Below are 144,179 nucleotides of genomic sequence, written 5' to 3'. Positions count from 1 at the left end.
TATCCCAGCCCTATCACACACAGCCATACTGCCATCTCCATCCTCTAACCCAGCCCTACCACACACAGCCATACTACCATCTCCATCCTATATCCCAGCCCTACCACACACACAGCCATACTACCATCTCCATCCTCTATCCCAGCCCTACCACACACAGCCATACGACCATCTCCACCCTCTATCCAAGCCATACCACACACAGCCATACTACCATCTCCATCCTATATCCCAGCCCTACCACACACAGCCATACTACCATCTCCATCCTCTATCCCAGCCCTACCACACACAGCCATACTACCATCTCCATCCTATATCCCAGCCCAACCACACACAGCCATACTACCATCTCCATCCTCTATCCCAGCCCTACCACACACAGCCATACTACCATCTCCATCCTATATCCCAGCCCAACCACACACAGCCATACTACCATCTCCATCCTCTATAGCAGCCATACTACCATCTCCATCCTCTATCCCAGCACTACCACACACAGCCATACTACCATCTCCATCCTCTATCCCAGCCATACTACCATCTCCATCCTCTATCCCAGCCATACCACACACAGCCATACTACCATCTCCATCCTCTATCCCAGCCCTACCACACACAGCCATACTACCATCTCCATCCTCTATCCCAGCCCTACCACACACAGCCATACTACCATCTCCATCCTCTATCCCAGCCCTACCACACACAGCCATACTACCATCTCCATCCTCTAACCCAGCCCTACAACACACAGCCATACTACCATCTCCATCCTCTATCCCAGCCCTACCACACACAGCCATACTACCATTTCCATCCTCTAACCCAGCCATACTACCATCTCCATCCTCTATCCCAGCCCTACCACACACAGCCATACTACCATCTCCATCCTCTAACCCAGCCCTACAACACACAGCCATACTACCATCTCCATCCTCTATCCCAGCCCTACCACACACAGCCATACTACCATTTCCATCCTCTAACCCAGCCATACTACCATCTCCATCCTTTATCCCAGCCCTACCACACACAGCCATACTACCATCTCCATCCTCTATCCCAGCCCTACCACACACAGCCATACTACCATCTCCATCCTCTATCCCAGCCCTACCACACACAGCCATACTACCATCTCCATCCTCTATCCCAGCCATACTACCATCTCCATCCTCTATCCCAGCCCTACCACACACAGCCATGCCACACACAGCCATACTACCATCTCCATCCTATATCCCAGCCCTACCACACACAGCCACTACCACACACAGCCATACTACCATCTCCATCCTCTATCCCAGCCATACTACCATCTCCACCCTCTATCCAAGCCATACCACACACAGCCATACTACCATCTCCATCCTCTATCCCAGCCCTACCACACACAGCCATACTACCATCTCCATCCTCTATCCCAGCCCTACCACCCACAGCCATACTACCATCTCCATCCTCTATCCCAGCCCTACCACACACAGCCATACTACCATCTCCATCCTCTAACCCAGCCCTACAACACACAGCCATACTACCATCTCCATCCTCTATCCCAGCCCTACCACACACAGCCATACTACCATTTCCATCCTCTAACCCAGCCATACTACCATCTCCATCCTTTATCCCAGCCCTACCACACACAGCCATACTACCATCTCCATCCTCTATCCCAGCCCTACCACACACAGCCATACTACCATCTCCATCCTCTATCCCAGCCCTACCACACACAGCCATACTACCATCTCCATCCTCTATCCCAGCCATACTACCATCTCCATCCTCTATCCCAGCCCTACCACACACAGCCATTCTACCATCTCCATCCTATATCCCAGCCCTACCACACACAGCCATTCTACCATCTCCATCCTCTATCCCAGCCATACCACCATCTCCATCTTCTATCCCAGCCCTACCACACACAGCCATACTACCATCTCCATCCTCTATCCCAGTCCTACCACACACAGCCATACTACCATCTCCATCCTCTATCCCAGCCATGCTACCATCTCCATCCTCTATCCCAGCCATGCTACCATCTCCATCCTCTATCCCAGCCCTACCACACACAGCCATACTACCATCTCCATCCTTTATCCCAGGAAGTTAACAAATCAAGTCTGAGCTGGCAAAAAAATACAATACAGTCCAACACACACGGCTCTCTAGTGGACAAACAATACACCTGCATGTAACAATAGTTCTACCTGCCTCGTCACAAGACATCTAAATAAACTAATGGATTGCTATTGTAAGTCTGTCAAATCTCCATTTAATAAGACAAATGGATGCTCAGATGCTATAATTATGGCCATTTTATATAATTATCTGACAGCACATTAGAGAAGCTGGCCGGATGTCTCAGCTCAGTCTCTTGGTTCTCCACTACCACACCCAGGGGAGACATCACCCATCTGTGGCTGACTGAGGGTGAGGGGAGCTCAGCCATGGATGGAGAGAGAGGCCCCTAGACTGGCACAGACCCCAGGAAGCCAGATACAGTGGTGGCGTTGTTCTCATTACCCTTGGCATTGCAGGCAGAATAATAACTCTCATCTCCCCTCTGTTTGGCCAGGACCACAGCCAGGAGATTGAGTGGCCTATTGGCTGGAGGAAGTGTCAATCAATCACTCAGCAAAGTGGACCAAAAAAGAGGACAACTTCGCTAAATGACTGCTCCTGTAATGTTACAGTAATATTTCAACAGTAATAATGCTTCTACTGTGCTGTTTTCCATTAGAGCTCAGCAGTTATCACATTGGTCTTGTTTAATCTAAGAGTGCTTCTTTGCTGCATCCAGCGTCCCGAACATTGTGTTCCTGAGTAGTGCTTTACAGCAGCCCTGTGCCCTGCCAAAGAATGTCATTTTTGGCACCAGCCGGAGAAGAAACTGTCGGCCCATACCCAGATCCCCCCTACCGGCTGCTGACCAATTCTCTCACGACCTGAAAACAGTTTCTGAACATCAGAACAGCGATCACTAACCTCGATTTGGACTAAAATGTCTACTTCAACGAGTTGGCAGCTCTGGCAAGCGAGCCGGCTCCCTGACGAGATTACGTGGGCAAAAACAAACTGGATGAGGTCTGTTTGAGACTATCTTATCAACGGGACATGAAAAACTGTAATATCCAATGTTTCTCAGAGTCATGGCTGAACGAGGACAGTACCAGTCAAAAGTTAGGACACACCTACTCATTAAAGGGTTTTTCTATATTTTTATTATTTTCTACATTGTAAAATTGACGACATCAAACTATGAAATAACACATGGAATCATGTAGTAACCAAAAAAAAGTGTTTGACGGGGCCTGGCGGATGCCAGGTTGCCAGGAGAACGTTACCTGCCCCAATGCATAGTGCCAACTGTAAAGTTTGGTGGAGGAGGAATAATGGTCTGTGGCTGTTTTTAATGGTTCGGACTAGGCCCTTTAGTTCCAGTGAAGGAAAATCTTAACGCTACCAAGTTCCAAACTGCCCCTGGAAGCAACGTCAGCACAAAAACTGTTCGTTGGGAGCTTCATGAAATTGGTTTCCATGGCTGAGCAGCCACACAGAAGCCTAAGATCACCATGCGCAATGCCAAGCATCGGCTGGAGTGTAAAGCTCGCCGCCATTGGACTCTGGAGTAGTGGAAATGCTTTCTCTGGAATGATGAATCACGCTTCACCATCTGGCGGTCTGATGGATGAATCTGTGTTTGACGGATGCCAGGAGAAGGATACCTGCCCCAATGCATAGTGCCAACTGTAAAGTTTGGTCTGGGACTGGTTTTCATAGTGCATCTCAATTACCTCATACCCCTGCACATTGACTCAGTACTGGTACTCCCTGTATATAGCCATGTTATTATTTACTAATATTATTTACTATTATTTGTTATTCACTGCATATTTATTCCTCATGTCACTATTTCTATTTTCATTTGATCTTTAACTCTGCATCTTTAACTCTGCATTGTTGGAAAAGAACTCACAAATTCGATTTTTATTTTCTCCGACCTTCGTTGACAGGGCGAAAGCATCTCGAACGAAGAGTGAAGTACTCCCAACCTGCATACATCTAGAATTCTAATCATGTCTGACAGCGTATTCCATTTCCAAACAAATTCTCTTTTATACCCCCACTCATACTCAAGTTAAAATGTCATTTCCCTCTCCTGGGGGGAAATATAGTTCTTACAGGGTTTTAAAGAGGGTTTTTCAAGTGAGTGAAGTGTAAATGGTGATAATGTCTGTTTGACAACCGTGTCACTTTTTGCTCTGTGAAAATGAGATGTCACAGTCATTCCTGCCCACAGCTCTGAAAAGCCCAGTTACAGTGACAATGTCAGTGTGATTTCCACAAAGTGAGAGAGAGTGAGAGAACACACATATTATTCAAAGTGACTCTCTTGTATTTGTATTACCACAGCCTTGGGAACTGTGGTGTGTGTGTTCTTGAGAAAAGAGCACTGGCCAAAAGCCTTAAACAAGCACGTTGCTACTTTCAGGTGAAGTCCCCACATGTGGTTTGAATCACTGGTTGGAATGAAGCCCTACCCTTTTCTCTGACTGACACATCATCCAATCAATCGGTGGCAAGTCATTTCAGAAACCAGCCATTCGCGACTGAGTCATTTCACAACTGCCCTATCGTAGTAGAGTAATCTGGGTAGTTCCTTCTTCACCACATATTAGCGTACCTTGCTGTCCCGTAGTGACTGTGAGGTCTATAATATAGAGCAACTAGACACCTTGAAGAAAGATCCAACAAGATCTTACGGTTTGATCAATTTAACTTCAGGTTCAGATGTTTTTTCATGTTTCTTCAAATGTTTTGGACACCAAGAGTTGCTCCTACTGCAGCATCTGCATCTGGGGTTGCACCACTGCTGTCTCTCATTCTGAATGTTTAAGTTAAGAGTTAAGGGCTGGGATAGAGTTCAAACAAAAACAATAGTTAAAGGTTAAAATTTGAATAGATGGCCTAATTTAAGTTTGTGACAAAATAAGAAATGTAGCATAAACTGAAATTAAACTAACTAGAAACCAGGAAATGGTGGAGCGATTTCTGCATATTTCACCTTTAACCGTATAGTGTAGAGAATCATTGTACCATTTAAAACGCTGTGACATATATTTTCAATAACCGAAAATATTGTATTTTCATCTGTTTGAAGTTGGTGTACAAAACCGAAGGTAAAAGACACAAAACCAAAACGTAAGAATAGGAAGCATAGAAATAGAGCATATGACAGAACTACTACTTCTTAGATTTGCTTTCAATGAAAATGACAGATCTAGAACTAACAAGGTTAAGGATAGGGTTAAAACAAATACATGTAAAACGACTGTTTAGCACTGGGTGGCTAACGCTCATTCACCATCTCCGTCCACAATGCCCTAGCAGGATTCTGAAGGCATCTCCAGACGTCCTCGGGACATGGATGGACGTCCAATTTCAAAATGAATCTGGCTGCTAAATCTCAATACACAGCATGGCTGTACTGAAGCATGGATGTATCCTGTGTTACAATAACTCTGATTGTGAAGTGGTCATTCTGACAGTTTGACAACTCCTTGTTAACCAATCACCAGTAACACAGTGGAAAAATTACGTCTGTATCCACACTTCCATTCCACTATAGCCCATACCATCATAATACCTTGGAGGTGACTGAAATCAGTTCAAATATGAAAGTGTTGGAAGCTCAGGCAAGGATCATGGAATGAATGAAGCAACAACAGGGGCTTCTATTGCAATTTACTGATATAAATGGTTGCAAAAACAACACCCCGGATCATCCTTGACCTCTGAACCATCTCCTCTCCCTGTCACACAAACACAACTACACTGGCAAGAGGTCAGAACAACATCCACCAAGCACCAGCCAAGTCACTCTGGTCAAAAACACTGCCTCAAACAGTCTAAAAAAACACAAGATAATGGCATTCACAAGCTGAGTGTGTACTTACCCCTCTGTATGTCTCTCCAGCATGCTGTTGAGACAGGGACTACTTTATCAGAGTCTCTCTCTCTCTCTCTCTCTCTCTCTCTCTCTCTCTCTCTCTCTCAACAGTGTGGTGAGTATATCTGTAGTGTCTCTGTAGTGGTCCTTTGAACTGCAGCATTTTATGACCTGGGTGACTGCATGATTCATCTAACACAACACAGCCAAGGCAGAGCTTACCGCAGGCACACGCACCCTCATGTTCACACGGACAGCAGGACAAAGACACATCCTCTGCTCACTCCCACACAGTGGAGGAAGGAGGAAGAGAGATATATGAATAATGCAATGTGACAACTACCTGTCTTGATATCTAAGTCCAGCCAAAGAGTGAGAAACCATCTCAACAGACTCATAAGCAGTAAGATTCCTATGAATATAAACTAAATTGCAACTCATGTTAGGGCAGTGTCTCTGTGACATGTCAATCATGTTACCCAACATGTTGTGCTTTGTAGAGGGATCGAGGATGGTGCAATCTAACATTGAATCTGAACAACAACAACAACAAAGCAAGAAAACGAGTGTGTGATAGAGGTCAAGCTATGAGTGTGTGAAATCAGAAACTAATTTTAGAACCTTCTAGAACTCCTCTGTCCCCTTCACACCATCGGATCACTGACCAGTGCAATGTTCATTCTCTAAGGGGAGTGTGAGACCGACCTGAAGCTCATGGGGATACATAGCCCAATCAAATTCATTTGATAAGAAGGTGGGTTGTGGGCTGCAGCATGGGTTGGGAAACAGTGCTGTCCCCTGTAAGTCTAATAGTGTGAGAGTATGTGTGTGTGGCTGAGTGTGCCTGCGCTGCAATAAACCTCTCAACGCTGGGAGTTAACAACAACCCAATCCCCCCCGTCCCCCTCACAACTGCAGAGTCATCATGGCTGTACAGCTATCATTGTTTTTTAAATACATACTTAATTTGCCTTGCTGGCATCGTCTTGTCTCCGTTTCTCTCCTCTCCTCTCCTCCCTATCTCACCTTTTCCTTACCTTACTAATTTCTCCTTCCCTTTCTCTCCTCTCCTCCCTATCTCACCTTTTCCTTACCTTACTCATTTCTCCTTCCCTTTCTCTCCTCTCCTCCCTATCTCACCTTTTCCTTACCTTACTCATTTCTCCTTCCCTTTCTCTCCTCTCCTCCCTATCTCACCTTTTCCTTACCTTACTCATTTCTCCTTCCCTTTCTCTCCTCTCCTCCCTATCTCACCTTTTCCTTTCCTTACTCATTTCTCCTTCCCTTTCTCTCCTCTCCTCCCTATCTCACCTTTTCCTTACCTTACTAATTTCTCCTTCCCTTTCTCTCCTCTCCTCCCTATCTCACCTTTTCCTTACCTTACTCATTTCTCCTTCCCTTTCTCTCCTCTCCTCCCTATCTCACCTTTTCCTTACCTTACTCATTTCTCCTTCCCTTTCTCTCCTCTCCTCCCTATCTCACCTTTTCCTTTCCTTACTCATTTCTCCTTCCCTTTCTTGATCACTCCATCTGTGCTCTGCTATGATTCATTGATCCAGATCTCTGCAGGCACAACATACAGACCATGCTATGCTACCGACCCCTACAACACGTCATACATACAAAGTATGAGGATACAACATAGAGCACTTCATCATCCCTACAGACATGCTTCATGCTAGAGCAAGACCTTGGTGAAGGGCTTTCATTACTACAGTGTACAGTAGGAGTCTGTCCTATAGCCTTATTAGTATGTGAAATGGTAAGAGCTGCTATACTGCAGTGCAGAAGTGAAGGTAAGCATACAGTAGCCCTACGATTCAACACCAGCACTGGCCCACACTTGTGACCTCCTCAAAGTGCAAAACCTCATTGTTGAACTGAACCTGCTAGGGTGGGGTCACACAACCGTCAAGAGGGTTTGGCGAGTTTCGTCTGGGAGGAAATGAAACGTTCACTTAAAAGGGAGGCAACAGAAAACAGTGACATCAGGAGATAATACTGGTAATAAATGGTTTATATTCCAATAATTCCCTGAGAAATGCCTTCATCTAATAACTAATCACCAACGTTTCGGCATCACTGTGCCTTATGGAGTGTGTGACTCTATTTTTATAGTTTATTCGCCATTAGTCAGCACCTCCACACAAAATCATTTTTCTGGGTGTGCTCCAGCTCATGTTTTTATATTCCGATTTTTTAAAATAATAACACACCAAACTAAGACATCACCAATGAACAATGAGGGAGGTTTGTTTGAAACGAACGGTGCTGATCTCTGATTCAAATCTCAACAGTTGATGATGTGTTTTGATCTGAAAGAACAGCCAAATAAGGCTGTCTCAGTTCCACTCTATTGAATACTTTTGGTTGGCACACTAATTTCACCCTGTCAAAGACAGCAGGTACTTTTCTAATTGAATGAATAAACTGCCATTGACTGTGCTGGTGTGGTTTGATGGTTAGCTACCAACTGTGAGATGAGAGTATCGTATGAGAAATGTTGGGTTTCTGATTGAGTGGCCCCATAAGAGACACACTGAGACTAGGCCACAGCCTAAGGAGGCTTAGTGATCTGATATCTTGTGATTAACTGCAAAATGTGCATATTATATGTTGAAATGACCTGACTTCTGGCAATACAGTGCACTTACTTGCCTCTGAAGTAACCAATATTTTTATTTTTTTATCTGATCAGGATTTGAAGAGGAGGATGATACCTAATCACTCGCATAACAATGCATTCAACCCAACCCCTCTGAATCAGAGAGGTGCGGGGAGCTGCCTTGATTGGCGTCCAAGGTGCCCAGAGAGCAGAGGTTGTTGGGAGTTAACTGCCTTGCTCAAGGGCAGAACGGCAGATTTTTTCCACCTTGCCAGCTCGGGGATTCAAACCAGCAACCTTTTGGTTACTGGCCTAATACTCTTAACCACTAGGCTACTTGCCGCTCTCTGCCTCTCCCACTCTGGGGATATCAGACCGCCACATTTCTTTCCAGGAATGAACCCAACGTATCACCAAGGTGACAGCCTTTTCCTGCTAAGAGGCACAGGAGCCATTAACCTACACCTCATGACCAAAAGTATGTGGACACCTGCTCTTTGAACATCTCATTCCAAAATCATTGGCATTAATATGGAGTTGGTCCCCCCTTTGCTGCTAGAACAGCCTCCACTGTTCTGGGAAAGCTTTCCACTAGATGTTGGACAATTGCTGCCGGGACTTGCTTCTATTCAGCCACAAGAGCATTAGTGGGGTGTGGCATTGATGTTTGGTGATTAGGCCTGGCTCGCAGACGGCGTTTCAATTCATCCCAAAGGTATTCGATGGGGTTGAGGTCAGGGCTCTGTGCAGGCTAGACAAGTTCTTCCATACAGATCTCGACAAATCATGGAGCTCAGTTTGTGCACGGGGGCATTGTCATGCTGAAACACGAAAGGGCCTTCACCAAACTGTTGTCACAAAGTTGGAAGCACAGAATCGTCTAGAATGTATGCTGTAGCGTTAAAATGTCCCTTCACTGGAACTAAGGGGCCTAGTTCGAACCATGAAAAACAGTCCCAGACCATTATTCCTCCTCCACCAAACATTACAGTTGGCACTATGCATTGGGGCAGGTATCGTTCTCCTGGCATCCGCCAAACACAGATTCATCCATCAGACCGCCAGATGGTGAAGCGTGATTCATCATTCCAAAGAAAGCGTTTCCACTACTCCAGAGTCCAATGGCGGCGAGCTTTACACTCCAGCCGACGCTTGGCATTGCGCATGGTGATCTTAGGCTTGTGTGCGGCTGCTCAGCCATGGAAACCCATTTCATGAAGCTCCCGACGAACAGTTTTTGTGCTGACGTTGCTTCCAAGGGGCAGTTTGGAACTTGGTAGTGAGTATTGCAACCGAGGACAGATGATTTATACACGTTACACGCTTCGGCACTCGGCGGTCCCATTCTGTGAGCTTTTGTGGCCTACCACTTCGCGGCTGAGCTGTTGTTGCTCCTAGACGTTTCCACTTCCCCAAAATAGCCTTTACTGTAGACCGGGGCAGCTCTTGCAGGGCAGAAATGTAACGAACTAACTTGTTGGAAAGGTGGATGCCACGTTGAAAGTCACTGAGCTCTTCAGTGTGGCCATTCTACTGCCAATGTTTGTCTATTGAGATTGCATGGCTGTGTGGTCGATTTTATACACCTGTCAATAATGTGTGTGGATGAAGTAGAGGAATCCACTAATTTGAAGGAGTGTAGACATACTTTTGTATATACTGTATAGTGTATATATATATATGGTTTATGGCACAAACCAACACATGGAAAAGAGGAGCACCACACGCACACACCACAATCATCCAAAAGGCCTTGTATAACCACAGTGAACATAGTCACCTCTGTCCATTCATACCAGTCACTACAGTACTCCAGCTATGATTCAGTATGTCACAGTGCCTCTATCAGTAATTAGAATTGGATTATGTACTGGCTGATTGTTGTGTGGAGAAAATCCCCCGTTCCTATGAGACAACATAAGCCTCTCTTCCAGGAAACAGAATGGACGACTGGCTCTCAGCGCAAATTGGTCATTCTGAAACAGAGACTAACTGACAAAACATACAAACAGGAAACTGACCACAGAGAGCGAGAGAAACAGAGAGAGAGAGGCAGAGAAAGGAGGAACGTCTCTTTAGGAGGCAGAGCGAAAGGGGGGAGAGAGGAGGGATAGAGAATAGAAAAGGTCCATTGATGACACATGCAGTAAAATAACAAACTTGAGCAATGATCTTGCATAGTGGTGAGTGGAGGCAGAAGAGGCGGGGGGGGAGTATATTGGTGAATAAGATGGTTACCTTTGCTCCCTTTGACAATAACAGAACACGTCTAAAGACCTTCTACACACAAACGCCACCGAACACTAGAGACAGGAAACACAGCTACCGAAATAGTCAACATGTCAGCCTCTCTGTGTCTGTCACGCTGGTTCTTTTCTAGACAAAACTCTCATGTCGTCATTGAAAACGTCCCCACCTGGTCTTTGCAAAGTAGAAGGAATCTGTTGCGGTGTAAGACTGTGTAAAAACATCGTGTTTAGGAGAAACAGATCCCTAATGGTTATATCAAACACAGCAGCAGACGAGTACAGTGGCGCGGTCTGTTCCGACCCAAGCTGTTCTTCGTCAGGCAGGCGGCACACATCTCCTTTTAGTTATCACCTTTGTTGTGACGTCTGCTCTACTGCTTACTCGCTGGAGATGTAGCATCATCCCCACCCATTTGAGGGTTCATTTCAAGAAACCACCTCAAACATTGACAACAATGAATCATTTAAAGGTTTAAAATGATCACAAGCCGTAAACAAATGCAAATACCAGCCTGACACTTTTTCCATTCCCTCTCGCCTTATCTCCCGCTCTCTCATGAGTTTCCCTGTTTGAAAACTTTCCATTCTTTTTTCATAGCCAAGGACTAAACTGTGAACACATTGGGAACACAGTGGAAACAAATGCTTTTTTTTGCTATAGTAAGTTCCAGAAAATGGTCAACACTAACAAACGGGTATGAATGGTTCTTCTGGCTTAGGAGGTCACAGTGCAGTACAAAGTGTCAGCACACAACACTGCACTGCTACTACTTTGTGACCTGGTTTTACTTCCAGTGCTTAAACATTCCCACTGTACAATGGGTCAAGGACACAATAATAGGCCATGAAGACGAGGTCAAGGTATACAAACCTGGGATCAAGCCAGTAAAATGGAGAAGACGGCCATCATTTTGGAATTTCCTCTCTTGTAAAGCCTCCCCTCTTCACTCTGTTTGCCAAGCCTGGCTCCTTTTCTCTCGCTTTTTCTGTGCATCTCTCTTTCCCGCCCTGTTTTCGGTTCTCCCACTCTACTTTTCACTCAATCACTTTCTCAGTCTCCCTCTCAGGGAGATTGTCAATTGGTTTAGCTAACTCCTCCGTCCTCCATTCTCTCCCGCCTCTATTTGAACAAGTTCAAAGGTAATCGAGGAGAAGATGGGAGGGGAGGAGAGGAAATGTGGAAACAAATGTGCTTGCATGAAATGAGACACTCTTCCACTCGCGTGTCTTCACGCAAATTACATTTACAGGGGTGCAATCCCCCCAAAATGTGCAAATTGATAAAAATAAAAAAATTGAATAACGGCTAGTTGTAAATTTTTTAGATAAAAGGATAAGTAGCAAATAGTTTTTAAATGTGTGATTGCTTTTCTCTTTCTAGAAAACAACAGCTGATTCAAAGGGGGTGTGGCAAATTATAAAACACCTCCACATGACCTGCTGCAAGGATACTCTTGAGCATTTTCTGTTGAAGTAGTTAATCAGCAGCCTCCTTCATTCACCTACTAAAGGTTTGACACCCCCCACTTAACGGTTTCCGGGTCACAGAGGTAAGAGAAAGGAGGAGTCAAGGAGAGGACAGTCTTTTGCCCAAATGATGATATTCTCTCACCACTCACAATGTCATCTATCTATCTATCTATCTATCTATCTATCTATCTGTCTATCTGTCTGTGTGTGTGTGTGTGTGTGCATCGTCCAATAGATGAGTATTACACATGCATAAACACAAACTGACTCTCTCTCTCTCTCTCTCTCTCTCTCTCCTCCTCTTCCACTTCGTTTTGTTCGACTGTATTAGTTTAGGCATGTTTGCTGTTGCTCTGAGGACAGAGAGGGAGAGGAAAATAAATAGCGAGTGAAGAGATAGATAGAAAAACACTGTAAAGAGAGTTTTATTACAAAAGGACTCATGCATGCTTTTCCAGCAACTGACCTCTACGCAGTTGCTATGGAAACACGTTGTGCAAAGTCCAGTCCCTTCCTGTTAGAATGGATGACCTGTGGCTCTCAGCCAATCACAGGCTTCCGTCAGAAGACCGTCAGCGTTTGTGCAGCTGAAGACGGAGTCTTAGAACCAATCAGAGAGTGAGACCTGAAGAAAATCAGCCAATGACGCATGCGATACCCAACACAAATATATGTTCCTCAGCAAATCATACGTGTATCATTGTCAGCTTATGACCAATAACCCCTTATTCATAGGCAAATATAAACCCTGCCCCGCCACAACGAAGTTGATTGATTTAATAAATTACTGGAGGAAGGAAGTATGACCGGAAAATACATGGCTTTTCAAATCTATACTGTTCCACATAAACGGGAGTCTGCGGGAGTCTGCAACCCCCTCCACACACACTACATTAATACACACTTGTACATGTGTGAAATAAGACAAACATTAGCACCCACACACAGACGCAGCGTCATAATGACTAAGGCTCTTCAGCTAATAAGTTACTCTACTCTGATGGTATGAGGAAGTGACTGCATTTTGAACCTACTGCAACTGTACTATGAGCAGAAAAAAAATACAACATTGTCCCTGGATCAGTTCTGAAACCCAACATCAGGTAACAGAGTGGGAAGGGGAAAAGCTTATTTACATATCACCCACCGAAATGCCTCCCCAGTGTTGAGTCTGGGCTGTATTTGTAGAGCAGGGTTGGTGGTGTACTATATCAACAGGCCTAGTCACAGTGAGAGCAGCAGCACAGCACAGGTCGTAAAGACAAGAGAGGTAGAAGCTTTATTACAGTACATTGTCTCATTGTTGCATTACATATGCTGCTGTTCTGTCACGCCTGCAATGATGTCAGAGGGGAAAAAAACAGCGTTGGATGTTTGCAGTAGCTTATTTGTTATTGTAATATTGCAAATGGATGTGGCAGTTTCACCATGAAGGATTCCAGCTTTAAACACTAGTCCTGAAGCTATTTGGATGATCTCAAACTCAACTAGTTAAAATACAGAAAAAACCTTGAGATGAAATCAAATGATACGGGATTGTGACCAGTCAGAGAGGAAAAACCGAAGCAAGAGGCTCCACTCCCATCAATAGCGATAATCAGACCAAGTGGGGATTTTTATAAAGAGGTCTATGAGAGAGTGTTGGATTTGGTCAATAGAATGTTGTACTGCTAATTTGCTAAGTGAGGCTTATTTAATCAAATATAAGTTTCCTAATGTTAAGGTTGTTCTGAATGTATTGATATACAGAGTGTACAAAACATTAGGAACACCTTCCTAATATTGAGTTACACACCTTTTTGCCCTCAGAACAGACCCAATTCGTCGGGGCATGGCCTCTACGAAGTGTTGAAAGCGTTCCACAGGGATGCTGGCCCATGTTGACTCCAGTGCTTCCCACAGGGATGCTGGCCCATGTTGACTCCAGTGCTTCCCACAGGCTGGATGTCCTTTGGGTGGTGGACCATTCTTGATACACACAGGAAACTGTTGAGCGTGAAAAACCCAGCAGCGTTGCAGTTTTTGACACACTCAAACCGGTGCACCTGGCACCTACAACCATACCCCGTTCAAAGGCACTTCAATATTTTGTCTTCCCCATTCACCCTCTGAATGGCACACATACACAATTCATGTCTCAATTGTCTCAAGGCTTAAAAATCTTTCTTTGACCTGTCTCCTCCCCTTTGTCTACATTGATTTGAAGTGACATCAGTAAGGGATCGTAGCTTTCACCTGGTCAGTCTATGTCATTGAAAAAGCGGGTTTTACTGATGTTTTGTACACTCAAATATTTGATATCGGAGTTGTCTTTTGTTCACACGAGTATCTGGCCAAAAAATGTGCTAGAATGTTCCCACCTGATCTCACCTCCTCCCACCTACCTTTCTGACAACGACTTCCGTTGTTAGGGCAGAGACAAGACCATTTTGACATTATATAGTCTCCTCCCCTTTGTCTACATTGATTTGAAGTGACATCAGTAAGGGATCGTAGCTTTCACCTGGTCAGTCTATGTCATTGAAAGAGCAGGTGTTACTGATGTTCTGTACAATCAGTGTAAGTGAACACACGTGGCATCTCGGCAACTTTGAGAAAAAAATATTTGATATCGGAGTTGTGTCTGTTGTTCACACGAGTATCTGCCCTAACAATGTGCTAGTCTAGTGCTAGAATGTTCCCACCTGATCTCACCTCCTCCCACCTGCCTTTCCGTCTTTACGACAACGACTTCCATTGTTAGGGCAGAGACAAGACCATTTCGACATTATATAGATTATCTCTTGTCCAGTTCTTCTCTGAAGTCACAGGAAATGAGGTCATCACTTCACTCTAGCCTGGTGGTGAAACAGTGTCTGCTGCTCCCTGCTCTAATTTTCAGCTATCCCTCACCATCCTGACACTCTCTCACCCATCAACAAGTCACACCACTACTGTAAGGAAGATAGCACTATCCCTCTCTTGTGTGAGGATTTAACATTCAGAGAGAGCGCGAAAGAGAGAGAGAGAGCGAGCAAGAGAACAGAATGTTTATGTATTACTTGCATTCTCTCTCATAAATAATAAATGAGCTAAATTAGGCAGAGCTCACTCCAGTGCCGTGTGGGACTTGGTCTTGACATGCTCTTAATTGAAATGAACAGCAGCTATGCTCCTTTGGTGAGGTCTGACTAATGCCATTAGTGGATCTGAGGGCAGCACCCTCCACGTGTGTGTGTTTTTAGTTTTATTGTCCTTGTGGGGACCAGAAGTCCTCACAAGGACAGTATTCCCCACAAGGATAGTAAAACAAGGAACATTCGGACAAGTGGGGACATTTCGCCAGTCCCCACAAGGAAAAATGACATTTTAGGCGTAGAGGTTAGGTTTAGGGTTACAATTTGGGTTAGGCGTTAGGAGTTAGGGTTAGAGGTTAAGGTTAGGTTTGGGGGTTAGGGAAAATCTGATTTTGAATGGGAATCAACTGTTTGGTCCCCACAAGGATAGTAAAACAAACATGTGGTTTGTCTGTGTGTGTGTGTGTGTGTGTGTGTGTGTGTGTGTGTGTGTGTGTGTGTGTAAGAGAGGACACTTCGATGCAATGTACCACTCCCACAGACGTACTTTGCACTGATTTCAATGCAGGACCCCTCACGGGGGGCAAGGAAAAACACTCATCCCCATTTATCCTCACAGCAAGACAGTGGACACATACACACAAAACAGTAGAGTTCCAGGTAACTCTGCAAGTCTATAGAGTACCACAGTATGATTCATAATACCCATAAAACCTAATACCCATAAAACACAGCCCTTATTTCAAGTGTTTCTAAAATCCTCTATGAGAAAGATGAATGGTGGAATAACATTTGGAACCATTTCCCTGTTTGACCGCTAGGTTTTCTGGCTATTATGACACCTCCACTGTGGGGCTCTATGGTGAGTGTCTGTGTTGTGCTCCTTTGAACACACACAGGGCAGTAAGGAGGGTGAAACCTGAAGAAAGTGAGGATCAGTAGCACTAACCTCTTTAACTCACTATGTAAAACCATGTTTTGTACATATTATGAACCACAGCGCCGGTATTTCGGAGCAAACTAGATTAACAGAAAGTGCATCAGTGCTGAGGTGGTAGGGACACCTAGTGGAGGCAAAGTGTACAGCTGCCAAATGACCTATTCAATTATGCATGAACACATTCAGTAAACACCATGCATGACGCAGTAACACATCAAATATAAAATGAAGCGTCAACATTACTGATAAGTAATAAGAAATATGGCCTTGGCTCTTAAGTATGATCAGGGCAACAATGTGTGTTGTGTTTTATTCTTCTGCTCAGCAGTAACCATGACACCACTATTACTGCCAGTGTCAAGCATGATGAATTTTGATGACATAAATGTATACCAGACATCCCTTTGGGAAAGTGTTAAAGAAAAGAGGGGGAAGTGAGAGAGAGAGAGAGAGAGAGAGAGAGTGTGTGTGTGTGTGTGTGTCAGTTTGTGTTTATGCATGTGTAATACTCATCTATTGGACGATGCACACACACACAAACACAGACAGACAGATAGACAGATAGACAGATAGATAGATAGATAGATGACATTGTGAGTGGTGAGAGTGATAAGTCTGTCCCAGAGTGCTCGAGGTCTGCCCCCGGCTCTATCATGATCCAGCTCAGTGGAGGCCAGTGGGGCATGACAACAAGGGCATGACAACACCAGGAACAAAGTCACAAATAACTTCCTCCTCCACCCACACAGGTACAGGCACAGTGTAAACATAGCATGTGACATTACTTTGTGCGTGACATGACATGTGACATGTTTTTGTCCACACATACTGTTATACATTGGTAATATAATGTTTATTGCATATACACGTGTCTATGTACATTTGTGTGCGTGTGTGTGTGGGTGTGTGTGACGTTGAGCTGCTCGGACTCTGTTTTCCAGCCAGCTGCCCACGTGTCTGGCGCTGGTTGCTGTGGAGTCAAAGCAAAGGCCTTGAGCTAAAGAAAAGTCTGGAAGCAGCACAGTCAGCGCCATAGAGATACAACCTATAGAATATAATCAGCTCTTCATTCCACATAAAACATATAGAAAATGTACAGTACCAGTCAAACATTTGGACACACGTACTCATTCAAGGGTTTTTGTTGATTTTCACTATTTTCTGCAATGTAGAATAATAGTGAAGACATCAAAACTATGAAATAACACATGGAATCATGTAGTAACCAAAAAACTGTTAAACAAATCAAAATATATTTTAGATTTTAGATTCTTCAAAGACACCCTTTGCCTTCATGACACCTTTGCACACCCTTAACCAGCTTCACCTGTAATGATTTCCAACAGTCTTGAAAGAGTTCCCACATATGCTGAGCACTTGTTGACGGCTTTCCAGGTCACTCAATCACTCTCCTTCTTGGTCAAATACCACTTACATGTGTCTGTTACTTAAACTCTGTGAAGCATTTATTTGGGCTGCAATTTCTGAGGCTGGTAATTCTAATGAACTTCTCCTCTGCAGAAGAGGTAACTCTGGGTCTTTCTTTCCTGTGGCGGTCCTCACGAGAGCCAGTTTCATTACAGTGTTTGATGGTTTTTGCGACTACACTTGAAGAAACTTTCAAAGTTCTTGACATTTTGCAGATTGACTGACCTTCATGTCTTATAGTAATGATGGACTGTTGTTTCTCTTAGCTTGTTTGAGCAGGTTATTGCCATAATATTGACTTGGTTTTTTACCAAATAGGGCTATCTTCTGTATACCCCCCTACCTTGTCACAACACAACTGATTGACTACAACGCATTAAAAAGGAAAGAAATTCGACAAATTAACTTTTAACAAGGCACACCTGTTAATTTAAATGCATTCCAGGTGACTTGAGAGAATTCCAAGAGTGTGCAAAGCTGTCATCAAGGCAAAGGGTGGCAACTTTGAAGAATCTCAAATATATTTTGATTTGTTTAGCACTTTGTTTAGTTACTACATGATTCCATGTGTCATTTCATAGTTTTGAAAAAAGTGATCACAAAAGTGATCCTTTATCCCACTGTCACGTTCTGACCTTAGTTCTTTTATTATGTCTTTGTTTTAGTATGGTCAAGGCGTGAGTTGGGTGGGTTGTCTATGTTCGTTTTTCTATGTTGTGTTTTGCGTTTGGCCTGGTATGGTTCTCAATCAGAGGCAGGTGTCGTTAGTTGTCTCTGATTGAGAATCATACTTAGGTAGCCTTTTTTCACCTGTGTTTTGTGGGTGATTATTTTATGTTTTGTGTCTGCACCAGCCAGTACTGTTTTCGGGCGTTCTCTTTGTTAGTTTTGTTATTTCTGTGTTCATTTAATAAATATGGACACATATCACGCTGCACCTTGGTCCTCCTCTTCTTCCACCAACGACGGCCGTTACACCCACATTATATATTTGGCACAAAACATCAAACAACCTTGTAAAGCTAAGCCAAATATAATTTCATAGACTTGCACATAGCACTTACGGTTAGACTCAGTGGAACTTTTTGGAAAACCTTGCTTGGGTAGAAGCAGAGGAAAGTCTTAAAATGGTAAGTGTTCCAGGTCCATTTTCATCAATCTAGGCCAGTCACTCACCAATCTAGGCCAGTCACTCACCAATCTAGGCCAGTCACTCACCAATCTAGGCCAGTCACTCACCAATCTAGGCCAGTCACTCACCAATCTAGGCCAGTTACGCCTGGAAATGGGTGGGACGAATGTAATGATCCTGGGTTTGAGGAAATGTGTGAGTGTGTTTGTGTGTGTGTGAGAGACCAACTATCACCATCAATTAGTCCAGAACAAGAGTTTAATACATATTCCTGGGAATCCTAATCCTCAGTGTACCAGTTTCTATCCCCATGTAACCCTGTTTCCATCTCATACTGGGAACCAAAGTCCTCCACAGTCATCACGTTTCATGTAGTCACTGGGAGACGACACAGCTCCTGGAGAGTGAGAACGAGTGAATCAGAGAGAGAGAGAATCAGAGAGAGAGAGATAATCAGAAAGAGAGAGAGAGAGAGAGGCCTCCTCCAGTCAGACAAAGACAGATGACAGCCTGGGGGTCAATCTACCAGCAGCAGCAGTAGCACTCAAGAAACGGGTGCTCACAGAGACAGAACAGGGAATAAATCCAAATGCAAATACAAGCCCTGTCTGTTGACAGCAGGGGCCCCAAAATGGGCTTCCATCAATTTGTTGCTTTATTTGTTTGTGCTCTGTCTCTTTCCTGTTCCCTCTCTCTCCCTCTGTGTGTGTGTGTGTCTCTCTCTCTCTCTTTCTCTCTACCTCTGGATGTTAAATCCTCACAGAAGAGAGGGATATCTTCTTCTTCCTTACAGTAGTGGTGTGACTTGTTGATGGGTGAGAGAGTGTCAGGGTGGTGAGGGATAGCTGAAAATTAGAGCAGGGAGCACTATTTCACCACCAGGCTAGAGTGAAGTGATGACCTCATTTCCTGTGACTTCAGATAACAACTGGACCAGAGATAATCTATATAATGTCAAAATGGTCTTGTCTCTGCCCTAACAATGGAAGTCGTTGTCAGAAAGGTAGGTGGGAGGAGGTGAGATCAGGTGGGAACATTCTAGCACATTGTTTGGCCAGATACTCGTGTGAACAAAAGACAACTCCGATATCAAATATTTGAGTGTACAAAACATCAGTAAAACCCGCTTTTTCAATGACATAGACTGACCAGGTGAAAGCTACGATCCCTTACTGATGTCACTTCAAATCAATGTAGACAAAGGGGATGAGACAGGTCAAAGAAAGATTTTTAAGCCTTGAGACAATTGAGACATGGAATGTATATATATGTGCCATTCAGAGGGTTAATTGACAAGACAAAATATTTAAGTGCCTTTGAACAGGGTATGGTTGTAGGTTCCAGGTGCACCAGTTTGAGTGTGTCAAGAACTGCAACGCTGCTGGGTTTTTCACGCTCATCAGTTTCCTGTGTGTATCAAGAATGGTCCACCACCCAAAGGACATCCAGCCAACTTGACACAACTTTGGGAAGCATGGGAGTCAACATGGGCCAGCATCCCTGTGGAACGCTTTCGATACCTTGTAGAGTCCATGCCCCGACAAATTGTGAGGGCAAAAGGGGGTGGGTCAATATTAGTGTTTTGTACACTCAGTGTATATCAATACATTCGGAACAACCTTAACATTACAAAAACTTTTATTGGATTAAATAAGTCTCACTTAGCAAATTAACAATACTACATTTTATTGACCAAATCCAACCCTCTCTCATAGACCTCTATACAAGAAATCCCCACTTGGTCTGCTTATTGCTGTATTCTCACGTAGACAGATTTTGATGGGAACGGAGCCTCTTCCTCTCTGACTGGACACAATCCCTTAACATTTGATTTCTTCTCAGGGATTTTTCTGTATTTTAACTAGGTGAGTTAGAGAGATCATCAACCTGTGTTTAAAGCTGCAATCCTTTTACCATGATGCTTCCCAGCTCTGCTTTGACAACAAAACAAAAACAAAAACAAAAAGCAAATTGGCCGTGGGTGGCGGCACCGTTTCCCCTACTGTGGATTTCCTCTTTAAGGAAACAATAGTATGTCCACTTCTGTGTAGTGGTTATTGAGATCCAATGGTCATGTGGTCATGGAGGGGTCGTCAAGGAAACATCTGAATTTTCCTTTGCTTTTTAAAAATCAAATAACCAAAGTTTGACTGTCGATATTTGTCTTTCACAGGATATTGGAAGCTCTGACGTAGCTAATCACTGCCCTGCTTTTCCATATATAGCCAACCCCATTAGGTCTAATGTACAGTAAATGATGACACACTCTCTTCCACTCTGTGGTAACACATACACTAGAGAATGGCTAACGCTGCAGCAGCGTTCATGTGACAGTCGCTGTGCCTGTGGCCTACTTAGCTAGCCGTAGCATTCTGCACTTCCCCTCTAACTCTCATTCTGGGTTGAATGAGGCTCCATGCTTTCTCTCGCTCTCTCTTTTGACGACTGCTCCACTTCCTCATGGCAGGCCAGGGTCCGGGATGGGTTCCGGAATGAGAACGTCTTGTTCTCCCGGACAGAATCAAAGCAAATAGTGGCTGCCAAGTACAGCTCATGTGATTGCTGTGTGAAAATGCATCTCAGTCCCTACCCAAACCACCCCTCTGCCGGTCAGCTTGACAACCAACCCTCTCACTCATTTGCTCGCTCTTTCTTTCACCTCTCTTTATTCATCTCTCGGTCTCTTTCTCCCTCTCCCTCCCTCTCTCATCCAAATTCCAGTATGCTTAATTGGCGAGCCCACACATTCAGACAGCCTTGCCAGAGTTGTTTTATAATTTTCACATAACATTTACCCGCTGACAAAGACCCTAATGCAACTGCAGTTATTGTCAGAATGATAAATAACTGATATGGAATGTAAAGGAAGGGAGATCTATAAAGGCAATTTGTAGACGTCTAATTTTCATCAAATAAAGGTGTGGGCAGGAGTTTTCCCCTTGTTTGCCAGTACCCTACTGAGGTTTCATTTCACACCCTCCCCAGGCCACCCCTGTGCCAACTCTGCCAGCCCAGACACACTGACACTGCATACCTATCCACCAGACTGCTCGGCTCTGGAATCAACCTGCTCAAGACTAGAGCCTGCTGCTCACCTCAGGGCTAAAACCCTTCCATTCTAGAACAGTCTAGATCAGTGTTCAAGAGAGACTTAGAACTGTGTTAGAGCTGTTGTAGCTCTGGCAACAGTAGAGTTTGCTGAGAGCAGGAACCGGGAGGGCTCTGGTGAAACAAATGCCATGCCACGTTACGGTTAACATCTTGTTATCAAACGCATACACACATGCACAGTCACACACTCAAACAGACACGCACTCAAACAGACACTAAACTTGTCTTCGTCTGTTTCTTGTGAGCAAATGATGGAGCATTTCAGCAGTGCTGCACGTACAGCTAGTTTCTCTCTCCACCTGTCTCCCTCTTTCTCCCTCCGTTTCTCTGCAGCAGTGTATCCTAATGTCTGCAGCTCTTGTTCTTCTGCTGCTTCCTGCGTCACTTCCTCTCCTAGTCCATCCATGCTCATTTGCATGAGTGCACACACACACACACACACACACACACGTCACAAGGGAGTTGTTAATCACAACCACAAGCACCAAGCGGAAATAAAACCTTAACAGCTGGTTTAAAAACCAGCTGTCTCCCACTCAGAGGCACACAGATACATACAGAGACAAATGTATAACTAGAAACACACACAAACACTCTGACTACAACACACCTGCCTGAGGAAATGCAATAATTCAATACATCCCACACACAGCGAAACCACCAACCTCAGTGATCTCTGTACTCAAATCAGTCTGCAATCCAAGTGTTTTCAAGTAACATGCTACTGTTGACTCACCAGTAGTGATGGCGTATGGAGAGGGAGGAAGAGATGGAGGGGAAAGAGGAAAGGAATTAAATTGCAGTCTGCTGCAAATTACCAAGACACAGGAGCTGTCTGCGTGCTTCAACTTTAAATACAGCCGTGGCTTTAAAAGACAAACACAACAACATATCATTCAATGAAATCGTCTGTTGTAATGGACAAGAACAGACCCATTTGGCCAGTAACAGGGAGACTGTCAACACTGGACTTCATACATGGCCTGTGACGCAGACTGCGATGTCGGTTTCAGCATACACAACGTACACCAGACACACACACACACACACACACACACTTGGGTGACAGTACTTGAGTGACACTCTAGCCATTTTAAACATGTCACTAATCTCGCTGCTTCCTCTGTAGTGTAGTGCAGCACGTAGTTTAGCTAAGTCATGCACCCTCCAGAGGAAACAACTGCTTATATCCCTGAACCTCTCCTGTGAAATCGGTGTTAGAATATCCCCACACTCAATCTCACTCAATGCTTTGGAATGTCAATCCTGCTCATACTCAAACATACTTCATTCACATTTCTTCTGATTGTTGTTGACCACTGTTTATTTGGGGTTTTATATTAGGATCCCCATTAGCTGTTTTGATAGTAGCAAGTACTCTTCCTGGGGTCCACATAAAACATGAAACCTGACATAATACAGAATATTAATAGACAAGAACAGAACTACATACATTTTACACATCCCACATAGCCTACATTTCAGTACATCCGTGGAGGCAGCTGAGGGGAGGACGGCTCATAATAATGGCTGGAACGGTACAGTACAGTACAGTACAGTACAGTACAGACTCATAAAATATCTAGGTCAAATAGGGAAGAGGCATGTTGCTTTATTCGTTTTTTTTAGACCAGGTTTGCTGTTCACTGGAGCAATCTGAGATGGGAGTTCCATGGAATCAAGGCTCTTTATAATACTGGATGTTTTTTTGAATTTGGGGACTGTGAAAAGACCCCTGGTTGCATGTCTGGTACGGTAAGTGTGTGTGTCAGTTCTATGTGTATGTTGACTATGCAAACAATTTGGAATTTTGAACACGTTTCTTATAAAAACAGGAAGTGATGCAGTCAGTATACTTTTAGCCAAGAAAGACTGGCATGCATAGTATTGATATTAGCCCTCTGATTACAGTGAAGAGCAAGACGTGCTGTTCTGTTCTGGGTCAGCTGCAGTTTTTCTAGGTCCTTCTTTGCCGCAACTGACCATATGACTGTGCAATAATCAAGATAAGATAAAAACTAGCCTGCAGGACTTGCTTTGTGGAGTGTGGTGTCAAAAAGCAGAGCATCTCTTTATCAATTACAGACCGCTCCCCATCTTCACAACAATTGAGCCAATACGTTTTGACCATGACAGTTTACTATCCAAGGTGACACCAAGTAATTTAGTCTCTTCAACTTGCTCAATAGCTAGATTATTCATTATCAGATTGAGCTGTGGTCCAGAATTTAGGCCAATGTGGCACTTTGTTGACAATGACATGAGGAGCAAAAATGCCAACACAAGATTAATGGAAACACATTAAAAGGAGAAAATGAGCCGGCTGAGACCTCCCCGGTTGCCTCGGTCGAGGCACGGGAACATATCGAACCCGCTGAGGTATGGAAACCCGTCAAGCCAGCTGACACGGGGAACCTGCCGAGGCATGGGAATCCGACAAACTGGCTCCCAGGTTGCTCCGGTTTTGACACCCGGACCCGATATCACTTCAGAATGGCCTTTGGTGAGGCATTATTCTGTAACGATGTGCGCTGAAAGTCGGGAAGCAAGTTCAGGGAGTGTTTTTTTTAATAAACAAATTAACAAAACAAGTAACACGTACAATGCACAGACAAGAAACAGAGACAATGACACTTGGGGAAGGATCCAAAGGGAGTGACATATATAGGGCAGGTAATCAAGGAGGTGATGAGTCAAGGTGAGTGTCATAATGCGCGTAACGATGTGTGCCATAACGAGCAGCCTGGTGACCTAGAGGCCGGAGAGGGAGCACACCCCAAAGTACCCCAAAGCTCAATCCTAGGCTCCACACTCTTCTCAGTTTACATCAACAACATATCTCAGGCAGTAGGAAGCTCTCTCATCCATTTATATGGAGATGATAGTTTTATTCTCAGCAGGCTCCCCAGATATTATGTTAAATGCTCTACAACAAAGCTTTCTTAGTGTCCAACAAGCTTTCTCTACCCTTAACCTTGTTCTGAACACCTCCAAAACAAAGGTCATGTGGTTTGGTAAGAATAATGCCCCTCTCCCCACAGGTGTGATTACTACCTCTGAGAGTTTAGAGCTTGAGGTAGTCACCTTATCAAATCAAACTTTGTCACATGCACCGTATAGAACAAGTGTTGACCTTACCGTGAAATGCTTACTTACAAGCCCTTAACCAACAGTGCAGTTCAAGAAGAGTTAAGAAAATATTTACCAAATAGACTGAAGTAAAAAATAAGAATAAAAAGTAACACAATAAAAATAACAATAACGAGGCTATATGCAGGGGTCACCGGTACCGAGTCAGTGTGCAGGGGTACAGGTGAGTTGAGGTAATTTGTACATGTAGGTAGGGTGAAGTGACTATGCATAGATAATGAACAACGATTAGCAGCAGTGTACAAAAGGGAGGGGAGGGGGGCGGGGGTCAATGTTAATAGTCCGATGGTGATTTTATTAATTGTTCAGCAGTCTTATGGCTTGGGGGTAGAAGCTGTTGGGGAGCCTTTTGGTCCTAGTCTTGGCGCTACGGTACCGCTTGCCGTGAAGTAGCAGAGAAAACAGTCTATAACTTGGGTGACTGGAGTTTCCTCTGACACCGCCTATTATATAGGTCCTGGATGGCAGGAAGTTTGGCTCCAGTGATGTACTGGGCCGTACGTACTACCCTCTGTAGCGCCTTACCGTCAGATGCCAAGCAGTTGCCATACCAGGCAGTGATGCAACCGGTGAGGATGCTCTCGATGGTGCAGCTGTAGAACCTTTTGAGGATCTGGGGACCCATGCCAAATCTTTTCAGTCTCCTGAGGGGGAAAAGGTTTTGTCGTGCCCTCTTCACGACTGTATTGGTATGTTTGGACCATGATAGTTCGTTGGTGATGTGGACACCAAGGAACTTGAAACTCTCGACCCTCTCCACTACAGCCACGTCAATGTTAATGGGGGCCTGTTTGGACGGCCTTTTTCCTGTAGTCCACGATCAGCTCCTTTGTCTTGATCACATTGAGGGAGAGGTTGTTGTCCTGACACCACACTGCCAGTTCTCTGACCTCCTCCCTATAGGCCATCTCATTGTTGTCGGTGATCAGGCCTACCACTTGTGTCATCAGCAAACTTAATGATGGTGTTGGAGTTGTGTTTGGCCACGCAGTCGTGGGAGAACAGCAGGGGACTAAGTACACACCCCTGAGGGACCCCATTCTTGAGTATCAGCGTGGCAGACATGTTGTTGCCTATTCTTACCACCTGGGGGCGGCCCGTCAGGAAGTCCAGGATGCAGTTGCAGGGGGAGGTTTGTAGTCCCTGAGTCCTTAGCTTAGTGATGAGCTTTGTGGGCATTATGGTGTTGAACGCTGAACTGTAGTCAATGAACAGCATTCTCACATACAGTGCCTTGCGAAAGTATTCGGCCCCCTTGAACTTTGCGACCTTTTGCCACATTTCAGGCTTCAAACATAAAGATATAAAACTGTATTTTTTTGTGAAGAATCAACAACAAGTGGGACACAATCATGAAGTGGAACGACAATTATTGGATATTTCAAACTTTTTTAACAAATCAAAAACTGAAAAATTGGCCGTGCAAAATTATTCAGCCCCCTTAAGTTAATACTTTGTAGCGCCACCTTTTGCTGCGATTACAGCTGTAAGTCGCTTGGAGTATGTCTATCAGTTTTGCACATCGAGAGACTGACATTTTTTCCCATTCCTCCTTGCAAAACAGCTCGAGCTCAGTGAGGTTGGATGGAGAGCATTTGTGAACAGCAGTTTTCAGTTCTTTCCACAGATTCTCGATTGGATTCAGGTCTGGACTTTGACTTGGCCATTCTAACACCTGGATATGTTTATTTTTGAACCATTCCATTGTAGATTTTGCTTTTGTTTTGGATCATTGTCTTGTTGGAAGACAAATCTCCGTCCCAGTCTCAGGTCTTTTGCAGACTTCATCAGGTTTTCTTCCAGAATGGTCCTGTATTTGGCTCCATCCATCTTCCCATCAATTTTAACCATCTTCCCTGTCCCTGCTGAAGAAAAGCAGGCCCAAACCATGATGCTGCCACCACCATGTTTGACAGTGGGGATGGTGTGTTCAAGGTGATGAGCTGTGTTTCTTTTACGCCAAACATAACGTTTTGCATTGTTGCCAAAAAGTTCCATTTTGGTTTCATCTGACCAGAGCACCTTCTTCCACATGTTTGGTGTGTCTCCCAGGTGGCTTGTGGCAAACTTTAAACAACACTTTTTATGGATATCTTTAAGAAATGGCTTTCTTCTTGCCACTCTTCCATAAAGGCCAGATTTGTGCAATATACGACTGACTGATTGTTGTCCTATGGACAGAGTCTCCCACCTCAGCTGTAGATCTCTGCAGTTCATCCAGAGTGATCATGGGCCTCTTGGCTGCATCTCTGATCAGTCTTCTCCTTGTATGAGCTGAAAGTTTAGAGGGACGGCCAGGTCTTGGTAGATTTGCAGTGGTCTGATACTCCTTCCATTTCAATATTATCGCTTGCACAGTGCTCCTTGGGATGTTTAAAGCTTGGGAAATCTTTTTCTATCCAAATCCGGCTTTAAACTTCTTCACAACAGTATCTCGGACCTGCCTGGTGTGTTCCTTGTTCTTCATGATGCTCTCTGCGCTTTTAACGGACCTCTGAGACTATCACAGTGCAGGTGCATTTATACGGAGACTTGATTACACACAGGTGGATTGTATTTATCATTAGTCATTTAGGTCAACATTGGATCATTCAGAGATCCTCACTGAACTTCTGGAGAGAGTTTGCTGCACTGAAAGTAAAGGGGCTGAATCATTTTGCACGCCCAATTTTTCAGTTTTTGATTTGTTAAAAAAGTTTGAAATATCCAATAAATGTCGTTCCACTTCATGATTGTGTCCCACTTGTTGTTGATTCTTCACAAAAAAATACAGTTTTATATCTTTATGTTTGAAGCCTGAAATGTGGCAAAAGGTCGCAAAGTTCAAGGGGGCCGAATACTTTCGCAAGGCACTGTAGGTGTTCCTTTTGTCCAGGTGGGAAAGGGCAGTGTTGAGTGCAATAGAGATTGCGTTATCTATGGATCTGTTGGGGCGGTATGCGAATTGGAGTGGGTCTAGGGCACATATGTCAGAGTCAAGGCCCGCGGGCCACATCCGGCCCGCAAGAAGGTTTTTTACGGCCCCTGGGATGATCTTGATTTATTATTAGAACCGGCCCGCAGCAAGCCGGCAGCCCGCAGATCTTTTACACGCACCAATACTACATTTCCCACAATGCAAAGGTGACGCACCGAGCAGTAGGCTGCTTCATTTCAATATTTATTGGCACAGCAGTCGTCAGCATCACAGTAAAATTAACTTTCAGATACCCATCAAAAATGGCAAAACGGAAGGTGGATACTGAGAACCGGGGGTTTCAAACAAGGTGGGAGTCGGAGTATATGTTCACGAAGGTAGCTGGAAAACCTGTGTGTCTTCTGTGTGGAGAAAGTGTGGCGGTACTGAAAGAGTATAATCTGAGACGACATTATGAAACGAAACACGCGGACAAAAACAAGAATATGGACATGGAACAAAGGCTACAAAAGGCAGAGGAATTAAAACGAGGCCTCAAATCTCGACAGGCTCTGTTCAAAAAAGCCAAATCACAAGGCCAGGCTGCTGTCAAGGCCAGTTTTATTTTGGCAGAAGAGATCGCTAAATCAGCCCGGCCATTTACGGAGGGGGATTTCATCAAAAACTGCATGATTAAAGTTTGTGACGAAGTTTGCCCAGAAAAAAGGCAACTCTTTTTAAATGTGAGTCTGAGCAGAAACACCATTGCCGAGAGAGTAGACCAGTTGTCCATCAATCTAAAAGAGCAGCTTGTGAAAAAGGGAAAAGATTTTATTGCATATTCCTTGGCTGTGGATGAGAGCACCGACATTTCTGACATTGCCCAGTTGTCAATTTTCATCCGCGGAGTGGACTCCAACCTAAGCGTGACAGAGGAGTTTTTGGCTTTACGTCCTATGCATGGCACAACTACGGGGCATGATTTGTATGAAGAGGTGTCAAGATGTGTAAATGAGATGGAGCTGCCTTGGGAAAAACTCGTGGGTTTGACAACCGACGGAGCACCTGCGATGTGTGGACACAGGAGCGGACTGGTGGCGAAGATACGGGAAAAGATGCAAGAGGAAAACGCGACAGGTGAGCTGACAGCTTATCATTGTATCATACACCAGGAAGCGTTGTGCGGTAAAGCCTTGAAAATGGAGCATGTAATGAGCATCATCACGCGCACAGTTAACTTTATCAGAGCCAAAGGTTTGAATCACCGCCAGTTCAAGGCATTTCTGACGGAGTTAGAAACGGAGCATGGTGATTTGCCTTATCACACAGAGGTGCGATGGCTAAGCCAGGGAAAGGTGCTTCAAAGATGTTTCGAGCTTCGTGAGGAGATTTGTCTGTTCTTGGACAGCAAAGGGAAAGACACAACACAACTCCGAGACGAAATGTTTCTGTGTGAAATGGCTTTTCTGTGTGACATTACGAGTCATCTGAATGCAATAAACTTGCAGCTGCAGGGTCGGGATCGTGTCATCTCTGATATGTACAGTACAGTGAAGGCATTTAAAACCAAACTGACTCTGTGGGAGACGCAGATGCGGAAAGAAAATTTGAGCCACTTTCCCAGCTGCCAGACCATGAAAGAGAAGCTCTCTACCAGTGCGTTCCCGAGCACACAGTTGGCTGATAAAATAGGTATGCTTGCCGCTGACTTTCGACGCCGATTTGCTGACTTTGAAGCACAAAAAAGCAGGTTGGAACTGCTCGGTAACCCATTTGCTGTTGACGTGGAAAGCTCACCACCAAACCTCCAAATGGAGTTGATTGACCTCCAATGCAATGATGCACTGAGGGCAAAATATGCGGCAGTGGGTGCTGCGGAGTTCGCCCGTTTCCTCCCCGGCACAATGCCCCAGCTGCGCATCCAGGCTGCTCAAACGTTGTCTATGTTTGGCAGCACATACCTGTGTGAACAACTGTTTTCTTTGATGAACCTGAACAAAACATCACACAGAAGTCGACTTACTGCTGAACACCTCCACTCAATTCTGAGGATTTCTTCAGCTCAGAGCCTTACCCCGAACATTGATGAACTTGTGGAAAAGATGGGACACCACCAAGTATCACCCTCAACCTCAAACAAGTGAACATTACTGTGCAATCACATATTTAGAGTTTTTACTCAGTTCAAGTTTAAAAGTTAAAATTTAATATTTGTTTTCACTGCATGTTACTTCTCCTTAAACAAAGTGTTGTTTTTGATTAATAGATTTTTGCACTTTATTTTTTTGTATTTCAATCCAATTATATTTTAAAAATATTTCAGTTGAGTGGATGATAGAAAATTGCTATTATTGTTTTTTCTTTGAAGTAAATTTAGCCCACTTTTGCTAAAATAGAAAATATAGTCTACTGATGGTGCCTTGAATACCGGTTTCTTTCATTTAATGTTCATGTTATGGGGATATTTATATAAAGGAAATTTGTCTTTTGTGTCTGTTGAAAATTAAAGATTACTGACAGAGCCATAAGAAAATATTGCTTTATTTATCTGATCATATTGTAATATATTTGTTAGGTTTTCAGTAGGTTCAATTAGGTTCACTAGACTATATGCGTCATTTAAAAATTTTTCAATGAACATTCGAACAGTCCGGCCCTCGTCTTGTAGCTGATTTTTTTATTTGGCCCTCCGTCCATTTGACTTTGACACCCCTGGTCTAGGGTGTCCGGGAGGATGCTGTTGATGTGCGCCATGACCAGCCTTTCAAAGCACTTCAGGGCTACCGACCCGGGTGATTCGGGGCGGTAATCATTTATGCAGGTTACCTTCACTTCCTTTGGCACAGGGACTATGGTGGTCTGCTTGAAACATGTAGGTATTACAGACTCGGTCAGGGAGAGGTTGGAAATGTCAGTGAAGACACTTGGTCCGCGCATGCTTTGAGTACACATCCTGGTAATTCGCCTGGCCCAGCGGTTTTGTGAATGTTGACCTGTTTAAAGGTTTTGTTCACATCGGCTACCGAGAGCGTTATCAGTCATCCAAAACAGCTGGTGCTCTCGTGCATTTTTTTTTTACCTTTATTAAACTAGGCAAGTCAGTTAAGAACAAATTCTTATTTTCAATGACAGCCTAGGAACAATGGGTTAACTGCCTTGTTCGGGGGCAGAACGACAGATTTTTACCTTGTCAGCTCGGGGATTCGATATTGCAACCTTTCGGTTACTAATCCAATGCACTAACCACTGGGCTACCTGCCGCCCCATGCATGCTCAGTGTTGCTTGCCTCGAAACGAGCATAAAATACATTTTGCTTGTCTGGTAGGCTCACGTCACTGGACAGCTCGTGTCTGGGTTTCCCTTTGTAGTCCATAATAGTTTTCAAGTCCTGACACATCCGACGAGCGTCAGAGCCGGTGTAGTAGGATTCAATCTTAATCCTGTATTGACGCTTTGCTTGTTTGATGGTTCATCTGAGGGCATAGAGGGATTTCTTATAAGTGTCCGGATTAGTTTCCAGCTCCTTGAAAGCGGAAGCTCTATTCTTTAGCTCGATGCGGATGTTGCCTGTAATCCATGGCTTCTGGTTGGAATATGTACGTACGGTCACTGTGGGGACGATGTCGTCGATGCACTTATTGATGAAGCCGATGACTGAGGTGGTGTACTCCTCAATGTCATTGGATGAATCCCGGAACATATTCCAGTATGTGCTAGCAAAACAGTACTGTAGCGTAGCATCCGCGTCATCTGACCACTTCCGTATTGAGCAAGTCACTGGTACTCCCTGCTTTAGTTTTTGCTTGTAATCAGGAATCATGAGGATAGAATTACGGTCAGATTTGCCAAATTTAGGGTGAGGGAGAGCTTTGTATGCATCTCAGTGTATGGAGTAAAGGTGGTCTAGGATTTTTTCCCCCTCTGGTTGCACATGTAACATGCTGGTAGAAATTTGGTAAAACTGATTTAAATTTGCCTGTATTAAAGTCCCTGGCCACTAGGAGCGCTGCTTCTGGGTGAGCATTTTCTTCTTTGCTTATGGCCTTATAGAGTTGGTTGAGAGCAGTCTTAGTGCCACTTTCGTTCTGTGGTGGTAAATAGATAGCTATGAATAATATAGATGAGAACTCTCTTGTTAGATAGTGTGGTCTTCAGCTTGTCATAAAGGTATTCTACCTCAGGCGAGCAATACCTTGAGATTTCTTCAATATTAGACATCGCGCACCAGCTGTTATTGACAAACAAACACACAACCTGGTGTTACCAGAGGTAGAGTCTCTGTTCTGCCGGTGCATGGAAAATCCTGCCAGCTCTTTATTATCTGTCAGTGAAACATGATATATCACTGTTTTTAATGTCCCATTGGTAGGATAATCTTAATCGTAGGTCATCAATTTTATTTTCCAATGATTGAACATTAGCAAGAAGAACGGATGTCAGTGGGAGCTTACTCGCTCGCCTACAGATTCTCAGAAGGCAGCCTGATCTGCGGTCCCTTTTCCTGCGTCTGTTCTTCAAGCAAATTACGGGGATCTGGGCCCGTTCCAGTGAAAGCAGTATGTTCTTTTCCTTGGAACTCGTTAAAGGAAGTAATCACTGTTCTGATGTCCAGAAGTTATTTTCGGCCATAAAAGACGCTAGCAGCAACATTATGTACAAAATACGTATTTTTTTTAAAGTTACACAAAACACAAAAAAACTAACAAAATAGCACAATTGTTTTGGAGAATGTTAAACGTCAGCCATGTTCTTTGGCGCCATCTTTTAGCCGTACTTGGGAGTATGGCTAGATGGTACACTGTCCTTCTCTCATCACATATCAAAGCTGCAGGCTAAAGTTAAATCTAGACTTGGTTTCCTCTATCGTAATCACTCCTCTTTCACCCCAGCTTCCAAACTAACCCTGATTCAAGTGACCATCCTACCCATGCTAGATTACGGAGACTTAATAGATTGTTAGGTAAGGGCGCTCTCGCGCGGCTAGATGTTCTTTACTATTCGGCCATCAGATTTGCCCCCAATGCTCCTTATAGGACCAATCACTGTACTCTATACTCCTCTGTAAACTGGTCATCTCTGTATACGTGTCACAAGACCCACTGGTTGATGCTTATTTATAAAATCCTCTTAGGCCTCACTCCTCCCTATTTGAGATATCTAGTGCAGCCCTCATCCTCCACATACAACACCCATTCTTCCAGTCACATTCTGTTAAAGGTCCCCAGAGCACACGCATCCCTGGGTTGATCGTCTTTTCAGTTCGCTGCAGCTAGCGACTGGAACGAGCCACAACAAACAGTCAAACTGGACAGTTTTATCTCAATCTCTTTATTCAAAGACTCAATCATGGACACTCTTACTGACAGTTGTGGCTGCTTTGTGTGATGTATTGTTGTCTCTACCTTCTTTCCCTTTGTGCTGTTGTCTGTGCCCAATAATGTTTGTACCATGTTTTGTGCTGCTACCATGTTGTGTACCACGTTGTTGTCATGTTGTGTTGTTACCATGTTGTGTTGTCATGTGTTGCTGCCTTGATAAGTTGTTGTCTTATGTCTCTCTTTATGTAGTGCTGTGTTGTCTCTCATCGTGATGTGTGTTTTGTCATCTATATATATATATATTTAAAAAAAAAAAAAAATTAAATCCCAGCCCCCATCACCACAGGAGGCCTTTTGGTAGGCCGTCATTGTCATCGGCAGACTCAACAGCCTTGGTTTCTCAAATGATTGCCTCGCCTGGTTCACCAACTACTTCTCCGACAGAGTTCAGTGTGTCAAATCTGAGGGCCTGTTGTCCGGGCCTCTGGCAGTCTCTATGGGGGTGCCACAGGGTTCAATTCTTGGGTCGACTCTCTTCTCTGAATATATCAATGATGTCGCTCTTGCTGCTGGTGAGTCTGATCCACCTCTAAGCAGACGACACCATTCTGTATACATCTGGCCTTTTTTGGACACTGTTAACAACCCTCTAGACGAGCTTCAATGCATGTTCTTCAACCGATCGCTGCCTGCACCTGCCCGCCCGTCCAGCATCACTACTCTGGACGGTTCTGATTTAGAATATGTGGACAACTACAAATACCTAGGTGTCTGGTTAGACTATAAACTCTCCTTCCAGACTCACATTAAACATCTCCAATCCAAAATTAAATCTAGAAATGGCTTCCTATTTCGCAACAAAGCATCCTTCACTCATGCTGCCAAACATACCCTCGTAAAACTGACCATCTTACCGATCCTCGACTTTGGTGATGTCATTTACAAAATAGCCTCCAACACCCTACTCAACAAATTGGATGCAGTCTATCACAGTGCCATCCGTTTTGTCACCAAAGCCCCATATACTACCCACCACTGCGACCTGTACGCTCTCGTTGGCTGGCCCTCGCTTCATACTCGTCGCCAAACCCACTGGCTCCAGGTCATCTACAAGACCCTGCTAGGTAAAGTCCTGCCTTATCTCTGCTCGCCGCCTCTCCTTCCAGTTCTCTGCTGCCAATAACTGGAACAAACTACAAAAATCTCTGAAACTGGAAACACTTACCTCCCTCACTAGCTTTAAACACCAGCTGTCAGAGCAGCTCACAGATCACTGCACATATCCATCTATAAATAGCCCAAACAACTACCTCTTCCCCTACTGTATTTATTTATTTTGTTCCTTTGCTCCCCAGTATTTCTACTTTGCACACTCATCTACTGTCAAATCTACCATTCCAGTGTTTTAATTGCTACATTGTATTTACTTCGCCACCATGGCCTATTTATTGCCTTTACCTCCCTTATCTCACCTCATTTGCTCATATTGTATATAGACTTATTTTTTTACTGTATTATTGACTGTATGTTTGTTTTACTCCATGTGTAACTCTGTGTTGTTATATGTGTCGAACTGCTTTGCTTTTTCTTGGCCAGATCGCAGTTGTAAATGAGAACTTGTTCTCAACTTGCTTAAATAAATGTGAAATAAGGTGAAATAAATAAATATAAATAAAAATTGTAAATACATTTTTCTTTCTTTTCTTTCTTTCTTAACTGACTTGCCTGGTTAAATAAAAGTTAAATAAAATAAAGAATATTCAGTTCGGAAAGTCGGAGGTCTAGGAATATGGAATTCCGAGTTGGATGAACTTTCAAAACGATTTCTCTCTGCCAGAGTTCGTTTTTTTTCTTCGAATCCCAGTTATCATGAACTTTAGAGATTTGCGAGTTCCTACCTGTTTTGAAAGCGCATTTGTCCCTGACACTACTACGACATACTTACTGTACAAGGCAGTGACGTCGCATGTTATTGCCACATTTCCCTAACATCCCGTTCCGGTCCGACAGAGGGACCGTAGAACATGTTGGTAAAGGATTTGGCCCCACCTGTAGGCTAACAGGGGGGTATAGGATGTAATCAAAGGCGGACGGTCCTACAGCTACGCAGTTTCCGATTTGACAGTAGAAATGTATCCATGCATCGGACATATAAAGGCTACCCCAATCACAATGCTGTAGCCTAGTATTTGGTTAATTCTATAACTTTACAATTATTTCACAGAAATACATTTTAACCAGGTTATGAATGATTTTGCTACCCAATATGTTACATCACAATAGGCTATACTTCATAAAGATGAGTAGTTATGTTCTGTTTATGTTGCGTAATGATGACGATTGGAGAGATCTGAACACCACAAATTATGAAAATGCCGCCCTCTCCGCTATCAGCGCAAGCTCCAAATAACCTGTCTTGACAACGCAAAATCAGACTATAGTAGCGACTTCAATTTTAGTTTAAACAAAACATTTTATTGCTTGTATTTTCTAGCCTTAGACCGGACAGCTGTCTATGTGTTGTTTCGGTGTCATCCTTCAAAATATGGGTGAGGTGGACGACTTATAGGCATTATTTTTTAAACAGCATACATTCAATAGGCTAACAAATATGTGTAGAAAGCAAAGACCCAGTTGTCGAGCTTACTTCAACTTCAATCTGCGCAACACAAACTGGAATGCGGACATTGGCAAAGCTATAGAGAGCAAAACCCATCTGGCAGAACATTTTTAAAAATCTGCTCAGCCACAAGAGCAGGGGCGAATTTTCGTTTCACGCACTTACAGAAAACAGAACACAATGCGATTCCTCGGCTGTGTCAACACCAGAAAGCCAAAATAACGCGCGGAAAGCACCTGCGGTAACGCGCAGAAATCAAATCAAATCCAATTTTATTTGTCACATACACATGGTTAGCAGATGTTGATGCGAGTGTAGCGAAATGCTTGTGCTTCTAGTTCCGACAATGCAGTAATAACCAACAAGTAATCTAGCTAACAATTCCAAAACTACTACCTTATAGACGCAAGTGTAAGGGGATAAAGAATATGTACATAAAGATATATGAATGAGTGATGGTACAGAGCGGCATAGGCAAGATACAGTAGATGGTATTGAGTGCAGTATATACATATGAGATGAGTATGTAAACAAAGTGGCATAGTTAAAGTGGCTAGTGATACATGTATTACATAAAGATGCAGTAGATGATATAGAGTACAGTATATACATATGAGATGAATAATGTAGGGTATGTAAACATTATATTAGGTAGCATTATTTAAAGTGGCTAGTGATATATTTTACATCATTTCCCATCAATTCCCATTATTGAATGGGCAGAGCAGAGCATAGAGAAACAGTGTCTCTACCCAGCTGCGTATCAACCATCTGGGACATTATATAAATAAGTTCACTCACCTGAGATGCGCACCGATTCCACTCCCAGGTAGATGGATGGAATAAACACGTACTTAAAAGGGATCTTCCCCTTCAAAAAGTGCTTAATAGTTGCATGTACAATCGCGAATGTCCCGTCAGATGGGGACGTATTCTGGACCGCCCCTGTCCTCTACTTGGTCCCCAGTTGCACCGAGGCTATTGCGCGGGTGCTATTGCAGATGAGTGCGTATATTTTTTTATCAGCTCAGGGTACACTACGTCTCTGTTTTCCTGCTGTTTCATTATATCATGTCCATCATGTGACATGGCCAAGCCTCTCAATGGAAACTTAAAGGGACCTCCCACGTGATCCAGTCCATGCGCAGTCACTATGGGCAGGGGGAAGGAAGTCCACTGCGCTCGGTAAACAGCAATGAGCCATTAATCGTATAACAGGTTCTGGCCCATATAATATAAGCTAGCCTACATAATAGTATACGTCTCCAAAATATTCACATAGTGAGTTATTTCCCGCATAAATGAGCTCATGTGTGGGCTATAACATCGACATGACCATGACTCAGGAATGAGATGAGCAGGTGCATGTATTGCTATTATAGGACCAATGCAGTGTCTACTGACCTCTTGGTCCATAGGCCTATAAGTTAATATATGTTTTATCATGATAAACATGTAGCCTATAATTTTTTTTACCGAAGTTCGAATACTTAAGTGAGTGCCTGAAAAATGAAACACAATAGTTTACAAAAGGAGTCATAATTTAATATAGCCTATATTTCTCAATGTCACTCAATAATCCCTTGTCAGCTGTGCTTTGGACCAAAAAAGTCACGAATAAAAAGTGCCTCTCCACTCCATTTAAGCTAAATTAAGAGGTTCCTGTGCCAAGTGCTGCTTGTGCACTTAGAAGAAATGTCATTTTCGTGCATTTCTTACATCTAGAAGCTTCCTGGCAATCCACTTGGAGATAATTCCCCGGTGTGCATTTGACACGGAGATGGTCCTTTAGAAAAATGGGATGATCAAAGCCTGGTTGACGCGCAGAAAGTCATGGCTGTTATTGTTATCAGTAATTTATATACAATTATGAGGCTTTATTTATAATAAGATTATTGTTATTGCAATTATATAATAGCCTAATAGTAAACCAAATAAAAATAGATTCCAAGTTTATTGGTCGCATACACAGATGTTATAGCGGGTGCAGCGAAATGCTTGTGTTACTAGCTCCTAACAGTGCAGAAAAATGTCAAACAACCAACACAAATAATCAAAAACAAGATCGAATCAGTACAGTCATTGCCCCATAGGTTGGACAGTCACAGAGAGAGAGAGAGAGAGAGAGAGAGAAGATGATAGAATGATAGAGAGGTGAGGGGGGGGGGGGGGGGGGGCTTTTATGCTGACGGGAAAGGGTGATGAGGAGTAATGTGCCCTGTGACATACAGGCAGGAACTGAGATCATCAGGGAAGATGACATAAGAATGAAGCAGTGACTCTATTATCATGTGATATCCTCATCATTGGGAGTTTGGTGGGAAACAGGTTGGGAAGTCAAATTCATGGGCCTATGTTAAAAATGAATAAGGAAAACCAAACACAGAAGGAAACATCAGTCTTGCTTGTGTGAGGTAATACCGATTCCATATCTTTGAGAGATACAGTATTACAAACATATTCTAAATTATATTGATGCTATTCATTGTCTCAACGTGCAACAATTACGAGACAAGCCTATACTCATGCCTATACTGAATAGTTTCTAAACGTTTAAACTATATTATTTCTGCAGATACAACAGATGTCAGGAGAAACCTATTGCGATAACACACACACACACACACAAACGCAGGCAAGCACACACACACACACACACACACTAAGCCAAATGCATAACTAATGGCAGCAGCATGGTTGAAATAACTTGGTGCAAGTGTTCCATGCACATTTTCAGGGTCACTAATCAATATCATGTCCTCATAAATATTTTTGAACAGTTTTCTCTATTATTGAACTTGACCAATGTAACCAAACGCATTAATCGAATTAAAGTGTATTGTCTCTTTAAGAGCTGTCACTCGAGCCTTTGCTGCTTGTCATTTTCTGCAACAAGATGGCGGTCGTTCCAGAGAATAGAGTCCTCTCCTTCAGTGTTTTTAAATGGAGCTCGTATTCCTCCACATATTTACCAGAGTGAGTAATGCACACATACGTTGACCACATGTATGTATTTGTTTTCGTTGCTGCAGGTCTCATTAACTGCCACAGTGCATCGAAATCGTGTCTCCGCGGCCTAGCTTGACTGCGAGCTAACTACTCCACCGTTAGGCAACAGGGATAACGTTAGCTAGTTAGATTTACTCGAGTAAACAAAATGCACGCATAGCCAGCTAAATTGATTATTTTTGTACTGTGTGCGGTCTTTCCATGCACTGTAAAGCCGATACTAGTAATTATCTAACAGATGTACTAACGAGTTGGCAAAAAAGCTAGCTAGTTAAGTTAGCGAGCTCGCAAACTAGACGAGCATGTTAGTAGCCACACAGAACAACACCACTAAGTTAGTAGCCAAAACCACTCATGACTTTTTATATTAGCTAGTAAGCTAAATAGTTAACTAATCATACAGATAACTATTTTTTTTCTCCTACACTTTTTGTAGGCATGTTTAGTCTGATTGTTCTGTACCCGTTCGTGCAAGGCCAAAGGGTATAACCAGTTAATGTTAGGTAACGAGCTAGTATGTCTCTATGGTATTGCCTGGGTAACTTGACACCATAGGAAATGCCTGTACAGTCAGCTATTTATGGACCCTATTATCCCGCTCTTTTAAAAACAGTGGAATTGCTAGTTTCAGCACTAATTAGTTTGGAACTGGCTGAAAATGTTTACTGCTTTTATACAGGCAGCCCAATTTAGATTTTTTTTTTCTCCCGCAAATGGATCTTCTGTCCTTACCCACAGATATTTTTCAAAGCTGATCTGATTGGTCGAAAGACCCATTAGTGAGACAAATATCAGAATTGGTCTGCCTTTGTAATTGCAGCCTTGAAGACAATAGTTTCACTGCCTCTGTCACAATACCACCCCATGATTGAGATTTTTTTTATTTGACCTTTTATTTAACTAGGCAAGTCAGTTAAGAACAAATTCTTCTTTTCAATGATGGCCTAGGAAAGGTGGGTTCCTTGTTCAGGGGCAGAACAACAGATTTTTACTACCTTGTCAGCTCAGGGATTCGATCTTGCTACCTTTCGGTTACTAGTCCAATGCTCTAACCACTAGGCTAACTGACCACTAGATCAGTCATCAGTAGGCCTAACTTGCTCTGGCCAATGCCGGGCAATTTCCTGGGCAAGTTAGGAATGCTGTTCAGGTCAGTCCATTTCGTTATTTAACAAGTCAAATAAGCTTATTGACCAATCAGGACTTGAATATGACTGCACATCACTTAATATTTTAACATGTACATTTTATATGTACTGATTACACTTACTTGTATTTCATGTCACGGTGATTGCCGTTAACATGGCTGTATACAGGAAGTTTTCCCTCCACAAAAGGGCTTTATTACAGACAGGAATACTCGTTAGTTATCCGGGTGGCTGGTCTCAGACAATCCCGCAGGTGAAGAAGCCGGATGGGGAGATCCAGGGCTGGCGTGGTTACACGTGGCCTGCGTTTTTGAGGCTGGTTGGACATATTGCCAAATTCTCTAAAACGACATTGGAGGTGACTTATGGTAGAGAAATTAACATTAAATTATCTGTCAACAGCTCTGGTGGACATTCCTGCAATCAGCATGCCACCTGTGGAATGATCATGCTGTTAAATCAGCTTCTTGATATGCCACACCTGTCAGGTGGATGGATTATCTTGGCAAAGGAGAAATGTTCACTAACAGGGATGTAAACAAATGTGTGCACAATTTGAGAGAAGCTTGTTGTGTGTATGGAACAATTCTGGGATCACTTTACATGTTGTGTGTTATATTTTTGTTCAGTATAGTTAGCATTCTCTTTGATTCTGTTTGATTTTGTTAGCATTCTGGTAAGTTATGTTTTTGGGGCTTTGAATATTAGGGCTATATAAATAACCCTCTAGTCAACTTGTGCAATAGATAACGCAGATCTCGTTCATCATTTTGCATGTTAGATCATTTTTCATTATGAAGCTTACCAGTACTAGTTTCGCAAAACAGGGGTTTGAGGCAGTCACGTGTGTTTGTTTATAAAGAAGCACAACGAGCAATATGGGAGCTTTGTAAGGTGAGTCACTCCTGCAGCGCAACTTAGTTGTGGTGATCAAGTTACACTTGTATGAAATCCACTACTAATGTTTTCCAGATATATATTATAACTATTCAATTAACTATTTAAGATGTGCCAAATTCTCTCCAGCTGGGTTTTGCTACGTAACCTGTGAATGTTGCTAACTTGCTAATGTTAACTAAGCTTGCAAGATCAAGCTTCTTAGTAACCACAGCAGAGAAAATCCTCTGCCTAATATTTGTTTTGTTGTGCGTGCTGCAAACTGCGTTTTGAGATACTTGCATAACTTTATGAGCTGGGTTGTCTGTCCAAGTAATAAATATTCGCATGCGCTCGTTAGCATTTACCTAGCATCAGCTATGATAATTCTGTAGTATTTGTTAGCATTTTGATAGCATTCTGGTAAGTACATTCTTTGGGGCTTTTATTTCTGTTTGGAGAAATATATATATTTACTTGTGCACTACTAGTAATACCGTATATCCCAGGATGGCACAGGCAAGGTATGGAAATCTGGACACCGCTGAACCCTGATCATTGGTCTCTGATCTGTACTACATAGAAATGCGTAATTCTACACGAAGGTAGAAATATGCAGTATCATTCATTACATATAGGTATTATTCTACACACTGGCTATTCGAATGAGCTCTGCTCCCAAACATTACGAAATTTGGTTGGTTTGAACTGGATCAAATCTGATCGACTCATAGACTTCTATGTTTCACAAGTTTACACATCAAATTACAGTAGAGTTTAGTACAGTACATTACACTGTACTCTAGTGTGCTCTATGTTACTGAATTTGACTGAACTATACTCAACCTTTTGTTGTCCAGACTGTTTTCACGCTTTTGCTTTGGCAACCAGACGACAGAATAATAAAACAAATGAGCTGAACATAAGGGAGGACAGTAGGTGACCAAACTGTGGTTTGTCTACTCTGATTAAGTAACAGTATTAAATCAAATCAAATTTTATTGGTCAAATACACATGGTTAGCAGATATTAATGTGAGTGAAGCGAAATGCTTGTGCTTCTAGTTCTGACCATGCTGTAATATCTAACAAGTAATCTAACAATTTCACAACTACCTTATACAAAGTAATGTAAAGGAATGAATATGTACAAGTATATTACAAGTTTTAATCAGTTAATTCATAGACACATGTATTTCAGTAAAAACACCAACTAGCATAATTGGTAGGTCTACTTTTACTTGTTACTAATGTGAACTTTCATTATCCTCCCTCATGAGGGAGAGCAGGGCTCGACGTTTTTATTTATTTATTTCACCTTTATTTAACCAGGTAGGCAAGTTGAGAACAAGTTCTCATTTACAATTGCGACCTGGCCAAGATAAAGCAAAGCAGTTCGACACATACAATGACACAGAGTTACACATGGAGTAAACAAACATACAGTCAATAATACAGTATAAACAAGTCTATATACGATGTGAGCAAATGAGGTGAGATAAGGGAGGTAAAGGCAAAAAAAGGCCATGGTGGCAAAGTAAATACAATATAGCAAGTAAAACACTGGAATGGTAGATTTGCAATGGAAGAATGTGCAAAGTAGAAATCAAAATAATGTGGTGCAAAGGAGCAAAATAAATAAATCATTTAAATACAGTAGGGAAAGAGGTAGTTGTTTGGGCTAAATTATAGGTGGGCTATGTACAGGTGCAGTAATCTGTGAGCTGCTCTGACAGTTGGTGCTTAAAGCTAGTGAGGGAGATAAGTGTTTCCAGTTTCAGAGATTTTTGTAGTTCGTTCCAGTCATTGGCAGCAGAGAACTGTAAGGAGAGGCGGCCAAAGAAAGAATTGGTTTTGGGGGTGACTAGAGAGATATACCTGCTGGAGCGTGTGCTACAGGTGGGAGATGCTATGGTGACCAGCGAGCTGAGATAAGGGGGGACTTTACTACCTAGCAGGGTCTTGTAGAGGACATGGAGCCAGTGGGTTTGGCGACGAGTATGAAGCGAGGGCCAGCCAACGAGAGCGTACAGGTCGCAATGGTGGGTAGTATATGGGGCTTTGGTGACAAAATGGATTGCACTGTGATAGACTGCATCCAATTTGTTGAGTAGGGTATTGGAGGCTATTTTGTAAATGACATCGCCAAAGTCGAGGATTGGCAGGATGGTCAGTTTTACGAGGGTATGTTTAGCAGCATGAGTGAAGGATGCTTTGTTGCGAAATAGGAAGCCAATTCTAGATTTAACTTTGGATTGGATATGCTTGATATGGGTCTGGAAGGAGAGTTTACAGTCTAACCAGACACCTAAGTATTTGTAGTTGTCCACGTATTCTAAGTCAGAGCCGTCCAGAGTAGTGATGTTGGACAGGCGGGCAGGTGCAGGTAGCGATCGGTTGAAGAGCATGCATTTAGTTTTACTTGTATTTAAGAGCAATTGGAGGCCACAGAAGGAGAGTTGTATGGCATTGAAGCTTGCCTGGAGGGTTGTTAACACAGTGTCCAAAGAAGGGCCAGAAGTATACAGAATGGTGTCGTCTGCGTAGAGGTGGATCAGAGACTCACCAGCAGCAAGAGCGACCTCATTGATGTATACAGAGAAGAGAGTCGGTCCAAGAATTGAACCCTGTGGCACCCCCATAGAGACTGCCAGAGGTCCGGACAGCAGACCCTCCGATTTGACACACTGAACTCTATCAGAGAAGTAGTTGGTGAACCAGGCGAGGCAATCATTTGAGAAACCAAGGCTGTTGAGTCTGCCGATGAGGATGTGGTGATTGACAGAGTCGAAAGCCTTGGCCAGATCAATGAATACGGCTGCACAGTAATGTTTCTTATCGATGGCGGTTAAGATATCGTTTAGGACCTTGAGCGTGGCTGAGGTGCACCCATGACCAGCTCTGAAACCAGATTGCATAGCAGAGAAGGTATGGTGAGATTTGAAATGGTCGGTAATCTGTTTGTTGACTTGGCTTTCGAAGACCTTAGAAAGGCATGGTAGGATAGATATAGGTCTGTAGCAGTTTGGGTCAAGAGTGTCCCCCCCTTTGAAGAGGGGGATGACCGCAGCTGCTTTCCAATCTTTGGGAATCTCAGACGACACGAAAGAGAGGTTGAACAGGCTAGTAATAGGGGTGGCAAAGAAAGGGTCCAGATTGTCTAGCCCGGCTGATTTGTAGGGGTCCAGATTTTGCAACTCTTTCAGAAAATCAGCTGAACGGATTTGGGAGAAGGAGAAATGGGGAAGGCTTGGGCGAGTTGCTGTGGGGGGGTTGCAGTGCTGTTGACCGGGGTAGGAGTAGCCAGGTGGAAAGCATGGCCAGCCGTAGAAAAATGCTTATTGAAATTCTCAATTATGGTGGATTTATCAGTGGTGATAAGAAATACTATCTTCAGTGCAGTGGGCAGCTGGTAGGAGGTGTTCTTATTCTCCATGGACTTTACAGTGTCCCAGAACTTTTTTGAGTTAGTGTTGCAGGAAGCAAATTTCTGCTTGAAAAAGCGAGCCTTAGCCTTAGTGTATAATGGTTTCTAGCTTCCCTGAACAGCTGCATATCACGGGGGCTGTTCGATGCTAATGCAGAACGCCATAGGATGTTTTTGTGTTGGTTAAGGGCAGTCAGGTCTGGGGAGAACCAAGGGCTATATCTGTTCCTGGTTCTAAATTTCTTGAATGGGGCATGTTTATTTATGATGGTTAGGAGGGCATTTAAAAAAAATATCCAGGCATCCTCTACTGACGGGGTGAGATCAATATCCTTCCAGGATACCCCAGCCAGGTCAATTAGAAAGGCCTGCTCGCTGAAGTGTTTCAGGGAGCGGTTGACAGTGAAGAGTGGAGGTCGTTTGACCGCTGACCCATTACGGATGCAGGCAATGAGGCAGTGATCGCTGAGATCTTGGTTGAAGACAGCAGAGGTGTATTTAGAGGGCAAGTTGGTTAGGATGATATCTATGAGGGTGCCCGTGTTTAAGGCTTTGGGGAGGTACCTGGTAGGTTCATTGATAATTTGTGTGAGATTGAGGGCATCAAGTTTAGATTGTAGGATGGCTGGGGTGTTAAGCATGTTCCAGTTTAGGTCGCCTAGCAGCACGAGCTCTGAAGATAGATGGGGGGGCAATCAGTTCACATATGGTGTCCAGAGCACAGCTGGGGGCAGAGGGTGGTCTATAGCAGGCGGCAACGGTGAGAGACTTGTTTTTAGAGAGGTGGATTTTTAAAAGTAGAAGTTCAAATTGTTTGGGTACAGACCTGGATAGTAGGACAGAACTCTGCAGGCTATCTTTGCAGTTTGCAAAGTTTGCAAAGATTGCAACACCGCCCCCTTTGGCAGTTCTATCTTGTCTGAAAATGTTGTAGTTTGGGATTCAAATTTCAGAATTTTTGGTGGTTTTCCTAAGCCAGGATTCAGACACAGCTAGAACATCCGGGTTGGCAGAGTGTGCTAAAGCAGTGAATAGAACACATTGACATTAACGCTTGTCCACTTGTCCGGGGCAAGTAAAAAAAGATCATCGGACAAGAAGAATATCATTTTAAGTTGCCCGAATGGAAAAGTAAAAGAAGAAGAAATCACAATATCAAACAATTAGGTTACATTAGGTTACTCCGATCAGAATTGTATCAGTGTGCTCCGGATGCAATGTGTTACCCACTGTCCTACAAATCTCTGCAGAACGCATCGGAGTATAATTATTGTAGGCCTACATTGACGGGCACGAGCTGTCTTTCAATCATGCAGTCACGCGTGTTTGAGATCAAAGTGACCCTAGCCACGTGTGCACATTGGTTGATATTCATTGCTTGTTAGTGAGTTATTTACACAGTTATAGCAGATTTTTGGTTAGCAATGAAAATCCTGGAAAAGTCATGGTGTGCATCACCTGCCTGTGCCAGTGGGCTGTTGCCAGAGGAGAGGGATGGATTTGCACAGAAGGTAAATTAAAGATAATCAGCCAAACTACACCATGTTTTCAATTGGCTATCTCACTATTCAACTATTTAGCTATCAGCATGTATTAATGTCATGTTCGATGTCCTAAAATAACTTTCCAATGGCCCTCGTGTATAACTGCAAATGGCCGACACGCAGTTGATAGTTGATAAAATCAATACTGCATACTCCGGTTGTAAAACCGTATGTGTCTCAAGCCCTCAAAATTGGATAAGATTCTCCTCTGTTCAATACTGGCCATGTAATTCTGACAGGATATTCAAATAATATTTTTTAAACTAATTGACAAGTAGTCCATATGCTGTCAAGATCTCCCCTGAACACAGACTATTTTAACCTTACAAATAGATAAACATTTAGGTCTGCAACCTCACCCGCCTTAGCCATTTGATCCCTTGTTCATTGAATGAGGGATCTCTTTTATAAAAACGTATTTGGTTGTAATTATAATGTTGCAGGATGGTAAACCATCCTCTATGAAATTCCAGGAGAGCTACTGGGTTTGCAGGCTTTTGCTGCAGCCCTGCTCGAGCACACCACATTGTAAAATATCAGCTGCTCAACAGGACCTTGATATGCTGACTCTGGTTTGTTTGAGCAGGGTTGTGTCAAAAGCCTGGACACCCCAGTAGCTCTCCAGATGGAAGGTTGACGGACCACGTGTTTTATACATTAGCCTGTCTGCAGTATTTCACTTCGGGGGGGTGTTTAAGTCAATCAAATTAAATAAAATGTAATTATAAAGACCTTTTTTACATCAGCAGATGTCACAAGGTGCTTATACAGAAACCCAGCCTAAAACCCAAAAGCCAGCAATGCAGATGGCTAGGAAAAACTTCCTGGAAGGCAGGAACCTAGGAAGAAACCGAGGGAGGATCCAGGCTCTGAGGGGTGGCATGTCCTCTTCTGGCTGTGCCGGTTGGAGATTACAAGAGTAGATGGCCATTAAAGCCAGCTCAAGATGCAAGTGCCTTGGTTAAGGCCACAACAGCAAGAGATGCTGCATCAGTGGCGATTTTAGCATCTAAATTCAGGTGGGGCAACAAAAAGAAAGTGGGATGCATGCCAGCAAAGCCACTAAACAATATATTAATTATAATGGTGACAAATGGTGCCCACAAACTGTTAGGACCTACATAAAGCTGTCCCAACAGCAGTCCCAACACCTTACCACTGCTACATCTGGCTATCAGCGGAGCCTTGTCTGGCAGTGAAACAGTTCATTCAGCCTCATTTACTGGCTTTAAAAAAACATAGCTGATATGGCTGACTTGCTTAAACTAATGTGGTTTCTACTGATAATTGAGATGTACAAACTATGGCATAAGGGGACGACAAGCGGATAAGAGGCAATCCGTAATTTAGATTAAGACATTCATGAGCAAGCTTGGACGGACGAAGTCAATAACTAGTTGCTCGGCACTTTTGTTATTTACAGAGACAGAATTCAGAACATGGGCCGTTCTTAGTGTTCTCCCTGTACACCAAGTCAACCGTAGTATAAATAACGGGGATATAGTTACAGTATACATACACAGTATACATATCTCCCTGGCATAATACATCATCTATGCAGCAGCATACAATACATTTTTGGACTCACCTTGATGTGCCTTGCGCACTTAAACAGGAAGGTGGTTCGGCGATCCTTCGTGGGTAAATTTTGTCATTAAAGTCTGGCATTCTCTGGATTTATGGTGCTTTCAAGACAACTGGGAACTCGGGGAAAGTTGTGAATCATGATGATGTCAGTGATCTTCAGGTCGTAGCTTTAGAAAGAGTTCTGAATTTCACAATTCTGAGTTGAATGAAAGTTCAAAATGTATTTTCCCAGTCGTAGCTCATTTTTCCAGAGTTCCAAGTTGTCTTGAGCTCACTAAAGTCAGATTTTGCAGTTCAAGTGACTTGAGCTTTTGGACGAGTTCAAAAAAGCTTCTAATTTCTCTTCTGGGCTTGACATTAACATTTTTAGACATATCTTAAACATATGTGGGTTTTTGGTAACAGAATTACAAGTTTTAGATATAATTTCTTAACTTCACTATTATTGTGTTTTGATGTATTTTTAATACCTTTTAAAGACATGCTCCGGTACTTTGGCAACTACTTAAACCTCCTGCTTTGGGCTAGATGTGTCAATGTGTAGTTCATATACGCTTAATCTTTGAGCAGAATAACTGTCGTACTTCAATTAGCCACTAAATTCCTAGTTCGAAAGGAACTCTTTTTCTGGAAGCTGTGCTGCACCATTTTCCCCCACGTGAGCCAGCCCCCTAGCAATTAGTTAAACCAATGAGCTTTAGCCCCTCGCCATAAGCGAGACATCTAGCAAGATAACCACACAGCAGAGCGAATGAGAGCGCAGTGATGTGTTGCACATACAGTATCATCACATGTGACGTAATATGCAATTTTCAGGGGCCACTTTTGGCGCGTGAGTGCAATTTTCAGAACTACTGGCTAAAAACTATACAAAAGTACAGGAGAATCCATTTGACTTTTTCTGGTAAATGTTTTCTAAGACCTCTTTTCCTCCCGTTTGACCAGAAATCAAGGCTAGTACTTTTGCCTCAATTTTAAGATGGAAAATTTATAAAAAATGTGTCTATGCCTTTATTTCCCCAAAATATACACTCTTAGCTTTTATTTGACTCCCAATTTGATATGCTGTTATGAACTCCCTGCACATGTGGTGCTCATGGGTCCTTTTACATGGATATTACCCTATCCCTTTGCTCACAACAAATGATGGTTGGATGTTGGCTGAAACATGTCCTTTCTCCCATCTTTCCCTTTCTGTGTGTAGAAACATCTTGGTGGACAAACCCAATGACCAGTCTTCCAGGTGGTCGTCTGAGAGCAACTACCCTCCACAGGTAACGTCTGCTGTGCCCCGCCCACATAGACACCTGTCTCATACTCAGGCCTACCTGTCACTCACACACCTTCCATGCCTTGTGCCTTACCTGTCTTGGGATGGGGCTCTTCCGTAGAGGGTCTGTGCCCAGTTGCATACAACACCTGTGTTCTCAATTCACTGGTGGCTGCTAAACAGGAGCACCTAATAGACGGGTTGGTTGTTTAGCAACAAAACCGACGCGCATTCAACTATGGGGCAAAAGACTGCGTTGACTTAGATTGTTGACAACATGTAAACTATATTTTGTCTCCAGCATTCATTGAAACATAAATACATTTGCACAAATAACACTTCTCAAATACATCGTTACACTTGTTTTTTAGCTAGCTAGGGAATTTTAGCCTCTTTAGCATTGACATAAAATCAGTCTCAACACCTCGAACAAGACATGGTATAGTTCAAGAAAAATATTAAACTAGTTGAAACAAGTCACTTACGATTCCCCACATGGCAGTTTCTTGTCACTGTTGGTAGCTATCTGGCAATCCAGAATCATAAAGTCCACGGGCTTCTGCCCCATAGAAGCGTGCCTTGTCAGCTAACACATCTTTAGTATGCACTTCTTGACCCCAATGACTTGTACTTGCACTTTTGTGAGTAGGAAGTGGCCCAGCGTAGCGTGTTTGACTGTCTTGTGGTTATGGGCAGAGGAAATTGAAACTTTGTTTTTGCTGTAAGATGAAACTAAGCATGGCAGTCTTAACCACTCAAGCTAGACATTCAATTGTGGCAGAGGCAAAACTCCACTGCATCTGTTTACGTCAAATACATTACACTCTCTAAAAATGTTGAACTCTCATCAACTGCTTTTATCTTTTCAAAGAGAGGGAGGTTGTTGAGAGGTAGAGCCTTCAAAATAATTATACTGAACAAATGATAAAACCATACCCCATAAATCATAAATGAAGCCTGAGTCCTTTCATATAAATGTTTTATAATGGTTTCTATGACAACAAGAATCGACAAAGCATTGAGATACGGGTCTTTCATTAGCAAGTGTGCCATGTTTTTAGGTGACAGGACTGTTTTGAAAAAGCAAGATCGATATACCCAAGCCTAGGAGTAATCCCTCTGTGTTAAATGTACCCTAGGCGATAACCTAATGAGATGCAATATATCTGCCTTATTATTGATGAAAACTGTTGAAGATGGAACTGTATCAGAGGACCCATTAGTAAGCCTAGCAGATGCACTCTGGTAGTGGATGGTTATTGCTCACTCACACAGCCATTTAAACCTACAGGATTTGTAGAAACATGGGTCTCCAGGGATTGTGGGTTGCCTTGTTTCCGGAAAGCAGATTTAAATTAATCAATGTTCTATCTGTACTGCTCTATCCCCTCTCTCTCCCAGAGGGTTCAACCTGGTGCTCTGTCCGGTCGGCAGCAGATATGCCCAGACTAGTTACCACTCCAGTGACCTGTGAACATGGCAAATCAAATTTTATTAGTTACATGCGCTGAATACAACAGGTCACCTTACAGTGAAATGCTTACTTACGAGCCCCTAACCCGACAGTGCAGTTTAAAAAATATGGATAAGAGATAAAAGTAACAAGTAATTAAAGAGGAGCAGTAAGAAATAACAATATATACAGGGGGGGTGCCGGTTAGTTGAGGTAGTATGTACATGTAGGTAGAGTTAATTAAAGTGACTATGCATAGATCACAGCAATGTGAATAGTCCTGGTAGCCATTTGACTAGATGTTCAGGAGTCTTATGGCTTGGGGGTAGAATCTGTTTAGAAGCCTCTTGGACCTAGACTTGGTGCTCCGGTATCGCTTGACGTCTGGTATCAGCGAGAACAGTTTATGACTAGGGTGGCTGGAATCTTTGACATTTTTCAGGGCCTTCCTCTGACACAGCCTGGTGTAAAGGTCCTGGATGGCAGGAAGCTTGGCCCCAGTGATGTGCTGGGCTGTTCGCATTAGCCTCTGTAGTGCCTTGCAGTCGTAGGCCGAGCAGTTGCCATACCAGGCAGTGATGTACCCAGGCAGGATGCTCTTGACATTGCAGCTGTAGAATCTTTTGAGGATCTGAGGACCCATGCCAAATCTGTTCAGTATCCTGAGGGGGAATAGGTTTTGTTGTGCCTGCTTCACGACTGTCATGGTGTGCTTAGACCATGTTAGTTTGTTGGTGATGTGGACACCAAGGAACTTGAAGCTCTCAACCTGCTCCACTGCAGCCCCGTCGATGAGAATGGGGGCGTGCTTGGTGCGCTTTTTTCTGTAGTCCACAATCATCTCCTTTGTCTTGATCACGTTGAGGGAGAAGTTGTTGTCCTGGCACCACACGGCCAGGTCTCTGACGACCTCCCTATAGGCTGTCTCGTTGTTGTCGGTGATCAGGCCTACCACTGTTGTCATTGGCAAATTTAATGATGGTATTGGAGTCGTGCTTGGCCATGCAGTCATGAGTGAACAGGGAGTACAGGAGGGGGCTGAGCACGGGCCCCTGTGTTGAGGATCAGCGTGGCGTATGTGTTGTTACCTTCCCTTACCACCTGGGGGTGGCCCGCCAGGAAGTCCTGGATCCAGTTGCAGAGGGATGTGTTTAGGTTATTGATGATTTTTGAGGGCACTATGGTGTTGAATAGTGAACTATGGTCAGTGAATAGCATTCTCACATAGGTGTTCCTTCTGTCCAGGTGGGAAAGGGCAGTGTGGAGTGCAATAGAGACTGCATCATCTGTGGATCTGTTGGGGCGGTATGCAAATTGGAGTGGGTCTAGGGTTTCTGGGATGTTGGTATTGATGTGAGTCATGAACAGCCTTTCAAAGCACTTCATGGCTACAGACGTGAGTGCTACGGGTCGGTAGTCATTTAGGCAGGTTACCTTAGTGTTCTTGGGCACAGGCACTATGGTGGTCTGCTTAAAACATGTTGGTATTACAGACTCGGACAGGGAGAGGTTGAAAATGTCTGTCAAGCCACTTACGATTTGGTCAGCGCATGCTCGCAGTACACGTCCTGGTAATCCGTCTGGCCCTACGGCCTTGTGAATATTGACCTGTCTAAAAGTCTTACTCGCATCGGCTGCGGAGAGCGCGATCACACAGTCATCCGGTACAGCTGGTCCTCTCATGAATGTTTCAGTGGTATTTGCCTCGAAGTGAGCATATAAGTAGTTTAGCCTGTCCGGTAGGCTCGTGTCACTGGCAGCTCTCGTAGTCTGTAATGGTTTGCAGGCCCTGCCACATTTGACGGGCGTCAGAGCCAGTGTAGTAAGACTATCTTAGTCCTGTATTGACGCTTTGGGAGAGCTTTGTCCCATAGTTTGACTGTGCAGCAGCTCATATACACAGCACTTCTCCTCTGCTCTCTGTGCCATCTGCAGTGTTGTGAAACATGTTCGGAGAGCAGTAGAATGAAAACTGCAGTGTCATGTGTTGATAATATAGATCGGACACTGCATTATGAATTATTGTGAGAGACCGCTGATCAGATTCTCCCCTCTATTTTCCCTCCAGTACTTAATGTTGAAATTGGAACGGCCATCAATCGTTCAGAGCATCACCTTTGGGAAGTATGAGAAGACTCACGTGTGTAACCTGAAGAAGTTCAAAGTGTTTGGTGGGATGAGTGAAGAGAACATGACAGAACTCCTGTCCAGGTGAGAGCATAGGGACAGTGACGTGTACTTATTTACTGTATAATTAACCTACCTTACTGTCTGTACCATATTTATTTAATTTGATCTTCTATTTCTCTGCAGTGGCCTGAAAAATGACTACAACAAGGAGACCTTCACCTTGAAGCACAAGATTGATGAACAGATGTTTCCCTGCAGATTTGTTAAAATAGGTGAGTTTGGAGATGGCTTGGGCCTACGTGTTGTACTCAGTCCAGCTTGAAAATGGTTGTAGTGAAGGGATGCTACACGGCTGGAGATGGAAATAAGTCAAAATGGCAAAATAGTTGATGATTTAAATTATAGACCGTTCTCTCTGTCTCTCTCAGTGCCTCTGATGTCTTGGGGGCCCAGTTTTAACTTCAGTATCTGGTACATTGAGCTGCATGGCATAGAGGAACCTGACTTAGTGCAGCCCTGCCTTAACTGGTACAGCAAGGTGAGCCTGCCTCTGAGACGCACGCACTCACATACACAGTTGGGGTTAAGGGAGAGAATCCGTCTGAGTGGGTTACTTAAGCAATAAGGCCAGAGAGGGTGTGGTATTTGCGGAGTGCCTGGATACAGCCCTTCGTCGTGGTATATTGGCCATGTACTACAAACTCCAGAGGTGCCTTAATGATATTATAAACTGGTAACCAATGTAATTAGAGCAGTAACAATAATATTTTGTCATACCTATTGTATACGGTCTGATATACCACAGCTGTCAGCCAATCAGCATTCAGGACTTGAACCACCCAGTTTAAGCAATAAGGACCTAGGAGGTGCGGTATATGGACAATATACCACGGCTAAGGGCTGTTCTTATGTACGATGCAACTCGGAGTGCCTGGATACAGCCCTTAGCTGTGGTATATTGGCCATATATCACAAACCCCTGAGGTGCCTTATTGCTGTTATAAACTGGTTACCAATGTAATTAGAACAGTAAAAACGTTTTTTTTTTGTCATGCTCATGGTATACGGTCTGAAATACCACAGCTTTCAGCCAATCAGCATTCAGGGCTCGAACCACCTAGTTTATAATATGAAGTATAACATATGTGATGAAAAACATTGATCAAATATGGAGCTGTATTCCTCTAGTACCGGGAACAGGAAGCGATCCGCCTGTGCCTGAAGCACTTCCGGCAGCATAACTACACAGAAGCCTTTGAGTCGCTGCAGAAGAAGACACGCATCGCGTTGGAACACCAAATGCTGACACACCTCCACGACCGTCTGGTACTCCGGGGAGACTTTGATGCCTGTGAGGAGCTCATCGACAAAGCCGTCAAAGGTCCTGACACCCACACCTCCTCAGAAAGACCGATGGGGGCTGGACCTACTGCCCTGTACATATCAACTTCAATACAACTACATGACCTCAATCATCCTACTAACTACAGACCTCTACCATCCCATGACTGAGAACTTAAAACCTAGCTCGGCTTATATTTAGCTCATGAATTCAGTGGATACCATAGTGATTCATTATTTACACTATAGATCCATGTATCTCTACATGACTTTTTAATTTTTATCAGATTGGTTTGCAACCACAGGGCATGGCAATGTCATCCTGACATCATCCTTTCTTTTTGAGATTGAAAAGGTAACAAAACTATTCACTTCTATCTCCTGGCTAAAATAATCTGGACAATCTTCCTGTGTTTGACATTTTCCTCTGTAGACGGTTTATTTAACCAGTACATCAGCCAGCAAGAGTACAAGCCAAGATGGAGTCAGATCATCCCTAAGAGTAACAAAGGTACAGCCTCGCAAGAGCCAAGCCCAGATGACATGAACAGTGAGACAAACTACTCAAGTAGGAAATGTTTTTTCATTAACAAAATGCTGTGGTACGCTGTGCACTACCACTCTATAGCGATTCATTCATGTTTTTCCCTGTCTCCCTTTCTCTTCTGCTCCTTTTCCATTTTCCTTCAACACTCCATCCCTCTCCTACATTTGATTCCCTCCTTTCCCTCAACCCCTTTCTCGCGCTCTGCTGCTCCATCGCTCTCTCCAGGTAATGAGGATGACAACAGACCAGGGATGAGGGGAGGTCATCAGATGGTCATCGACGTTCAGACAGGTGAGGCATGCTAGCTAACACCACACCTAGACCACACCCCCTATAATGTCACCTATAACTTCAACAGGATTTCTCTTCTTCCAAATCTTTTATTTAACTATAGCGGAAATTGACGTTTAGGTTCCACCTCCGAAGAGTGACACAGGCTGCTAATACATATTTACGAATTGGGGATGGGAACACCGTGGGTGCTTTCCATGTGGAGTGGACAAATAAAAACAAGTAGGGCACCGACAGCTGTCAGTGTAGCTAGCTTGCATGCTAACCTTATCTGGCTAACTAATATTATCCATTGCTACGCTGTTTGCAAAATATTAGTCAGCTAGGCTATGGCTGGTTCTGGAGTTGGATTTGTCATAAGCGTGTAGGGAGAACTTTGCCACAGATGGACCGGGGAAACCAGTCCACAGTTTTGGCATCGTCCATAAATTGTGACTGGGAATCTGCCGTAGAAATGGGAAGAATAATATGGGGGGGTGTTCCAAAATGCAATCTTAGCACACACAATTTTAAACAAGTGCAACTTGACAAATTATCCAATGAATTATGATAATTTGCTGGTAAAAAAATTGAGGTGCAAAAACAAATTTGCACCCCCTATTTTAATTTGCGCCATGGCTCAGGCAGCAAAGTGTAGGCTACGGTTAAAAGCTGTAGCCAGAGAAGGAAGAGGATGCGAGACACCCCACTCACTGGTTCAGTGAAAGTCATTGAAGTAAGTAGACCAGACCCAGCTGCTAATGCATTGTTGTCTGTGGGAGACCCAACCCATTAACTAGACCAGATCTGACAATGTTTTCCAATGGTAAACGGCCTGAGTGAACTCTTATTTATCCGCCATCTTTGTTGTAGCCAAATATTCTCTATTATATTGCTCAGCTTAGTTGCGACTTTGCAGGTGTTTCTGATTAATAAACAATGCCATGCTGGTGGGTGGTACCATTTGATGTAAAACCCAGCCCTGAAACGAAATGTAGGCTAAAAAGAATTTGCACGTCATTTCATAGGAAAAGACACGGCATTGGCACGAAGTTGCACAAAGTGGGTAGTTCGGGGTTGTCACTTCAAGCACAAATATATTCTACTTTGACTTAAACAATTACTTATTGACTTAAATCGTTGTGTAACATCGTGGGTAAGCTCTGGCCATCGTCTTTCAGTGGATTTCTACTGTCGTCTTTTAAAGCTGTTTTGCAGAGGACGTTGGTTATTTTAGTGCTGTAATGTTCTGGTGGCTTACTCGCCTGCAGGCATTTGTAAAGACAAAGGCTTGTATGGTGTGCGTGTGTATACAGGCTGTGAGAAGCCTTGCATCTAGCTGGTCTGTCTCTCAGGCCCCCAGACACTGAGAACTGTCTTGTTGGCCAATCCAGATGACCAAGAGTAACACCCCCCCCCCCCCAACCAACCAACCTACAAAAACCTCCACACGCCATGCAGACATTACCCCTGTGTGCTGCTCTGCTGATTTGCCATGCTTAAGGCCCATTGAACCTGTCCACCCCTGTGTCAATAATGCACTCATGCTACTCAATTCATGGGTTCTTCAGGACTTCTTCAGGACTTATGGAATGGAACTGTTCTTTCTGCAATTGAAGTGATGATTTCCCCCAATATTCTCATGGTTGCACTCAGTATGTAGTGTAAGTGTTTATCTTGAATAGCCTTTTTCTACTCGTTAACCCTTTACACTCATGGAACTTAGCCTCTGGATACGGCTACATTGAAATGTTTGAAGAAACATACAGTTGAAGTCGGAAGTTTACATAACTTAGGTTGGCGTCATTAAAACTCGTTTTTCAACCACTCCACACATTTCTTGTTAACAAACTATAGTCGGTTAGGACATTACTTTCTTCATGGCACAAGTAATTTTTCCAACAATTGTTTACAGACAGATTATTTCACATATCATTCACTGTATCACAATTCCAGTTGGTCAGAAGTTTACATACACTAAGTTGACTGTGCCTTTAAACCGCTTGGTAATTTCCAGAAAATGTCATGGCTTTAGAAGCTTCTGATGTGCTAAGAGAGATCATACTTTTTGGAGAAATTACCTCTGGTCTGATGAAACACAAATAGACCTGTTTGGCCATAATGACCATCATTATGTTTGGAGGAAAAAGGGGGAGGCTTGCAAGCCGAAGAACACCATCCCAACCGTGAAGCACGGGGTGGAAGCATCATGTTGTGGGAGTGTTTTGCTGCAGGAGGTACTGGTGCACTTCACAAAATAGATGGCATCATGAGGAAAGGAAATGATGTGGATATATTGAAGCAACATCTCAAGACATCAGTCAGGAAGTTAAAGCTTGGTCGCAAATGGGTCTTCCAAATGGACAATGACCCTAAGCATACTTCCAAAGTTGTGGCAAAATGGCTTAAGGACAACAAAGTCAAGGTATTGGAGTGGCCATCACAAAGCCCTGACCTCAATCCTATAGAACATTTGTGGGCAGAACTGAAAAAGCGTGTGCGAGCAAGGAGGCCTACAAACCTGACTCAGTTACACAAGCTCTGTCAGTAGGAATGGCCAAAATTCGCCCAACTTATTGTGGAAGGCTACCTGAAACGTTTGACCCAAGTTAAACCATTTAAAAGGCAATGCTACCAAATACTAATTGAGTGTATGTACATTTCTGACCCACTGGGAATGTGATGAAAGCTGAAATAAATAATTATCTCTACTATTATTCTGACATTTCACATTCTTAAAATAAAGTGGTGATCCTAACTGACCTAAGACAGGTTATTTTTACTAGGATTTAATCAGGAATTGTGAAAAACTGAGTTTAAATGTATTTGGCTACGGTGTATGTAAACTTCCGACTTAAACTGTATGCATAACCATGGTAGCAATTGAAAGGGACCACTTCATAATATGGGAAAATTATCGGACCAAAGTTGAGGACACAACAGTCAAGCGTTAGATTAAGAGCTCTAACTTGTGTATCAAAGTGGCCACACACGTCTCCGACGTGTGCACAGTTACATTTCAATTCACTTTTATGGCTCAAGGAAAGAGCTTTCAATGATTAGGTGCCTTTTTAATTTTTTTTATTTAGCTGTACTGTTGAATTGAAGCAAGCTCACTTTTTTTTTTATTTTTTTGTATTTTTTGGAACACAGCCCTGCATCCCCATCACACAATTGTTTTCGCAATCCAAAATTGGTTCATTTATAAATTGCGTTCTGGGTTAGGTGGGCACAATTTGAAAGCTTATTCTCTTGCCAACATGACTCCTAAGTTATAAAATACAGTGTTAGTGTTAGACTTTCAGAAGGCCCTTAAGAGAAAATGATACTCATTTTGGCGTGCATAGAATGGATTGAGTGCATTCAGCTGCAAATTTTCTTCACAATGCGACAAACAGGCTCCTTCTGTTTAAAACAAAAATACAAAATCATAATTTTGCCATGTCATCCTTGTACATGTACATCAAATATTGCGATCATAAATGTTGATGATGTAAAGGACATGAGTTTCATCATATTGAAAACCAAAGCGCACATTTGGACTCGTGGGTGTGTGGTTTGCTTGTATGACATCAAAGCAGTATTTATTATAATCGTCTCATCTTTCAAAACAAATCGAGTCCTCTTGATCTACAATATTCCCCCCTCTTTGACAAAATGTGCAAAAGTAGCCCAATTAGTGGGAGGGACGAGTGGGGTGTGTGTCTATGTATATCTTCTTGTTGCGCTTAGTACTGCTGTTTACGCCTGTCCAGTTGAATCCTATACATCTCTGTAGGGGAGATCCTGAGTTCTGACGTCTTGTATGGCATGTTACTGTATGGTTGCTGGATCGAATCCCAGAGCTGACAAGGTCGTTCTGCCCCTGAACAAGGCAGTTAACCCACTATTCCTCGGTAGGCCGTCATTGTAAATTAGAATTTGTTCTTAACTGACTTTCCTAGTTCAAAAAATAATGATTTGCCACTGCATTCTGATAATGCTTATCAGTGACCAAATCTGCCATTTTCAACCAGTATACAGGTTTGAGTGTGAAGGGATAGTTTCAGGACCATTGTGCTTTACTGTAGTCTTCTTGGTGTTTCAGTATAGGCACCAGAGTAGTTCATTGATGTTGAATGTATCCAGCTGTCAGAGCAGATCACTGCACCTGTAAATAGCCCATCCAACTACCTCATTCCCATACTGTATGTATTTATTTATTTATCTTGCTCCTTTGCACCCCAGTATCTCCACTTGCACATTCTTCTTCTGCACATCTATCACTCCAGTGTTTTAATTTTGTATATTGTAATTACTTCGCCACCATGGCCTATTTATTGCCTTATCTTACCTCATTTGCAAACACTGTATATAGACTTTTTCTACTGTGTTATTGACTGTATGTTTGTTTATTCCATGTGTAACTCTGTATGTGTCAAACTGCTTTGCTTTATCTTGGCCAGGTCGCAGTTGTAAATGAGAACTTGTTCTCAACTAGCCTACCTGGTTAAATAAAGGTTAAATATATATTTTTTTAAATCCCCGGTGTTGACCAGCGCTGGCTTCTTGTTTCCCACAGAGACGGTGTATCTTTTTGGGGGCTGGGACGGCACACAGGACCTGGCTGACTTCTGGGCCTACAGTGTTCAGGAGAACCAGTGGATCTGCATCTCCAGAGACACAGAGAAGGAGGTGAGAGAGCAAGATGTATGAAAGAGAGAAGCATGGTGGAAAAGAGGAGTTATTGTGACACAGAACACTGTTAAATGGTCCATACTGATTGTTACAGCTGCTTAATGAGCAGAACACTACATTATTTATAGTAATGATCAGGATTATGACTGCAGTTTTCTTTGGTCAAGGTGAAGGTAATGTCTAACGAATGATTATAATGAAGATAATAGTTATAAGCTTCACTATAGGAAAATATAACAAAGTTGTAATGTTATTGGGCAGGTACTGGATATCAACAAAGTTCAGTAAATGGTAGAAACACTGTCTCCACATGGGAGCAGGGGGCCGAGTCGTCTCCTTTTTTTATAGATAGTTGGTGTGATGGCTTACCCCCCCCATGTCCTCTCCCAGAGTGGTCCCAGTGCGCGGTCCTGTCACAAGATGTGCATCGACAGTCAGCGGCGGCAGATCTACACACTCGGCCGCTACCTAGACTCCAGCGTCAGGAACAGCAAGTCTCTGAAGAGTGACTTCTACCGCTACGATGTCGACGCCAACACCTGGACACTGCTCAGTGAGGACACGTCAGCCGACGGCGGGCCCAAGCTCGTCTTTGACCACCAGGTAACCTCTTTATCACGCCCCTCACAGAGCTGTATCGCACACGTCCAAACTGGACTAAACTGGCTACGAGGGAATTGAAACACTGTGGGCTTCATTAAAAATAGGTTACAGAGTTTTTGTTGGTTAAATAATTTGTCCATTCAGCCATCTGGAGGTGAGACCAGAGCACTGATGAAGGCTTAGCCGGCTATAGTCTTGACATATTTTCCTCTTTTCCCACTTTTTAAGCTAAAAATGGATCTGTAAATGCCAGGCATTTTTACATTTTTACACTGCTCAAAGCCCAACGCTGAAATCCAAATGTTGAATCTCATGACTCTCTTCCGACCCAACCTTTCTCTTCTCTCACCCTTCCTCCTCCTCTTTATAGATGTGTATGGACTCGGAGAAGCACATGATCTATACGTTTGGCGGACGGATTCTGATGTGTAACGGCAGTGTGGAGGACAGCAGGACGTCCGAGCCCCAGTTCAGTGGGCTGTATGCCTTCCACTGCCAGGCCGGAACATGGAGCCTGCTCAGAGAAGACTCCTGCAACGCTGGGCCTGAGGATGTCCAGTCACGCATCGGACACTGCATGCTCTTCCACACTGTGAGTTATGGGAGTAGTAGCATGACTGGTGTTGATGTTAGGGTAATGTTGCCTGGATGTTACTGAACTGTGCTCATACACTCACACATATCAACACACAATGTGGCAACATTGCGGTGACATTCTTTATAGAATTCAGCACAAACACCAGAATGATTTATTGACAGAAAGCCAAAATGGCTTTCTGCTTTGTGTTTTTAGAGAAAGCCAATGACAGAACAAATATGCACCAATTTTACTCTCATTACTTTTATGAAGCCAAGGAAAATTGTTCAGACTATTATCTTGTTCCACAGAAGAATGTAAACCATTCAGTGTTGGCATGAATATGAAATAGATTTTGCTCTTCTCTCGCTCATCTCCCCCTCCCTTTCTCCAGAGGAATCGTTGTCTGTATGTGTTCGGAGGTCAAAGGTCAAAGACGTACCTGAATGACTTCTTCAGCTACGACGTGGACGGGGACCATGTGGAGATCATCTCAGACGGAACCAAGAAGGACTCCGGCATGGGTAAGACTGTCCACTTAGTCACTTAAGCCACCAGGGACAGTAACTCCATGGGTGGAGTAAAGTACAACAGACACCTTCATTGTTTAGTGCCAACATTTTGTTCCAAATGGATCTGGTCAGGTCTAATGCCAAGGGTGTTGCAAGGCTAACCTAAATGAGTTTAGCCTTCATGTAAAAGTCCCCTCACTGCCTTCAGCACGTTGTACTTGCACCCTGGGTTCCACCCATTCTGCAGGGCAACAGAGAATCTAGTAGCGTGGCCGTAGTGCGTTTGTTTACAAAGTTGGAATTCATAATTGCTTGCTGTGATTAGAAAGCGAGAAGTTGATTTCATCAGCTTCTGAGAATAGCATTTTTGTCACGTGCAAATGGGGTTCTTAGAAATTCCCAGCCCGTATTATTGTGGTATTTAGCAAAACCTCACAGGAACATTTAATTAGAGTGCACTCTCACACCACACACACACTGTTTCAATCTCTTACAATCTACTTTCTCTTTAATTTTTATTCTCACACTCTCACAGAACCATATTCTTTTATCTTCTACTTTTTCTATTACACACACATATTTGCAAAGCTACTGGTAATTTACCAAAGTTACCAGAATCTTCAGTAATTTGGGTAATTAACAGAAAACTTATGGTAACTTTGGTAATTTATACTTGAATAACGGTAAAGAATATTTTATTTATTGTTATATACACATACATGTGCGCACACACACAGTACCAGTCAAATATTTGGACAAACCTACCCATTCAAAGGTTTTTCTTTATTTTTACATTGTAGAAAAATAGTAAAGACATCAAATTTATGAAATATCACACATGGAATCATGTAGAAACCAAAAAAAGTGTTAAACAAATCAAAATATATTTGAGGTTCTTCAAAGTAGCCACCCTGCTTTGATGACAGCTTTTGCACGCTCTTGGCATTCTCTCAACCAGTTTCATGAGGAATGCTTTTCCCTCTGCAACTGGTTTTCCAGCAGTTTTGAAGGAGTTCCCACATATGCTGAGCATTTGTTGGCTGCTTTTCCTTCACTCTGTGGTCCAACTCATCTCAAACCATCTCCAATTGGGTTGAGGTCGGGTGATTATGGAGGCGAGGTCATGTTATGCAGCACTCCATCACTCTCCTTGGTTAAATATCCCTTACACAGCCTGGAGGTGTGTTGGGTCATTGTCCTGTTGAAAAACAGATGATCATCCCATGAAGCCCAAACCGGATGGGATGGCGTATCGCTGCAGAATGCTGTGGTAGCCATGCTGGTTAAGTGTGCCTTGAATTCTAAATAAATCACTGACAGTGTCACAAGCAAAGCACCATCACACCTCCATGCTTTACGGTGGGAACCACACATGTGGAGATCATCCGTTCACCTACACCGCATCTCGCAAAGACACGGCGGTTGGAACCAAAAATCTACAATTTGGACTCCAGCCCAAAGGACAGATTTCCACCGGTCTCATGTCCATTGCTCGTGTTTCTTGGTCCAAGCAAGTCTAATCTTCTTATTGGTGTCATTTAGAAGTGGTTTCTTTGCAGCAATTCGGCCATGAAGGTCTGATTCACACAGTCTCCTCTGAACAGTTGATGTTGAGATGTCTGTTACTTGAACTCTGTGACGCATTTATGTGGGCTGCAATTTCTGAGGCTGGTAATTCTAATGAACTTCTCCTCTGCAGCGGAGGTAACTCTGGTTCTTCCATTCCTGTGGCGGTCCTCATGAGAGACAGTTTCAAGTTCTTGACATTTCTATGTTGACTGACCGTCATGTCTTTAAAGTAATGATGGACTGTTGTTTCTCTTTGCTTATTTGAGCTCTTCTTGCCATATGTACTTATGTCTTTTACCAAATAGGGCAATCTTCTGTATCCCCCCCTACCTTGTCACAACACAACTGATTGGCTCAAATGCATTAAGAAGGAAAGAAATTCCACATTAACTTTTTTAACAAGGCACACCTGTTAATTGAAATGCATTCCAGGTGACTACCTCATAAAGATGGTTGAGAGAATGCCAAGAGTGTGCAAAGCTGTCAAGGCAAAAGGTGGCTATTTGAAGAATCTCAAATATAAAATATATTTTGATTTGTTCAACACTTTTTGGTTACTACATGATTCCATATGTGTTATTTCATAGTTTTCATGTCTTCACTATAATCCTACAATGTAAAAAAACCCTGGAATGAGTACGTGTTCTAAAACTTTTGACCGGTACAATGTACATTTGAAATCGGATGTTAACATACATACACCGTAGCCAAATGCATTTAAACTCAGTTATTCACAATTCTTGACATTAAATCCTAGTAAAAATGCCCCGTCTTAGGTCAGTTAGGATCACCACTTTGTCTTAAGACTGAAATGTCAGAATAATAGTAGTGATTTATTTATTTCATCACATTCCCAGTGGGTCAGAAGTTTACATGCACTCAATTAGTATTTGGTAGCATTGCCTTTTTAAATTGTTTAACTTGGATCAAATGTTTCAGGTAGTCTTCCACAAACTTCCCACAATAAGTTAAGTGAATTTTGGCCATTCCTACTGACAGAGCTTGTGTAACTGAGTCATGTCTGTAGACCTCCTTGCTCACTCTTTTTCAGTTCTGCCCACAAATGTTCAATAGGATTGAGGTCAGGGCTTTGTGATGGCCACTCCAATACCTTGACTTTGTTGTCCTTAAGCCATTTTGCCACAACTTTGGAAGTATGCTTAGGGTCATTGTCCATTTGGAAGACCCATTTGTGACCAAGCTTTAACTGACTGATGTCTGGAGATCCCTCCTGCAGCAAAACACCCCCACAACATGATGCTGCCACCCCCGTGTTTCATGGTTGGGATGGCACTGCGTTTGAAGGTAGGCCTTGAAATACATCCACAGGTGCACCTCCAATTGACTCAAATGATGTCAATTAGCCTATCAGAAGCTTCTAAAGCCTTGACATCATTTTCTGGAATTTTCCAAGCTGTTTACAGTGCATGTAAACTTCTGACCCACTGGAATTGTGATACAGTGACATCTAAGTGAAATACTCTGCCTGTAAACAATTGTTTGAAAAATGACTATCATACACGAAGTAAATGTCCTAACCAATTTGCCATAACTATAGTTTGTTAGTTCTAGTTTGAGGTAATCTGAAGAGATTTTCACTTCCTGAAGCACCTCCCACAAGTTGGATTGGCTTGATTGGTCAAGCTGCTCCCACAACAGCTCAATAGGGTTGATCGGGGACTGTGCTGGCCACTCCATTATAGACAGAACATCAGCTGACTGCTTCTTCCCTAAATAGTTATTGCATAGTTTGGAGCTGTGCTTAGGATCATTGTCCTGTTGTAGGAGGAAATTGGCTCCAATTAAGAGCTGTCCCCAGGGTATGGCATAGCCTTCCTTCAAGATCCCTTTTACCATGTACAAACCACTAAAGCACCCCCAGAACATCACATTGCCTCCACCATGCTTGGCAGATGGCGTCAAGCACTCCTCCAGCATCTTCATTTTTTCTGTGTCTCATGAATGTTCTTCTTTGTGATCTGAACACCTCAAACTTAGATTTGTCTGTCCTTAACACTTTTTTTCCAATCTTCCTCTGTCCAGTGTCTGTGTTTATTTGCCCATCTTAATTCTTTTTATTGGGGCCCCCCGGGTGGCGCAGTGGTTTAGGGCCACCAGAGACTCTGGGTCGCGCCCAGGCTCTTTCGCAACCGGCCGTGACCGGGAGGTCCGTGGGGCGACGCACAATTGGCCTAGCGTCATCCGGGTTAGGGAGGGTTTGGCCGGTAGGGATATCCTTGTCTCATCGCGCACCAGCGACTCCTGTGGCGGGCCGGGCGCAGTGCGCGCTAACCAAGGTCGCCAGGTGCACGGTGTTTCCTCCGACACATTGGTGCGGCTGGCTTCCGGGTTGGATGCGCGCTGTGTTAACCTCTAGCGTCGAGCAATCCCGTATCCGGGAGCATAATCATAGCCTCAAGCTCATTACCATAACGCAACGTTAACTATTCATGATAATCGCAAATGAAATGAAAGAAATGTATTCACTCACAAGCTTAGCCTTTTGTTAACAACACTGTCATCTCAGATTTTCAAAATATGCTTTTCAACCATAGCTACACAAGCATTTGTGTAAGAGTATTGATAGCCTAGCATAGCATTAAGCCTAGCATTCAGCTGGCAACATTTTCACAAAAACAAGAAAAGCATTCAAATAAAATAATTTACCTTTGAAGAACTTCGAATGTTTTCAATGAGGAGACTCTCAGTTAGATAGCAAATGTTCATTTTTTTCCAAAAATATTATGTGTGTAGGAGAAATCGCTCCGTTTTGTTCATCACGTTTGGCTAAGAAAAAAACCCGAAAATTCAGTCACTACAACGCCAAACTTTTTTCAAAATTAACTCTATAATATCGACAGAAACATGGCAAACGTTGTTTAGAATCAACCCTCAAGGTGTTTTTCACATATCTATTCGATGATAAATCATTCGTGGCAGTTGGGTTTCTCCTCAGTAGCAAACGGAAAAGTACTGCAGCTGGAGATTACGCAATAATTGCGACGGAGGACACCAAGCGACCACCTGGTAAATGTAGTGTCTTATGGTCAATCTTCCAATGATATGCCTACAAATACGTCACAATGCTGCAGACACCTTGGGGAAACGACAGAGTCTAGTCTAGTCAAGTCTAAGCTCATTCGTGGCCCATTCACAGCCATATAAGTAGTCATTGGAACACAGCGCCTTCAAAATCTGGGGCACTTCCTGTTTGAAATTTCATCTTGGTTTCGCCTGTAGCATCAGTTCTGTGGCACTCACAGACAATATCTTTGCAGTTTTGGAAACGTCAGAGTGTTTTCTTTCCAGAGCTGTCAATTATATGCAGAGTCAACAAAATATCTTGTTTTAAAACGGGAACGTTTTTCATCCAAAAATTAAAATAGCGCCCCCTATATCCAAGAAGTTAAGAAGCAGTGCGGCTTGGTTGGGTTGTGTATCGGAAGACGCATGACTTTTGACCTTCGTCTCTCCCGAGCCCGTAAGGGAGTTGTAGCGATGAGACAAGATAGTAGCTACTAACAATTGGGTACCATGAAGTTGGGGAGAAAAGGGGGGTAAAACAAAAAAAATTATAATAAAAATAAAATCAAAAATACTTTTTATTGGCCGATCTGAGATGGCTTTTTCTTTGCAACTATGCCTTGAAGACCAACATCCCGAAGTCGCCCCTTCACTGTTGACGTTGAGACTGGTGTTGTGCGGGTACTATTAAATGAAGCTGCCATTTTGAGGACTTGTGAGCCGTCTGCTTCTCGAACTAGACACTAATGTACTTGTCCTCTAGCTCAGTTGTGCACCGGTGCCTCCCACTCTTTCTATTCTGGTTAGAACCAGTTTGCGCTGTTCTGTAAAGGGAGTAGTACACAGCGTTGTACGAGATCTTCAGTTTCTTGGCAATTTCTTGCATTGAATAGCCTTAATTTCTCAAAACAAGAATAGACTGAGGAGTTTCAGAAGAAAGTTATTTGTTTCTGGCCATTTTGAGCCTGTAATCGAACCCACAAGTGCTGATGCTCCAAATACTCAGCTAGTCTAAAGAAGGACATTTTTTTTTTTTTTTATTGCTTCTTTAAATCAGCACAACAGTTTTTCAGCTGTGCTAACATACTTGGATTAGCTAACACACTCCTGTGTTCCATGTGCCACTGGAACACAGGAGTGATGGTTGCTGATAATCGATATCTGTACGCCTATGTAGATATTCCATTTAAAATAAGCCGTTTCCAGGTACATTAGTCATTTTCAACATTAACAATGTCTACACTGTATTTCTGATCAACTTGATGTTATTTTAATGGACAAAAAATGTGCTTTTCTTTCAAAAACAAGGACATTTTTAAGTGACCCCAAACGTTTGAACAGCTCCGGAAAAAGTTTAAGAGACCACTGCAAAATGATCAGTTTCTCTGGTTTTACTATTTGCTCTAAATGACTATTTTTATTTGGGAGAAATGTTGTCAGTAGTTTATAAAATAAAACAAACATGTTAATTTTACCCAAACCAGAGAAACTGATCATTTTGCAGTGGTCTCTTCGTTTTTTCCAGAGCTGTGTATATATTTGTGTGTGTGTGTACACACGCATCCAAATTAAACACCAATGGTATTCACTAAGTTGGTATTCACTAAGTTTATATTTAGGATTGTTTTACGATCTTTAGTTTTTTGTTTAAATCATCTTATTCATTATTTCATATGTTTTACATGTGATTAGGCCACACAGAGGCCTGTGATAATCTGAAGTACCCAAAATGGCCACTAGATGTCTTGTGATAAATTACATCCTTGAAAGATACCAAAGTTATGGTAGTTTGCTGGGAAACTTAGAACGTTTCCAGTAATGTACCCTCCCTTTGCAAACCTACACACACACACACAGTCTGAATGCTAACTTGAGCAAATCGCAACATTGCACTCTGTTTAGTCGCTATCAACTGATGCTTTTGGTCAGCAGCTGTGTGTGTGTGTGTAGCCTAATGTGTCTTTTTCCCGTCAAGCTTGTGACTCCGTGATACATGTGATGGGGAGAGTTCTGTAAATGTAGTATCTTCATCTACCCTTACACTAAAGAATGTAATAGAATCTGTAGTTTCAGATGCAATAGATGGCTGTAGGAGGAGATGCCGTCTCTTCTATTAAAGTGACATGTGACAGACTTTTCAGTGCAGCTCATTAAAAGGCACAGGGCAGCAGAGAGAAAGAGATGCTTGTTGTCCTGATAAACAGATTGTCTAAAGATCTCTGGCTGGACAGAGCAGAGCTGGACTGGCGTGATAATGGCAGAGTATTAATAGGACCTCACTGTATGCCTCTCGCATCTGTGTCATCCTGCAAGAACGAGAGAGGGAGGCAGAAGTAGAGAGATGGAGGGAGAGCGAGTAAGACCGAGACGAGGGAGAAACCGAAAGATGCAGAATGAGCAAGCGAGAGCGAAAGAACAGAATATATTTTGGCAGGAAGGAAGTAGCAAGCCAAACAGTGCTCTTGTAATCATTCTTTTAATGTTTATCGCCACCGCAGCTGCTCTGTGTTCTGCTCCGGCACCACAGAAACATCTCTCTGTTCATTTCCATTTCAGAACTTTGCTTTAATGAGCTCCATCTATCCCAAATGGCACCCTATTCCCTATATTGTGTACTACTTTTGACCAGGGCCCGTAGCGTCTGGTCAAAAGTAGTGCACTACACATGTGTTAAGGTGCTATTTGGGACGTAGGCTGTGTCTGAAGGGCAGAGCACAGTCTTTAGTGGCTCTGTCTTTCTGGTGTTTTCTTCTTGTTCTTCAAATAAACTTCTTTGTTTTGTTGATTCTCTAAAACCATCTGTACTCTCTACTCAAGTTACACAGGCTGATTGACCTAGGGGCCTGTTTTGTTTATGCAGAAGTTAATGCCTTGGTTAATGTCTTGGAACAGGACGTTGTCGCATAATTCATGTTGTGTGATTGTCAAACTGTCTATGAAGCTTGTTTGAGAAATTGCCCTAATTTTCCTTGAAAGCATATGGTGGGTTCCATAAAAATGTATTAGTACCAGTTGGTAGTACTAAGAGATTTAAAAAAAAAAATAAATAAAAAAAACTTCCTCTCAGCACCCAAAAGCGTCTTTGTTTTGACACTGTTCCTCAACTTACCATCATAGATTTGATACACCATGTAGTCATTGCGAAAGCTTATACCTGCTTCTTACGTACAACTACTGAAATACATGACCACAAAGCGGAGGAACTTGGCCTATATGTGTTCCATATTCCGCTATACGTATGAATAGTAGCATACTGTATATACTGACGTGTCATGACTACAAACACACGTGCAATCAGAGGATTGCTTCAGACCAGCATTGTACGCAAATCTGGGTAAAACAACATGCATATGGATAGTTCCATACTGTTTACACTGTGACCGCAAACACATCCTGTTCTGTCAGTAATGCAAATCGGTAGAAAGACAAACATACATTTGCGTTGTGTCCTGCTTGTTTCCAGCGAGTCTCGTTGCTATGTACGTTGCTATGTGAGCAGCCTTTTGCTTTCGTAGTCTCCCAGTTCTCAAGTCTTTTAATCTTGGCCTCGATGGAAACAATGTGCAATGGCGTTAAATTACCATAGAGCCCAGAATTCTGTGACCAGGAAAAATGCTGAATCCCTGCTGTTATATCAATGTAGCCTGCTATTCTCTCTCATCTCAGAAGCACCAGTCTGTGTTTTAAACCTCTCTCTGATGTGTGTTTGTCCCTCAGTGCCGATGACGGGCTTCACCCAGAGGGCCACCATAGACCCAGAGCTGAATGAGATCCACGTCCTGTCTGGCCTCAGCAAGGATAAGGACAAACGAGAGGAGAACGTTCGTAACTCCTTCTGGATCTATGACATCGCACGCAACAACTGGTACGAAACACACACACACACACGCAGTCTTGTATAACTAACCATGTGGGGGGGACACAATTCAATCCCATTCAACATATTTTTCCTAGCTCCTAACCCTAAAACCCTAGCTCCTAAACCTAATTCTAACCTTAACCCTAAACCCCCCTTGAAATAGCATTTGACCTTGTGGGGACTAACAAAATGTTTTTTTTTACTATTCTTGTGGAGACTTCTGGTCCCCACAAGTATAGTTGCACACGCCCACGCACCGGCAAACGCACACAATAAGACGCTTTGATACAATCGTCAACCAGAAGTGTCATATTTCAAAGGCTTTCCTGACCTGAAAGGGAGTTTCATAATCTCTCTGCCCTTCAAAAGAGAACAAAATGTTTTTTTCAGGGGGTGTGTTTCAGAGCGTGTGTGTGTTGTACCTCTGCACCTTCATGGAGAAAGTCTTTGTTTTCGCGTAGCTAATTTGGTCAGTTGAAACAGTGCTTGTGAGAAAACAGGCTGAAAGTGCTGCCTGCTGCTGGTTCCGGTACACTTCTTCTTTCTCCAGCTGTTCTTTTTACTGAGTGTCCAGTAAATGAAGTCAATGTTTGTGTATGTGTGTTTCTCCGTAGGAGGCTGTCTAGAAGTGTGTTCCAGTATTTGCTTCGGGGTGTGTGGGTGTGTTTCCTTTTTAAGGTATAGAAACACAATGGGTGTTCCTCTTCAGGGTTAAGGCCATGTGCGTGTACTAACTGTTGTACTGTGTGTGTGTGTGTGTGTGTGCGCGCGCCCCTGCGTGCTGCAGGTCGTGTGTGTATAAGAATGACCAGGCGGTGAAGGAGAACCCCAGTAAAGCTCTACAGGAGGAAGAGCCCTGTCCACGCTTCGCACACCAGCTGGTCTACGACGAAATGCACAAGGTCACACGCGCACACACACTTAAAAACAAATATTTGACCTTTATTTAACCAGGTTAGTCTGGTTGAGAACATTTATTTTTCAAGAGAGACCTGAACCAAGACAGCAGCATCAACACATCAGTTTTAGACCGCCACATGACATCAACCAGACTAAGATACATCAATATAACAAGCAGCATGTCAGTGAAGAACATGGACACACACACACACACTTCTACAAAATGCTATAAGCATAAGGGCACAAAAGTCTTAATTAAATACTGTTTCAGGATATCATTATGATCTGAGACCAGCTGCAGTTTTGAGGGTATTGATGGATAATATCGAATATATCCTCTTTGTGTCCAGGTACACTACCTGTTTGGAGGAAACCCAGGGAAGTCGTGCTCTCCTAAGATGCGTCTGGATGACTTCTGGTCCCTCAAGCTGTGTCGCCCCTCCAAGGAGTACCTACTCCGACACTGCAGATACCTAATCAGGAAGTACAGGTACACAACCAGAGAATGGACTATACACCTGGAACTGAACCGTAACCTCTCTGTACCATATAGCAAAACAGTGGAGACAAATGTATAGGAGTTATGATACAATTCTAGTTTTGGGTTCTGCTTTGACACTGATTCCACCTAGTGGCCATGTCTTGCCATTGTAGGGAAGGATTATCTCCTCGTTCATTTTGCAGTCTTTGCAGTGATCTTTTCACCTTGTGTGGTACAGAGATTCTGTAGGTTAGGCTAAACGATTTCCTCAAGCTCTCTGTGGGTATACCTGAAGATCTGTCGTGTGTGTTTTTAGGTTTGAGGAGAAGGCCCAGTCAGAGCCTCTGAATGCTCTGAAGTACCTGCAGAACGACCTCTCTCTGACCGTGGACCACACCAACCCTGACGAGACCAAAGAGGTGAGGGACGGGAGGGAGGGTTGACTGATAGGGAGAGGGGTACTTGCACATTGCAGTGTTATTTATTCAACTGTGCTTTTAGATCAAGTAAACTAGAGGTCGACCGATTTAAGATTTAACGCGATACCGATTTTTGGAGAACCAATAAAAGCCGATACAGACGATTTATATATATATTTATATATCTATAATGACAATTACAACAATACTGAATGAACACTTTTCTTTTAACTTAATATAATACATAGATTTTATTTAGTCTCAAATAAATAAACATGTTTGGTTTAAATAATGCAAAAACAGTGTTAGAGAAGAAAGTGCAATATGTGCCATGTGAAACGTTTTAAGTTCCTTGCTCAGAACATGAGAACATGTTCAATATTCCCAGTTAAGAAGTTTTAGGTTGTAGTTATTATAGGACTATTTCTCTCTATACCATTTGTATTTCATAGACCTTTGACTGTTGGATGTTCTAATAGGTACTTTAGTATTGCCAGCCTAAACAGCGCTGTGCTTCAAGCATTGCCAAAAGCTACTGGCAAATGGAGGAAAGTGCTGTTTGAATGAATGCTTACGAGCCTGCTGCTGCCTACCACCACTCAGTCAGACTGCTCTATCAAATCATAGACTTATTATATAATAAACACACAGAAATACCAGCCTTAGGTCATTAATATGGTCAAATCCGGAAACTATCATTTCGAAAACAAAACATTTATTCTTTCAGTGAAATACAGAACCGTTCTGTATTTTATCGAATGGGTGCCAACCCTAAGTCTCTAAATATTGCTGTTACATAGCACAACTTTCAATGTTATGTCATAATTCAATGTTATGGAAAATTAATTACGGTATTTGTTAGGAAGAAATGGTCTTCACACAGTTCGCAACGAGCCAGGCGAGCCAAACTGCTGCATATACCCTGACTTACACTGAACGCAAGAGAAGTGACACAATTTCAGGCACTGCATTGATTATATGCAATGCTGGGCAAGCTAGTTAAACTAGTAATATCATCAACCATGTGTAGTTAACTAGTGATTATGCTGAGATAGATTTTTTTCCTAAGATACGTTTAGTGCTAGCTAGCAATTTACCTTGGCTCCTTGCTGCCTGCACTCGCGTAACAGGTGGTCGGCCTGCCACGCAGTCCCCTCGTGGATTGCAATATAATCGGTCGTAATCGCCGATTACCGATTTGTTATGAAAACTTGAAATCGGCCCTAATTAATCGGTCACCTTTAAAATAAACATATGAAGTGGTTTGATAATGTAACATTCCAAGCCTGTGTTTTGATGTTCATTGTTTTTTATATTATTACCAGGAATAATGGAAGTGTATTTGTTGGCGGTGTTGCGTTAGTGTTCAGTGACTGAGATGTTGTGTTCCGATGTGACTATTCAGTTCCAGCTCCTGCCCTCGGCTCTCTTCAAGTCCAGCTCTGACTTCATCCCTCTGGGTAAGAGCCTTCTGCGTTATCTGCATACTTCACTGGACACACAGTAGATGAAAACCAATGAACGGAACAATTATTCTTGCCCGCTTTTCCCCCCCCCTTCGGCCCTTCTTTCTGACGTACTTTCATTTTGATCCTCCCACATGACCTTCTGAGCATGTATGTGACCTTTGAGCTCATAGGACTTCCTGTGGAGATTGAGCAATTGAAGTGAGTCTTTTCTTCCCACCACTCTCTCCCTTCACCTTCTCTCTTGTCCCTCTTTCCCTCTCTCTATTCCTTTCCATCTCTCTTCCCCTCTCCGTTCTTCCTATCTCTTTCACACTCTCTTCCTCCCTCACTCATCTCTCCCCCTCTTCTGACCCCTCTCCTCTCTCGCCCTCTCCCTCCTTCTCTCAGGTTTCTCAGACGTGGACCAGACGTATGCCCAGCGCACGCAGCTCTTCGACATGCTCGTCAACTTCTTCCCGGACACCATGACCCCACCCAAGGGTAACCTCGTTGACCTCATCACACTCTAGCCCCGCTCCACAACCCTATGCACCACCACCATACGCCAATAAGACTCTGATTGGCCGGCCCAAAGCCAAACTTAATATTTTTCTACACTTGACCCTTCCAAATTCAGTGGTGCTCTGCTCGCGGACTGCACTTGTTGACCCCCTCTTTAGGACGTTGGTTCTTCAACAACTAAAACGGAAAATGAGGGTCAGGCCACTTGTGATCTAAAGGGGCTGATACTGAATATCACTGTGTGAAAAAGAAGAAAAAAAACTCCTGATAGTCTTTGTTTAATAAACTGATTTAACAGGGCAAAAATAACCCAGAATTCTGCCAAACATATCTGTGATAACTGATTTGATTTGTGAGGTTTACATTACTTTTACACGCTGCGTTTGAGTTTGCTTGGCATTAGTAGCCTGTTAGATCAAGGAGGAGTCTCTTATTTTCCGCTCGGTCTTGCATCTGTCGCTCTCTGACACACTCACTCACACAAACCAGAATGTGAAAGTAGTTGTTACGTAATGACACCCTGTCAGTGCGTTGTACGTTGAATATACCGTCAACCAAGTTCATGCTTTTGTTTGCTTGCTCTGCCTGTATTATTGGTGGCCATATTATATACCCCATATTTATAATTGTCTGCCATGCTGTTTCACACTGTGTCAAAATGTTAATTGTGTTATATAGAAACAATAGAATAATGATCCTAAGAGACAATTTATATGTCAAATGAAGTTAAGTCAATTAAATCCTCTATCAATGTAAAATTCAGTCATGAGTTTGGGGGGAAAACATTGTCAAGTTGTCAAAAGCCTGGGATTCTGGTAATGGCTACTGTAGCTTTAGTGTGATGCAACTATGGTTCTGTCACTGAGGCATGGTGGGAAATGTAGTCTCCAAGTATGAATGTTATTTTTTAAACTCACTCCCCATCTTGTAAGAGAACTGCAACATGATGGTTCTGCTGTATCAGGGAGTTTTTTTTAATGTACAAACACACATCTGTACACATATGATCTCATTGGCTGGGATGTATCTCACTTTGACGATGGAAGTTATTTTATGGAAGGAAAAATGAAGGATTGCTTTCATTGAGGGAGAGCCCAGTCTCCCCCTTAAGAGATGGCCTGATTACTGGGTTCTCTCTGTTTCTCATGCAAACAGTGATGGCAGGACATTCTTCATTTCTGACCTAAAGAAATACAGAACACTAGATTTCATTCTTACTCAGAATAAGGCGATAGGAGCATTCACAAGTGATCTCTAACACCAAGTTATCAAATGGTATCTGTCTTGTGGCTCCAGCCAAAGTTTTAATGTACAGGAAATGTTTTTGATTGGTTCATAATCATTATGCTGGAACTGAGGATGCCCTTTGATATAGCTGGCGTGTGTTTGTCTCGGATCACCAGGGTATTTTGTCTAGTTCACCTGTGTAACATAATACAAACACATGCCTCATATTGTTCTTCCATTAATCTCAGTAGGAGAGATGATTGAAGTGATCCCCTTTCCCCTCCTTCTCAAGAATAGTAGCAGCCTAGTCTTCCATTACATTGTGTGTATTGTCTATGTATTTAGCATTTTCCTGAGACAGCTGTACAGTATGCAGAGTACACTCTAGGCAAAGGCCTATGGAGTCTGTGAAATATCCATCCCCATTTGTTTCGAGATCAATCAACTCCACTATCTGCTAACCAGAGAGGGAGGGACTATTCACATTCAAGGAGACAAACACTTAGTGCTTGAGTCCTGTCGGGTGGTAGAGCCAAACTTTAGACATGCTTTTTCTTGTCAAATCCTTACAAAATCCTTGATCAAAATCCTAATCAAATTGGCAGATTGTACACTACGTCCCAATAGATTCATTACATCTGGTTCAAGACTTCTGATCTTATTGTTAGGTGAGTGATCAGATCCGATTTCTCTGTTCGTTTGCACTCATGTCCTCAGTAATCAGAATTAGATTAATTTGAATCACAATCATTTCTGTGTGTGTTTGCTGCTTGTGTGCAGGGTGCACACCCCTGTATGCTTACAGTGTGTGAGCTTGAAACGTGTGTGTGTGTGTGTTTGTGCTTGTTTGTGTCTGTTTGCTAATGGTTGTCTTCTGCTGCCACCATATTAAGCTTAGTAGATATTAGCTCTCTGACCTGGGATCCAGAGAGAAAGTGTCATACTTACCATCATAGATTTGTAATAAAACCTGTTATTTAGGCCGTACTCATTATTTATGGTCGTTGTCACAGAATAGAAGACTTTTGCGGTGGTTTCTTTTTTTGTCAGAAATAAAAGATAAGCTTTAAGAAAACATGAAAGAAGCACCTTTGCAGAAAATATATATATCACAATGCCAAATACATTTTATTTTTGGGAGCGGAAGGAAATTATAATTTTCAGGTAAATGGAATGTTCATCTGCACCCTCTTCTCCCCTACTGGGACTCATGAGTATGTGGGGTACTCTAGAGTGCGTGAATGAGCACTACTCTGTGGATAAAGTGAATGTGTAGAGAGCCTATTGTATAATTGCATTGTATGTAATGTACATAACGAATAAAGATTGTATTTTGTTCAGGTTTTCATAAATAAATGACTCCGGTCTTTTGATTTGTTTGTAACCAGTTGGGATGCAACTATACATTTTGTATTTGGATTGTTTCATCAATTTACCATTGGTGAAAAGTTACAAAAAATACAACACCTGTTTGAAAGAAGTGTGTTTTATTGGCAAATCTTTATTGGTATAAGAAAACATGGCTGCCCTGGTCATGATAGACGAGGCACAGCTTCCAGTGTGTCAGACCCCCTGTTGTTTGGCTTCATCAGCAAACAAACCATAAATACATACAATAACTGCTAAATATTTTTGTGTAAAATAAATAAAATACGAGTGAGCGACTGTACAGAACTAATGACAAACGACACAGGAATGTGTGGAATAAGTGGTGGATTGTTTGGTGTTGGTTGATTTTACAGCTTAAATATAATTGGGAATTATTGTGTCCATGTGAATTATACATGAATTGGAATACATTTAGCCAGATAATCACATGGATATTTAAATACCCTTTTTCGTCAAATCAGCTGAATAGAAATGTAACAAACAACAAATAAAATGTGTAGAGGCCTATGTAACCTTCAACTTCAGCAAACAAGAAAATATGTATCTTTAGGGGCCAGCTTCCCTGATACAGAGCAACCCCAGTCCTAGACTAAAAAGCCTAGTTGAAAGGGCTCTTAAGTCCAAGGCTCGGCTTTATCTATGTCCAGGAAACTGGTCCTAGGTCAAGTTCTTTAGAAATTTCAAACGACTATTTACAGTGTTTTTCCCCTTCATATCTGTAGGCCCTCCCGTCCCAGCAGCGTCTCCAGGGACCCCGTTGTTTCATTAGTGTGGTTCACTGTGCTCAGTTGAACCAGTATATGGCTTCTATACAGCAGCCAATGCCAGGTCGTCAGAGCAGAGATTCACTAGTAGTTTAATTCATTCACCAGGATGATTATTTCACTTTATCCTGAGGTCATTTTCTTTAAATCAATACTATTGAGATTTAACCATAAAGGCAGTGTTACAGTTTACAAAGTTTCAGCTTCCATTTTCTCTGAAAATATAAGAAAATACTATGTACAGGTGCTCAAGTGTACAATTCAATGCACTTTTGGGGATTACGTTGATTACAGCATAAAAAACATGCAGATTTTAGTTTGGACCGCTTCATAAACTCCACCCTGAAATAATGGTGGTTTGAGTGTTTGGTTTTCCCAATTAAATCAATAACTGTGTAGCGGTACATCAAGTACCTTAAACGCTCAATGGCTCTTAAAATGGGATTGTGTATGTTTGAGAGTTACATTTCCCAAATATTGAATATCTCCTAAAACTAGGCACAATGTTGCTTGGTGTAGTATCCACTAAATGTCCTGTTACTTTTCCATGGCCACAGCGATGTGACTCTTGACACTCGTTTAGTCGGGATGGGTTTCCAGAACCTGTCATCTGGGTGTTTATTTTCTCCAGATTTGTCAGGTGGTGTCTGTCGTTGCCTTGGGTCTGGTTCAGTGGGGAGGAACATTAAAAGTGTTGCGGATAGAAATGCATTGCATAGAACTGTCACAATTGTGCAATTCTCAAATACCATTATTTAAAGTTGTATATATTCTATATAGAATACATTTCTACCTGCAACGTTTGGAGCTAGAACTCTACTAAACAGGGCCCTTGTAACGGTGCAGGGAAGGGAGAGTCAGTTGGTCGAGGGATTATAGTAGCCCCCCTGTCTGTTCCACTCCTCTACAAGTGAGTGTCCTCCTCGTCTGGCATGTCCTCTTTGAGCAGGCTGTCGATGGGGACAATCCAGCTGTCGTTGAACTCTCCGTACAGGGCCACCTTCTTCTCCTGCATCTCCGGCTGCACCTCCATCACCTCCAATGTGGGGTTGTCATGGTAACCATCCTCCACCGTCTGCAGCTCCTCCGTCAGGTGTTGCTGTTGAGAGAAGATAAGGGGAGATTTCGGGTGAGGACCCTCTGAAAGCATAGCTCAACTATATTAGGAAGTATTTTAGGAAGAATGTGGACATATTACAGACAGACATTATTGACTGTAGAGTAGTTTGATTTTCAAATTGTTTACTTGGAGGTTCTTCCGATAGGACTTGCGGTGGTATGAGGCGTAGATGGCGAAGCCTACAATCATGGCCAGCAGAGCTCCGCAGGATGCCAAGATGGCAATCAGGGTCATGTTGTCGCTTGGTTTCTGACAGAATAGATGAAAAAGTAAATAAGGACCCACTCTGGCACGCCTCCCTCCAAATACAACCTTTACATGTTCTCTAGTAGCCAGTTTATGATGACATTCAGGGAAATATGTAGTTCACAATGTTAATTAGACTTACTCTGGTGATTTCCTCGTAGTATTGCTGGACGACAGAGTTGTCCACTAAAAAAAATCAAAGGAAACTTTCATTTACAACAGTTCATTTCTGGTACTTGACCTTGACAGCAATTGGCTCTAACCCTCTCAAATAGTATGTATTTAAACACAATTCATACAACCAAGACTAGCATTAGGAAACGGGGTGCGTTAGGTGTGCTCTATTTAATTGCTTTGGAAGCGTCTGAATCGTGGGGACTGGGTAGTTTTACTTACCTTTACCGGCCATTACCACGCTGTCAAAGGTAGTGTGTCCGTTGTTCTCTCTCACAGTCAGAGTACAGTTAGCGTCGTGCATCTGAGACATCAGCTGTCGACACAGCTCCTCCAGGTCCTTCCTCTCGTAATTCTTACGAGAGAAAAAAAAACGTTTGTAAGGCTCTAAGTTGGATCAAATGTTTCCATAGTTTATGAACGGGACAAAAAACAATCAACATGCCTTGTTTAGTGAATCTATCTAAAGAGTGGCAATTGCTGAGCTGATGTCATTTCACCATAATATCATTACAACCATCACTACAATGCTGGTTTTGGTGAGTCGAGGGAAAGGTCAAAGGTGGGACATCAGCATTTCCCGCACAATGAGGTGTCAGTTATTCTTGGCCTTTCTGAAGCAGAGCAGCTGTTCATAGACAGCGAGGGAGAATGAGAGCGAGGAAGAACGTGAGAGAGGTGTGGGAAAAACGGAAACCAGCGAAAGGCAGGAAGGTTTCCCACTAAGACACTTTTTCCACCCAATGCCTGCGGAATCCTTTTTTAATAATATGATGCTCTACTTCCACTACTTCCTGTCCTGGCTTTGGAAACGAGTGTCACTCTGTGTTGAGAATAGACGGGTTGGTTGTTTAGCAACAAAACAGAAGCGTGTGCAACTATGGGGCAAAACAGATGGTTTACTTTGTTGTCAACATGTTAACTCTGTCTCCAAATGTTTATTGAAAACCTAAATACATTTGCACAATGAGCACTTGTTGTCTTTCAAATACATTGTTACAGTTGTTGGTTAGCTAGCTGGTAGATTTTTATATTAGCATAGAAATTATATCAGTCAAAATACCTCAAGACATGGTATCAATAACAAGATAAAAATAGCTGAAACGCACCACCTACGATTCCCCACATGGCAGCTTGTCATTGTTGCTAACCAACACACAGAATTCTGCCTCAGCATGCACATTGTTTTCATGACGTTGTCAGCTAACCCATCTATAGGACCAGGGGAAGGGTAGAGGTCAGAGCAGGCTTTCACCGTCCTGGTCTTTGAGGACCACTCTGTAAAGATGGTTCGAACTGCAACTGAGGATTTGTCATTACATTTGTCATTTGAAACCGAATGTAAACGCAGACCTAAACTCGTGAGCAAATCTAGGATGACAGTAGAAAGGAGAAACCCTTACCTCTCCATTTTGGGACTTGGCAAACTGTAAAAAGCAGGAAAAAAAGACACCGTTCAGGTCATATTTGTGTGCGTTATGATTCAGAAGATTTTTCTTGAATCAGACTGACAAGTCTTATGTTAAACTCTTTCTGTCATACCGTAAAGCTCTTGGGAGGAGTTGTAGTCTCAGCCGTGGTTGTAGACACCATCCTTCCCTGTGTGCTGGTCGTGGTGGTAGCAAGACTGCTGCCTGAACCCACACGGCTGGATGTGGAGGGGGGATGGGAAGGAAAGGACGATGCTGACCATGGGGTTGGGCCCACCGATGTTGTAGTTGAAACCTGTGTGACTTCTTCTAGAAGCATAAATAAAAGTGGACAATTTTGTCTGTTGAATGTTCTCTCACTTCCATCGTGTAATCACACATGCCCGCATGGGATAAGAACTGTTCAGCTTTTAGGGTTTTAATTCCTTTGAGACTACAGCCAAACTCTATGCTGTGTGAGTGAGGTGTTTTGAGGTGAAATGGTGTTGGGAGATAGACCCTCACCTGTAGTGTCCGGGGTGGTCTGAGTGAGGGTTCCTGAGGACCCAGAGGCCCCCGTTCCAGCAGTACCCACGGCAGTAACAATGCTGGTCCCGGGTGTGACGCCGGCTGTCGTGATTGTGGCTGTGTTAGAGGCTACACTAGTCACCTTGAGAGTTAGGGAGTTGGTGGCTGCTGTGACGCTGGCTGTCGGGATTGTGGCTGTGTTAGAGGCTACACTAGTCACCTTGTGAGTTAGGGAGTTGGTGGCTGCTGTGACGCTGGCTGTCGTGATTGTGGCTGTGTTAGAGGCTACACTAGTCACCTTGTGAGTTAGGGAGTTGGTGGCTGCTGTGACGCTGGCTGTTGTGATTGTGGCTGTGTTAGAGGCTACACTAGTCACCTTGTGAGTTAGGGAGTTGGTGGCTGCTGTGACGCTGGCTGTTGTGATTGTGGCTGTGTTAGAGGCTACACTAGTCACCTTGTGAGTTAGGGAGTTGGTGGCTGCTGTGACGCTGGCTGTCGGGATTGTGGCGGTGTTAGAGGCTACACTAGTCACCTGAGTTGATATCGGTGACGGGGTGGCTGTGACGCCAGCTGTAATTGTGGTGGGGATAGAGGCTATATATGAAGAGGATGAGGGTTGTTGCTTTGGATTAGCATCAGTACAGTGAAGTAGAAGACCTGGAGTGAACAAACACAAAACAGTGTTAACTGTTTAATCTGAAGCAAATATTACATAGGCCTAACTAAATGTAATCTACTTGGCTAAATTTACATGGAAATAATGCCATCTCTAGTCTCTAGAACTTGGTCCCTGTGAGTTGCATACAGTTTTATAAATATCTTGTATTTCTAAGAGAATATCAGTGATGAGATATTGAGGAGGCTCTGTGGTGAACTCTGTGGTAAACCTGCTGTTTTATTTCATTCTCTCTCTGTTTCTCTATTCATAGTAAACAGGACAGGATGCTCCAAACCCAGCCTATGGGCTTGCCCCAGCGCACCGTGAACAATCCTGGACCACGTTCTCAGGCTGGGACCCTAGGGATTTAGAACAATGGCTTCTATGGGATCCCCTCCCTCAACCCCCACACACGTACCGCCATAGCATTAGGACTACTACTTGCTTCCTCATACTCAGTCCCGCACATATGTGGGTGCACAGTCACACACTAAAAACACTCATACCTCTCTTATCTCACATGTTCATATATCAGGCCGTATACCTACATTACTAACGCACTGCACTATAAATAACATGCATTTCAAAGGCTACATCTGCTGTCAATTCATATAGGGCTGCATAATTCATCTAATTCACATCAAAATCGCAATATTGTCGTGCAATATTCATGTCGCAAGAAGATTCATATCGCATGCAATATTTTGAAACGCCTCTCAGCCATGTGTAGCGTCTGTTTTTATAGTTGTGGCTGCGTCACACACGCTCAAGCCCAGCCCCATCAAGCAGCGCAGCTGCTCCTCTTTAGATTCACTATAAGTTTGCATGCTGTTCTGTTAGGTCAAATGCAGTCAACAGATTGTTCCAGACAACGATGACACTTTTTTTTTGCTTTTTAATATAAATCATTCTGTTTCTAGGATTCCAACAGTTCACCCAAGTGTTTTCATCTACAGGTAACTGCCAAAATAAAGGAAACACTTGAGTAAATGACCGATACAAAGTATATGTAAAGCAGGTGCTTCCACACAGGTGTGGTTCCTGAGTTAATTAAGCAATTAACATCCCATCATGCTTAGGGTCATCAGAGAGGAAGAGGCGAAGCGAGAGATTTTACTCCACCCAAAATCTGTCCACGAAAATAAGCCCACGAAGTGAGTAATTTTTGTATGGAGGTCAATGAGTGTGTTGAATTTGATCAACACAAAATGTAATGTGATACGTGAGGGTTATTTGATCAACACAAAATGTAATTGTAATGTGATACGTGAGGGTTATTTGACCTAATAGAAGTTTCGTAATGGTTAGATTGTTACGAATGCACTGATAAATGTGACATTTTGGCAACTTAAAAAAAAAAATTGTATCTGAGTTGTGCCTGTTGTCATAGAGATACAGTGCATTCAGAAAGTATTCAGACTTTTGTTATGTTAGAGCCTTATTCTAAAATGTATCAAATATTTTTTCCCCTCATCAATCTACACACAATACCCCATAATGACAGAAAACTGGTTTTTAGACATTTTTGCAAATGACAAATTCAAAACATAAGTATTCAGACCCTTTGCTATAAGAATTGAAATTGAACTCAGGTGCATCCTTTTTCCATTGATCATCCTTAAGATGTTTCTACAACTTGATTGGAGTCCACCTGTGGTAAATTCAATTGATTGGACATGATTTGGAAAGGCACACACCTGTCTATATAAGGTCCCACATTTGACAGTGCATGTCAGAGCAAATACCAAACCATGAGGTCAAAGGAATTGTCTGTAGAGTTCTGAGACCGGATTATGTCGAGGCACAGATCTGGGGAAGGGTACCAAAACAAATCTGCAGCATTGAAGGTCTCCAAGAACAAAGTGACCTCCATCACTCTTAAATAGAAGAAGTTTGGAACCACCAAGACTACAACTAGAGCTGGCCGCCTGGCCAAACTGAACAATCGGGGGAGAAAGGCATTGGTAACTGATAGAACTCCAGAATTCATCTGTGGAGATGGCTGTCCTTCTGGAAGGTTCTCCCATCTCCGCAGCACTCCACCAATCAGGTCTTTATGGTAGAGTGGCCAGACGGAAGCCACTCCTCAGTAAAAGGCACATGACAGCACTCTTGGAGTTTGCCAAAAGGGACCTCGGACCATGAGAAACGAGATTCTCTGGTCTGATGAAACGATGATTGAACTCTTTGGGCTGAATGCCAAGCGTAATTTCTGGAGGAAACCTGGCACCATCCCTACGGTGAAGCATGGTGGTGGCAGCGTCATGCTGTGGGATGTTTATCGTCTGCAGGGACTGGGAAACTAGTCAGGATCGAGGGAAAGATGAACGGAGCAAAGTACAGAGAGATCTTTGATGAAAACCTGCTCCAGAACGCTCAGGACTTCAAACTGGGGCGACGGTTCACCTTCCAACAGGACAACAACCCTAAGCACGCAGCCAAGACGACACAGGAGTGGCTTCGGGACAAGTCCCTGAATGTCCTTGAGTGGCCCAGCCAGAGCCCGGACTTTAACCCAATCGAACATCTCAGGAGAGACCTGAAAATAGCTGTGCAGCGACTCTCCCCATCCAACCTGACAGAGCTCGAGAGGATCTGCAGAGAATAATGGGAGAAACTCCCTAAATACAGGTGTGCCAACCTTGTAGCGTCATACCCAAGAAGACTCAAGGCTGTAATCACTGCCAAATATGCTTCAACAAAGTACTGAGTAAAGGGTCTGAATACTTATGTAAATGCATTATTCCCATTATTATTTTTGCTAAAAATTCTGAAAACCTGTCTTTGCTTTGTCATTATGGGATATTGTGTGTATATTGATGAGGGGGAAAAACTATTTAATCAATTTTAGAATAAGGCTGTAATGTAAATAAATGTGGAAAAAGTCATGGGATCTGAACACTTTCCAAATGCACTGTAAACGGAGGACTCATCATCAACCTGTTTTAGCATGGACATTGCCATTGAATGCTTCCACCCTTTTAAAGTAGTCAACTGAATGGGGATTCCTATGAGTTGGGAGGAATCAGCCAATGAAGACGTTGACTACTTTAAAATGGAGATGGCCTCAATGGCGCTGCCCATGCTGTCACAGACGCTATAATTGCACAGATACAAAGATTAGTCCTCTCTATATCTCTATGGTCTGTTTTTCACACGTGTATCTGCCCGCTCATTAGCTGGAATGGTCCCACCTGATCTCATCTCCTGCCTGCCTGTCTTTTATCTTTGGGAACATGTATTTCCATTGTTAGAGCGGTCACTCGAATATCTTCTCAATATAATAGACAGTCTTTGGGTTGATGTATAAAAATGGCCAGTTGCCCATTATTTTGGCTACCATGGTTAAAAGAAAAGATCTGTGACGTTGAAAGAGGGGTCTCAAAGGAGCTTAGGGGGTTTACAGAGTGTGTGTGTGTGTGTGTGTGTGTGTGTGTGTGTGTCTCAATCACCAGATCTCAACCCACTTAAACAGTTATGGGAGATTCTGGAGTTGTTCCTGAGAGTGTTTTCCACCACCAACAAAACACCAAATTTTGAAATTTCTTGTGGAAGAATGGTGTTGCATCCCTCCAGTGAAGTTCCAGACACTTGTAGAATATATACCAAGGCACATTGAAGCTGTTCTGGCTGGTGGTGACCCAACACCCTATTAAGACACTTTATTTTGTTATTTCCTTTGTTTTGGAAGTTACCTGTATATTGCAAGTCAAATTACATGTTTGGTTAAAAAAAAAAAAGCAGCCCAAAATCTATACACATAGGACAACATTGTTTTTCAAACAGTGCTCAGTAATTGGATATTCCTGCCAAGGTTACAACCACAAACACAGGCCTACAATACAGGTAGTGGACATACTGTACATACACACCCACACATAAACCATACACTCTCACCTCCCACTCCACATGTGCACTGTAGAATAAAGAGATGTGGGGGCTCTAATCGACTCTATTCAATCCAACCTCATAAGGTTTCTATACTACTTGAATCACCCTTACAACATTCCAACCAGATTGTCAATCTCCATATCAATACATATTTTCACACTCTAATAGTCATTGTATTGTATGTATGTTATTGAGTAGAGCCCCTCCTGGTGACCAGCTCGTTAAAAAGATGCTCAGCCAGGATGTAAAGATGTAAATCCAGACGTGGGGATTAATAGTGGTTGTCGGGGGCAACGAGGACATTGTTTGTTTACACTCCTGCTAATGTCCCCTGGCAGCTAGTGAAAGGAAGTTGCTACAGCATTAGTAATGTCCCCAGGTAGCTAGTGAAAGGAAGTTGCTACAGCATTGGTAATGTCCCCTGGTAGCTAGTGAAAGGAAGTTGCTACAGCATTGGTAATGTCCCCAGGTAGCTAGTGAAAGGAAGTTGCTACAGCATTGGTAATGACCCCAGGTAGCTAGTGAAAGGAAGTTGCTACAGCATTGGTAATGTCCCCAGGTAGCTAGTGAAAGGAAGTTGCTACAGCATTGGCAATGTCCCCAGGTAGCTAGTGAAAGGAGGTGCTAAAACGACCAACCACCCTCTGCTCATTTTTGCATTAAGTAACCTTCTGTCTTATGTAACCATACCAAACTTACCATATCATACTAATTTCAGTGTCCCGAATGTATATTTACTATGTTACGCGTGGTCTATGAGACCAGGCAGGGTAGCTCGAGAAAGGAGGCTGCTTCAACATTGTAGTCTAACAGGTGGAAGTATCCCAGCAGGACTGAATGACAATGAAAAAAAAGTGTTTTACAGACAGTATTTCTTTGCTACATTTTAAGACAGCTTTTGGAAATGTGTAAGTCAGGAGTGATACAGTTCATTTCTGACATACACTATACAATGTCTTGGGAGTAGACTGTACTGATCATGCAGATATTCCATGTACAGTATGTATTTGACCTGGGACTGGTGAACTGCTCCTGTGATTTCCACACAGTGTTCTGCCTCTGAGACTCTGTGTTGTTGCGAGACGTGTGTCTCTATCTGTCTGCTCCACTATCTCCCCTCTTCTACCTCCTCTAGCTGTGGTGTCATATTTTGGGATGACCCTCTTTGACCCTGCCTGTCACCGGGTGTCTGTTTCTTAACAGGTGACAGCAGCAACCCTGATCCTGACATTATTAGCTGGGGCTGTTTTTATCTCAGAGACATTCCACCCCCCCCCCCCCCCCCCCCCCCCCCCCACACACACACACACACGGATAGCACCTGTAGTCTCTCCAAAAACACTCATTCCTTAAGATATGCCCCCCCTCCCTCCCAGAGAAAGGAGGGGGGGGGGGGGGGGGGGGGTAGGAGATGGAATGGAACATTCCATCTCCATAGCTTCCCTTTCCTCAGCCATAGGCTCCCTAGCTAGTAGCCATGATGCTTAGTAGTGAATAGGGAATGAAGCCTCCTTGTTGTAACTCATAGATCACACCAGAGCAGGTTCCTGTATACCACAGTAAGATTACATTACTATCCCCATGAGTATTGGATGTCTGTCTGTGTGACTACACAGCATAACTGGGCCAACACAGACTGACCTGCAGCCAGATCTTATTAGCCTCTTCCTCTACCAGGCTATTATTAAGATGGATCGCTAGGTCATTGGGTCCGGTTACGTCCTGTTGGGTCTGCTACTACAGTGTCTCTCTCCCACGGGGTGCGACCCGGTGTCCCGGACCCTCTCAGGGCCAGACGGTAGTCAGAGGGTGTGAGAACCGACCCCAAGGTCCTTCCTGTTAACTCTGTTATGCAATAAGATATGGGCTTCTTTGCTCTCTCACTGTGTGTGTGTGTGTGTGTAGCACATGGGGATGTGTGACTCAGTTGGTAGAGCATGGCGCTTGCAACGCCAGGGTTGAGGGTTTGAATCCCATAGGGGACCAGTAAGTGAGGGTGGTCACGTGTGCTAGCAAGGCAGAGGTCATGGGTATGAGCCTCGGTTTGAGCCGAATCAAGAAGAAGTGGTTCTCGCTAAGCAAGCAGCGTGACATTCTTCACGTGTGTGCATGACTTAAACACAGAGAGCATGAAACACCCTACACACACCCTGCTCTGACTCAAGACTAACAGAAACCCAGGAAAATACAGTCAGTTACTTCCAGATCTTCAAGATGGAAATGCAACAAGATGATGATAAGGCCTCTAAATGCCATTTACCATAGGGTTGAGTTCTTCAACTTCCCCAGTGTTTGTGTTCCTAACTCATGCCTGTGACAGTGTTATGGCTTGGCCTGTCCCACTGTGACTAACGAGTCAGTAATGGGGTCAGAGGGGTGTCTCCCTCTCCCCTTCCCTCCCCACAGGGGGTCCTGTTATTGGGTCCCGGAGGGTGTCAAGCACAATCATGTTTAGTGTGAGAGCCTCCATCCGTACACAGTTAAAGCAGAATGACAATCGGCCTGGAGGGTGGAGACTTGTTGAATTGTCCTGCCTTCCTGCCAGCCATATTGTAAGAATAACCTCTGGGCCCCAGGCCCCACACAGACTACTACTGGTAGAGGGAGGGGAGCAGAGGCTTATTTTATTTATTTTACCTTTATTTAACTAGGCAAGTCAGTTAAGAACAAATTCTTATTTTCAATGACAGCCTAGGAACAGTGGGTTAACTGCCTGTTCAGGGGCAGAACGACAGATTTGTACCTTGTCGGCTTGGGGATTTGAACTTGCAACCTTTCGGTTACTAGCCCAACACTCTAACCACTGCTACCCTGCCGCCCTTATGGCGACCAGCCATAAGTTAACCATCAGTTAACATCTTAAAAATAAAAAGAGCCTTTCTTTATGCTGAGTCCTAAGGGTGTGTGTCTGCCGGTCTACTTGTGTTCTGGCGTGGGTATGTGATCCTGTCTAGCTGTGTGTGAATTCATCTCTGTCCCTGTATGTGTGCCAGCCAGGCCATCCCATAATAAGGCCAGATTTATGTGCGTCTGAGCGTGAACAACCACCATGCACTGCCAGAGGTAGGAGAGTAAATAAATAAATGTAGCTATCCCTCTCCAGCCCCGGACACACAAAGTCACGCTGTTAGGTGGGTGACGGCCCACACAAAAGCCTGGCTTCCCCCGCGTGTGGCTATGCCAGGGGGGGTTACTCCCTCACCCCCGGCCCCCTGCTGCGGACCAAGCTTTTTAGGAGCCCAGTAGTCCCCCGCCTTCTTGGGGTGTCCCATTGAGAGGGGTAATTCAGAATTGGAACTGGGGGAGGAAAGGGGGGATGAAGGGAAGAGAGGAGGAGGAGGGAGGCAGTCTTTACACAGTACTTATCCAATAGGCTCCTCCATTAAGGAGAGGGGCTGTGAATGTAAAAACACTGTGTGAATAAAAGGGAGAGCAGAGAAAGAGTAGGGAGAAAGCGGGATTGGGGGAGGTGGGTAGAGGAGGATTGGGGGAGGTGGGTAGAGGAGGATTGGGGGAGGTGGGTAGAGGAGGATTGGGGGAGGTGGGTAGAGGAGGATTGGGGGAGGTGGGTAGAGGAGGATTGGGGGAGGTGGGTAGAGGAGGATTGAGGGAGGTGGGTAAGAGGAGGATTGGGGGAGGTGGGTAAGAGGAGCATTGGGGGAGGTGGGTAAGAGGAGGATTGGGGGAGGTGGGTAAGAGGAGGATTGGGGGAGGTGGGTAGAGGAGGATTGGGGGAGGTGGGTAGAGGAGAGTGAGGGTGGAAAAAGGGTGTTGGTCTCTGTCTGATGGTGTAAATAATATTTTTTATTTAACTGTCTGTGACTACACAGCATAGCTGACAGGATGAAGATTAACAGCTGCCACACGGTGTGGGTCCACACACCCAAACACAACCACATTCCTAGTGCTGTGATGCCAGGTTTATGGGTGTGTTTGTGTCTATGTTGAGCTGTGGTGTGGTGTGCACTTATGGTCAAGTCCAGCGCTTCTACAGCACTTTAGTCTATAGAGGTCTGGGTCGTTCCAAGAAATGAGTCCCTTTTGGTTAGTGTAAAAAGTTTGATTTCACCTAATCTAACGTTCTGTCATGAACAGCAACTTAATAAAGAAACATTTTTTCCCATTTCAAGAAATATCTATAATAACAGCCTACTAAGTGCCAATTAAATTAACAGGGTAGATGATTCTGTCGTAAATCAGCCATAAATCCCCTTGTGACAGGGTTGTTCAATTCTAGCCTGTCTATCTACGGGTAACCGGGTAGACATGTTATGCTCGACACGCTAAGTTTTCCACCAGAAAATGGCCAAAAAGAGTAGAACCAGTTCACCTGCTTATACACTATGATTTTACTCATGTTTATTTAAAAAATATAAGGGACAGGTTTTTTCCCCTTAAAATGAATCACTAATCACATTAAGAAATAATCATCTTCAGGAATGACTTGATCAAAGCAACAAAATAACTAGGGCTTTACAATAATGGTGAAAACTTGGACTATCCAAATAGTGTGACCCCATCTGTAGATTCTCTACAGATGGTCATACTATCAATAAACCATCTGTTGATAAGCAACTGCTTGTTAAGGTTACGGTTAGGGTATGGTTTAAAATAAGGGTTAGGGTTAGGAAGGGTTAGGACTTTATCCAAATAAAGTGTTACAAAGCTTGGAGAAATGTTGGGGTTAATCTTCCTAGATGTCACAGAGGGTGTACTGAGGGACATGTCACAGAGGGTGTACTGAGGGACATGTCACAGAGGGTGTACTGAGGGACATGTCACAGAGGGTGTACTGAGGGACATGTCACAGAGGGTGTACTGGGGGACATGTCACAGAGGGTGTACTGGGGGACATGTCACAGAGGGTGTACTGGGGGACATGTCACAGAGGGTGTACTGGGGGACATGTCACAGAGGGTGTACTGAGGGACATGTCACAGAGGGTGTACTGAGGGACATGTCACAGAGGGTGTACTGAGGGACATGTCAAAATACAGAATGTTGGTACTTTAGCAAGTCTTTATTCATAATAAAAATCGAATTCATTGAATGTTCCATGTGGTCTATATTAATAGGCACTACATTTAAAGAGGCTTTTACTACTTAAAATCTCAAAGGAACCACAGCGTCATTCAATTCAAGATGGTTCATCGTATCCACTGGTCGGGGGCCAAACTTGGAAGAATATTCTCTGATTTTGATCCTACCTGTGTCAGATGTAAAGTGGAACCAGTCACACTGTTGCATATGTTTTGGGGCTGTCATAAACTGTCAGGTTTCTGGGAATTAACATTTAAATGTTTCTCTGATTATATATGACACTGTTATAGATCCGTCTCCCCTTACAGCCCTTTTTGGAGTACTGCCCATGGGTACCCCCCTGTCAAGAATCCAGTCGGACACTGTTGCTTATACAACTCATTTAGCTAGACGGCTAATACTCCAGAACTGGAAGATGGCAGCTACCCCGTCTTATAAATATTGGGTGAGAGATGTGTTGTGCTCTCTGAAACTAGAAAAAATTCAATTCAATTCACGTGGGAACCCCAAACTGTTTAATGAGGCTTGGGCTCCATTCCGGTCTTACTTTAAACAGTCCATCCTCTGATGGCATTCCAATTAAAACTAAAATAAGTCTGTATGTGATTTAAGGGTTGGAGGAGCTTCTCTATGTGTTTTTGCTGGGGGGGGGGCATTAAGGTCCATGTGCTTATTGATTGTGATCCGCAGATGCCTTGTTCATCTTGCCCAGGCAGAGACTGAAGTGTGAGCTTGTTTTTCCCAGTTATTTTTACATTTTGTTCACGCCTACATGAATAATCATTCTATTTGTTTTATTTTAAAACATTGTAAACTTTATTTTTGGTCCAGTGGATGGTCGGTCTGTGACCATGACTGTCTGTGAGTGGTTGCATTTCTCCACCCTTATCCCTTGACTGTTTACAGGAACAATGGTGAGGTGTTTGCTCTGTCCCTGTACTATAGATTGCCCTTTAACCTTTGTAGCCTTCTGCCTGGTGTGTTTAACTTGTCTAAAGTATGGTATCTTTAAAGCTATTTTTTTATTTGTATTTTTTTTCTAGTTGAGTATATTATTTATATTGCGTTGTGTTGTTGTGTGTGTGTGTGTGTGTAAAACTTAATAAACAGAGTTTAAAAAAAATAATATCAAAGGAACTCATTTTGTGGAATGACCCGTCTATTGTCTTTAATCCTGTGTGTTGGCTGGCTTTGAGCTAAACTAAGGAATGCAGCAAGGAATACTGTATGCTATTAATCTATTACCAGTAAATACATTAGGCAAGGAATGTTGGTAGACAACAGTGTGGAACAGTTGACATTATGGAGGAGATTGGAGTGATATAGTGGTCACCAACACTTAAGACCCAACTCTGACACACACACACACACACACACATTTTGTTTGCTTGGCTCTTATTATGAAACATCCGCTCTCTGTTTTCTTAGAGGTAAAATAGAAGGGAGTTCCCAGCCAGGGCAGAGAAAGGAGAGTGAGGAGAGAGTGAAGGTGGGAGGGAGAGACCTTGTACATGTGTGTGTTCCTGTATGTGTGATATGAGAGAGAGATGAAGCAGGGAGGCGGTAGAAGGGAGGAGGGGAGCTGAGTGAAGGTCTGTGATGCATGGTGCCAGCCACTGGCCTGATTAATGTCCACCTGGCCTGGACATGTAGGAGTGTAGACTGCTCTGGGGTGAAGATAGAGGTGGAGGGTGTGGTGGTGCTTTATCATCCACATCAGACAGTGATGAATCACAAGGCTTTACTACACTTACTCCCTAGAGGAACTGGAAGCCTCCCTCTCCTGTACTGTTCCCCAACGCTGCTGTTTAAAACCCCAATCCCCTGAATGTCGATAGTGGATCTAAATCCCCTGGCTGCCTCTGAAATGGCACCCTATTCTCTTTATAGTGCACTATTGATAAGCGCTGTAATGGGCCCTGGCTCAGGCTCAGGTAAAAAAAAGTATGCCCTATAGAGGCAATGGAGTGTCATTGCAGATGCACAGCCTGTTTAATGTCCTGTTTCCCCTCACTCTTATTAGGTGAATTTCCAGGGGAGTGAAGGAGTGAGGACTCCGTCTCCCTGTCCTTGCATTTGAGTGAACCAGGCTGTGTGTGTGCGTGAGGAGACGGAGGGAGCTCATATATCCTCTCAGGATGGGAATCTGGTGCCACACCTTCCTTACGAACAGGGATGTTGTTAAAGGAGTTTTCCTATCTATTGTTCTCCGCTAGCGTTCTCCCATAGGCTGGGCCTAGGGAGGATGAATGTGGGTGACTAGCCGCATGCCGATCATAAGAGATCCTGGCTGGGTTTACCTTTTAGGAAAACACCCGACATGACCTTCTTGACCCCAAATAGAGGATGAAAGGGACTGTGTGCGGGGTAGACTCTGGACGGATATGGTCTGGTCTGGGATATTTGACTTATTCTTTTTAAAAGCACTATGGTTCGTTTGCCGATTGAAAATGTAAATGAATGGTTTGTGTTCTATCAAATGGTAATGGAGGTTGATTTGTATCCAAGGAGGACATTGTTTTTTTTGTGCCTATATGCTTGTCAATAATGCTTGTCAAGTTAGTTTTAGGCCTAACTCCTTATGTGGTCTAAAACAGTTTTGGGGAAAGGGCTGACCGTGAACATCCAGTCTGTTTTTGCTCGGCGACAAAAAAAACAAAAGCCTCCTCTACTTTTCATGAATTTATAGTGGCAAGAGGCAGGTGCGACCTGCGCGTAATTAAAGAATAACACTCCGCCTTACCATTTGGCATGAGGGTCGTCTCGAGCGGGTCACGGGGGCACTTCATTATGCGGTCCCGTTGTCTCCCTCCCGGGCTCCCGGCTCTTGAGCACAGTGTGAGAGGAGAGGACCCGGGCGTGAAGAGGGGGCAGATGTTTCAGCTGCGCGGCCCTGGCACTGACTCCCCGGTGCCACTCCCTCAGATGCCAGTCTCTGCCTCGCACTTACAGTGCAACTCCCCCTCACTCACTCCTCGATACCGAAATTAGAGCAGCATGTTGTGAAAGCGCGCAGCTGGTATAGATTCTCACTAGTATTAGTGAGATAGAGGACTAATAAAATAACGGTTAAATAGGAATTATATTTTGTATCTTTGGATTACTGCCAAGTAACATGTTCTTTTAGCACCGATGACTGAAAAAATTACAATATGTCAATCATATAGACGGAATATAACGAAAACTATTTAATTTTTTGATTGGAATTCCATTCCATTTTGTTTTACAGATTCACAGATTAGGCTACAAACTTCAGTGCATCATCAACTGTAAACTATTGATGTGCGCACCTGTTGCTGGGGAGAAACACAACCTCTCATAATCAACATTGTTTTATTTAGTTGTTTTTCTTTTATTATGAATTGATAAATGATGATACCAAATGTGATCTCCTCCTATGTTAACTTCTCTCATTGAATGTCTTCAATTGCTCAAATAAAGGAAAGGTGATGATGGGGTCTTGTGGGTCCCCAAAAATAAAACCAACTTTGATCAAATGAAATAAAATACAAAGAATAGACACTTACCAAGTGGAAGAAGTGCCCACGTGATTCGCATTATCGTTTCCATTCTGTTTTTTTTTAACCAACTTTGTTTCATTCAGTGTTGATGCAGCACTCAATCCGTGGTTTTAGGTATTCCGAATCAGAATGTTGAATTACAAGCAGCGGAATCTTGCTGGAGACGCCGGTCCGTTACGCCTATCTCATTGAATTTGTATTTGAAGTAAATTATTTTCCCAGAGTTATTGTTTTGCTGAAAGCTAAGAATTCTTTTGTTTGGCGCTTCTCCCCTTCTTTTCTCCCCCTCTCTGAGTCGGGAATTTGGGGGAAAGTTTTTCTCCGGTCTCCTTGGCTGCGCTGATTGTGTAGCGTTGTTGCTGGCTCCTTCTCCCCGAGTGGCTTGAAAACGTATTGTGCTTTCAAAGCGCAAGCCCCGTGGCCAGTCCAGACCCCAGTCTTCTTTACAAGTGTTCAGCTGTTACTCACAGGCCCATGGCACTGCCCATTCCAGCTTGTCATGCGAGGCAAGGGGAGATCCAATAGAATGCATTTTTGGGCGGACTCTCAAGCTGACCAACACTGAAGAACAAAGGAAACGACTCCCAACGACTATGTTCCTTCAGTTTGCCTTATTCCAATAATGGTCAATGATACAATAAATACAGTGGCTTGCGAAAATATTCCCCCCCCCTTGACATTTTTCCTAATTTGTTGCCTTACAACCTGGAATTAAAATAGATTTTTGGGGGGGCTGTATAATTTGATTTATGCAACATGCCTACTACTTTGAAGATGCAAAATGTTTTTTTTTTTACTGTGAAACAAACAAGAAATAAGACCAAAAAAAAGAACTTGAGCATGCATAAATATTAACCCCCCCCAAAGTCAATACTTTGTAGAGCCACCTTTCCCAGGAATTACAGCTGCAAGCCTCTGTCTCTACACCTGGCACATCTAGCCACTGGGATTTTTGCCCATTCTTCAAGGCAAAATGCTCCAGCTCCTTCAAGTTGTATGGGTTCCCCTGGTGTACATCAATCTTTAAGTCATACAACAGATTCTCAATTGGATTGAGGTCTGGGCTTTGACTAGGCATTTCCAAGGCATTTAAATGTCTACCCTTAAACCACTCGAGTGTTGCTTTAGCAGCATGCTTAGGGTCATTGTCCTGCTGGAAGGTGAACCTCCGTCCCAGTCTCAAATCTCTGGAAGACTGAAACAGGTTTCCCTCAAGAATTACCCTGTATTTAGCGCTATCCATCATTCCTTAAATTCTGATCAGTTTCCCAGTCCCTGCTGATGAAAAACATGATGATGGCCTCGGGTGATGAGTAGTGTTGGGTTTTCGCCAGACATTGCGCTTTCCTTGATGGCCAAAAAGCTCAATTTTAGTCTCGTCTGACCAGAGTACCCCTTCTTCCATATGTTTGGGGAGTCTCCCACATGCTTTTGGCGAACACCAAACGTGTTTGCTTATTTTTTTCTTTAAGCAATGGCTTTTTTTCTGGCCACTCTTCCGCAAAGCCCAGCTCTGTGGAGTGTATGGCTTAAAGTGGTTCTATGGACAGATACTCCAATCTCCGCTGTGGAGCTTTGCAGCTCCTTCAGGGTTATCTTTGGTCTCTTTGTTTCCTCTCTGATTAATGCCCTCCTTGCCTGGTCTGTGAGTTTTGGTGCTGGATTTAATGGTGCTCCATGGGATGTTCAAAGTTTCAGATTTTTTTTTATAACCCAACCCTGATCTGTACTTCTCCACAACATTGTCCCTGACCTGTTTGGAGAGCTCCTTGGTCTTCATGGTGCCGTTTGCTTAGTGGTGTTGCAGGCTCTGAGGCCTTTCAGAACAGGTGTATATCTACTGAGATCATGTGACAGATCATGTGACACTTAGATTGCACACAGGTGGACTTTATTTAACTAATTATGTGACTTCTGAAGGTAATTGGTTGCACCAGATCTTATTTAGGGGCTTCATAGCAAAGGGAGTGAATACATATGCACGCACCACTTTTCCATTTACATTTTTTATACATTTTTTGAAACAAGTTATTTTTTTCATTTCACTTCACCAATTTGGACTATTTTGTGTATGTCCATTACATGAAATCCAAATAAAAATCTATTTAAATTACAGGTTGTAATGCAACAAAATAGGAAAAACGCGAAGGGGGATGAATACTTTTGCAAGGCACTGTAACGGACATCGGTTTGAGGGAAAATTACAAGGACATGTGCTGGAGTGTTTTGCATTGATTAAGTCATCCAATTCAGTCCATTAAAATACCATGAGCGACTCTTAGCATGCTGCTTCCTTCAGACACACGGCATGGTAATACATGTTACCCAAATCATTCATATCTATAGTACTCCATTCATTCACCATATTAGCCAACAAATACAATATTAATTAGCTTGGGAAAGTGGCATGTAACCAGCAGGTGTTATGTTTGTCTTTTGGATTTGGGGATCCAAGTCAGGCTGTTTGACCCTAAGGAGAGAGCTGAGTTAATTCCACTCAGAGCCATGGCAACGGGAATTCACAGGCTTTCCTGGAATTGCTTTGAAAGCACTTTTGATATGCCCTCTTCAAAGATCAGTCAGTCAAATATTTATTTTTTTGTGCAAAAATACTTGATTTGCCTCAACTGGCAGCTTCATGTGTTAGACAATATTGAATTAATATCTTGAATAACTTCTACATCAATCCCTATTTGTAATACATGTATCTTTGAAAGATGTAAGAGCCCCAGGCATGATGTCTGATATATAAGATCCAGTGGCTGGTCTGGTGATGGGAAATTAGGGCGTAAATAGTGGAGATAAGATCATGGGTGTGGAGGTTTCCCTGGGCGTTTCTCTGTACTGAAATAGTCGGTCATTATTAAGCTGTTTAGATGTGGAGCTTTCAAAGCTATGCTAATGGTACTCCCTCCCATGGTCCATGTCAGTCTGGGTTATTAATTTACCTTCAACAATATACCATTTATTTGGTTGAAAGAACACTTAAGAGTTTAGTGTAGTTTATGAGTGTGGAGTGGTGTACATACACGCTGTGTGTGCCCTTGTTCATTTGTGATTGACTGTGTGTGCGTGTGGCAGAGAGAGTCGACAAGTGTTTTTACACATGTACAAACCTATGAGAGCTTGTGTATGTGTGAGTGAGTGAGGGAGCTGGTGTGTGACTGCCACCAATCATCCCTAGTACCAGCAGCTGGTCAGAGGAATTCTGTGTTGGTGTTAGGGATCCTCTAAACTCCTCAAATGTTACACCCTCCAGTACCATCATCTGACTGAGGGCTGATGCTGCACCTCACCTCACCAGGCTGGCCAGACACAGGGCTGGGAGGGGTATCACGGTGGGGCTGCTGACTGGGCTGTCATTTAACCATGAACTGTCATTTTTGGCTCTCAGCTCCCTTCAGTGCCAAGTTGCCCAGGGCTGTGAGCACCAATGGACAGTTAGTACATTGATTTCGTCTTTGTTTATTAAAGCTGTCATTATCTATTAATCTGTTTTACTTGGCCACTCCTATTGATGGTGTATTATAGAAATACTATTTGAGTTGGCATACAAAACAAACTCAAATATATCACTTCTTCTAAAACTAGAATAAAATCAAAAAAGCTGTGTTCTACAACTTCTCAAAAGATCAGTTTGGCAGATTAGCCATGTGACTGTGTGTCTGTCCCAAGTGATGTATGTGATCGTTGGTACCAACATCTATCTCTATGTCACAAAGGGGAAGTTCGACCCAGAGACAATGCCCCCCCCCCAGTTGATGTGAACTTGTACACATTCCAAAGGCATGATTACTTAACCACAATGAGTTGTACGTGTGTGTGAGAGAGCGATCTGCTGGCTCTGAGCCATGCTTTCTCATATCCAGCGTTTGTCTCTCTCGCCCCGGCGCAGCGCTCATCCGCCTCATTAGCCTCTTACAATGGAGCGGGCATGGTTGGAAAGTGTGCACGTGTTCTCTCCTCAAACTCTCAATTACACCTTCCTACAACCTTTCTCAATTCGGTACACCTCCCCCTTACATCCCATCTACTCCTCCCCAGTCCTCTCCTCCATCTGTACTCCTACACCTCCTTTTGTTCCCTCCTTCCTTACACCCCAAACGCCGCTACAACTCCCTAAGTCTGACTTACACCTACATCCCCCTACGTTCCTCCTCATCCCCTACACATCCCTCCATCTTCCTAGACCTCCTCAGTCTCTTCAGAGAGACACCGTGGGAGGTGCCTCTAGGTCTCCCTCTCACTTACCTCACCGACATTAATATCTCCCACGTCACAACCCCCCACTTAACCACAGTGCTCCCCTCATACACCCCTACCATATGAGACCTAGAGGCACCTCCCACGGTGTCTCTCTGAAGAGAGGACCTGGCCTAGAACTTTCTGTGTTTGGCGAGTCCAAGGAGGGCTTGGACTCGCCAAACACAGAAAGTTCTAGGCCAGGTCCTCCCTTATATGATGAATTCCATGTTTGGAACCACAGGTTGGTTTATCAGGACATATGGCAGGGGTTAGTTACATCTGAGTGTATTGAAGGTGAATGATCCTGATAAAAACCATGTGAATATGGGTTTATCAGGGTTTATCAGGACATATGGCAGGGGTTAGTTACATCTGAGTGTATTGAAGGTGAATGATCCTGATAAAAAACATGTGAATATGGGTTTATCAGGGTTTATCAGGACATATGGCAGGGGTTAGTTACATCTGAGTGTATTGAAGGTGAATGATCCTGATAAAACCATGTGAATATGGGCTGCTGTGGTGGACACTGTTGCCCAGGTTTACTACGTAAACAAAACATTGATTCAGTTACCGACTAACACGGAGTATCCACTGGTGATAGAAATGAAATGAATCAGCCCATAAAATGAGATCATTTTAAAACACTGACCGAGATTAGATTGCGCAACAGGTGCTTAACAACAATGGATTTATTTGGTAGCTTCTCCATCAACATGTTTCCCTATTCAATTTCCATTAGGACGTCTCCAATCCTAGAGTGATGGAACTCCCCCGATTTACATTCAGAAAACAAAGAAGGTGATCAAACGATCAGACTTGATGAAGACTTCAAGTACAGGAATTTCACTCTGTAATTGGGCACTGTGTCCTCTGCTGCGGTAACATCAGGGAGACTGAGGTATGTGTAGGAAGAAGTTTTGCTTTAGTCCATCATTTTCACTCACCTTCTCCTTCCATGGGTAGATGAATCCCAGAGCCTTGTGGGAAGACAGCATCTGTGGCCTACGTACTCCTAAAAGTATTCCACCTCTGCACCCTGCATGAGCAGGTCAGGGGGAGAGCTGGACTGGTATGGAGGGGGAGACACCCTGACACACAAAAATGTAACGATTTGTTAAGATATCTGCAACACGTCAAACACAACCTTTTACACAACACACACCCTTCTCTTCCAACCAAAACACGTCCTTTTTGGCTTGTAATTTGTGCTCCAGTGAGTAACTCGTCTGTGTGTATCTGCCTTTCTGAGTACAAGAAAGCTGCTGGTACTTCATCCAGGAGGTTACATATTTAGTTTACATATAGCCGAAGGATTGCATGCAATATAAACTAGGTAAATGAAGAAAGAGGCGTTCCCAACGTCAACTATAAGGAAGTCCCCTTCTTTACTTACACACTGTATTCTCCAAATCAACGTTTATGAAATAGAAACAGGGAAGCCGTGTCTGTCGGCAATATCTTGATTGTGTGTGTGTGTGTGTGTGTGTGTGCGTGCGTGCGTGTGTGTTTGTGAGCTCGTAACGTAGTTGTGTGGAGGAGGTACACTACGGCTCAGTGACAAGACACAGAACACTCCACACCTCCTTATCAGAAGCCTGGTACCAACCGGAGCCGCTCCTGCTCTCTGCCTGTGTGTGTGTGTGTGTGTGTGTGTACATGTTCATGTGTGAGAGAATGTGTGAGGGAGGTTTTGTTTTTCAGCAAAGACTTTAAGCTGATTTCTAACTTTTGAACGCTATGTATCTCACCCTCCTCTCTTTCTCCTCACCTCTATCAGGCGGGGGGATGGAGGTAAGGATTTGACTTAGGATGACCCGGGTGACAAGTCGAGGGGTGAATCTGGGGCTGAGGAGTTGGGTTAGTAGTTTGGGGGTGGGTGACATATTTGTGGACCCCATGAAACATTCCCCAGACCTAGGGTCCGAGAGGAAGCTATCAAAGCTGAGGAGGTATCAGATGACCCCTACAGCCCCAGGGTTTATCTGGAGGTGCTACTGTATGCGAACATCACTACTGACACTACAGATAATAAACAGAACAGCCAGATCTACACCAGGTCCCCATTTGACTCAGCCTGTTATTGAAGATCCCTTTCTGGGTTGCGATTGTGGAGGAGAGGCTACTCGCGAGCAGTCTCTGGATGTGTCTCGCTGAGAGGCCTGGACTAGGATCCTCGCTGTGTGATGGATGGGATGGATGTAGTTTTGTTATTTTTTTGCATGAGGATGAACAGACAAAGTGGGGTGAAGCTGGGGAAAGGGTGTAGTTTGGTGTGTGTTTGTTTGAAAGATAGACACAGATAGGAGACATGGCAAGAGAGTCAGTGTGTGGGTGAGGGGGGGGGGGGGGTAAGCAATGAGACACGCAGACACAGAAATGTTCTGTTTATTCACAGACTGGGAGCGGCACAGGAAGTGGCCAACCGGAGCTTCCCGGGGAAAAGCGAGGGGCGATCCCACGTTTCTATAGAAGGAAATGGGGCGTGTGGGAGAGTGCTTGACAGAGACCACTTCCAGTCTGGGAGCCGCAGAAAGGTTTGGAACACGGTCATGTTATCGTCATTCATAGGAGGTCATGGTCACTAAAAGTCATGGTCACAATAGAGGACTATAGTCATACTTATATTCATGATGTCATATCACCAGACTGTTTCAGCTTTAGCCATCTCTGGTTCCCTATTAGTAGCTATGGAGCTTGCCAGGCTAGCTATCTGTGTGTTAGTGCCTCAGGGCTGGGTGCATGGCTAAGGAATGGCAGCGGTGGTGAAGGAATGTCTGTCATCTCCTCTTTCATCTCCTCTTTCTCTCCTCTCCTCTCCCCTTCTCTCCAGTTGACAGGTGCACAGCTCTGGCCCCCTCAGCCCTTTGTACACTACCCAACCACACATGAGGACAGACCAGCCCAAATCCCTTTAACATTCTCATATACTTTCTCTCTTTTTCTTTCACTCTCTCCCACTCACACATACACCACTCTAAACCATTGCTCACTCTGCGCCCCCGTCTCTCTCTCTCTTACATACTCTCCCTATTTTCCCCCCTCTCCTCCCCCTCTGTCTCCTTCCCCCCTTCTCCTTCCCTCATCCTCTTGTTGTTCCTGACATTCCTCATGGTGGGTGATCTTCTCAGGTTTAATCTCCCATCTCCCCCTGCCCCTTACCCTACCCAATGCATTCCTCACCCATCACCTCCCTCACACCTTATCAGAGATGGTCGTACGGGTGTCTGTGGTTTTAACCCATCAGCCTGCAAATCATGTGGAAGTATGAAGCTCAGACAGGGACAGTAGAGTCTGCTGGGGATGAGAGGTCAGAGGAATGGTTAGTGTAGGACAGCATCTCAGTTAGGGGGTCTACTATGGATGGAGCTGTGGTGGCCCCAGTGTTTAGTAACACCCAGAGCAATGGCCCTGAGCTGATAGTGAGCACACTGTCCTGTGTGGGATTGGAGACTGTTTATGTCCTCTTAATTGTATGTTAAGGCTCACACACATCGCACAGAATGTGGATCTCACGTGATTCTATACGTAAAATTGGTGCGCACTCTGTTCTCAAATTTGTTTCAGAAGTGCTAACTACTCTCAGCCAGCAAATGTTATTGGTGTGTCTGAGTCCGTACAGGGATAATAGGCTTTGTCTTATACCTCCCACACTAGATGTTCCTACTACCTGAAGAGGTGTCTGTGTGTGTGTATGTGTGTGTGTGTGTGTGTGTGTGTGTGTGTGTGTGTGTGTCTGTGTGCATGCGTGTATCTTAAAGGGCCAGGCACCCTGCCTGCGTCTCCGTGGTATCTCCATGTCTTGTTCCAGCTCCAGTTCTCAATCTGACCGTTCTCTGCTGCTGGAATGTTGCCTCTGGAATTCTGCAGTCGTCGAGCCACTACGCTTTACCCTACTAACACTCTGCCTGGATACCATCCCATAGATACCATACAAAGCATTACACTATCTTTCTCATTTGGTCCTGCTGTACATGCCTACACGTACGCTATGATCACAAGACGCAGGCCTCCTCACTGTCCCTAGAATTTCTAAAGGCAGGGCTTTCTCCTATAGAGCTCCATTTTTATGGAATGGTCTGCCTATCCATGTGAGAGATGCAGAATCAGTCTCGACCTTTAAGTCTTTACTGAAGACTCATCTCTTCAGTAGGTGTCACTCCCTGACCTTAGAGCTTTTATGTGTCTTATTTGGTTTGGTCAGGGTGTGATTTGGGTGGGCATTCTATGTTCCTTTTTCCATGTTTTTGTATTTCTTTGTGTTGGCCGGGTATGGTTCTCAATCAGGGACAGCTGTCTATTGTTGTCTCTGATTGGGAACCATACTTAGGTAGCTTTTTCCCACATTGTTTTTGTGGGTAGTTAATTTCTGTTTAGTGTTTGCACCTTACAGGACTGTTTCGGTTCTGCTCTTTGTTATTTTTGTTATAGTGTTCAGTTTTAATAAAGAAAGCATGAACACTTACCATGCTGTGCTTTGGTCCGATGATTCCTCATCTTCCGGCAACGAATACCGTGACAGTAGGTCCTGTGATTGAGTGTAGTCTGGCCCAGGAGTGTGAAGGTGAACGGAAAGACACTGGAGCAACGAACCACCCTTGCTGTCTCTGCCTGGCCGGTTCCCCTCTGTCCACTGGGATTCTCTGCCTCAAACCCTATTACAGGGGCTGACTCACTGGCTTACTGGTGCTCTTCCATGCCGTCCCTAGGAGGGGTGTGTCACTTGAATGGGTTGAGTCACTGACGTGATCTTCCTGTCTAGGTTGGTGCACCCCTTGGGTTCGTGCCGTGGGGGAGATCTTTGTGGGCTATACTCGGCCTTGTCTCAGGATGGTAAGTCGGTGGTTGAAGATATCCCTCTAGTGGTGTGTGGGCTGTGCCTTGGAAAAGTGGGTGGGGTTGTATCCTGCCTGTTTGCCCCTGTCCGGGGGTATTGTCGGACGGGGCCACAGTGTCTCCCGACCCCTGCTGTCTCAGCCTCCAGTATTTATGCTGCAATAGTTTGTGTCGTGGGGCTAGGGTCAGTCTGTTATATCTGGAGTATTTCTCCTGTCTTATCTGATGTCCTGTGTGAATTTAAGTATTCTCTCTCTAATTCTCTCTCTTTTTCCCACTCTTCTCTCTCTCTCTCGCTCTCTCTCCCCATTGGTTTATATACCTCACATTTCGTCATAAATGTCCCTCCTCCCCTCAGATACAATGGCAATATAGTTCACAAAGCTTCTCACATTGTCTGCCACCTGTTAAACAATCTACTACAAGCCCAAGGTCTGTCCCCTCCCTGTGTGGGGACAGAATGTCCTGTAAGGAACACAGTATTACAGCCGGTCTGACGATAGCTCCATTCGTTTCTAACAAGGAACAGAAAGTCCTTGTTCTAATTATTGACTAAAACTACACACCTTATATTCAGTATTATGATTATAATAAGATTCATACAGTAACAGAGTAGTATTCTGTTTAGTTATAATTCTAAGCTAAATGTATACATAATTGAGTCATTATTCATAAAAATCCCATAACAGAAGCCAACTGACCTTTACTCCTGAGTTGCTGACCTGTTGCACCCTCTACACCCACTGTGATTATTATTATTTGACCCTGCTGGTCATCTATGAACATTTGACCATTTTGGCCATGTTCTGTTATAATGTCCACCCGGCACAGCCAGAAGAGGACTGGCCACCCGTCATAGCCTGGTTCCTCTCTAGGTTTCTTCCTAGGTTCCGGCCTTTCTAGGGAGTTTTTCCTAGCCACTGTGCTTCTACACCTGCATTGCTTGCTGTTTTGGGGTTTTAAGCTGGGTTTCTGTACAGCACTTTGTGACATCAGCTGATGTACGATGGGCTTTATAAAGACATTTGATTGATTGATTGATCCCATGGATACCATCCTATAGATACCATCCCATGGATACCATCCTATAGATACCATCCCATGGATACAATCCTATAGATACCATTCCATGGGTACCATCCCATGGGCATGTCTGGAGTCACGGTTACCACAATCCGCTGTCCAGCCATATCTGCTGTTTTTTCTGACCCTGATCAATGGCTGTTATGGTCAACCCCAAGATGAGAGATTTCTCTGATACATCTCCTTTTATTAGGCTTTGACCCAAGTGTGGGCTGCAAGTGTTCAAGTGCCTTAAACACGCTGTTCTAATCTATATGAAATGTCCAAAACTGCCAAAGTTGTGCTCCTTCGTTACTTTCTCAGAAACGGATTTGAACAGAAAGTCAGACACCCAGTTGCTGACAACTGGATCATCCCACATGTTCTATTACTGTTCAACACAGCTCCGCCATGTTTCTGTAGACACATGACAAATCAGCTGCTTACTCCATTACATTTGTAGTTTCAGTACAAACAAGTACACTGCAAGTACACTGCAATCTACCTGTCTGTCTTTACAGACAGATCTGTGTTTTTGATGATTATCCAACATGTTAAATAATCAGATTTATCATATCAGACTGCTATGGCTCATGACTGTTCACAACTAGCTTGGTGGGTCACATTCCAAATGACAATTCCCTCCCTTTACTGTACACAATCTGCTTGGTGGCTGGGTATAGTAGATCTATAATTGCACAAGCCTAGAATGAGGGCTGGGTAGGCTTTGGCTGGAACTTGACTGTGAAGCTGACCTTTTCCCATTAATACCGTTTCATCAATAAGATGCAGTATAAAGAGGGAACTGATTCATCTGCAGCATCACCTGAGGAGGCAGATGCTGGCTAACCAAGGAGTGGTAAAGGACTTGTGTTAAAAAAGTTGAATAAGCCTTCACACTTTAGTTTGATATTGTGTGTTTGTAAGGACTGATGCTGGAGTAGAGAAGCAGGTACAGGGAGTCAACGTTTAATAAGGAACAAGACAGGAACAGCGTCAGCACACGGGTAAAACACAACCACATATAAACATTAATCCTGAAGCAGGGAACAGATAGATATAGTGGAGGTAATGGCACAGGTGATTAAGTCCAGGTGAGTCCAATAATTGCTGATGCGCGTGACTGGGGGAAGGCAGGTGTAATGATGGTGGCAGGTGTGCGTAATGTTGGGGAACCTGGCGCCGTTGAGAGCCAGGAAGGGGGAGCAGCAGTGAAAGTACCCCCCAAGACGCTTTGCATAAAGGCGTAAAACCCTGGCGATCTGGCTGAGGCCTGACGTGGGCAAGAGCCAACCGGGCAAGAAAACCCTTGAGCCAGCTAGGGCGTGGAAGTTGGACGAGCTGGCTTAGGCATCCCTGGTTCTATCGGCGTCACCACCAAGCGGAAAGCCAGCACTCCCCGATGCTTCGTTTGATGGCTTCAGGATTCTGTAAGGATGGACGCTGGAGTAGAGAAGCAGGTACGGGGAGTCAACGATTAATAAGGAACAAGACATACAAACATTAATCATGAAGCAAGGAACAGAGCTTGGGAACAGACAGATACAGTGCCTTGCGAAAGTATTCGGCCCCCTTGAACTTTGCAACCTTTTGCCACATTTCAGGCTTCAAACATAAAGATATAAAACTGTATTTTTTTGTGAAGAATCAACAACAAGTGGGACACAATCATGAAGTGGAACGACATTTATTGGATATTTCAAACTTTTTTAACAAATCAAAAACTGAAAAATTGGGCGTGCAAAATTATTCAGCCCCTTTACTTTCAGTGCAGCAAACTCTCTCCAGAAGTTCAGTGAGGATCTCTGAATGATCCAATGTTGACCTAAATGACTAATGATGATAAATACAATCCACCTGTGTGTAATCAAGTCTCCGTATAAATGCACCTGCACTATGATAGTCTCAGAGGTCCGTTAAAAGCGCAGAGAGCATCATGAAGAACAAGGAACACACCAGGCAGGTCCGAGATACTGTTGTGAAGAAGTTTAAAGCCGGATTTGGATACAAAAAGATTTCCCAAGGAGCACTGTGCAAGCGATAATATTGAAATGGAAGGAGTATCAGGCCACTGCAAATCTACCAAGACCTGGCCGTCCCTCTAAACTTTCAGCTCATACAAGGAGAAGACTGATCAGAGATGCAGCCAAGAGGCCCATGATCACTCTGGATGAACTGCAGAGATCTACAGCTGAGGTGGGAGACTCTGTCCATAGGACAACAATCAGTCAGTCGTATATTGCACAAATCTGGCCTTTATGGAAGAGTGGCAAGAAGAAAGCCATTTCTTAAAGATATCCATAAAAGGTGTCATTTAAAGTTTGCCACAAGCCACCTGGGAGATACACCAAACATGTGGAAGAAGGTGCTCTGGTCAGATGAAACCAAAATTGAACTTTTTGGCAACAATGCAAAATGTTATGTTTGGCATAAAAGCAACACAGCTCATCACCCTGACCACACCATCCCCACTGTCAAACATGGTGGTTGCAGCATCATGGTTTGGGCCTGCTTTTCTTCAGCAGGGACAGGGAAGATGGTTAAAATTGATGGGAAGATGGATGGAGCCAAATACAGGACCATTCTGGAAGAAAACCTGATGGAGTCTGCAAAAGACCTGAGACTGGGACGGAGATTTGTCTTCCAACAAGACAATGATTCAAAACATAAAGCAAAATCTACAATGGAATGGTTCAAAAATAAACATATCCAGGTGTTAGAATGGCCAAGTCAAAGTCCAGACCTGAATCCAATCGAGAATCTGTGGAAAGAACTGAAAACTGCTGTTCACAAATGCTCTCCATCCAACCTCACTGAGCTCGAGCTGTTTTGCAAGGAGGAATGGGAAAAAATGTCAGTCTCTCGATGTGCAAAACTGATAGAGACATACCCCAAGCGACTTACAGCTGTAATCGCAGCAAAAGGTGGCGCTACAAAGTATTAACTTAAGGGGGCTGAATAATTTTGCACGCCCAATTTTTCAGTTTTTGATTTGTTAAAAAAGTTTGAAATATCCAATAAATGTCATTCCACTTCATGATTGTGTCCCACTTGTTGTTGATTCTTCACAAAAAAATACAGTTTTATATCTTTATGTTTGAAGCCTGAAATGTGGCAAAAGTTTGCAAAGTTCAAGGGGGCCGAATACTTTCGCAAGGCACTGTATAGGGGAGGTAATGACACAGGTGATTGATTCCAATAATTACTGACGGGCGTGACTTGGGAAGACAGCAGTGTGTAATAATGGTGGCAGGAGTGCGTAATAATGGTGGCAGGAGTGCGTAATAATGGTGGCAGGAGTGCGTAACGCTGGGGAGCCTGGCGCCGTTGGGCGCCAGGGAGGGGGAGCAGGAGTGAGTTTTATTGTCATTTTATTGAATACTGGGTGAAGTTTTTATTTTACTTTTATTAAATATATATAGGTGTAGACACTTATGTACAAGGATATCTCACACAACTGTTACACTTCTCCACTAAACATTGGTGTACACTGACTGGGGACCAAGACAGGGACATAATGTGAGACAGAACTGTTAATGTACAGGGAGGGGGTGGTTTCACCAGTTACACATAAAAGAAGTTGGTAATTATGTTTAATCGGTCGTAGAGTAACGACCAGGCACAAGCCTAACTGTGTTGCAACCAGCCCCGTGATGGGTAGACCAGTTAATGAATGAAAATTATCCTTTCCCCTGGCTTTATAAAGAATTGTCTCTGTCATTGTCACAGGTTGCTACCTGTCTTTACCCCTCTCTGATTGTATATCTTTCTCTCTGATAGTTGTTGCCTCTCTCCTAATGGATGTGCAGGAGCACAATGACTTTGTCAATGTTGGTAAGGAAGAAACTGCCATTGGGAAACGCCAGTCTCTCGATCCCAAAAAGATGAGTATCTGCATTCTGGTATTATATCTCTGCTTGAACAATATTCTATTCATTGGCATAAATAAGAGGGTGGGGAGCAAAGTATGGGATACTTGATGGAGGAGCATAATTAATTAGTCAAAATTGTAATGGAATAGCAAATCGAATTTGACACGTTTCCCACAATGTAACAGCTGACTACATTGCTGTGTGTCTGTCTGTATGCCTGTCGTTGACGTTGTCTGTGTGTGTGACTTGTTGCGTTCCAGTACCTCTCTCTGGATGGGAACAGTCTGACCATAGCTGATCTGGTCCGTTTGGGGAAAGGCCTGTTCAACATCAAGGTATGATTAAAGAAGACCATGCTTCCTCATAGTCCAATCAGACCGTTTTCAGCCGTGCTGGCCGACTACTGTCAGTTAACATTTGAACTCTTCTGTTTTGGCACCCAGCTGACCCCCGAGGCTGAAGGGAAAATCAATGAAGCCAGAGAAGTGATAGAAACCATCATAAAAGAAAACCGAGGTATGTATAGATTAATAAAATATATAGATAAATAGAATATATAGCTATAGATTAATAGAATATCTAGATATATATTAATAGATGATATAGCTATAGAATATATAGCTATAGATTAATAGAATGTGTCATTCTACATGTGTTTATATGTCTCTTTATGTCTATCTATGTGTTCTTCCCCTGTAGTTGTCTATGGCGTCAACACAGGGTTTGGGAAATTTGCCCATATGCTCATTCCAAAGGATAAGCTCATGTAAGTTGTTTATTCACTAGCTGGGAAGAACTAGTCTTTTCCCATCTGAATAAACATTGTGAACTAGATCTGTTTGTCTATCGCTAACTGTCAGAATCATTTATTGACTGTGTGTGTGTGTGTGTGTGTGTGTGTGTGTGTGTGTGTGTGTGTGTGTGTGTGTGTGTGTGTGTGTGTGTGTGTGTGTGTGTGTGTGTGTGTGTGTGTGTGTGTGTGTGTGTGTGTGTGTGTGTGTTTGTCTTCAGGGAACTACAGATGAATCTGATTCGATCTCATAGTGCTGGTGGGTTACCATGCTTATATAAACCCGTGCTTCTACACCTGCATTGCTTGCTGTTTGGGGTTTTAGGCTGTACAGCACTTTGAGATATCAGCTGATGTACGAAGTGCTATATAAATACATTTGATTTGAGTATATGAAATTATAGTACCTCTATGTCCAAGGGACAGATCAGGCCTGCCCTTGACTAAATTGCACCCCTGGTGTAATTGAAATACATATACACATATCGAAAAGTGTGTGTGTGTGTGTGTGTGTGTGTGTGTGTGTGTGTGTGTGTGTGTGTGTGTGTGTGTGTGTGTGTGTGTGTGTGTGTGTGTGTGTGTGTGTGTGTGTGTGTGTGTGTGTGTGTGTGTGTGTGTGTAGGAGTGGGCACCCCATTGAGTGTAGAGAGGACCCGTATGCTACTGGCTCTGAGGATTAACGTTCTGGCCAAAGGGTACAGTGGCGTCTCCATGGAAACAGTCCAGGCTATGGTCAAAGCCTTCAATGGTAAACCCAGTCTACAATAACAACATTCATTGAAATTCTGATTCAACAGTTTGACTAATAGCAAGCGTGAACTCTGTGGGTGTGTTTGTGCATGTGTACGTGCGTGATTGTGTGTATGCATGTCCTGTCCAGGTACATTGAGCTTGTGTGTGTGTGTGTGTGACAGATCTCTCTCTCTCTACTCCCCCAGCCTCCTGCCTGTCGTGGGTGCCAGAGAAGGGAACGGTAGGCGCTAGTGGAGACCTGGCCCCCCTGGCCCACCTCACCCTGGGCCTTATGGGAGAGGGCAGGATGTGGTCGCCTCAACGCGGCTGGGACCATGCCAAAACAGTTGGGTTACCCACAATGCCTCTCTCTCTCAACCCAAAGACACACCTCAGAGAACCAATGTGTTAGATGAATGACTGAGATAAAATGTATACATTAAGGCCCCTAACTCGTTTCCTTCGTCTTTCTTTCTCCTCTCCTTTATTCTTTCTTTCCTCTTTTTCCAGGTACTGGAATGTCATGGACTCACACCTTTGGTTCTGAAGCCTAAAGAGGTACAGTGTTAGAGCTGTGGTTTTTACTATTTGCTGGATTTTCTATCAGGCATTGATTAAGTTGTCTTGTACACTGATTATTGATAACTGGGGTTAGATGAATGTCATATCTGGGATATAATTGCAGTAGATAGTGTGATAGTGTTTTATCGTGCAGGGCATCGGTCTGATCAACGGGACTCAGATGATGTCATCTCTGGCGGCGGAGGCAGTGGAGCGAGCTGTGGGCGTGGCCAGGCAGGCTGACATCATCGCTGCCCTCAGTCTGGAGGCCCTGAGGGGCACCACCAAGGCCTTCCACAGCGGTCAGACACACACGCACACGCACACACACACACACACACACACACACACACACACACACACACACACACACACACACACACACACATAGTGAATTCACTGTTGGAGCTTTGATAAAGCTATAAGAAGTTCCATTCCATTGTGTACTGATTTGTTCTGCCATTCCAGACGTCCATGCCGTGAGGCCACACCCTGGTCAGATAGAGGTGGCTCTGAGACTCCGCTCTCTACTCCACTCGGACGTCTTCCCCTCCCAGATCTCTGGTAAAGTCAGGCAGGCGAAACACACACACAGAAACACACACACTCAATTTTTCTGATGATTTTGTGTCCAAATAAAGACATTTACTCCTTTGGTGGGAATCTTAACAGTGCTGTTTGGTCATTTCCAGTCTCTGACTTCCTTTGTTGTGTTTTCCTGTAGATAGTCATAGGACATGTGACCGTGTCCAGGATGCATACACCCTCCGCTGTATCCCACAGGTAGTGTGTGTGCATGTGTGTGTGTTACAACTGCAGTGAAGGGCTGGAGTGAACTAACCCTAGTACCAGTGTTTATTTGTGTCTCTCTCCTCTCTTGTAGGTTCATGGGGTAGCTAACGACACCATAGCCTTTGTTAAGAGCATCCTCACCACTGAGCTCAACAGTGCCACTGACAACCCTGTATCCTCCCACTGAGTTACATTGCTATATTTACTTGAAGACGTCATGTCTTTCTTTGATCTCCTTTTAGACCCCTCCTGTGATTATAGAAGTTCACCACAAGGGGGAGCCATTGGACTTGCCCACATGGGCTTTGGTTTCCTGTATACAGTTTATATTAGAGACTCATAATGTTGTCCCAAATATGAAACCTTAACTCTCCTCCAGCTGGTTTTTGCAGAGCGAGGTGAGACTATCTCTGGGGGTAATTTCCATGGAGAATACCCAGCCAAGGTAGAGTCACAGACAAACAGATTCACTCCATACAATAAACTCCTCGGTTCCTTCAGTACTGTTCCCCCTCTTTCCTAGACTGGTCATAGATATGTTTGTACTGCCTCACCAATGATCACAGGAGTTAGCAAGGCAGCACAAACATATCTGGGACAAGGCTAACCCTCTCTCTCCCCCAGGCTCTAGACTACCTGGCCATCGGGGTCCATGAGCTGGCCAGTATGAGTGAGAGGAGGACAGAGAGGCTGGTCAACCCGTCCCTCAGTGAGCTGCCTGCCTTCCTGGTCCAAGATGGAGGCCTCAACTCTGGTTTCATGATTGCACACTGCACTGCTGCTGCCCTTGGTAGGTCTCTGTGTGTGTGTGTGTGTGTGTGTGTGTGTGTGTGTGTGTGTGTGTGTGTGTGTGTGTGTGTGTGTGTGTGTGTGTGTGTGTGTTCACACAGAAAACGTTAGTGTGTGTGTCTGTCTCTGCTCCCCCGCAGTATCTGAGAGCAAGGCGTTGTGCCACCCGTCCTCCGTGGACTCCCTGTCCACCAGCGCAGCCACTGAAGACCACGTCTCCATGGGGGGCTGGGCCGCTAGGAAGGCCCTGAGGGTGGTGGAACACGTAGAGCAAGGTAACTCGTAGAGTACAGTCACATGGCATTAGTGTGTGATCTGCTCGTCCCATCAAATATCATGCATACAGAGTTAACCATGAGAATAAAAAGGCATCGCTGCTTTTCAGTTCTGGCCATAGAGCTGCTCGCTGCCTGTCAAGCCCTGGAGTTTCTCCGCCCGCTCAAGTCCACTACCCCTCTGGAGAAAGTCCGTGAGCTAGTGCGTACTGTTGTCAGGTACGACCCATGAGAATGTGGATCTCTGATTCGAGGACTGCCCAATGTTGTTGTTCTGGAAAGGTGTGGGGAGAGTTCTACAGCACATCAGTTTATTCTTATTTCCCATCAGGCCTTGGGATCATGACCGTCAAATGAGTCCTGACATTGAGGCTGCTCACACGCTCCTCAGGGAGGAAAAGGCAAGAGACTCACCCCATCTCAGTATTATATTCAGCATTCCAGCTAATTGATAACGAGGCAGATAAAAATGAACTTCTCTGTTTGTTTCTCACCCGTGGCCTTCTCTAGGTGTGGGAGGCGGCTCGGCCATACATGGACCAATACCGAGACAGGCTCGGACTGAAACCACTCCCACTGGATGACTAGGATAGTGTATGAAAATGACTCAAGTATTTCGTACTTCTACTGTATGATTCCAAATCCAAGATTCAAGTTTATTAAAGGTTATTAGAGATATACAGTGCAAACAATACATGAGCTTAAAAAAACAAAATGTTGCTTATATTATCTCATTATCAGAAATTCCTCAGAAATGTAACTCCCAGATATGAATCATACCTTATGAGCCTGGAGAGATCGTATATCTTCTTATGGCTTACAATGCTGGTGGACCCAAACAACCACCACCAGCAATTACATTACAGTGAAATATTCTCCCTGGTGTACTGTATGACGACAGGTTATGATTATTCTACATTTACTATATGTACTGGTCAATTAGTTCAGTTCAGAACTCAGTCTGGGTGATTGACAGGAGAGATGAACAGAAGGGAAGAGTTTTCACCTTCACCATCATTGCCAGGGCCAAGGAATGGACAGACTCTCAGTGAAGGTATAGCCAGTGAAAGAGTAGATATGAGACCTGGCCTCCACATCATAAAAGGAGACCTGACCCTCCTCATAATCCACAAACACCCCCACCTTCTGGGGCTTCTCTCTCAGGTATAAGGAGACACGGGGGGAGGTACAGGCTGAATACTTACTCTCATCTCTCAGGACCACAGCCCAGTATCCATTTAATGGGCAATTTGTGATGTTCCCCTTCCTGTTGATGGACTCTCTGGCCACTCCTAAAGTCCACATGGTTTTCATCTGAACATTCACCTCATAGTAAAATCTCCCTGAGGAGAAACCCTCCTTTCCTAGGACATTAAAAACTTGATCAAACCTATTGGGATTATGTTATGGGATTTTTATGAATAATGACTAAATTATGTATACATTTAGCTTAGAATTATAACTAAACAGAATACTACTCTGTTACTGTATGAATGTATGAATCTTATTATAATCATAATACTGAATATAAGGTGTGTAGTTTTAGTCAAAAATTAGAACAAGGACTTTCTGTTCCTTGTTAGAAACGAATGGAGCGATCGTCAGACCGGCTGTAATACTGTGTTCCTTACAGGACATTCTGTCCCCACCCAGGGACGGGAGAGACCTTGGGCTTGTAGTAAATTGTTTAACAGGTGGCAGACAATGTGAGAAGCTTTGTGAACTATATTGCCATTGTATCTGAGGGGAGGAGGGACATTTATGACGAAATGTGAGGTATATAAACCAATGTACATGGTATTATGACTCGAGCCCTAGGGAATAAACGCTATTGATTAATTTTGAGACTGATCTTCGTCTATTTTATGCAAATAAGAACCTTACAAATTCTTAGAAACGGACAAAGTGTTTTGCTTTGTTATAATTGAATTGGTTAATGAACATATAGGAATTAAATTATTCTAACAGATGATAAGGTTTATTAAGCCGTGTGTTTCCATTTCTCACCTGTTTCCCATCCTCAGACATGATGAGACCATGATGTGCTGTATCAGGATCCAGAGTCACATCCACTACATACTGCTGAATCCTCTTCAACTCAGCATCACACAACATCTTCACTTCACTCAAAATGGTCTCCTCCACTTGAGACACAGCTCTCCTCACAGTCCCCACACACATATCACTGTGAACACTGATCATAGACCAGTCCTTGGTGGGTGGAGGGGTGCAGAGGGATGGACAGCTCTGTATGAGGTGGAGGTGGTCCTCAGTGTGTGAGAGCTGCTCCAGCTTAGTGGTTCTCCTCTTTAGCTCAGTGATTTCCTGCTCCAGCTCTTTAATGAGCCCTTCAGCCTACCTCTCTGCTGCTTTCTGCTTCTCCTCAATCACCTCAATGAGCTCAGTCTGGCTTCTCTCAATGGAGCGAACCAGAGCAGTGAAGACCTGTACACTGTCTGATACCTGTGGAATGTTGTGCCACTCTTCTTCAATGGCTGTGCGAAGTTCCTGGATATTGGCCGGAACTGGAACACGCTGTTGTGTACATTGATCCAGAGCATCCCAAACATGCTCAATGGATGTCTGGTGAGTATGCAGGCCATGGAAGAACTGGGCCATTTTCAGCTTTCAGGAATTATGTACAGATCCTTATGACATGTGGCCGTGCATTATCATGCTGAAACATGAGGTGATGAATGGCACAACAATAGGCCTCAGGATCTCGTCACGGTATCTCTGTGCATTCAAATTGCCATCAATAAAATGCCATTGTTGTCCTAAGCTTATGCCTGACCATACCATAACCCCACCGACACCATGGGGCACTCTGTTCACAACGTTGAATTCAGAAAACCGCTCGCGCACACAAAACTATACACGTGCTCTGCGGTTGTGAGGCTGATTGGACGTACTGCCAAATTCTTTAAAATGACATTGGAGGTGGATTATGGTAGATAAATTAACATAACATTATCTGGCAACAGCTCTGGTGGACATTCCTGCAGTCAGCATGCCAATTTGCATGCTCCCTCAACACTTGAGACATCTATGACATTCTGTTGTGTGACCAAACTTCACATTTTAGTGGTCTTTTATTGTCCCCAGCACAAGGGGCACCTGTGTAATGATCATGCTGTTTAATCGGTTTCTTGATATCCCACACCTGTCAGGTGAATAGATTAACTTGGGAAAGGAGAAATACTCACTAACAGGGATGTAAATAAATTTGTATACCGATTTTGAGAGAAATCAGATTTTTGTGCGTATGGAACATTTCTGGGATCTTTTATTTCAGCTCATGAAACATGGGACCAAAACTTTGTGTTGCATTTATATTTTTGTTCGGTGTAAATAAAAAAAGGAAATGTGAATGGTAAATAATGGAAATCTCATCTTCAACTTAATATTTCTTAAACTCTCTACTCACCTGTAAAGAATGTTTGTGGATAATTTCTCTGTCCATGTTGTCAAAGGGTAGGAGACTCAGTGTATAGTCTGAACGTATAGCTGTTTAAGGGATTTCTGAAGTTCTGGAGAGTGGTCCTGTACACAATATACTGTCTCTCTACGTTAGTTTCACTTCAGCAAAGTGATGTTGATATTTTTTTATATTTTTTTTATTTCACCTTTATTTAACCAGGTAGACTAGTTGAGAACAAGTTCTCATTTGCAACTGCGACCTGGCCAAGATAAAGCATAGACATTCGACACATACAACAACAGAGTTACACATGGAATAAACAAAACATACAGTCAATAATACAGTAGAAAAAAAGAAAACAAAAAGTCTATAAACAGTGAGTGCAAATGAGGTAAGATAAGGGAGTTAAGGCAATAAATAGGCCATGGTGGCGAAGTAATTACAATATAGCAATTAAACACTGGAATGGTAGATGTGCAGAAGATGAATGTGCAAGTAGATATACTGGGGTGCAAAGGAGCAAGATAAATAAATGAATACAGTATGGGAATGAGGTAGATAGATGGGCTGTTTACAGATGGGCTATGTACAGGTGCAGTGATCTGTGAGCTGCTCTGACAGCTGGTGAGGGAGATATGAGTCTCCAGCTTCAGTGATTTTTGCAGTTCGTTCCAGTCATTGGCAGCAGAGAACTGGAAGATAAGGCGACCAAAGGAGGAATTGGCTTTGGGGGTGACCCATGAGATATACCTGCTGGAGCGCGTGCTACGAGTGGGTGCTGCTATGGTGACCAGTGAGCTGAGATAAGGCGGGGCTGTACCTAGCAGAGACTTGTAGATAACCTGTAGCCAGTGGGTTTGGCGACGAGTATGAAGCAAGGGCCAACCAACGAGAGCGTACAGGTCGCAGTGGTGGGTTGTGTGTGGGGCTTTGGTGACAAAACGGATGGCACTGTGCTTCTACACCTGCATTGCTTGCTGTTTGGGGTTTTAGGCTGGGTTTCTGTTGGGTTTCTGTACAGCACTTAGAGATATCAGCTGATGTAAGAAGGGCTATATAAATCAATTTGATTTGATAGACTGCACCCAATTTGTTGAGTAGAGTGTTGGAGACTATTTTATAGATGACATCGCCGAAGTCGAGGATCGGTACGATGGTCAGTTTTATGAGGGTATGTTTGGCAGCATGAGTGAAGGATGCTTTGTTGTGAAATAGGAAGCCGATTCTAGATTTCATTTTGGATTGGAGATGGAGATGCTTGGAGATTGGAGATGCTTAATGTGAGTCTGGAAGGAGAGTTTACAGTCTAACCAGACACAGAGGTATTTGAAGTTGTCCACGTATTCTAAGTCAGAGCAGTCCAGATTAGTGATGCTGGACGGGCGGGCAGGTGCGGGCAGTAATCGATTGAATAGCATGCATTTTGTTTTACTTGCATTTAAGAGCAGTTGGAGGCCATGGAAGGAGAGTTGTATGGCATTGAAGCCCGTTTGGAGGTTAGTTAACACAGTGTCTAAAGAGGGGCCAGAAGTATACAGAATGGTGTCATCTGCGTAGAGGTGGATCAGAGAATCACCAGCAGCAAGAGGGACATCATTGATGTATACAGAGAAGAGAGTCGGCCAGAGAATTTAACCCTGTGGCACCCCCATAGTCCGGATAACAGGCCCTCCGATTTGACACACTGATCTCTATCAGAGAAGTAGTTGGTCAACCAGGCGAGGCAATCATTTGAGAAACCAAGGCTGTCGAGTCTGCCAATAAGAATGTGGTGATTGACAGAGTCGAAAGCCTTGGCCAGGTCGATCAATACGGCTGCACAGTAATGTCTCTTATCGATGGCAGTTATGATATCGTTTAGTACCTTGAGCGTGGCTGAGGTGCACCCATGACCAGCTCTGAAACCAGATTGCATAGCGGAGAAGGTACAGTGGGATTCGAAATGGTCGGTAATCTGTTAGTTAACTTGGCTTTTGAAGACCTTAGAATAGATATAGGTCTATAGCAGTTTGGGTCAAGAGTGTCACTCACCCCCTTTGAAGAGGGGGATGGCCGCGGCAGATTTCCAATCTTTGGCAATCTCATACAATATGAAAGAGAGGTTGAACAGGCTAGTAATAGGGGTTGCAACAATTTCGGCAGGTCATTTTAGAAAGAGAGGGTACAGATTGTCTAGCCCGGCTGATTTGTAGGGGTCCAGATTTTGCAGCTCTTTCAGGACATCAGCTATCTGGATTTGGGTGAAGGAGAAATGGTGGGGGCTTGGGCGGGTTGCTGTGGAGTGTGCCGGGCAGTTGACCGGGGTAGGGGTAGCCAGGTGAAAAGCATGGCCAGCCGTAGAGAAATGCTTATTGAAATTCTCAATTATATTGGATTTATCAGTGGTAACAGTGTTTCCTAGCCTCAGAGCAGTGGGCAGCTGGGAGGAGGTGCTCTTACGGAGTAGGCTTCTAATGTTAACATGCATGAAACCAAGGCTTTTACGGTACAGAAGTCCACAAATGAGAGCACCTGGGGAATGGGAGTGGTGCTGGGGGCTTCAGGACCTAGAATAACCTCTACATCACCAGAGGAACAGAGGAGAAATAGGATAAGGGTACGACTAAAGGCTATAAGAACTGGCCGTCTAGCACGTTCGGAACAGAGAGTAAAAGGAGCAGGTTTCTGGGCACGATAGCATAGATTCAAGGCATAGTGTACAGACAAAGATAACGTAGGATGTGAGTACATTTGAGGTAAACCTAGGCATTGAGTAATGATGAGAGAGATATAGTCTCTAGAGACGTTTAAACCAGGTGATGTCATCGCATATGTAGGAGGTGGAACAACATGGTTGGTTAAGGCATATTGAGCAGGGCTCGAGGCTCTACAGTGAAATAAGACAGTAATCACTAATCAGGACAGTAATGGACGAGGCATATTGATATTAGAGAGAGGCATGCGTAGCCAAGTGATTATATGGGTCCAGTGAGTGGTTGGGCTGGCTGGGGACACAGCGATTCAGACATGCTCCTCCTCACCAGATACTGCTGTGTGATTATCTTCCTGGAACAGTTAACTCTTTACATGGCTGAACTGTAACTGATCATTTTTAACTGTCATATTGATTAAAACAGTATTGATTGACATCCCATACCAGGAATAAATAAATACTACTTTTATCCCTGGTTATTAAAAAAACAAAAACATTATTTAGCCATTATTTAACTAGGCAAGTCAGTTAAGAACAAATTCTTATTTACAATGACGGCCTACCCCTGCGACACTGGGCCAATTGTACACCGCCCTGTGTGACTCCCAATCCCGGCCGGATGTGATACAGCCTGGATTCGAACCAGGGAATGTAGTGACTGAGTTGCATTGTCTAGACCGCTGCGCCACTCGGGAGCCTTAAATTACAGTAGCTCATGGTGTAATCATTCAGGTGTGTGTAAAGAGGTTGATGACAACCAGAAGGTATTGGGTCATTTGGATTTTTATTCAAAGGATTTACATCACATTAAAGCACATGGTATTAGTTTGTCCACGTAGAAAAGAGCTGACATTAAGGGCACCTCTCCTCATGGTTCAAAAATGAGGGAGCAAAAAAACATCCCAACCCACCTCCCAAACCTGCATAAAACAATCAATGTACAAAAACAAACTAAGTGGTCCAATTAGCATTAAAAATAAAGTATCCTAAACTGGTTGAAAGATGTACTCCAAACCTTGTGGCACCTCATGACTACGTACTACATTTAGTGAACAGACTTGTACATTTACATGACAGGGTTGTGGTGGTTAACACATCCCTTCCCCCCCATAACAGCTCCCCTCCAAGACCTCATGTCCTTCTGATGATTGCCTTTGACCTTTTGACGGAGGGGTCATACGCTCAGCCTACGGTTAGCCTTCAGTCACCAGGCCTGTGTCTGTGCGGTCGATGGCCGCCGCGGTCAGAGCAGGAGCAAGGCCTCGTCATGAGAACTGGATCTGCTGCACGCCAGGAATCTACAGGAGCAGACAGGGGCAATGGAGAGAACAGTCATGGATATGTCGTAATGGTCTAGTTCTGGTTCAAATGTCACTTACCTGTTGATATGAGGTGGTGTACACCATGACGTTCTGCTGTTGGCCGTCGGCTGTTATAATTCCAGCTGGCAGTTGATTCGCTGGAATAGAGGGAAGAGGACATTACAAAACCATCCACAGCACAAGACCATAATATGCCATTTAACAAAGGCAACTTACTAATGCCTGCATACATTTTACATATGTATGCATGACTGTAAAGCCTCTACTTTAGTATTAGATGACAAAATTGAGACCTGTTCTGAACCACTTACTGAAGCTGTCGTCTGTAAGCTCCTCCCCCAGGCCTTCTCCCACCGACACACCTGGTATTCCCTTCTCCCCCTTCATCGCCTAGGAAACAACATATTGTGAGAGATTAAATAGCATGTGATGTGAGATTGTTCATGGACACTTGTGATTGTGTGTGAGAGACTAATTGTCAGAGCAGAAGTAGTGTGTTTAGTCGCACCTCTCTGAACTTCTGCAGGTAGAGTTTGAGGGGCTCCACATACATGTCGAAGCCCAGGGTTGACATAGCAAACAGGATGTCCTCTCCGTTGATGGTCTTCCTCTTCTCCTGGTGGCAGCGCTCACTGGCCTCCGACGTGATGAAGCTGATGAACTCACTCACACACTCCTGCACACACTCCTTGGCATCCTTCGCTATCTGTGAGACACACACAATTTAGGACAAATAGGAATAAGACGAGGAGAACATTTCTGGGTCGTATTCACTTGGCACCAAACGGAGAAGAACAAAAAACAGACTGAAACAGGGAGGGACTATCGGAACTTGTCTAATAAGAAACTTTTGGTTTTCTGTTAGTATACGTTTTACTATGGTGTACATTAATGAATACGACACAAGTCTTGCTCTCACACAGCCTACACACACACACACACCATGGTTACCTTCCCGGTCTGTGGGATGCCGTTCTTCATGATGCGTGCCACGTTAGCGATGGGGAGGTAGATGTCCTGCTCCCGGAAGTTCTCTTTCATGCCCCCGTCATCATGGTCGTTCAGACTCTCCTCTCCATCATCTTCATCACACGCATTATTACGTGGAAAACATGGATAATTGATTGTAAGCATTAGGTACTGACAGTGTTGCATTGAGATGTAGAGAATGTGATAATGTAGTTGTGGCTGCATTGGGTGATGTATTGTCTCTACCTTCTTTCCCCTTGTGCTGTTTGTTGTCTGTGCCCAATAATACTTGTACCATGTTGTGCTGTTACCATGCTGTGCTATGTTGTCTTAGGTCTCTCTGTGTAGTGTTGTGGTGTCTATTGTCGTGATGTGTTTTGTCCTGTTTTTATTTTAATCCCAGCCCCGTCCCATGCAGAAAGCCTTTTGCATTTTGGTAGGCTGTAATTGTAAATAAGAATGTGTTCTCGACTCACTTGCCTTTTTAAATTATGTATTATATATTTTTTTTTAAATGACACTACATGACATTTTGATTGGGGGATATTCGATTCATGATATGCGCACACCTAGTTCCCCAATTAGGCTTGAATTGGTCAACTGATGTCTCTTACCATCTTGAGACTGGAGCACATATCCTCCTGACATGTATTCTCCAGAGATGCCTAACGTTAGCTGGGAGGCGTCGGTGGTGGAACGGTCTTCTTCCATCTGTAGCAAAGGACATGGTTTACTCAAATAGCTGATGTAAGGCACTTACTGTTGACTGGCTAGTTAGCTAAACATGAATGTTAAGCTAGCTGGCTAAGTGTTCGCCAGGTTAGGTTGCTAGAAAACTGTTAGCTAGCATGTCTACCGAATTAGTTAATTTCGCTGACCAAGTGGGTGGTTGTTTGCTAAATGGGAAGCTAGCAAGCTAACGTTAGCTAGCAAATGTTTCGTGCAAAATATAATTTGGACAAAGGAAGCAATGGCTTTAGTTTGGTTGCCATTTGACCCTCACACATTTTTATTTCGACTATTGTTGCAACGAAAGCATTATGGGTACAATTTAACGTTATCCTATAGCCACGTTGGTTGTCTCATTGCAAGCCCTCTCTGCTCACAATGAAATTCCATATCGGAAGTTCGCATTTCGGCCTGTTCTTTGTATTGAAAACGGAGGCAGGGGGACATGAAGCTAATTCATAATTTTTACGAGACTTCCTGCTCTCAAACTCCTAAACGCAACAAATCGAAATTAGTCAGAGACGGACATTTCCATTCGAGCTAACGAGGAATTGGTTAGCAATCATTGGCCGGAGCCAGGCACAAACCTGCAATGAAGCCCTGGTTGGTTACCTTCTCAAAACGGCCGTTGGTTGGACAGAAAATGGCTGCGAAAGAACCAGTCCCAGCGCGGAGCTACGCGTCCTCCAAAAATACAGTGCACCACCTCCCCTGACCGCCATGCGGCCGTTCTGTCGATGTGTCACCCTCCCACTAAATGATACCTAGTAGCTACAGAAGTGTATAAAGCTGTTCTACTCAAAAGCGACCCTCCCTTTCTCTATGTGCATTTGTTACCATTATATTGTTGAAATAAAACATTTGACTGATACAATGTAATGGTGAGTCATCATGCAGTATGCCTGTTATGATTATAGAAGAACAGGGTGTTTTCATTACATATCAGACCTAGTGCAAAATTGTATTGCATTTAATATATTGATTTTTAACATTTTATTTCACCTTACCAGGTAGGCTAGTTGAGAACAAGTTCTCATTTATAACTGCGACCTGGCCAAGATAAAGCATAGCAGTGTGAACAGACAACAACACAAAGTTACACATGGAGTAAACAATAAACAAGTCAATAACACAGTAGAAAAAATAAAAAAAATAGTCTATATACATTGTGTGCAAAAGGCATGAGGAGGTAGGCCGAATAATTACAATTTAGCAGATTAACACTGGAGTGATAAATGATCAAATGGTCATGTGCAGGTAGAGATACTGGTGTGCAAAAGAGCAGAAAAGTAAATAAATAAAAACAGTATGGGGATGAGGTAGGTAAATTGGGTGGGCTATTCACCGATGGACTATGTACAGCTGCAGCAATCGGTTAGCTGCTCAGATAGCAGATGTTTAAATTTGGTGAGGGAGATAAAAGTCTCCAACTTCAGCGATTTTTGCAATTCGTTCCAGTCACAGGCAGCACTGGAAGGAAAGGCGGCCAAATGAGGTGTTGGCTTTAGGGATGGTCAGTGAGATACACCTGCTGGAGCGCGTGCTACGGGTGGGTGTTGCCATCGTGACGAGTGAACTGAGATAAGGCGGAGCTTTACCTAGCATGGACTTGTAGATGACCTGGAGCCAGTGGGTCTGGCGACTAATATGTAGCGAGGACCAGCCATACAGGTCGCAGTGGTGGGTGGTATAAGGTGCTTTAGTAACAAAACGGATGACACTGTGATAAACTGCATCCAGTTTGCTGAGTAGAGTATTGGAAGCTATTTTGTAGATGACATCCCGAAGTCGAGGATCGGTAGGATAGTCAGTTTTACTAGGGTAAGTTTGGCGGAGCGAGTGAAGGAGGCTTTGTTGCGGAATAGAAAGCCGACTCTAGATTTGATTTTAGATTGGAGATGTTTGATATGAGTCTGGAAGGAGAGTTTACAGTCTAGCCAGATACCTAGGTACTTATAGATGTCCACATATTCTAGGTCGGAACCATCCAGGGTGGTGATGCTAGTCGGGCGTGCGGGTGCAGGCAGCGAACGGTTGAAAAGCATGCATTTGGTTTTACTTGCGTTTAAGAGCAGTTGGAGGCCACGGAAGGAGTGTTGTATGGCATTGAAGCTCGTTTGGAGGTTAGATAGCACAGTGTCCAAGGAAGGGCCAGAATATATTATTGTGTATTCACATAATTACAGTGATATTCATATCCATGCTTTTGCCTGTTTTTACCACGAGTGAACGCCATCGCAGCACCTTATGCGTTTGTGTACTGTCCCCTGACAAAATCGGCACACTCGCTGACGGTTGAGACAGACATTTCAGCGAAACTATTTGGAAAAGTTCACCGCTATAACTTACTCCTTCCAGAATCATCTTGAAGGATATAACATACTTGATAGAACTTTCCAACAACACGTTCCGTTGGTGGGACTCATATTTTCTTGAATTTATTTACGCAGTGTGTTGGTAAATATATATATTGTATACTTCTCTTTAGATCCTGTTTCTCTACGAAATCAGATTATTTAAAAAATGATTTGGACCAATCAAATATTTAATTATTGAAAACCAATAGTATAGCCAAAGATGGTTTAGAAATTCTGTGGTATAACGTTCAGTGCAGCTCTGATTTTATCCACCAGGTGGCTACATTGCACCAACATAAATTGAAAAGATGCAGTGCTGAACTGTAAACTTCACGAGTCCCAGTCGAATTGATTGACATAATATCATAAACGGTACAATGATATGTGTTTCTGCTACTGATGCAAATGTTTGTTGAAAAATGCCCTAACTTGTATTTTTACACCCCTTCACTATGTTTCACTCTGAGACCGCTTGCCGATCTAATTCCAACCCACTATGGATCAGACATGGATGTTGAAATCGGTGTGGATATAAAGGATGTTTTTATGTTGCAATAGAAGAGTTCCTATAACAATATCTGAAAGGTTGTACAAATCTCTGTGGACACAACAGAATTCTTCTTTCCACACTGCCTGCACCACCTTTGATAGAAACACCCCTAGACTGAAATGTTAAATCATTTTAAAGTTTTTTTTTTAAGAGGGCATAATGTCTTTCAAATTCAGAGTGAAACGAGGTGACACATTTTCTCAGGGGTTATTGGAGGAATGATGTGGTGTGCTAATATTCACCCAGAGAGACAAAGAAGCACACTTCAAAGAAGTCTCTTTGTGCTCAAGGTTGTGATTTAGCCTCATTTCCTTCTCTAATGGAAATGTCAAACAGCTAATGCTTACTGTATGACAAGTATGGACCGTAATGCTTTCTCTCTCCCTGTGGGGTGTGTGATGCAGACAGTGTTTTCCCCATATCGTCTATTACTTCATTACATAATGCCATTTTGTGCTCAATCATTTTCTGAGTGGTTATTGACTTTCACTGTCCGCCAGGTCTAGCTGGTTCCAGTGTGAACGTGGGCAGTATTCCCAGGAACCTCCTGCACCAAGCCTCTGCTGGGAAAAGCCATCCAGGATGCCCGGAAGTACGGCTGGAAGTTTGAGAAACAGGGTGAGATTTGGAGAGGGTCTGGGGCTGCAGTTACAGTGCAGGATATGTATTTGGGGCATCAGTTCTATTATAGTCTAGATATGTATTTTGTTCCATTGAATCAATATTGAATGTGTGTGTTATCTTTAGTTATTTGCGTCCTATCCAGAGTTTAAATGCTAGTGGTTGATTAGATGTGTGCGTTGCTACGTGTTATAATGGTCTGTTGTTATGTGTTATTATGGCCTGTAGTGTCCCATGGCTGGGGTGAAATGGTGGAGGCGGTACAACAACATGTGAAGTCTGTGAGCTTCGAGCTGAGGAGGGAGCTGAGGGACAGTGATGTCACCTACCTGAACGCCCATGGAGAGATACTGGAGCCACACACTGTACAGGTCAGCATGGGGGAGGGGCTTCTGGACAGGTGAGAATAATGGGAGTAGAGGGAGGTCTGGACAGTTGGACAGGGTGGTGGTGGGTGTAGTGTACAGGTCAGCATGGGGGAGGGGCTTCTGGACAGGTGAGAATAATGGGAGTAGAGGGAGGTCTGGACAGTTGGACAGGGTGGTGGTGGGTGTAGTGTACAGGTCAGCATGGGGGAGGGGCTTCTGGACAGGTGAGAATAATGGGAGTAGAGGGAGGTCTGGACAGTTGGACAGGGTGGTGGTGGGTGTAGTGTACAGCTAAGCACGAGGAAGCAGCTTGGATAGGGGAATTCAAGCAAGGATTCTCTGTGTTTCCTCATGGGATTTCGATAGTAACGACCCTGGTCAGTGATGTCATGTCACTCTGTGGCTGTTATCCAATCAGGCGACAAGATGTCAACGGGTGGAGGACCTATCACACAGCAGAGACACTCGTCATCGCCACGGGGGACAGGGCACAATACCTGAACATACAGTTGAGGTTGGAAGTTTACATACACTTAGGTTGGAGTTATTAAAACTCATTTTTCAACCACTCCACACATTTCTTGTTAACAAACTATAGTTTTGGTAAGTTGGTTAGGACATCTACTTTGTGCATGACACAAGTAATTTTTCCAACATTTGTTTACAGACAGATTATTTCACTTATAATTCACTGTATCACAATTCCAGTGGGTCAGAAGTTTACATACACTAAGTTGACTGTGCCTTTAAACAGCTTGGGAAATTCTAGAACATGATGTCATGGCTTTAGAAGCTTCTGACGGGCTAATTGACATAATTTGAGTCAATTGGAGGTGTACCTGTGGATGTATTTCGAGGCCTACCTTCAAACTCAGTGCCTCTTTGCTTGACATCATGGGAAAATCATCCACACAAGTCTGGTTCATCCTTGGGAGCAATTTCCAAAGGTCTGAAAGTACCATGTTCATCTGTACAAACAATAGTACGCAAGTATAAACACCATGGGACCAGCCGTCATACCACTCAGGAAGGAGACGCGTTCTGTCTCCTAGAGATTAATGTACTTTGGTACAAAAAGTGCAAATCAATCCCAGAACAACAGCAAAGGACCTTGTGAAGATGCTGGAGGAAACAGGTACAAAATGATCTATATCCACAGTAAAACCGCCATAAAAAAAGCCAGACTACTGTTTGCAACTGCACATGGGGTTAAAGATCATATTTTTTGGAGAAATGTCCTCTGGTCTGATGAAACATAAATAGAACTGTTTGGCCATAATGACCATCATTATGTTTGTTTAATAAACATGGATCGCAAAACGCCGCATTTTGGGGAGGCTTGCAAAGCCGAAGAACACCATCCCAACTGTGAAGCACGGGAATGGCAGCATCATGTTGTGTGGGTGTTTTGCTGCAGGAGGGACTGGTATCTTCACAAAATAGATGGCATCATGAGGCAGGAAAATTATGTGGATATATTGAAGCAACATCTCAAGACATCAGTCAGGAAGTTAAAGCTTGGTCGCAAATTTTGGTCCGACTCTCCTTCGCATCAAGAAAACCGTTACAAGATCATATTTTTTGAAATGTCCTCTGGTCTGATGAAACATAAATAGAACTGTTTGGTCTGCAAGCCGAAGAACACCATCCCAACTGTGAAGCACGGGAATGGCAGCATCATGTTGTGTGGGTGTTTTGCTGCAGGAACTGGTATCTTCACAAAATAGATGGCATCATGAGGCAGGAAAATTATGTGGATATATTGAAGCAACATCTCAAGACATCAGTCAGGAAGTTAAAGCTTGGTCGCAAATGGGTCTTCCAAATGGACAATGACCCTAAGCATACTTCCAAAGTTGTGGCAAAATGGCTTAAGGACAACAAAGTCAAGGTATTGGAGTGGCCATCACAAAGCCCTGACCTCAATCCTATTGAAAATTTGTGGGCAGAACTGAGAAACGCATGTGAGCATGGAGGCATACAAACCTGTCTCAGTTACACCAGCTCTATCAGGAGGAATGGGCCAAAATTCACTCAACTTATTGTGGGAAGCTTGTGGAAGGCTACCCGAAACGTTTGACCCAAGTTAAACAATTTAAAGGCAATGCTACCAAATACTAGTGTATGTAAACTTCTGACCCACTGGGAATGTGATGAAAGAAATAAAAGCTGAAAAAAAATCATTCTCTCTACTATTATTCTGACATTTCACATTCTTAAAATAAAGTGGTGATCCTAACTGACCTAAGACAGGGAATTATTACTAGGATTAAATGTCAGGAATTGTGAATAACTGAGTTTAAATGTATTTGGCTAAGGTGTATGTAAACTTCTGACTTCAACTGTATGTGTTTGGGATTTCCGTGCTTTAAATGTCTTTACTCTTTGAGGGTATTCTCTTTCCTTTAAAGCAGGGAAGGGCAACTCCAAAACACAGCTGATTAAACCAATTATTGGAGTCAGGTGTGTTAGCTGGGGCAAAAGCACGACACCAGTCAGGCCTTGGAGGACTGGAGTTGCCCTTCCCTGTTCTAGAGGAACACTTCTCCATGTTCATTCAGCTTTTTCCACCCTGTATAGGCATATTTGTGTGTGTTTTTTCTGTATATTATAGTGTGTATGTGTTCTGTCACCTCCACAGGAGCGTGTGGTAGGTCTCCATTTGATGGGGCCCAGTGCAGGGGAGGTGATCCAGGGCTTTGCTGTGGCTCTGAGGTGTGGTCTGATCAAACAGCAGCTGGACACCACTGTAGGACACCACTGTGGGACTCCACTCTGTTTGTGCCCAGGTCAGTACGCCAGTTTCCTTTCCTCTCCATTGCACTAACTAATGTATGGTGAACAATCCGGCACAAAATGGCCACCGTATATTATCAAAAGTCCAGCAGTCCCAGATCAACTGTCTCTGATGGTTTGCTTGCTGCTAATGCTCCCTGTGTGAATTATTCATAGACTTACATTACAAACCACATCACACACAGTCCATTTCCTATAAGCTAATACAGGATGGAGCCCTCAGACCAATGTTCTTCTGGGCTGCTTTTCACTCTTCTGACACTTTGAAAATTTTCGTAAGACTTCAATAGACTGTTTAATGGAGTTTGTAGAAAACTTTAGTTTCCAACAGCAGGGAAGATGGGATTTGAGAAGTGTGATATGGCACATTAATGGTTCACAGAGGTTTTATAACAGTAGTGCTGGGTGGGGTGGGTTTTTGTTTGGAAAGTGTCTGAACTTCACACACACATGTTTTCTCTCTCTTGAAAGGATGTTGAGTCTGTGTTGTTAAATGGTTATTAATTGTGTGTCTCTCCCTCAGGTGTTGACCAAACTGACAGTAACTCAGTGTGCCACTGACACCATGATGGTCAGAGGGAACTGCTGAGGTTAACCCCCTGCTGTCAATCACTGTTGTCCAAGGCAACGGTACAGATAGCAGGGAGAAGCCAGTCAGAACATCCTCATTGTTGTGTGACGGGCAGCTATCAGCCGTCTAATGACCTCCGAGTCCGGAGCCTGATTGACAGGTGGGCGGGGACTGACACTGTTGCTGCTGGCCCTAGACACTGGGGTCACTTCCTGTTTACATGTTTTTTTTTTGCCATATTAATGAACCAAACTTTGATATTAACCTGCGAGGGCACCTCTGACACTTTTCAACTGAGACTCATTAGTCTGTGACTGTACTGACTCAGTTTAATGGCTGCTGAGTAGCGATAAAGCCCTGATTGAGCATTTAAATACTGTAGAAACACAGTTCATGCTTTTATGCAGGGTTCTGTAGCTACGGGCTGAAGGGATTTAAGTGCCATAATGTAATGTAATGAACAGATCAAGATTAAACTATTATCAGAATGAAGAAATATTCATTAATAAAATGCTCTTACTTTTAATTAAAGTAAGTGGTTCATATGGGATACATTAACCTAAGACTACAATCTCTCTGTCTTTTTCTCTCTCTCTCTCTCACTATCTCCATTTGTCATTCTCTCTGTCTCGGTTCTGCAGGACATAGTGACTGACTTAAACACTGTGATGAATATTCACAGGGATCATTACTAAGGTCTCTCATACTAATGGGAGGAGAGACAGGGGCAAAAGGCTACAACACCTAGAATGATATAGAACCCCCCCTAATAAGGCTATTATCATCCATCACTTCAGACACAAATGTTACCTACAATTCAGAGTAAGCACGTGTGTGTGCATGCGTGCATGCATGTGTTTGCGCTGCATCTCTCTCTTTTATGCAGACACTTTTTCACCTGTCAGCACATAATCACCAGGATATGTCCCCATGGAACATTGTAGAGGCATGCTTCACTAACGATTTAGTTCTGCTTGAGGAAGACATGTTTTATTACTGCTTACAGTTCAGCTTGTCCTCTAGACAACCTTGCTGTTTATTCCTTATGCAGACACATTGAGCATTCAGAGACTGATGTACCAATAAGGGGAAGTACACCAGTCTTGTCCTAGTTATAATCATATAACGAACGATACATTGATTCACATGTTTGTCATTTTGCTTTGGGATCCTTTCAGACGTTGTTTCCATTGGTTTTTAGAATAGATCACTGTGGACTTGCTCAATAAAGATCCACAGTGAAGGTGTCCTAATACCCATAAAACCTAGCAGTCAAACAGGAAAATGGTTCCAATCGTTTTTCCACCATTCATTTTTCAGCTGTGTTTCATGTAGGCTTACCCTGGCGTGACATTTTGATAACCATGTAAATCTCTTTCAGACAAGCCCCACGTTTTTTGCAAAAATATTATACATTTTATTTTTTGGGGTGGGGGGGTTGCCTGTTTTGCATGTTATTTTGGCATTAATATGTGTCACATATCAGTTTGCAAACAATGTGAAAGAAAATATAGAAATGTCATTGAGTTAATAAAGCTGCATACAAACAGTTTCTTTTTTGTTTTCTTGAATAAGTGTGTTCTGTGGGGCAAGCCAGCAGAAAATACGGAGTGTTGCGCTGTGATTGGCTTAGTATTCTGTCACTCATGGGGACACTACTTCACCGTGAAGTCTAACTGCGGACTTTGAAAATTCTAGCCCTTTGGGTGCTGCCATAGAGTTACATTAAAAGTGCCCATCCAAGACGGCTCAAGGTCATTGGACACAGATAAAATGTGACCAAATCATACTTTCAAAAACTTAGCTAGCAGTCATCATCATGAATCAAGTTGACAGTCTATTGGCAAATCCTTTTCAATCCTTGTCATATGAAGAGAAATAAGGAAGAGAAATTATAGATCAAACATATCGGTGCTCATCGGCCATTGGACATAAACATTACACAACAAGTTGGAAATCTCAAATTCAACAATGAGTGGTTTGGAAGGAAGTGAACAAAGCATAACAAGGTGTGTCCAAAAATATATTGTATGCTGCTGCATAAATTATGTAATATGCCAGGGAGATATGTATACTGTAGCTAAGAAAGTAATACTAAGTGTATGTTCTGTAGTAAGCTGTTAGGGCCTCACGCTAATCATTTGGTCCCTTTTTCCCTCTTAATTTCACCTACTGTTCGGACTCTGTGATGCACATGTAGCCTATAGGCTGTTTTAGAGAAATGTAATCATTGAATATTGTAAGAGCTTTCATTGTCTGCTTATATACCCCCGTTATTTATCCTACTGTTCTGACTTGGTGTACAGGGAGAATACTGTAAGAATGGCCCATGCTCTGAATTCTGTCGCTGTACATTTCAAAAGTGCTGAACAAATAGTTATATTGACAATATCTGTCCTAGCTCATGAATGTCTTAATCTAAATTACTGATTGCCTCTTATCCGCTTGTCGTCCCCTTATGCCATAGTTTGTACATCTCAAATGTCAGTAGAAACCACAAACAAGTCAGCCATATCAGCTATGACTTTAAGAAGGCAGTAAATGAGGCTGAATGAACTGTTTCACTGCCAGACAAGGCTCCGCTGATAGCCAGATGTAGCAGTGGTAAGGTGTTGGGACTGCTGTTGGGACAGCTTTATGTAGGTCCTAACAGTTTGTGGGCACCGTTTGTCACCGTTTTAATGCAATAAATATATTGTTTAGTGTTGTGTTGTGTAGTGGCTTTGCTGGCATGCATAATTAGTTGAATTTTTTTGTTTGCCCCACCAAGATTTACATGCTAAAATTACCACTGATGATGACTCACACTGTGGTACTCTATGGCAGGGTTTACCAAACTCGGTCCCTGGGCAACTGGATGCACATTTTGGTTTTTGCCCTAGCAATGCACAGCTGATTCAAATAATCAAAGCTTGATGATGAGTTGATTATTTGAATCAGCTGTGTAGTGCTAAGGGAAAAACCCAAACTCTTTGCTATGGCTACTTTGGAAAAAAAATAAAACATCTGTCAACCCCTGACACTAGGTGGTGCTATAATACCCATACCCGTAGTATTGAGGAATTACTACATTGGCATACCGTTTGGCCTCTGCAAGACTGGCAAGGCAACGTCCAACGGGTAAAATGTGTCAATTTTAGCCATATCATATTCAGGTAAAACACATATATATAACTCTCACTAGCCTGATTTGACAACATTATTTGATTGAAATTAAATCAACTCAATTGATTTGTCTTGCAATTAAAATATCTAAATATGGTATTCCCATCACTGGACTTGAACAATAACCATCTATCTAATCTATAGATGCGCACAATTCGATTAGCTACGCACATTTACTCACAAACTGAACCACAAACCATTTCCATACACGAACGCCGGTTTGTACAGTAGCCTACGTTATGTAATCTCTGTTATAATGAACAGTTTCACCATGTCTGGGTTATGTCAGCGGCATCGATCTACTTCTCTGTTAGTGTTCGCCTGTTCTTGCTGTGAGAGGAATTCATCCACACAGTACTTCTCTTACACAGTCACTCACTCAGATGGTGATAATTCATCCTTCCATAAATAATCGTATTACAAGGGGGAAACACTTAGACATATTTAGAGACATACAAAAATAAATATATAGCAATGTGGTATAAAACCATTCATTTCTCAATGTGCGACGCGGTTTCTTTTACTCGTCTACCTTGCTCATCGCGTTTGGGCGCGCTCATTTTCTGTTGCAAAAGGGGGCAGAATCGTTGTCTTGCTTCCCCTGTAGTTTAGGAGGGAGGGACGAATAGTACAGTCCAGAGTGAAGGCATTGAGCTCATTGAGTAGCGGACAATTGCAGTGAGTATCACCATCAGTACCACAACGGCACGCCAAGCCCCGGTGCTCAGACCGACCGACCTCCACACAGAAAATCCGCCACAGTCATTCCCTGCCAGCCATGAAACAGACTCTGCTCGAGCTGATGAGGATGAGCAGAATATGCCGGATGGTACTCGCCACTTGTTTGGGATCTTTTATTCTGGTCATCTTTTATTTCCAAAGTATGTTCCAACCAGGTAGGTAGGATCTCTGTCTCTCTCGAATTTGTTGTGTGTTGTGTTCATTGATCTGTGACGTCCTCACTGCTGCCCAGTGCCCACTCTGTTGTGGCATGTTGATATCGATGTATTTGTTGACTGTGTTGAATCATGCATTTTATAAATAATTACAAGGTTGTAACAGCCATCTATCCGGCGGACGCGTAATTCCATCCTGTGTCGCCGAGGTTGGGAAATAATTTGTTGCCTGTTTTAGGTCAAACACTATCACATAGATTGTGCGTTTATGCAATTGATCGTATAGGCTATTGTGCCAGAGTCAGTAATATCTTGGGAAACGAGCACGACATGTGTGTTTTGAGATTGCGGTATGCATTGCCTGTAGTCGCGGGCGTTTTCGCTGGTATGGATGGATGGATGGATGCTTTTTGTCTCCCTCCAGTCAGTTTGGCTGAAGTGGACCCTGTGCCACTGCCACGGTACAGTTCGCCCGCGTCCGTACAGTAGAGGCTCTGTACCATGAATCAAAGAGCCCTGCTTTCAGACGCGCAATGGTCGCACTGTACAAACAGCAAAATGCCTCAATATTGACCTACAACAGGTTTACTGTAAGGACAAATTATTTCTGAGCAACTGTGTGGCGCTGTTAAATATTTCCCATGACTGAAACTGTTTAATTTGAGCTCCTGTTCCATGCCATGGTCCAGGATCAGAGAGGTGGCAAAAATACACTTTTTTTTTGAGAAACGGACGTATGAGAGAAAAAAAGCGTGATTTTAATGACCTCAATTATATTGAATACATTGGCTATGCTTTATTTCAATGTGGCCAAGTCTCTATTTGCGGTAGTAGGGAATATAGTGATGTAAATCATAACAGGCTATTGTACCATGTAGATTTTTTACAGCCAAAGTGACCGTATTATTGCTAAAGGGGATTTTGCACTAATACTTTATTCGTTCCCCTCCTTTGATTCAAAGTTGTGTCCGAAAAGTGAACAAGGTGGTATTGGATTTTATTGAAAGGAAGGGGAATATCAGCGAATGCATTGTACTAAAGAATAACCAAGTACTACTGCGTAAAACTCAAATTACCACGCCGTACTTCCACATCATTTGGTGGAATTTTTGTGAGTCATCGATGTAGGCTACACCCGCGACGGGGCTCCTCTCATCACTAGCCTACTGCACCTGAATGCGTGTCATCCCTATTCCGTTAACCATACAGCACCGCGGAGACTGTCACAGTATATGTGCGTTAGTGCGCACACAGATACTAGGGAATGTGGAGAAATGCTTTCCAGCGGTGATGCATGACTCCCCCTTCGACATTCTGTAGTTCCACAAAGACAAAAGGCTGAGGGGGTTGCTATAGCGAGCCTCTCCCAGGCATAGGGACCTATCTCGTTTTAGAAGAGGGGACATCCGAAAGTGTTGCATGTAATTGTTTTTGAAGAATACATCTCTGACATATGAGAGAAAGCATTGCTTAAGTGAATAACAGACAATGTCTGACATTTCGGTGTGTAATTGTGTTTATTTCTCTCCCTCTTGACCTCCCCTCCCCCCACTCACACACACAATACAGCCTAAGAACATGACAGACTGAACCCCTCTGGTCTTCCTGTAACAGTTCACGGCACACGGAAGTCCGAGGAGCGTTCCTCTGGTTCCGGAATGTTAGACTGCCTGGGAATCCTGTCTCGCCCCCCTGTGCAAACTCTCACCTCGTTTACAGGCCCTTTGAGGCCACGACCTCTAAACCAGACAGTGGAGAGAGACTCCTCATCTGGGTGTCTCAGTGTGGGCTCAACACACTCACACACACACACACACACACACACACACACACACACACACACACACACACACACACACACACACACACACACACACACACACACACACACACACACACACTTGCTCGCATGCGCACACGAGTGCAAACATGCACACACACTGGAAACACTCCAGTGAAAGTGTTCTTCAAAGAGACAGATCCAGCTTGAGTCATAGTCCGTTGAGCTCAGTTGAAGCTTTGTGCCTCTGATAGATCATTCAGTGTCTGTATGAGGTTGCCTTCCACTGCAGGCATCCTTTTAAAGGCATTAGGACTGGGACCAAAGGAGCAACAGCAGCTAATATGGATGTTTAGTTTAGTCAGTATTCTTTGGGTGAGAGGTGCCAGGGGGTATTTTGGAGAGACTGGGCATGACTATCTGTGTGTGTGTTTGTGCACGTGTTTATACTGGGGCTCTGTTCAGTGTATTTTCTTGGCTGTGTGTGAGTGGTGACCTGGTTGTGCACTCTGGCCTCAGTCACACACTCACGTTTCACATCCCCCATAATGCACCAGTGTGTCCAGACTAGAGCAGCCGAGCATGGACAGTGACATGACTCACTGACCTAATTTGGAACCCAGCTGAATTTTTGGGGAAGATTTCCATAGCGACGGACCTCAAAGAGAGCTAGGGGAGGGGGAAAAGGGGGTATGAGGCAGTCAGATGGAGTTTAGCGGAAAAGACTTGATCAAGAATGAGATGGCCAAAGCCTCTGGTGGAATTTATTTGGGAAACTCAAAATTCCTTACTGCTTGCTACCCCGGGACAGTAATGTAGGGTGGAACTGATACTTTGGGGAAGACGGCTGATCTGCAGACTGTGGTTACCTCATCCATAATCACTAGAGTTTGATGGTAGAATCCTTGACTTACATTCTAGAGCTCTACAGTGTCTCCCTTTGTGCATAGGAATTCAACGGCTTTTATCCCATTTGTGGGAATTCTAGAATTCATGTCCCCGTTTCTGTGCATGTGTTCTAGAACTGTCTCTTTTTTTGTGTTGTGGAATTATCCACCACAAAAGCTTATGATGTTATCCTGAACAGAGAAGAGATGACCTAGAGTGATAAAACAAGATTCTCTCTCTCTCTTCCTCTCTCTCCCTCTCTCTCTCTCTCTCTCTCTCTCTCTCTCTCTCTCTCTCTCTCTCTCTCTCTCTCTCTCTCTCTCTCTCTCTCTCTCCTCTCTCTCTCTCTCTCTCTCTCTCTCTCTCTCTCTCTCTCTCTCTCTCTCTCAAAATTCAATTGAATTGGCTTTATTGGCATCGGAAACATGTTTGCATGTGGAATGGACAATAAACAAGGGAAATGAACAAGGGAAACATTACACTCACAAAAGTTATACAATTATATAGACATTTCAAATGTTATATTATTGGCTTTGTACGGTGTTGTAACAATGTGCAAGTGGTTGAAGTATGAAAGGGGAAATACATCAACAGATGATTATACGTTGTAGTTACAATGTTGTTTGTGTTCCTCTGGTTGCCCTTTTCTCATGGCAACGGGCCACAGATCTTGCTGCTATGACAGCACACTGCGGTATTTCGCCTAACAGATATGGGAGTTTATAAATGTTTGATTTGTTTTCAAATTCATTGTGGGTCTATAATCTATGGGAAATATGTGTCCCTAATGTGGTCGTACAATTGGCAGGAGGTTTCTACCTCATTCTGTGGGCAGTGTGCACATAGCCAGTCATTGCTCGAGAGCCAGGTCTGCCTATGGCGGCCTCTCTCAATTGTAAGGCTATGCTCACGGAGTCTGTACATAGTCAAGGATTTTCTAAATTTAGGGACAGTCACAGTGGTCAGGTATTCTCTCTCTGTGTCCTCTCTGTTTAGTGCCAGATAGCATTCCAATTTACTCTGTTTTTTCAAATAGTTATGTTTTTGCTTTCTCATAATTTGGTCGGGTCTAAATTAATTTATATCCTGGGGCTCTGTGGGGTCAGTTTGTGTTTGTGAACAGAGCCCCAGAACCAGCTGGTTTAGGGGACTCTTCTCTAGGTTAATCTCTCTGTAGGTGAGGGTTTTGGGGTGGAATGTGTGGGCATCGCTTCCCTTTAGGTGGTTGTAGAATTAAACAGCTCTTTTCATGAGTTTGATAACTAACGCATGTAGTCCTAATTCTGCTCAGCATGCATTGTTTGGGGTTTTGCAGGATTCTGCATGCAGAGTCTCAATTGGGTGTTTGTCCCATTTTGTGAATGAGCTCGATAACGGATGTAACTTTTTTTAGCCACATCCTAATTGTGATGTTGAGTTTTATTTTCCTTTTGATGGCACAGAAGGCTCTTCTTGCCTTGTCTCTTTGATCATTCACATCCTTGTGGAAGTTATCTATGATAACTTGAGGTGTTGAGGTGTTGATGTGTTGAGGTATGAATAGGTTTTTATTTGATCTAGGACAATGGTGTCTAGATGGAAAAAAAATCTCTGAAACTGGAAACACTTATCTCCCTCACTAGCTTTAAGCACCAACTGTCAGAGCAGCTCACAGATTACTGCACCTGTACATAGCCCACCTATAATTTAGCCCAAACAACTACCTCTTTCCCTACTGTATTTTATTTATTTATTTATTTTGCTCCTTTGCACCCCCATTATTTTTATTTCTACTTTGCACATTCTCCCATTGCAAATCTACCATTCCAGTGTTTTACTTGCTATATTGTATCTACTTTGTCACCATGGCCTTTTTGCCTTTACCTCCCTTATCTCACCTCATTTGCTCACATCGTATATAGACTTGTTTATACTGTATTATTGACTGTATGTTTGTTTTACTCCATGTGTAACTCTGTGTCGTTGTATGTGTCGAACTGCTTTGCTTTATCTTGGCCAGGTCGCAATTGTAAATGAGAACTTGTTCTCAACTGGCCTACCTGGTTAAATAAAGGTGAAATAAAATGTTTAAAAAAATGGAATTTGTATTTGTGGTCCTGGCAACTGGACCTTTTTGGAACACCATTATTTTGGTCATAATGAGATTTACTGTCAGGGCCCAGGTCTGGCAGAATCATTGCAGAAGATCTAGGTGCTGCTGTAGGCCCTCCTAGGTTGGGGACAGAAGCACCAGATCATCAGCAAATAGTAGACATTTGACTTCAGATTCTAGTAGGGGGAGGCCCGGTGCTGTAGACTGTTCTAGTGCCCTCACCAATTCGTTCATATATATATGTTGAAGGGGGTAGGGCTCAAGCTGCATCCCTGTTTCACCCCACAGCCCTCTGGAAAGAAATGTGTGTTTTTATGCCAATTTTAACCGCACACTTGTTGTTTGTGTACATGGGTTTTATAATATTGTATGTTTTCCCCCAACACTGCTTTCCATCAGTTTGTATAGCAGACCCTCATGCCAAATTGAGTGAAAGGCTTTTTTGAAATCAACAAAGCATGAGAAGACTTTGTCTTTGTTTTGGTTTGTTTGTCAATTAGGGTTTGTAGGGTGAATATGTGGTCTGTCGTATGGTAATTTGGTAAAAAGCCAATTTGACATTTGCTTAGTACATTGTTTTCACTGAGGAAATGTACAAGTCTGCTGTTAATGATAATGCAGAGGATTTTCCCAAGGTTGCTGTGACCCATATCCCACGGTAGTAATTGGGGTCAAATATGTCTCTACTTTTGTGGATTGGGGTGATCAGTCCTCGGTTCCAAATATCAGGGAACATACCAGAGCTGAGGATGATGTAAAGAGTTTTAGTATAGCCAGTTGGAATTTGTGGTCTGTATATTTGATCATTTAATTTAGGATACCATCAACACCACAGGCCTGTTAGGGTTGGAGGGTTTGCAATTTGTCCTGTAGTTCATTAAAGGTAGTTGGAGAATCCAGTGGGTGTTGGTAGTCTTTATCAGTTGATTCTAAGATTTGTATTTGATCATGTACAGTATTTTCTTGCTGTTTGTTCTTTGTTGTAGAGCCAAGAAGATTGGAGGAGTGGTTTACTCATACATCTCCGTTTTGGATAGATAATTCTTTGTGTTGTTGTTGTTTATTTAGTGTGTCCCAATTTTCCCACAAGTGGTTAGATTCTATGGATTCTTCAATTACATTGAGCTGATTTCTGAAGTGCTGTTCCTTCTTTTTTCATAGTGTATTTCTGTATTGTTTTAGTGATTCACCATAGTGAAGGAGTAGGCTCAGGTTTTCTGGGTCTCTATAGTTGTGGTTGGATTGGTTTCTCAATATATTTCTTAGGTTTTTGCATTCTTCATCAAAACATTTGTCATTGTTGTTAATTGTCTTAGGTTGTCTACTTGACATTTTTAGATTTCATAGGGAAGCTGAGAGGTAAAATATACTGTTCAGGTTTTCTACTGCCAAGTTTATACCTTCACTATAATAGTGACATGTTTTGTCCAGGAAGTTGTCTAAAAGGGTTTGAATTTGTTGTTGCCTAATTGTTTTTTGGTAGGTTTCTACACTACTTTCCTTCCATCTATAGCATTTCCTAATATTATTCAGTTCCTTTGGCATTGATGCCTCATGATTGAGTATAGCTCTCTTCAAGTAGACTGTGATTTTGCTGTGATCTGATAGGGGTGTCAGTGGACTGACTGTGAATGCTCTGAGAGACTCTGGGTTGAGGTCAGTGATAAAGTAATATACAGTACTACTGCAAAGGGATGAGCTGTAGGTGTACCTACCGTAAAAGTCCCCTCAAAGCCTACCATTAACTATGTACAGACCCTGCGTGCGACAGAGCTGCAGGAGTTGTGACACGTTTTTGTTGGTTGTTTTGTCATTGTTGTGTCTAGGGGGACATATTTGGGAGGGAATGCTGTCACCTCCATGTAGGTGTTTGTCCCCCTGTGTGCTAAGAGTGTCAGGTTCTTATCCAGTTCTGGCATTTAGGTCGCCACAGACTAGTACATGTCCCTGGGCCTGGAAATGGTTGATCTCCCACTCTAGGATGGGGAAGCTGTCATCGTTAAAGTATAGGGGTTCTATTTGGGGGATATAGGTAGCACACATGAGGACATTGTTCTCTGTTGAGATAAGTTTCTTATTAATTTCTAGCCAGATGTAAAATGTTTCTGTTTTGACTCATTTAATAGAGTGGGATTTATATATATTTTTTAAATTTAACTATGCAAGTCAGTTAAGAACAAATTCTTATTTTCAATGACAGCCTAGGAACAGGGGGTTAACTGCCTTGTTCAGGGACAGAACAACATATTTTTACCTTGTCAGCTCGGGGATTTGATATTGCAACCATTTCGGTTACTAGTCCAACTCTCTAACCACTAGGCTACCTGCACTATACCAAGTCTCTTTCCTGTTTCACACCTGGTAGTTTGGTGGATGGGACTACCAACTCTGTAACCTAGAGGGCAACCAGTGGGTCCGTGTCCTCTATACCACCCACCTGGTAGTTTGGTGGATGGGACTACCAACTCTCTGTAACCTAGAGGGCGTTCAGTGGGTCCATCTCCTCTATACCACCCACCTGGTAGTTTGGTGGATGGGACTACCAACTCTGTAACCTAGAGGGCAACCAGTGGGTCCGTGTCCTCTACACCACCCACCTGGTAGTTTGGTGGATGGGACTACCAACTCTGTAACCTAGAGGGCAACCAGTGGGTCCGTGTCCTCTATACCACCCACCTGGTAGTTTGGTGGATGGGACTACCAACTCTCTGTAACCTAGAGGGCGTTCAGTGGGTCCATCTCCTCTATACCACCCACCTGGTAGTTTGGTGGATGGGACTACCAACTCTGTAACCTAGAGGGCAACCAGTGGGTCCGTGTCCTCTATACCACCCACCTGGTAGTTTGGTGGATGGGACTACCAACTCTCTGGAACCTAGAGGGCGTTCAGTGGGTCCATCTCCTCTATACCACCCACCTGGTAGTTTGGTGGATGGGACTACCAACTCTGTAACCTAGAGGGCGTTCAGTGGGTCCATCTCCTCTATACCACCCACCTGGTAGTTTGGTGGATGGGACTACCAACTCTGTAACCTAGAGGGCGTTCAGTGGGTCCGTGTCCTCTATACCACCCACCTGGTAGTTTGGTGGATGGGACTACCAACTCTTGTAACCTAGAGGGCGTTCAGTGGGTCCATCTCCTCTATACCACCCACCTGGTAGTTTGGTGGATGGGACTACCTACTCTGTAACCTAGAGGGCAACCTGTGGGTCCGTGTCCTCTATACCACCCACCTGGTAGTGTGGTGGATGGGACTACTAGCTCTCTGTAACCTAGAGGGCGTTCAGTGGGTCCGTGTCCTCTATACCATGTTTCTTGTAGGATAACAATGTCTATATTTCCAATTTGGGTGGGGATGTGGTTGTATCCTGGGTGTACGTCCTCTTGGTGTGGATCCTATTGGTTCAGATCCTCTGGGGGTGTCCGTTTCTCTGTTGCTCCTGTATGAGGTGCTGGGGCTGCGGTTGAGGGTGATGTCCTTCAGGGTCCTGGCGAAGGTGGGGACTGCTGCCTTGTAGCAGTGGGCCTGGTCACAAAGGCTGTTCAAGTCCAAGGTGGAGTGATGAGCCAGGTAAACATTTGGTTTTGAGGCACAGTCCCGGGAAATGCTTGCATTCACCCGCGGTGTGGTGTCAGCGTGAAAGTATTTTCGTGGTAGCAGGGTGGAGATAACCACTTGTGCGTTGGGGAAGAGGCTTTTTCAAACACTCCCTTGAATGCTGTGGCCACCCTTTCCTGCTGGGCTCTCAGGTCGATTGTGCCTGTGTCTATTATGATGTGGCTGGGGGACCCTAGTCTGTCCTCTAACAGCAGCTCCAGGGCACGCCGGTTGTTGGGACACCAGGGTTTAGTCACTTGGTGTTTTGGAAAAAGTTTCCTCTCATCAATGTATTTCCCATTAGAGTCAACGAGGAGCACAATCTCTGGCTTTTGTGTGTCCTCAGTGGGTGTGGGTTTGTTGTCAGAAGAGCTATCCAGTGGGCTCTCTCTCTCGCTACTCTTTCTCTTCTCCCTCTCTCTCTCTCTCCGCCTGTCTCTCTCACTCGCCCTCTCCCAACCCCATTGTCTTGTATCCTCGCTCTCTCTTCTGCCTGTGAGTGTGTATTGTGGGAGCGTATCCCGGACGTCCTGTTGGTGTGATCTGAGTGGGTTTGTTGTTTTCCTCAGCAGCTTGGCTCCCAAGGCCTTGGATCAAACATCCCGGAGGTGCATGAAGGATGGGGAAGGACCATGACATTGTGGCTCTGTCCACACACAGTGAACTGTGCCCTATTTATGCTGTATATTTCGTTGGCCTGTGGTGCTCCAGTTCAGGGCCCATGACTGTGTTCCGTCTGGACTTTTGGCCAGGCAGCCGCAAGGTTGATAGCCATGTGTTGGAGAGTCTGGACTTCATTACAGGGGACTGCCACTGGGTTACTGACAGCCACACACACACACACACACACACACACACACACACACACACACACACACATGGACACACACATGCGCTCTGATAATGCAGTCATTAAGTAATTAACAGCTATAGACATCCTTTAGCACAGAACAACTCATTTATAAGGGCGACAATAGACAGATAGTATTCTAGAAAGAGAGAGAGTGAGAAAGAGCCCCCTCTTCCCCCCTTACTTCCTGTGCCTCTGATAATCTGATCATGGGCCTCAAGTAAGAGGCCTCACAGCAGCAGTGGGTGTACACACACACACACACACACACACACACACACACACACACACACACACACACACACACACACACACACACACACACACACACACGACACGTTTACTGGTAGTACTGCGTATGGGAAAAAGGAAGTTAGCCTCCCCCTCAGAAACCACAGAGAAGACCAGTCGTCTCTCGGTGGTATCAGCAGTCTTTTATGTCTTTATGGTTTGTACTACTGTGAGAGAGACACATTCTCCCTGCCTGGTGAAATCAAGCTGTGTGGCCCAAATGGTGTTAAAGGGCAGATACTTAATAAAGCCCTAGTAGGGTTTTGGAAGGAACTGTCATAAGAGTGGGAGTGTGTAGGTGTGATTGAGTAAAGGAGGGAGAGAGATAGAGGAAGAGACTGGGAGTGTGTAGATGTGATTGAGTAAAGGAGGGAGAGAGATAGAGGAAGAGACTGGGAGTGTGTAGATGTGATTGAGTAAAGGAGGGAGAGAGATAGAGGAAGAGACTGGGAGTGTGTAGGTGTGATTGAGTAAAGGAGGGAGAGAGATAGAGGAAGAGACTGGGAGTGTGTAGGTGTGATTGAGTAAAGGAGGGAGAGAGATAGAGGAAGAGACTGGGAGTGTGTAGATGTGATTGAGTAAAGGAGGGAGAGAGATAGAGGAAGAGACTGGGAGTGTGTAGGTGTGATTGAGTAAAGGAGGGAGAGAAATAGAGGAAGAGACTGGGAGTGTGTAGGTGTGATTTAGTAAAGGAGGGAGAGCGATAGAGGAAGAGACTGGGAGTGTGTAGGTGTGATTGAGTAAAGGAGGGAGAGAGATAGAGGAAGAGACTGGGAGTGTGTAGGTGTGATTGAGTAAAGGAGGAAGAGAGATAGAGGAAGAGAGTGGGACACACACACACACACACATAGTTGAGTGAAAGGTGCTGTGTCTAATGGTGCAGACCTCTCTATTTAACAGACGAGGGGCTCACAGATGTTCAGGGGTTTCTCTCAACCCCCAACAATCATTTCCTCCCTGATACGAGGTGGATATGGAAGGGGGGATGTTAATGATGGAAAATGTCTGCTTAAGTGGCGTTTTCTACATGTCAACATCTGGTTGCCACATATCGTAAACCGTTAGAGGGCTTGCCTCTGATTGAAGGGCACAATAACCAGTCTGCCTAGGTTCTGTTGATCTCAGCAAACCTCTTCCGTTCTCTGTTGTTACTGGGCGGTTTCAACACCTGAGTGTTGCTGGAACGTCAGACTAAGAGGGATGTGAATGTAATCATGCTGCCTCCTGCCGATAAATATTGATTTGGTTGTTATGTTTTAGTCCCTGGGTGGTTAGCAGGTTAACTGCAGGTTAACACGAGAAGTTAACCACATTTGGGCATTATTAGCGGCTGTGCGCTGGAGAGAGGGATAGAGGAGGGTGCTGGATCATTTTTGGGTGGTGACAGCATGGTCCGTCGATGATGTGAAGTGCTGCTCAGCCTCTCAGACAGACTCACAGCTAAGGTGTGTGTGTGTGTGTCAGCTGCGTACGTGTCTGAACATATTGGTCCTTCCTTTTTTGTTGTCAACTTGTGTGAGTCAATTTGTTTCAGAGAAGAAATGTGTGTGTGTGTATGTGTGTGTGTGTTAGACAAAGAGAGAGTTTGTTGCCCAGTAGCCGTTTCTTTTCGGGTGAGTGCTCAGTTTAGTCCTGAGCCCCTGGTCTACCAGCAAGCTGGGAGCATGGAGCAGCACATTGATTTAGTCATTAGAGTGAGTAACAGCCTTGGCAAAGCCGTCTGCAGTCTGCTGCCTTAAGACCAAGAACACCAAAACAGGACCGTTAGGGTACAGAAGTGGAGACTTAGCCTGGTTCCAGATTTGCTTGTGTTGTCTTGTCAACTCCTATTGTCTGTGAAGATGAACATAGGTGGTGGCAAGACATCTCTAACAGGTCTGGGATCAGACTATAATGACCACAGGTGCTATAATGACCACAGGAGAGTTATCTCGGGTAACCCAGAACTAAAATCGTGCGTAATTGGTCAGATGCTCGATTAAGTTCTAGGTCCATACATACAACGAGGATCGGAACTGGAACGAAGAGCTCCTCCCTCTCTCTCTGCAAGTTACGGGCAAGTCTATGGGTCAAATGTCCCCGCACCTTCAAAATTCAATAGACGCTAAAAATCTCAATTTTTTTTCCAAGTCCGCATTAGTGCCATAATTAATGCTGCTCGTTGTCTCATGACAGGTATACAGTGCCATTTATGTTTACGCAGTCTGTCTATGAGAGGTTATCAACAGAGCACAAACAGGTCTGGGACTAGGCTATACAGTGTAGACTCAGGGCTGTAGACTGTGGCTGTGAAGGAGTGAGTGAATCATGGTTTTAATTAAATGGAGGAGGTCTCAGTCACCATGTCTCATTAAGTGGCTCTGAGAGGAACATTCAACGGGCTGCACTATGGCTAATGGGAAACATCTGTAACATACACACTCATTCCAAAGTCATGGGCATTAATATGGAGTTGGCTCCCCCTTTTCTGCTATAACAGCCTCCACTCTTCTGGGAAGGTTTTCCACTAGATGTTGGAACGTTTCTGCGGGGACTTGCTTCCATTCAGCCACAAGAGCATTAGTGAGGTCGGCACTGATGTTGGGCGGTTAGGCCTGGCTCACAGTCGGTGTTCCAATTAATCCCAAAGGTGTTCGATGTGGTTGAGGTCAAGGCTCTGTGCAGGCCAGTCAAGTTCTTCCACACCGATCTCGACAAACAATTTCTGTATAGACCTCGCTTCGTGCATGGGGGCATTGTCATGCTGAAACAGGAAAGGGCCTTCCCCAAACTGTTGCCACAAAGTTGGTAGAACAGAATCATCTAGAATGTCATTGTATGCTGTTGCATTAAGATTTCCCTTCACTGCACAGTTGGCACTATGCATTGGGGCAGGTAGCGTTCTCCTGGCATCCGCCAAACCCAGATTGGTCCGTCTGACTGCCAGATGGTGATGTGTGATTCATCACTCCAGAGAACGCGTTTCCACTGCTCCAGAGTCCAATGGCGGCGAGCTTTACACCACTCCAGTCGACGCTTGGCATTGAGCGTGGTGATCTTAGGCTTGCGAGCGGCTGCTCGGCCATGGAAACCCATTTCATGAAGCTCCTGACGAACAGTTCTTGTGCTGACGATGCTTCCAGAGGCAATTTGGAACTCGGTAGTGAGTGTTGTACCCGA

General features: G+C 43.6%; 5 protein-coding genes and 1 pseudogene across 14 annotated transcripts in view; 3 read left to right on the top strand and 3 right to left on the bottom strand.

Moving 5' to 3' along the window:
- Positions 1-38,815: 38,815 nt before the first annotated feature.
- On the top strand, positions 38,816-75,846 carry LOC139392805 (muskelin-like). Of its 5 annotated transcripts, none has more exons than XR_011629736.1 (19): positions 38,816-38,926; positions 48,745-48,814; positions 52,332-52,474; positions 52,577-52,665; positions 52,822-52,931; positions 53,582-53,774; positions 54,168-54,245; positions 54,507-54,572; positions 59,113-59,225; positions 59,619-59,831; positions 60,202-60,423; positions 60,803-60,932; positions 69,231-69,378; positions 70,160-70,274; positions 70,623-70,762; positions 71,070-71,172; positions 72,578-72,632; positions 73,029-74,706; positions 75,100-75,725. XR_011629736.1 is itself a non-coding variant. In XM_071141064.1 (18 exons), exons 1-18 carry the CDS (start codon positions 38,847-38,849, stop codon positions 73,148-73,150), a joined length of 2,247 nt encoding a protein of 748 aa, XP_070997165.1. In that variant the 5' UTR covers positions 38,816-38,846; the 3' UTR covers positions 73,151-75,846. The 5 variants fall into 5 exon arrangements, 2 of the variants coding, with proteins under 2 accessions (XP_070997165.1, XP_070997166.1); XR_011629735.1 differs by having other exon boundaries at positions 54,168-54,284; XR_011629734.1 differs by having other exon boundaries at positions 54,168-54,302.
- Positions 75,840-93,639, bottom strand: LOC139392806 (podocalyxin-like). Of its 4 annotated transcripts, none has more exons than XM_071141069.1 (8): positions 93,116-93,639; positions 79,997-80,656; positions 79,605-79,798; positions 79,466-79,489; positions 78,285-78,417; positions 78,031-78,074; positions 77,769-77,891; positions 75,840-77,621 (listed from the first exon to the last, which is right to left on the bottom strand). In XM_071141069.1, exons 1-8 carry the CDS (start codon positions 93,186-93,188, stop codon positions 77,427-77,429), a joined length of 1,446 nt encoding a protein of 481 aa, XP_070997170.1. In that variant the 5' UTR covers positions 93,189-93,639; the 3' UTR covers positions 75,840-77,426. The 4 variants fall into 4 exon arrangements, with proteins under 4 accessions (XP_070997170.1, XP_070997169.1, XP_070997167.1 ...); XM_071141068.1 differs by having other exon boundaries at positions 79,605-79,801; positions 93,116-93,632; XM_071141066.1 differs by lacking the exon at positions 93,116-93,639 and adding an exon at positions 92,332-92,620 and having other exon boundaries at positions 79,605-79,801.
- A 13,370-nt stretch (positions 93,640-107,009) lies between these two features.
- Positions 107,010-111,651, top strand: LOC139392999 (histidine ammonia-lyase-like). The gene is made up of 18 exons (XM_071141315.1): positions 107,010-107,132; positions 107,381-107,459; positions 107,568-107,640; positions 107,824-107,890; positions 108,136-108,173; positions 108,537-108,662; positions 108,853-108,992; positions 109,157-109,204; positions 109,362-109,509; positions 109,676-109,771; positions 109,932-109,990; positions 110,091-110,171; positions 110,379-110,444; positions 110,624-110,789; positions 110,929-111,063; positions 111,174-111,282; positions 111,395-111,464; positions 111,574-111,651. The coding sequence occupies exons 1-18, from the start codon at positions 107,050-107,052 to the stop codon at positions 111,649-111,651; spliced, it is 1,662 nt and encodes a 553-aa protein (XP_070997416.1). The 5' UTR covers positions 107,010-107,049.
- Positions 111,652-111,693: 42 nt separating this feature from the next.
- The window catches only part of LOC139393279 (E3 ubiquitin-protein ligase TRIM39-like), a 112,591-nt pseudogene continuing 80,105 nt past the window's right edge, over positions 111,694-144,179 (bottom strand).
- Positions 117,942-120,951, bottom strand: LOC139393285 (nuclear transcription factor Y subunit beta-like). Of its 2 annotated transcripts, none has more exons than XM_071141807.1 (7): positions 120,809-120,951; positions 120,082-120,178; positions 119,450-119,580; positions 119,007-119,204; positions 118,810-118,888; positions 118,556-118,635; positions 117,942-118,474 (listed from the first exon to the last, which is right to left on the bottom strand). In XM_071141807.1, exons 2-7 carry the CDS (start codon positions 120,176-120,178, stop codon positions 118,442-118,444), a joined length of 618 nt encoding a protein of 205 aa, XP_070997908.1. In that variant the 5' UTR covers positions 120,809-120,951; the 3' UTR covers positions 117,942-118,441. The 2 variants fall into 2 exon arrangements, with proteins under 2 accessions (XP_070997908.1, XP_070997907.1); XM_071141806.1 differs by having other exon boundaries at positions 120,784-120,929.
- The window catches only part of LOC139393282 (carbohydrate sulfotransferase 11), a 70,109-nt gene continuing 57,218 nt past the window's right edge, over positions 131,289-144,179 (top strand). The window contains exon 1 of one of the 2 annotated variants that reach the window (XM_071141803.1): positions 131,289-131,520. In XM_071141803.1, coding sequence (XP_070997904.1) covers positions 131,403-131,520 — 118 coding nt within the window. In that variant the 5' untranslated portion in view covers positions 131,289-131,402. The remainder of the gene's footprint in view (positions 131,521-144,179) is intronic. The other variant, XM_071141804.1, reaches the window with a different exon arrangement.

This window comes from Oncorhynchus clarkii, chromosome 33 (assembly GCF_045791955.1).
Source record: "Oncorhynchus clarkii lewisi isolate Uvic-CL-2024 chromosome 33, UVic_Ocla_1.0, whole genome shotgun sequence".
In the NCBI taxonomy this organism is placed as follows: domain Eukaryota; kingdom Metazoa; phylum Chordata; class Actinopteri; order Salmoniformes; family Salmonidae; genus Oncorhynchus; species Oncorhynchus clarkii.
This window is presented reverse-complemented; position numbering and strand designations above follow the sequence as displayed.

Bases quoted from the DNA above. Each gene is read 5' to 3' on its own strand.
- LOC139392999 (XM_071141315.1), top strand. From the start codon at position 107,050: ATGGATGTGCAGGAGCACAATGACTTTGTCAATGTTGGTAAGGAAGAA. The intron at 108,993-109,156 runs GTTGGGTTACCC...CTCTTTTTCCAG, and splicing joins GCTGGGACCATGCCAAAACA to GTACTGGAATGTCATGGACT. The intron at 109,772-109,931 runs GTAAAGTCAGGC...GTTTTCCTGTAG, and splicing joins CTTCCCCTCCCAGATCTCTG to ATAGTCATAGGACATGTGAC.
- LOC139392805 (XM_071141064.1), top strand. From the start codon at position 38,847: ATGGCGGTCGTTCCAGAGAATAGAGTCCTCTCCTTCAGTGTTTTTAAA. The intron at 70,275-70,622 runs GTCACACGCGCA...CTTTGTGTCCAG, and splicing joins TCTACGACGAAATGCACAAG to GTACACTACCTGTTTGGAGG. The intron at 70,763-71,069 runs GTACACAACCAG...GTGTGTTTTTAG, and splicing joins TACCTAATCAGGAAGTACAG to GTTTGAGGAGAAGGCCCAGT.
- LOC139393285 (XM_071141807.1), bottom strand. From the start codon at position 120,178: ATGGAAGAAGACCGTTCCACCACCGACGCCTCCCAGCTAACGTTAGGC. The intron at 119,581-120,081 runs GTAAGAGACATC...CGTGTGATGAAG, and splicing joins TGTGCTCCAGTCTCAAGATG to ATGATGGAGAGGAGAGTCTG. The intron at 118,636-118,809 runs GTAAGTGGTTCA...CCTCTATTCCAG, and splicing joins GCTTACAGACGACAGCTTCA to CGAATCAACTGCCAGCTGGA.
- LOC139392806 (XM_071141068.1), bottom strand. From the start codon at position 93,188: ATGAAACAAAGTTGGTTAAAAAAAAACAGAATGGAAACGATAATGCGA. The intron at 78,418-79,465 runs GTAAGGGTTTCT...TTCTCTCGTAAG, and splicing joins CCAAGTCCCAAAATGGAGAG to AATTACGAGAGGAAGGACCT. The intron at 77,622-77,768 runs GTAAACAATTTG...TTCTCTCAACAG, and splicing joins CCTATCGGAAGAACCTCCAA to CAACACCTGACGGAGGAGCT.